Here is a 144,179-nt window from a genome sequence, read left to right as displayed (position 1 = left end):
CAAATTGGGATAATAAAGTTCAAATTTCAGTTCAATAACAATTAAAAAAAACTGAGGAAGATCGAGCGCTTGTAGAAGAATATGATTTAACAGATTTTGCTCATCGCTTGTACCACGTAGGACCAGATATGCTATGAACATTTATCCCAACTTTCCAAATGATAGACTGTTTATTTATTTTTAAAACAATATATTCAATAAAATAGTTAAAATTATAGATATAAAACATTATTTTACCATTAAATTTGTTTAATACGCTAATTACACAAAACTGAACTGTTAAAACTTTAATCGACACAGGAAATTAAATAGTAGATTTTTCAGTCAAAAATGCATACGTGACCATTACTTTTTTTGCTTACTTTTGCTATATACGCACTATTTGCACTAAATACTCATTCTAGAACGCTATTATGTTTTGTTTAGATAAAAATAAGTAGAAAGCGATTTTCATATATATAGTAGGCTAAAAAACATCTCGTTGAAATAAAATTACAGTTAATTATAACTAAAATAAACGAATAAAATTAATGACTATAACTCCAATTACAAACTACAAGATCATCATTAATAGGAATAAAACAAATTTATTATTATCTTCTTAATTTATGTGAAAAGCTTATGCTTCTTTTTAAAAATGGAGCAGAGAGAGTATATAATTAGAATTATTGATTCGGTGGCACGTTATAAATTTATTATTCCCTTTGTCCGAAAAAAAAATTGACACTTTTTAAATTGCACACTTTTTAATGCTACATATTTTTTTTCCTAAAAAACTTCTAAAATAATCCAAAAACGTATTCTAATTAGTAAATTCTAATGTTAGAATTAAGATATCTATTGAAATTAATAATATTTTTGCCAAAATTTAAATAAAAACGTGTAATAAGGAGAAGTAAAAATAAAAATATTGTCCATACATATGATGGACTTTGAGAAATTATTAAGTAGACTCAGTTCACCACATTATCCGTGTACTAAGCCTATCATATTAAGGCACGTCATTAAAATGATGGCAATCTTTAGCACAAATCTTTTTTTTAATAACCAGAGAGCGTTCATGAGAAAAACGCTTATATTATTTGAATTATTGGTACAAATCTTTTATATTTGTTGGTGATGGTGTACTGGTGTGTCTATAAACTTGTACGGAGAAAGAGTTATTGCAGACAGGGAATAGATTTGAGCAAAAGTGATTCGCCGACAAAACAATGTATACTATAGAATTAAATTTTGTGGATATATATCATACTAATTGATGATATAACTTGAGCCACACACGTCAATTCAGCTTGGCATAAATATAAAATCTTGAATTATTCTTCGCATAAAACCCTACTTATAATGCTGTTCATCCTCGAGTTTCTGCATATTTATCACTCATTCAGTTTTTTTGGTCCATTAAATATTATCAGTACTAAGATAAATATATGAAGAACATTCCGTCGGATATTTCTTGCGAGCAAAGGATATGACATTATTTGTTTCTGTTTTCTTTTAATTTTGGGTCACAAAATCTTGAAGCTGAAAAATTAGGTTGCAATGGTATATATCTCGAATAAAAAAGCTGTAAAGAAGGACAAGCAATGACACATCAAAACTCAGATGCATTATTCAATTGGATATGCTAGTTATAACAATAAGTCAATAACATGAGAGGGTTAAATATTTTTACTGAACTATATAATTTCTACAAACATTAATTATTGATGTTTAATTTGTTAAATTTTGATAATTAAACTTTTATTTTTCCAACATCGGGAGGTTATTCTGTTAATTTTTATCAATAATTGCCTATGATGCTGACAAATTGATGGAAATTCGATTTTGGCCCGTATGCATCATTTATATTATCGTTATTCTTAATTCAATATTAATACAAAACTATTATTATTTTATAATAATTTCTACATTATGCTGATATAAGATAATAATAGTTATTATAAAAAAATTAATAAAATTTCTATGATTTTATATGTTTTTATATAAAAGACAAGCTTAGGAACTGAATTGAACTTTATTTACAGAAAAATTATTTTCTAACTATATGCCAACATATAATCTTTACAAATTTGGTCCAATATTTATGTGGATCATATCAAAAATATTTACATATGTCAGTCAAAAAGTCTAATTGGTAAAAGAATGGAACTTACTCTCTCTTAATTATTTTAAGACTAAATCCATCCCGAAATTTTTATACTATTAGTTTTTATTTCATTTAGTTCTTAATAAATATACATTTAAGTAGTCTCTTAACTATATATTTTATACACTCCTGATCCATTTTATGCATGAGATTTTGTCGTTTTGATTGGCATAAAACAATGACATTTTTTATAATTTTATCTACAAAAAAACTACATATGTGTATAAAATAAATAGTCAAAAAATTGTAAAAATGCAAAATATTTATTAGGACCAAAAAAAATAAAACTAATAGTATAAGGACTATATGAACTGTTTGGCCTTATTTTTATAATAATCCAATCCTCAGATAATTTAAATTATATAAATAGTGTCCAATTAATGAGTAAATTATAAATATAAATAATTATCAAATATAAATAAAAATAGAAATATATATTTCAAAAAGAATTAGTTGATTTTTTGAATAATAATAATAGTTATTATAAAAAAAATTAATAAAATTTCAATGATTTTATATGTTTTTATATAAAAAAACAAGTTTAGGAACTGAATTGAACTTTATTTACAGAAAAAATAATGTTTTTCTAACTATATGCCAATATATAATCTATACAAACTTCTTCACAAATTTGGTCAAATATTTATGTGAATTGTATCAAATATATTTACACGTCGGTCAAAAAGTCTAATTGGTAAAAAAATACAACTTACTCTCTTAATTATTTTTAAACTAAACCCATCCAGAAATCCTTATACTATTAGCTTAGTTTTTATTTCATTTAGTTCTTAATAAATATATATTTAAGTAGTCCCTTAACTATATATTTTGTACACTCCTGATCCATTTTATGCATGAGATTTTGTCGTTTTGATTGACATAAAACAATGACATTTTTTATAATTAAATCTACAAAAAAACTACATGTGTAAAAAATAAATAGTCAAAAAAAAAAATTAAATGCAAAATATTTATTAAGGACCAAAAAAATAAAACTAATACTATAAGGACTATATGAATGGTTTGGCCTTATTTTTTTTATAATAATCCAATCCTCAATTTGATAATTTAAATTATATAAATAGTGTCCATTAATGAGTAAATTATAAATATAAATAATTATCAAATATAAATAAAAATAGAAATATATATTTCAAAAAGAATTAGTTGATTTTTTGAATAATTTTCAAGTTTTTTTAGTTGTTTGCACTAATTTAGTTTTTATTATAGACAAAGGTGACAAAAATTTAATGTCATTACTAGTTGCGTAGCGCATTTCTTGGTAGATTTTTTTTTTTTGGTCATAGGTAGAGATCGACTACTAGAGTCTCATACATATAACCGATGATGGTGGTCTGACATGGTAACATTATGTCTTCATGATGATGAATTAATGTAACACAATGTTAAATTGTAAGGAATAAAACTATGACCCGCTTTAACATAAAGGTATTGTTCCACAGGATATGCAATTTTAGGGGGCTATAAATAAAATCCATTGCAGTATTTTCTAAATCATTCGGACGGCTTCAGGTGGTGCATTACTGGGCAGAATCTGCATTGGCAGGGAACCAGTTATAAAATATGCATGTTTACTCTCAATTTATATGCACTTATTTAGCTGGCCTCGCTGCCAATGGAGATTTGCCCGGCAATTCTTCTCCGGTACTATCGATTCGCTCCCGCTAACCGGGTAAAGAAAGTTCAGAATGCTGGTGTATTTTTTTCTTTTGATTTGCAGAAGCAAGGGGAGATTCAAAGTTGAGCATGACAACAGGAAACCCGGTGAGATGAGGCTCATAACTCATTGTCCAAGCCCGTCCTATATTAGCATCATTCAGAAGTTTATATTTTTTCATTAGAGGCTAGAAATTGTCCAAGCCCCGTCCTCTTATTTCCTTGGTTGTTCCATGTACACAAAAATAGTCCTAGAACTTTTTCTTATCATTTCAAACTATAATATTCATTTTTTATTTGCAAATACATGGTAATCAAACAATAATAGAAAATAAATGTAGCATGATTTTAAATTGGAAAAGACATGAAAAATAATAATTATTTTTATTAAAGAATATAAAGTATATAATAGTAATATATGTTGTGAGATTAGTCACAACAGAATAGTTGAAAATTAACATGAAAAAAAAGTTTTTGGAACAATATAGAATTGAACAAAAACAAACACAAGATTTATATTTTTCATCAAAAACTACTCTACGGACGAATGAATGCGTTTTTATTTACTAATAAATAAATATTACAGAATAGCGTAGAGATTCTAATACCTAAAATCCAACAATAAATTTAAGTAATAATTTTGGTAATACTAATTTGCCTCACCTTTTTAATTTCTACACGTCATAAAATTTGTCTATTTATAAAGTTCAAATTAGGTCAAAAGGAATAAGGATATCAATACTATTAGATCATTATACTTCCTTTTCCTACATAAAAATCAATAATGGCATAATTAATATCTAACACATATTAGGACTACAACAGTTCTAAACTAATTAGAATTTTTTAAAGACTAATTCTAACAATCTCCCATTGATTAGAATTCTTATGCATCTTCAATAAATTAAAATAACAACTAAATTCCACCTTTTCCACTTCACCATATCTGCTCACTACAATTAAAGAATTCCAAACAAGCGCAAAAACATCTTGAACTTGTCAATGCAAAATGACATAACAAATAAATCAAATAACTTATCAATCAATTAGCATGCAGTTGCAGATTTGTTGGTCTTGATCTTAGCAATGTCATTAGTAGAATCTGATGAAAAAGATGAAATCGTAACTAATCCATCAATCTCATAACGACCAACTCTATGAGCTTTCAATAACAACACATTATTTTTCTTTATATCCAAAACCAAATTTCAGCCATAAAACTCATATCCACAAATTTCTAAAGTAGATAAAGAGATGAAATTCTTATGTATTTCAAGGAACATGTCGAACGTCGGTGAATATTCTAACTTCTCCATCATGCATCTTGATCTTAACTGAACCAATATCCAAATTTTTTCACGTTTGATCGTTGCTCATAACAACAACTCCATTATCAACTCTGTTGTAGTCGAAAAACCAATCAAAATTATCGCAAATGTGATATGAACCACCGGAATTTGCATAAAATTTCGGATTGGAAAAATTGCGCCACTGTTTTTGCATAAACTGGTTCGTTAGCCGGTTCATTGAGCTGAACAGATTGGTGAACAAGGTAAGGACGAGTTTTGATTTAGGGTTTTCATGGAGTTATGGGCTGTTTTGATGTTATGTTGTTACGGTCGAATTGAACACGTCGAAACATGTTATTTTTGTCGTTGGATGGATTTTGGGATGGGTTTAGTGTTAAAATGACGTGGAAGCATGACATAATGGATATAAGGGTTTTTCGGAGGTCGGAATCACGTCGGAATGGATTTTTGGTGCGTTTGAGGTTCCTCACGTCGTGAGGAATGGTGCTCACGACGTGAAGGATGCCTCACGATGTGAGGAAGACTTGGCACGACGTGCCAAGCCTATTTTGTCACGGGAATGCCATCCCGAGACCCGTACGATGTATTTTAACTTGATTTTGACCCTCGGACTTTGAAATCACAAAATTTGGACATAAAATACGATGTTTATGGTTAAAGTTTCGGAATGAAGGTAATAAGCAATTGATAATCGATAAGATGAATGCGATAACTACATCGGCTAAATATAAGGGTATTTATTAAGAATTTATCGAGGTAAAGAATCAAAAAACAGGATGGTATCGATTTAAGTTGCGATTAGGTTTTTAGTATTCGGATGACATGTATAAATTAAATGTACATGTGTTTGGAATATAACATACGTATCGACGAGCTACTAGACTGACGAGCTGGAATAGCCAATCGATCGAACGATGTGTAGAACTTGCGTGATTTGGATAGCGGTCACAGTGAGTTGCATTTTACTTTCGCGTATTATTTATAAAAACTAATTTCATACATTATGATATTATTATAAGATATATCACATTTATATGATTTGATTGCATGATATATAGTTTTATTGATTGCTTTCAATATGAGAATCTGGTGTGCGATCCGAAGGAACAAACTACCTATTAGGTGTCAATTGGCTGTGTGATCACCAGTATTCGATTCAGTCTAGCGTGTCTAGATTGTTATCGATAATATGATTGTGATATATGATTGAATATGGAAGTTGGAATAAGAATGATAGATACGAGTTTGAACTCAATGGAACTATTTTGGGACCCGTATCTAGTGGGTTGAACTCGGTCGAACTATCTCGAGACCCACGACTTGGGATTGAGTGATTGGTCGAGGTTGAACTCGGTTGAACTATCCCGGAACCGTACCACTTGGATTGAAATGATTTCGTATGAATACGATACGGATAGAAAGACTTATGAGTTTAAGATCAGGGTTTCGATCGGATCTATCGCTTGACAACGTTATATTATTTTCTTATATATGTATCGATTTATATATGTTTTGTGCATGCGATGTTATATTCTAATAATATCGTTAGTAATATGCAAAACTCACTAAGTATTTTCCAAAATACTGACCCCCTCATTGTTGTTATCATTCAGGCGATCGGAGTCGGATCAGACAGAACATCTTCTTTGTGTCGGAAGTCGCTAAACTTGCACAAAGTACGAGTACGTATAGAGCTGCAGTAGTCAGTAGATGTTAGTATAGGGTTAATATTTTTGAATTCAAACGGTATTTTAAATTGTAAACTCTGACACGGTTTACAATTGGTATTTGTTTATTAAAAGGTGTTTTATCTGTTTGGTTTATGTATCAATTGCCATGAGTGGAATTGGTCGTGATTATGACTAGAGACAAGGCAGTGCTGGAAATAAGATATCGTTTTGTAAGATCCTGGTTTCTAAGAATCGTTTCGCATCGGTTTTCAGAAAATGAATACGATATTTTGATATCTATAATTATATTATTTAAAGGAGCTTTCTGAAAACGTATTATGCATAATAATATATTTGAATTTGCGAAATATTTATAGTGGTTCTAGGCTTACTACGGGTTTTGGAGCTATCACTCTCATTCCCTAGCGCCGGTCTCGGCTCAATAATTTGGGTCGTAACACATAGTCATAACAGAAAATTTTCCAATTAAATCTCAAATCAGAACTATCGCTCTAATACCACTTGTTGTGAGATTCGTCGCTGCGAAATAGCAGGAAATCAATTCGGAAATCAAGTTTATAGAAAATATAGGATTGACCTAAAACAAACAAAAAATTTACGTGGATCGTCAACGACTACTACACGAGTGAAGGAATGAATTTTTACTCACTAATAAATCAAGATCCTAAAAGAACGGTAGAGATTTTTTTAATGTCAAAAACCCAACAATAACCATAAATAATGCTTTTGGTTATACTAATTTACCACACTCTTCAATTTTACAAGTCATAAATTTGTCTATTTGTAGAGTTTTAAATAGGTCAATCGGAATAAAGAGTACCAATTTTACTAGTATTATACTTCCTTTTTCTACACAAAAACTAATGATATTATAATTAATATCCAACATATATTAAAATTAAAATAGTCTTAAATTAATTAAAATTTTAAAAATAACCCTAACAATATATTAATTAAATGTTATTAAAATAGTAATTTATATCATTCAAAAGATAATACTCTATAAAAGTAATACGAGAATTGTTATTAACATTAATGTGTATATCAATATTTATTTTTTAAAAGTGCACATTTCATATTATTTATTGACTTTCAAACTATTTAATTTAGCATAGATAATTAAATTTAGAGCATACTACTCTAAACCCCCATATATCATAATTCATACTTTAGTCCTTTCTGTTTGAAAATCAAACGATATGTTTTTCATTTTTATTTTTGTCAACAGTTTAGTCCCTTCGTATATTTTTGGTGATAATCAACTGAGTTAAAAAATTTAGAGGTAAATTAATTTTCAAACATGAGGGACAAAATCGTTGACAACCACATCGTTTTTTGAATTTTTTTTAATTTAGTCCTTTAACTCGGTTGACTAACACCAAAAATGAATGAAAGAACTAAATCGTTGATGGAAAAAGAAGTGGGGAACCATACCGTTTGATTTTTAAATAGGAAGGACAAAAGTGTGACAAATATGAAAAACCCTATAGTAATTTGCTCTTAAATTTATATATAAAATAAAGTCTATAATCGATGCAAATACATACGTAATACAAAATTGGTTTACTATAAACAAAAATTAATAGTTAATAATTAATTTTTCATAAAGTTTAGCATTACTGTATTACTAAAATAATAATGTATAATTAAATAATATTTTCATATATAGTACTGTTAATAATTAATAACATAATAATTTTGTATAAAGTCATCATTTGAATAATTACCAATTTCTTACTTAACTAAAGATTTTATGAAAGTTTGATTAAATAGTTATTAAGTTTATGAAAAATGATTTTTTTTTTGCATTCTTTTGATTATGTTATATGATAAAAGTTTAATTACATTGAAACAACATATTAAATTAGATTATATTCATAGCATTTTAAAAATATTTACAGGTTAAACCCATCGTAAAATCTCTATACTATCAGCTTTTATTTTACTTAATCTTTAATAAATTTCTCGCATTTAAATTGTCTATTATAACTATTAATATTTTTACACTTGTTGTCATTTTGTGTACGAAATGTTGTCGTTTTGATAGGCATGAAAGAACAACGTTTTTTTTATAATTCTATTCATAAAAAGACCACGTATGTACAAAAAAAATAGTTAAATGACTATTTAAATACGAAATATTTGTTAAAGACTGAGTGAAATAAATAATAATAGCATAATTACTTTATGACGGGTTTAGCCATGTTCAAATTGTTAGTAATTGTTATAGTTAATTATTTTATTTAGCTTATCATTAAGTCAATAAAATATTTTATGAAATTATCAATTATCAAAAAATTCAATTCACGGTGTTCATGTTCGGTTCATGTTCGTTCGAGTTTTGAATGAGATGTACATGTTCGGTTTGTTTAGATTTTATAATGTTCATGTTCGCTTATGTTCGGCTCGTGTTCGTTGGTTTAGCTGCTAAATGAACAAGCTTACGAACAGACTCACGAACAAGATCACAAACGAGATCGCGAACCTGCTCACGAACAAGCTCGATAAGAACCAAACGAGTTCGTTCGCGAGCCTGTTCGTTTAACAGTTAAAACATATAAATTTCGTGAGTACAAAACTATGTTAGTTTCTTATACCAAAACTACGTAATTTTGATATCTTATATTAAAAATTTAGTTTTGTTAAACCTACGTAATTTTAAAATTATATAAAGATATATATACAAATTAATTTAAATATGATTCAGTTCGTGAACACCTAGTTCATTTTCTAAACGAGCTTGTTCACGAACTCTTATTCGAGCTCGTTCACGAATTTGTTTACTAACTCTTATGCAAATTCGTTCACGAGCTTGTTCACGAACCACTAATCGAGTTTGTTCAAGAACCACTAATCGAGCTGTCCGTGAACATAAACGAGTCGGATAACACTATGTTCATGTTCGGCTCGTTTAAATTAACAAACAAAAAATCAACTTCGATCTCGGTTCGGTTAGATTACGAACGAACACGAACATAGCTCTTATCAAGCCGAACACCGAGGTGCTCACGAGCAGTTCGATTCATTTACATCCCCAAACACGAGGAAGCCTATTTCTTCCTCTCAGCTCTTTACTAGCTCATAAAGTTTTTTTTAGTTAATAAAACACAACAAAACAGTGATAAGAAAGCAATATTTCTTCCTCTCAGCTCTTTAGTAGCTCATAAAGTTTTTTTAGTTAATAAAACACAACAAAAAAGTGATAATAAAGCAATGTGGGATAAAAGACTTTGCCTTTTGAATTATAAAACTTACACAACCAAACAATAGGGTAAAAATTTGATATCACCAAACCTTAGAAGTTTTAACTCTCATGAAGCATATACTATAGGATCATGCTATTAGCTCCCGATTTCGAGTATCTCATTCTTTTCCTTTCCAGATTTTCTAAAATATGTCCTCAGGAGAACGAGACTAGTCCCAAAAACAAGTTGACGAAACGAAAAAAAGAACGCGAGCTTTGTATGATATACTTTTTGAGCTGTGCAGGACCAATCCATCCATATAATTGAGTCCAAAAGTAAGCTAGTTACCATAAAATTGTTGATACGTGCATGATTTTTGTTTGGTCCATGGCATATCCGAAATGGAATGAAAATGTAAATGCAGCTTCAGGTTTTGGCGTACAAGAAATTGACTTGATGGATTATTGGAATCTAATAGTAATTGATGGCTCTTGGAGGCATGAAGAGTGGTTCTTGTACAACAGAACATGCTCTAGTATCTTCCTTTTCAAAGCATCTTCTCAAGCTTCCCAGCCTCACTTTTTTTTTCTAAATTAACGGCTACTAAGTTAGACGTATAAATGAAAAATCAAATTAACAAGCAAGTGTAACTAGCTTAAATCATAGGCATAACACATTTTTAGGTCCTATACTTGTCTTGTTTTGACATTGTATTCCTCCATTTCTATTTGTCAGCACTGAGTCCTTATAGTTTTAATTTTATAGACAATGGGTCTCTCTGTCACAAATAATATGCATACGTCAAATTGAACCGAGAGATAATAGTTTAGAAACTTAATGTGAATAAAATAAAAGTGTAGGAAATAAATTTATATAAAGTATAAGTAAAAAAAACAATAAAAATCGTATTCCAATCACACCAACAACGTGTGAAGTACACGCACTTCGTTTTCATGCTGGAGGAACATGATGTCAACAAGATTAAAAATATTAGGGTTCAATATGAAAAACTGGATAAGTACAGAGACTCAAATATATGTTTACCTACACTATATGCAGATTTGAGATTAGGGTTCAATTAATACTAGAAAATCCAAAGTGTAATCTTGATTAAGAATTGTGTTGTTAGAGAGGTTTAGTTTGCTGGAGAGGCGAATAAAGTGCAGGAAAAGCATTACAATTTACACGACCCAAGAAAATAAAATTGGTGGTATTGTACCATGGTATATACTCTACTCTATGATGCCATAAATACATGGCTAGTTCCCAGTCCATAATCAAATCAACTCAGTACGACAATTGAGATTCACTAAGGTGCAGCTGCATTACAGGGCAAATCTCTATTGGCATGCAACCACTTAATTTACGATTTCTTGGAATTAAACAGTGTGTACCATGCCAAAGGAGATTTGCCCGGCAATACTTCTGCACCACCGTTAGAAAAATACAATCTCCAGCTGAAGGTTTGATTATGAAATTATGTGTTTGTTTTCACTCTTGTTATACTGTTTTTTTTCCTTCTTTTTGAGACAGGTTAGAGAGGCTTAATCATCTAAAAAAATCCCCCTCTTCAGGGATGAAGTCAGGATTTATTTTGAAGGGGTCAAAAAAGAAAAAATTAGATTGTTGGAGGGGCATAAACGTTCAAAGAAAAACTTAAAGGGTCAAAAGAGCTAAAAAGACAAAAAAATTAAGGATAAAAAAGTAAAAATTAAAAATTAGGGGGGGGGGGGCTAATGCCACTACTAACCCCCCTTGGCTCCGTCCATGCTCCTTTTCAATATATTTTTATATGGCTTATTTTTTAAAATCTCTAATTTTAACTTTTTTTTTATTTTAAATTTTAAATATAGCCATTCGTTTAAATTGGAGTTCAAAAAATTTATATACTCTTCAAATTGCTTTGTGTTTTGAAGTTTTTTTTAGATAAAAATACAAATTTGAAGAAGTTTAGCCTTTGAGAAAAAAAAAATATAAAGTAATATAAGAGACATTTGAATTTTTTTCCACTTTAATTTGAACTAATAGCTATAATTGAAACTAAAATTTAAGGATTTAAAAGGTGTGTTATAAATGAAAAAAAGAAAAAAAAAATAGGGTATTTTTGAATAAATAAACCGGTTAGAGATAGCATCAAATTAATTATAGTGCAATGTGCTTGAACATTTATTGATTGGAGTCGCATGAGATGATGAGGTGCATGGTAAAGCTTGACAAACATTCACTACTCCTTTGGAAAAATATTAGTATAACCTGTCAGCTCAAGAATACTGAATCAAATGTTGAACTTTTTTATTGATATCGATCGTTGTGAAAGGAAGGTAAATAAATTTGTAAATTCATCCTTTATTAGGTTCAGTGTCTCCAAAAACAACTACTTCAATTTGTAAACGAAGAGTGTCGGATTAAAAAAAATCTCACTTATCGTTCATACGCTATAAACGCCGGATAATATTCTATTAAGACCGTGAGGTTCAATTCCTCACAAAAGTAATCCAAAAGAAGTTAATTTTTATCTCGAAAATTGGGTTAAATATTTTTAAGGTCACTGCACTATACTGTTTTTACTAAACGGTTAACGAATTATTAAAAATTACAGAATAATCACCGAACTATAGCTTTTTATAAAATAGTTACCAAACTATAAAAACTTACAAAGTGGTATCAGGTATGTTCTTTTTAAACACATTTAAAGTTACAAATAGGTATATTTTATTTAACCCATTACTAACCACTGTTTAAAAACAACATACCAATTTATAACTTTAAATAACTTATGTAAAAAATATAATTTGTTATAAGAAAAATAACATGCCAATTTATAAATGTGTTACCATCTTGATAATGTGGACAAATAAAATATAAATTGTTAAATACTTAAGTGGTATGTTGTTTTAAATTATATTTGTTATAATAAAAAATATAATTTTTTTATTAACTACGAACTACTTTTAGCATAAAAATAACTTAAGTGTTAAATTGTATTGTATATTTATATTAGGTTTGTTATATTTTTTGTTTGCCTTTTGGATTTAATTGACTACAATATGAAATTTTTGGATATTACTGTCAAAATGTTTTATTCAGAGTCTATTTATCAATTTCTTCGTAATTGTGGATGTCGTTTTGTATATATGAATTTATTTTATCTAATTTTAAGTACAATTTATTGATTCAGAATTGACGAACGGAAGTAAAAGATGTTAAGGTAAATTTTTAATCTGTTTATTAGTTAAATTAATACCAGAAAATATCTTACAAATCCTATTGATTTGAATCGATATTAGAAAATATTGGACTTTCAACTAACTATTTGTCGATTCAATTGATTACCGAAACTGTAAATAAAAAGTTAAGTCATTTATGACATTAAAAACTGCCTCTGAAGAGTCTTAAACTTAAATATATACTAAAACTCTGATCTGAACAAAAAAATTGTGAACAATAATTAATTTAAATAAGTAAAAACATAAGTCACAACTGGAAATAAAAAGAAAAGTTGTTCTATAACATTGAAAAACTGCCTCTCAAAAGTCTTAAACTTAGATATAAAAAAACAAATACTACACCCTTCACAACAATATTAATTAAAATAAGTAAAAATATGAAACACAATTTAAAAGCTCAAACAATTGAATTTGGTCCAAAAGCGACGAACATTATGAGCAAAACTGACTAGTGTTGATCATTAGTTTTTTCAGAAAACTAGGCCAAAATTTCTAATTGCTGGAGTTCCCCCATTAGTCAAGGACCAGAGAAACTTTTTTCTTTTAAAAAATACAGGAGCGAAACATTGATATTGTGACGAGGGATTGTTGTTCAATTGGTCAGAGCACCGCCCTATTAAAACGGAATTTCGTTACAAAATTATATGCTTCGATATGCATAGAATCTGGACTATTTGTTGAGTCGCATATACTTTCTCATTTGTTATGGCTTGGTTCTTTTATGCAGTCCCACACTTTTAACTTGGGCATAATAGCAAAATATCACTATTCATCTTTTCGATTAATTTTCTCCAAAAACTCCAATTCCACATGCATAACAGATCTGATGAAACCGATTTTGCTCTTATTACTATCAAAGCTTCACATTAACATTTATTTTGTAAAAAATGAGTTCATTCTATTGTAAGATTACTTTTGATACTCCTAGAATAGGGCGGAAACGAGAATAAAAATTGCAAAATATTAAATTAAAGACTTAATTGCTCTAAAAGCCACAAACTTAATCGTGTTTTGCACTTTTAACAAAAACTTTCAATTTTGGTAGTTTAACACAAGAAGTGTCATTTTTTTTTTGCAATTTCAAATACCGAGCAATTTTCCGACAAAAACTACTGATGTGGACATCGGAATAAACATTTTCCTGAAGTCCATATTATCATTTTTTTTTGGACGAAAATTCGCTCGGAGTTTAATATTGCAAAAATTCGAAAGTTGTTGTTTGACATTGTCAAAATTGAAAGTTCGTGTTAAAATTGCAAAACATGCTAAAGTTTGTGATTTTTGAAGCAATTAAATCTAAATTAAATATGTTCTAACATAAGCATCAAGAAATTCTCGTCTAACATAACTCCTTAGATGTCTTATCCTGTTTGCAAAGTCATGCATTGAGAATTTAGGAATGTCAGTGATTTGAATAATGATAAACTATAATTCAAGTACTTAATGCTGCTTCTTAAGTTACAAGCACAAAATCATGCTCAAGATTCAAGGGGTAGCATGGCTCTTGAAGGCCGTGAAGAGGGACATAAATAATTGGTTTATGATACGAAGAACATGCTCCGTATCTCCTTTCTTCAAGCATCTTTATGAGTTTTCGAAATTGTTCAATAATTCCATTACTAATTATGGAAGCATAACTTTAAAAGAGGCTAATAATGAGTGAAAGCTACCCTTCTTCGCACAAAAGACAATAGTACAGTTGTACTTCCATATAGGTGCATCTCCACAATATGCTATCCACAACTTGTTCATCAATATTAACATTTTTTCAGAACTTAGATATGAGGAAGCGGGTTCAGGTTTAGAGAATAAAGTGCCTTGAAAAAGCATTATTTGATGGCATATGCTTTGTCTTGGATGATATAAATAAGAGTCCGTCTCGGTCCATGATTCTGTGTGATTTTATGTGCAGTGGCATTACAGGGCAACACCTTCATTGGCATGCTGTTACACTAATTCATTCACCCTTATAGTGTGCGCCATGCCAAAGGAGATTTGCCCAGCAATACTTTTCTGCACTTTCGCTTCTCATATTCTGCCGGCGGACAATCTTTTGTTTTGTTTTTTGTCTACGATTGTTGGAGACTAATCCAATATGCAGCTGTCAGTTTACATCCGTTTGGATAATTAATCGATACACATTTAATTTGAATTTTTTTTATTTCTAATTTAATTTAAACTAATTTGTCGTGAAATTCTTACTCCCTCCCGATCCATGATATTTTCCATTTTGAAAAAAAAAGTCATTTAATATTCCATGCTTCTCATTTTAAAATTATATCCTTTTAAATTTTCCATTTTAAATGTCCTATTTTTATTTTTGGACATATTTTGAATGAAATTAATTTTTGTCGCTTATAGTATTTTTCAAATAAATTACAAATAATTTAAATAATAGTTTACAAATCATTATTAATAAACTAAAAAAAATATTATTAATAAAAAGATAGATATACTTAAAGGCGAAATTAGAGAGGGACTAGGATAGGCCGCCGTCCCTCCTTCCCCGTTAGAATAATGATGGAGGCATAAAAGAGATATGGGATGGTTTTGGATCTTCCAACTTTCTAAAATTGTTAAAACTAGCATAAAAATTAAATTATATATAACAATTTAAGATATTAAGGGTATATTTTTTAAATTTTTAGAAATTATTTCTTTATATATAATGTTTTTTTTATCGAAAAGATATTAAGGGTATATAGTGTACAATATAATTTGGCATTTCTAAGAGCATCTTCAATGGTGCTCTTTATTTTAAAGAGCATGTTTGTTAAAATAAAGAGTATCTTAAATATAAAGAACAATATTTTTAAATTTACTCCAATAGATTCTCTAATACCAACTTTTTATTTTATTTTTAATTTTATAAGTAATACTAAAAAATAAAAAATACTAGTAATATAAATTTATTAATTCAGTTTTTAAATTTAAAAATACAAAATAATACATTTAAAATGAGAAATACCTAACTTATTTTAAAATTTGAATTTTTATCCTTTTAAAAATGCAGTAGAGAGTGAAAATGACTCTTCACATGTAGAGAGCCATTTTCACTCTCTACTCTAAATTCAAATTTTAGAGAGTGCATTGGACTTCTAATTTATTGACAAACTCTTTAAATTAAAGAGTTTGTCAATTTTAAGAGTCCATTGAAAATGGTCTAATGTTGAATACATAGCTCCGTTGTTGGAGGTATTTCAGTGGCTGGACCGCTTCAAATTCTGTAATTTTATTTTTATTTTTGAAAAAAGGAAAAAATATAATCCTAATGTTTATAACAAAGTCTAGATATGGCCTTAATGTCTTAAAAGGTGCAAAACACCCTTAATGTCTTCGAAAGAGAACATAAAAACCCTTACTAATGACTCAATGAGGACATGTTAACTTCCGTTATAAGTATCTGCCGTGGCTATCCAAAATCCTACCTGGATCAAAAATTTGATTTGACTCGGCTTTAAAATTTTAAATCTTTCCTCCACTCCACCAACTTTTTCAACTTTTATGGGTCCACTTTTGAAATTGTCAAAAAATATAATGGTAATTCTGCCTATTTTACCATTTTCATCCAACAATCTGCTCCTTTTTTTCCCTCTCACTCTTTGCACTTATCTATACTATATATTGGGGACAGGCAAATTTACTGAATAATCCTTTTTAGTTTATTACTAAATAAAAGTTTTATAGTCATTAACTAATTAGTTATTTAATTAATCACTATTGTAATTAAAGTGCTAATAAGAATAGGTAGCTAAATTATCTCCAATTTAGGTATTAGTTTGTAAAAAATAGCTAAATTATCTCCAAATTAATAGGAATACCTATCTTTTAGTTTGATTTAACTACAAAATTAAAATACTGTATTTGGTCAATATATTATTATTTAAATTTCTATTTTATTATTTTTAAAGATATTATTAATAAAATTAAATTGATTATTTAATTATGGTTATTATAAAAACCAAAAGAAGAATAAATTAAGTATGAAAAAAAATTTAATAATCGAATATATTATATTTACTTTTACAAACATTCTTAACTCATTTAATATTAATTATAAATAAAAAATTGATATAATTATAATAGATTTACTAATATGTATATTGACGAGTTACGTTACGAGCCACGTGCATAGCACGTAATGCGAAACTAGTTCATCTAAATATTTTAATCTTTTTAATTTTATGCACAAACCCACTTCTTGTTGCCACCTAGGTAGCACGGACACTTCGTTCAATCAACGTGTCCCGTTTCGAAAATGTTTCAGACACTTGACGTTTTAGATACGAAATTTCAGTTTCTTACATAGAAAATCTTAATATAACGCTGTTTTAATGTGTCCGTGTGGACCGTGTCCAAGTGTCCGGTATCCCGTGTTTGTATCCGAATTACCTAGGTTGCCACTCTCTTTCAATCACTGAACTGATTTGAAAAGGCAGATTTTACAAACGCACTTTTTATGCCAGTATGCCACCACCTAGTGCATTGTTAATCTCTTGTTAGTCAAAATCTGAAAATGCCTTTTGGGATCGTTGCTGATTCATCAATTTGGAACATTAAAGACATATCTGGACTTTGCTATAAACATTAGGGGTATATTTGTCCCTTTTCTCTTTCTTTTTTTCTCTCTCTGCGAGTTGGAATATTATTGGAGTGTTTTATTTTTAGGATTACAATTTGAGCTTTTTAGACAAATACCCTCAAATAGGCAAAATAATCTCACCGGCACCACTTGACAATATTTAGTTAAAATTTACGATTTGACTTTTTAAAAATTGCAAACATACTTTTTAATCAGATCATCAGCCAAAATCTACTCAAATTCAAATCTACAAAACTGATTCTTGCAATCTAATTCTATCAGATGTAATTTTCCATCGTCAAACTCAACTTTCTATTTTGATGAACAGATCTCACAACTTATATAGTGAAAGAGTAGCAACAGCAGCTCCCCGTCTGTTTCTCATCCCGACCTCTTCGTTGTTCCATCTCACCAAATCGCTGGTCATCGATGTCTTCTCCACTTTTGCTTACAATGATTTCAAAAAATTGCAGAAAGGCGGCGCTTTTCTCTATATCAGACGGCGACTGTTGGAAAGTCGAATTTGTTGTGTAGATATGTGAGAAACGAGTTCAATTTATACTAAAAAGCAACAATATGTGTAGAGATCTTAACTCAAATTGAAAATTGAGTGAGTGATTGAGAGAGAAGAGGAGAAAAAGACAACCAAAATAAAATGCCAAAGCAGACGCACATACATATACAAAAGCAGACCCAACTCAATAACAAAATGGTCACGTGCCTGGATCGTCATGAGCTTTGCTGGGTTGAGTCTTGAAATTAATTTGTAAAATAATTTAATATTGGCATTCTGTTAAAGTTTGTGTACCTTATGCCCCACTTTGCTAACATGCGCGCCATAAATGTCCCACTATTACTCTTGATTCAAAATTAGTTTTATTTTTTTTTAATAATTTACTAAAAGCTTACTATATATTTACTAATAGTCAATTATCGGTTCATTAGAGATATAAAAAATACATTTTAGTTTAAAATCGATTTATTAATAGTTAGTTATCGGTTTACTAATGATTTACTACTGTCTCTATTTTTTTAATTGTCCATATGTTAAATGAATTTGTCTATAATTAGTTGTCAATTTAGATTTTCAAAATCACTTTAACTATTATTTTTCAAATTTATCCCTTCCTAATAAATGACTTCACAACTCAATTAGCAAAGTATTTATTAACTAGTATGGTTATATAAGTATTTATTTTTATAATTTGATACAAATTGTCCACTTTTTTAATATGTGCATTTTTGACTAAATGGACAACTAAAAAAAAGGAGAGAGTAATAGTCAACTATCTGTTAACTATCGGTTTACTTAAAAAAAAACAATTTGCTATTGTTTGTTTTTAAAAATTATAAAATATTAAACTTATAGTTTATATCGGTTTACTAAATATAAATTTATCAACGGTTGACCATCATTTTACTTAAAAACCAATTTACTATTGTTTATTTTTAAAAATTATAAAATATTAAACTTCTAGTTTATATCGGTTTACTAAATATAAGTTTACCAACGGTTGACCATCAGTTTACTTAAAAACCAATTTACTATTGTTTATTTTTTAAAATTATAACATATTAAACTTATGGTTTATATCGGTTTACTAAATATACGTTTACCAACGGTTGACCATCAGTTTACTTAAAAAAAATTTACTATTGTTTATTTTTTAAAATTATAAAATATTAAATTTATGGTTTATATCGGTTTACTAAATATATGTTTACCAACGGTTGACTATCAATTTACTTAAAAAATAATTTACTATTATTTATTTTTAAAAAATTATAAACTATTAAATTTATGGTTTATATCGGTTTACTAAATATAAGTTTACCAACGGTTAACTATCAGTTTACTTAAAAAACAATTTACTATTGTTTATTTTTTAAAAATTATAAAATATTAAATTTATTATTTATATCGGTTTACTAATTATAAGTTTACCAACAATTGACTATCAGTTTACTTAAAAAATAATTTACTATTGTTTATTTTTTAATTTGTTTTAAAATATTAAACTTATGGTTTATATTAGTTTATTAAATATAAGTTTACAAACAGTTGACTATCAGTTTACTAAATATAAGTTTACTATCGGTTTAATTTTATTCACTAAAAAATAAGTATACTACCGGTTCATTTTCAATTTACTAATGGTATACCGATAGATTACTTATACCTTCACAATAAATTTGATAATAGATATACTATAATATACTATTTGGTTACCCATTGGTAACCAAATAAATAATCCACCAAAAATAAAAACACATTTTATACCCAAATTTGACCAATAAAACTTATTTTACCAAAAAATCAAATATTCTAGTAGTTTACCTAAAAATTTACCAATTATTAAAAATCAAGAAACTTTAAAAATTAAAATAAATTCATAAATGGTAATCAGATGCTTATTAAATAGTTACTTAATGGATACCAACAGATAATACAAAAATAATAATAATCATTAGACAATTACTATAATTACTAGTATATTATATAAAAGTAAATCAAATTATATATTAAAAGTTTACTATTAGATTACCAAATATTTACCTATAATTTGTAATAAAGTTAAACATATAATAAAGTATAGTTTGCTACTAATTAACTAACAATGTACTAAATAGATACTGAATTTATAAAACTAAACAAAAATAACAACCACTATTCATAGGTTTAGAAAACAATCATATACAACAAAACAATCCAAACAAACAACTAAAATTGAAAATGCATATACTAGACAATCACAACTTTTAATTTTTTTCTTCATTTTTGCCTTTCTCGCTTCCGCATTCGTCTTCTTTAACTTCAACCTTTTCGTCACTCTCAATATTATCAGCCATCTTCATGTTCGCATATTGATACAAAAGAAATACAATACGCTCCCGTTGTTGATCAGCAAAAATAATACTTTCACCAAGCTTGTCATCAAGTGGATTCAGTCCCTCACAAGTTTTCATTTAGTAACCCTTTAATGAACTGTTAGAAACTATTTAGTAAAAAATAATAGATATAATTAAAATAAAGAGATGTTTTTCCATAACTGTATTTGAAATGATTCAAAAAATCAAGTTGCACCTGTAAGTAAGATTTTGAAGAAAAACGAGCACAAATGGACACATTCATTATTAATGTAAAAATACAGATATTATAGGAAAACTTGGTTTATGATGATAATGCGAAGAATTTGAAATGTCAAAATTGCACAAAAAGTTGAACAAGAGAGGCCTCCATTCACAACAAGTCAAACAGAAAAAATCAAAATAAATAACATCGTTTTGCTGTGTCCGAGTATCCACTGAGCATAGAATATTTCATTCACTGAATTACATACACAAACGTAAATGTCAATACTTTTTCCAAAATCACCGAAAAAAAATTAAGAAAGAAACTATTTTTAGATTTAATTTGAAGATAAAAACAATCCCATGCAAGCAAATTAAACTCCAGTACTAAATTATCTTATCAAATCATTAACTGGGAAATCATCATTGTAAAAAGAACCCAACTCATAAAAAATCAAGAACTCACAGAAAGAATTAAAATTTAACTTTAGAAATGAAAAGAATACCTGAACATGGAAGTTGTAATGGATAAACAAAAAAACTCCATAATTCTACTTAAATGGCTATTATTCGCATTTCAAATCATCTCAACCACAAAAGCTCTTCACATTGATTGCATAAATCCAAAACTTGAGTTAATAAATTGCAAAAATGGTGAAATAAATACCTGTTTGCATAAATGTTTGTGGCTGGGTTTAAGTGACCACCTGAGATGTTAAACTGTTATGGCTACTCTCATAAAGAGTCCAAAAAATCATAAGCCATTGCTATACTAACCATCATCAATTGTAATCAGAATCCAAAGAAATTCACAAATTATAATGGGCGAAGACGGCGGAAAAAAGAGAACAATAGTGGTGGAATCCTTATGATGGCTAACAGAACCCTCAATTTTACCTGAAAAACACAAAGCCATTGAAGGAGTAGGTCCTTCTTTAATTCTCGAACTCAAAGCTCAGCTCTACAAATCTCAAGAACAATCCAAATCCTCCAAACACTCCCCCGATGCCCATTTCTGATGCCACCTACCACCGCGCCAAGAAAAAGATCACCCCCGCCGATACCTTCTCCGCCAAAAAATTTTGAATCTCGCCGATACATTTTTCAAATGAGCTTTAGAATCTTTTAATAAAAAGATTAATCGTAAGAAACAAACAAAAAAGATGAAATATGAAAACTAAAAATCTTGTGTCGTATTTTGGCAAGAAAGGAAGTTGGACGGTGTTGTTGAGAATATTTAGGGCTTTTGTGGTGCTGGGCCTAATTTCCACTTACAATTTTATGGTAGTTTGAGGCTTTGAGCCTGCTCTTTCTTTACTGGATTAATTACAAGAAAATACTAAAACAGGTAAGACTTTTCATGCGGTACATTTTTTTTTGTCTCTTTTCATGCGGTACATAAATTTGACAAAAATTTTCAATTTCTACCTTCTTGATGATGTCAGCATATATCTACCAACATGTGAGCTGGTGCACTTGCTATAAAGACCTGCCCGCGCGTGATGTAAGGTAATCCTTTCTATTGTCTTTATTTTTTCATTATCTTTTTACTGTTTTTATAAAAGCAAATATAAATATTTTATTTATATATTTAATTATTTATATTCTATAAAATGTTTATTTAATATATATAAACATTAAAATTCTAATTTTAAAATATAAATATACTCCCTCTGGTCCATAATATTTGTCGCATTTGAAAAATTATTTCTATAATATTTATCATGTTATATTATCAAGATAGTATTAATTGCTCTTTTTTCATGTTTGCCCCCCATTAATTTATTGAAAGAATACAATAAACAAATGAAAATGTTAGTCATAATTATAAACAAGATTCAATGTAAGGTTAATTTAGTAAAAGTGTTTACAAATTAATACATATTAGTTGTTTTTTAGTTCTTGTGTGAAAGCCAAATGCGACAAATATTATGGACCGGAGGGAGTATTAAATTTTTTATTTGTTCATTTTTTTAAAAAACATAAATAATTTACACACATGTTTATTTAAATTATATAGAAAAGAATTTATTATATATAAATTCTAAAAATATGAATTTTAGTTTTAAAATATAAATTATCATAAATATTAAAATTTTAATTTTAGTTTTAAAATATAAATATATTGAATTTTTAATTAAAAACATAAATAATTTATATATATATTTATTTAAATTATATAAAAACATTATTTATTATATATAAATTTTTAAAATATGAATTTTAATTTTAAAATATAAATTATCAAAAATGATAGGATTTTTTTTATTGATCCCGATACTATTTTTTTGTTTTTTAAACATTTTTTATTTGAATATATATATATATCTAATAAATCTACGATCATATTTGATACATCTCCGATAAATATGTAATACATCTCCAATACATATACGATACATTTCCGATACATATATGATACATATTTGATACGTAGTCAATATATATTTTATTCATATTCGATTGTTTAATTTTTTTTATTTACATCATACATATTTGATACATCTCCAATACATCTCCAATACATCTTCGATACGTATATATGATACATTCTGAGACGTGTGAGAATTTTTTATATATATTATACATATTTGATACATGGTAAATACATTAAGTAGATATATCGCTGACACATAATTTATACATGATATGTATATTTTTTACTATATCATTTAAATATAATTTATATATTTTTTTAACAATAAATATATTTCTAATACAAAATTTACGTATAATAAATACATTATTTATAATCAGACCCGTGTTCGGTATGTATAACTAATGTATTTTATAAATCACTCATAAATTATATTTTTTAAAATTGTATCATTTGTGTATTTTTATATTTTTTAAAAAATTTGATAAAAAAATAATATATAATTTTTAAAATTAAAATTAATGTTAAAATTCATTTTAGTATTTTTAAAAAAATTTATAACATAAATAACTCATAAAGTATATTTTTTTAGAATTATATTATTTGTGTATTTTATATTTTTAAAATTTAATTAAAATTATAACATTTTAAAATTAAAATGAATATTAAAATTAAAATTAATTTAAGTATTTTTCGAAATATATATTATAAATAAATTATTTATATAATTTAAATAAATAAATTATTTATACTTTTAAAAGAGAAACATAATTTTTAAACAAAAAAATAATAAAAGAAGCACATGCATCAGTTCAACAACAAGAACTGATGCATGTGCTAGCAGGGCTGACCCATGCGTCAGCCCTGCACTGACGTGCGTCAGGCCTGACGCGCGTCAGTCATTTATTAAAAAAAAAGTCAACATTAGTTTACGTATTTTTTGTAAACTTTTGATAAAAAAAAAGCACACATGTAAAAACTGAAGAATAAAAGATACGCGTGTAATTATTCCCGTTTTTAGAATACTTTTGAAAGATACCCTTCTTTACGAGCTCATCTCATCAATAAAAGTTCATTTTACTCATTCAATTTGACACAAAATATTAATTAAAAATAAATTTATTTAAATACATTCATGAATTGGCTAATTTATTTTATTTATCGTTTTAACTGATATGAAAAATAACTGGATAATTAAAGCTGACATGATGGCAGTAAACGATTGATCCATTTAGAATTGAAAGAGTCAAATGAGGTAAAACACCTATTTTAAAATATATGTATCCAAAATGCTTATTCTGAAAGTTTTAGCCTTATTTTACCTTTTGTTTCAAATTGAAGGAGTAAATTGAACTTTTATTGCCAATTTAATTATCACATAATTATGTGTTGAATTGATGACCACTGTTTCAAATTTGAAAACCAAACAATTCATACATTTAAAATTTTATTAAACCAATGGGAGTTGGTTCAAGTGATAAGCGGCTTGATATCGCTTAAGTAAGGTCTCGGGTTCGAGTCCTTGTGAATGCAGAAAATTCCCACTGGTAGACTCACCCACCATGCCAGGTGCGCGACGCGGGTCGGATCCGGATTAGTCAGGGCAAAGCCTTGGAAACCGGATGAGCTTACCAAAAAAAAAAGGTTTTATTAACAAAATAATTGTTAACATTTTAATATAATGCTTCATGATTTTCTTAGCTTTTTAATTATTATTAAAAAATTATTCATTTTTTTAAATAAAACAAAAATTATATAAATAAATAAATTGTATAAATAAATCTCTACTAGTTTATGTGTCTTTTTTTTACATCATTCAATTATCTGTATTCTATTCCAACCATAATCACTCTTAAATCATTAAAACAATTAATTATTTTCAATTTTTTTAAAGAAATCGGAAGACTCCTTTAAAAGTAAAATTTGGATTATTTGACTACAAAAAAATTCCCATAAATAGAATTTTTCTACTGTATATACTAGTAAAATATTTTAATTAGGTGGAACCGTCAATTATATTTCAAAAGAAAAATCAACTTCTAAGATAAAAAGAAGATAATACTAGATTTTATCTACAAAAGGTCAGAATTATTAAAATTCAAATGCAATTCATATTAATCCTTAATTTTTCTTTTCTTGAATAATTTTTTATGTTTCAAATTGTCAGCAGGATTGATACATGCAGTGAGTTCTTATGAAATTGCATAACTAGCACTAAAACACAAGTTAAATATTTTTACGGTTTACTGTGTTATATATTGTTCGCGTGGAAATAATCCGCCACTCGAATCTTTGAATTTATAATGGGATCTGTTTCGGTTTGATGCTTTAATCGGTCAAGTCGATCAAGTCTCGCAAAACAGGTCTTGCAAACATGTCATGATCCGCCGATCGGCCAAATGGCTCGATGCGCTGATCTCCTCCGATGTTTGCAAACTTGTCTCGCAAACAAACAGGTTCCGCGAGGCGAACGTGTTTCACGAACGGAACAAAAGTAACCAGCTAAACTAAATCTAACAGTATCGATCCGGAGGTTAAGAAACCTAAGCGGGATTGATGTCCATCTACTCCTAAGTTAACCAACCGCAGGGGTTGTGGATAGAAAAGCACAGGGCTTTGAGATTGTGTTTTTGTTGATTGATTTGTGTAGAGCCTTTATTAATCTGAAAAAATAACTATTTATCGGGACAAATCCCCTAATAATAGGAAAAAGAAAACAACCAAGACTCAATGACTTAACTAAATTCTAACCTGATAAGACTAAAAGTCTTTGACTCGGCTAATAAAAAAACAATAATAAAAATGGCTATTATGAGCCCAATCCCAATTCAGCCCGCTATGCTCCATTCTAACTGGCAGTCCATTGTCTTAAAGTCTATTTTTGGGCTGGTGTAAACAATGCCCCCCACGTCTTTTTAGCTGAATGTCAAGTAAGATGAAGAGACGTAATTTTTAGTGAGACATTTTTATTTCTCGACGAGATCGGCATGTTTGGGCTTATTTTATGGCTTGTGGATCGGCATAAACATCTATTTCTGCTATTTTGATCGACATGTTTTGCCGAAGTTTGTTTAATTTTCTTGTTCAAAACAGCTAGTAACAAGATTATGCTCACAGCAATCTTAAGTAAAGATGTCGATCTTTGCACGAAACACTCTTGTTTGGCCGATCATTGCGTTTTATCACAAGTGTGAACAACCAATGATCGGCCGTCGATCGATCAATAAGATTATGCTCACAATAATCTTAATTAAAGATGTCGATCTTTGCACAAAACACTCTTATTTGGCTGATCATTGCGTTTTATCACAAGTGTGAACAACCAATTATCGGCCGCCGATCGATCAACAAGATTATGCTCACAACAATCTTAATTAAAGATGTCGATCTTTGCACAAAACACTCTTGTTTGGCTGATCGTTCAACAAGATTATGCTCACAACAATTTTAATTAAAGATGTCGATCTTTGCACAAAATACTCTTATTTGGCCGATCGTTGCGTTTTATCACAAGTGTGAACAACCAATGATCGGCCGCCGATCGATCAACAAGATTATGCTCACAACAATCTTAATTAAAGATGTCGATCTTTGCACAAAACACTCTTGTTTGGTCGACCATTGTGTTTTATCACAAGTGTGAACAACCAATGATTGGCCGTCGATCGATCAACAAGAATGCTTATATTAATCTTAAGTAAAGATGTCGATCTTTGCATAAAACGCTCTTTTTTGGTCGATCATTGTGTTTTATCACAAGTGTGAACAACCAATGCTCGGCTGCCGATCGATCAACAAGATTATGCTCACAACAATCTTAAGTAAAGATGTCGATCGTTGCACAACTTACTCTTGTTTGGCCGATCATTGCGTTTTATCACAAGTGTGAACAACTAATGATCGGCCGCCGATCGATCAACAAGATTATGCTCACAACAATCTTAAGTAAAGATGTCGATCGTTGCACAACACACTCTTGTTTGGCCGATCATTGCGTTTTATCACAAGTGTGAACAACCAATGATTGGCCGCGGATCGATCAACAAGATTATGCTTACATTAATCTTAAGTAAAGATGTCGATCTTTGCACGAAACACTTATGTAGGGTCTTGCTCGTAAATGCATTTCGTTGATCGTATCGCACCATTTTCGGAAAGTATGCAAACTTTCTCCCTGATCGACTTGTATTTACTAATCATCAAATTTTTGCATTATGGATGATCGGCTCTTGCCCCCGAGTGTGACTGTCACTGGCGGATCAGATTTTGGCTTGAAAGTTTTCGAATGTTGACGGCACACATATTGCTCCGTCTTGAAGCATGTTTTGCACATTGGGCAACGTACTTCATAAATTCTCTCAAACACTGTTCTCCTGTATTTACCGTTCTTGACATCCGTGATGGGTAAACCATTGTTGGCGATCATGGTCGCCGTACCATTTTTGAAGATCGCAGTAGGTGTAACCTTGTGTGCGACCATGGCATGTGTGTGTTTTCTGAGAACCAGAGCTTTCTTAGGCTGATCTTCAACCGGAGTTTTCTTAGGCCAAATCATGTACAGTTAGGAAATCAACGCGTGATAGTGTGACGCGAGTGGGAGGTAGGTTGCAGACATAATCATTTGTCTCCTTCCATGCACTTGGTTCGGATGCTTGACTATGCGGTCGTCGTCCCAGCGGGGGTGCGTCGATCCCCTTTTGCAGCTGAAACTCGACGGTCGTTGTTATAACGGAGGGTACGTCGGTCCCCTTTTGCGGTTGTAACCCTGACTTGTCGCCTTTTGTCATGATCTATTCCAAGTCTGTGTTTGAATCGCGTGACGATGTGCAGCCTACTTCGGATTGGACTCGACTACTTCGGATTGGACTCGGCAAAAAGTATATGATCGGCAAGAATATCGTCATATTGTGATTTTGTGAAAAACCATAATCTTGAACAACATGTTTCCGAAATAATCAAATACCTTACTAGCGGAACAAAGTGATCAGATCTCACTAGCGAACTAAAATGATCATGTCTCACTAGCAGAACGCCGAATGAGCTTACTCCATTCTTCATCTTTTCGATCGGCGATATCAAATTACTTGTTCCTTGACATCCATATACACCAAGTCGGCCTTGCCCCCCAGCGTCTTGATTCGTTCTTAAAAATGAGTCATATGCCTTATCGCCTTTTTGACAATCTGATCTCACATAAAGGCGCGACAAAATATACTTGATAATCTGATCTCCTTTGTAAAGATGATCACCATTATATCGGACCGATCTTCAAGCATTCGTCCCGCCAATGAACTCGAATGCTGATCTCCTTCTCCGTTTTGGATTAGATCGGCCAAATACCTCGACGAGGTGATCTCCAGTGTTTTGATCACATCGACCAAATGATTCAGAGAGATGATTTCCTCCGGCTTTTTGATCAGATCGACCGAATGATTCGGCGAGGTGATCTCCTCCGACATCGACCAAATAATTCAAATGGCTCGATGAGCTGATCTCTTTCGGTGTCTGGATTTGATCCACCAAATGATCGGCCACACCATACTTCATGTGTTTTGAAGCATTATTGTGATCAACTGCACCATTATGTATATGGCTTGAAGCATTATTGTGATTGGCCACACAATACTCCATGTGTCTCACATCATTTATGTGATCTGCAGCACCGTACTTCATACCAGATCGATTGATCGGTTGCGTCTGATCGGCAGTCCCTCTTTGCGAGCCGATCCGTGCTGGTGTGTAGCCAAGATCAACCATCTTGATGGTAGTCTCGGCGATGTTTTTTCGAGCCATGACTTTTGACATAATATCGTTTATGCTTAATAGGCTTCTTCCTATGTCCGACCTGATCTCTCTTTGAACAGTCATTTTTTTTCGTCAAGTACGGTCTTCATGGCTCTCGCTAATTGGTCTCCTTCATAATATCTTGGCCGATTTTCATGCGTGATCTTATTCCTCATGGTTATGGAATCGGCCATTGATAATGTTGAAGGATTTGGGAATAGGAAACGATTATCGTCACTCGAATCGTCATCTTCGAATTGGTTGAAATTTTTGACTCTGAGATCGACCGATTTCCCTTCTGTGGGAGGTATAGTATTTCCCTCGTGCGACAGTTGGTTCTTGTCTCTCTTGGTCATGATCGCTTCCAAATCAGAGTCTAAATCTCATGGCGTCTCGCTTCCTTCGAATAAGCTTGATCGACTCATCGAGCGTGTATATCTTTTAGCTCTTTAGTACCGATTTTTGTGCTAACCATAAACATGTCCCCAGTGGAGTCGCCAAAAGATGTTCGCGTGGAAATAATCCGCCACTCGAATCTTTGAATTTATAATGGGATCTGTTTCGGTTTGATGCTTTAATCGGTCAAGTCGATCAAGTCTCGCAAAACAGGTCTTGCAAACATGTCATGATCCGCCGATCGGCCAAATGGCTCGATGCGCTGATCTCCTCCGATGTTTGCAAACTTGTCTCGCAAACAAACAGGTTCCGCGAGGCGAACGTGTTTCACGAACGGAACAAAAGTAACCAGCTAAACTAAATCTAACAGTATCGATCCGGAGGTTAAGAAACCTAAGCGGGATTGATGTCCATCTACTCCTAAGTTAACCAACCGCAGGGGTTGTGGATAGAAAAGCACAGGGCTTTGAGATTGTGTTTTTGTTGATTGATTTGTGTAGAGCCTTTATTAATCTGAAAAAATAACTATTTATCAGGACAAATCCCCTAATAATAGGAAAAAGAAAACAACCAAGACTCAATGACTTAACTAAATTCTAACCTGATAAGACTAAAAGTCTTTGACTCGGCTAATAAAAAAACAATAATAAAAATGGCTATTATGAGCCCAATCCCAATTCAGCCCGCTATGCTCCATTCTAACTGGCAGTCCATTGTCTTAAAGTCTATTTTTGGGCTGGTGTAAACATATATAAATCATTACATAACAATTGTTGATGTTTCAATTGTTATATCTTGATTATTTAACTATCATTACAACAACGAGAGGATATCATATTGTTTTAATAGGAAAAGATGAGCCGTAGATGGCTATTGTACGTATTTTAATGGAATTATTTTTTAAATATCTGTTTTTGATAAAGTATTTACAATATTTTGGGCCTTTTTTTTCTATATTACCTATTTTTTAACTTATTTACAAAAGTAACCACTATATATAGAAGACTTATCTCATTTTAGGTTAAATTATTACATAGCCACTTTTTTTCTCTCTTCTCTCTCAAAATTCTCTCTTTTTTTCTTCTTCTTTTTTTCTTCTTTTTCATTTGATTTTCAGTTTGTCTCATCCGGTTACTTTTCCGTTCGTCTTATTCATTTACTTTTCTGTTCACACTTCCGTTCGTCTGCTTCCGATGGATTTTTTGTCGTTTACCGTTCGTCTTTTCCATTCGCGCTAGTCCGTTTGTCTCTTTCGTTCGCGCTATGTATTTCTCGACTCTTTTTTAAATTTGTGTAATTTTTTAAGATTTTTGTAATGATTTAAACATTTTATAAATAAATTATTGTAGATCTATAAATTTTTATATATAAAATTATTATATTATTCAAATAATTATTTATTTTGTACTTCTCTTATTAATAGATTTATTTATTGCTATTGATTTTGTAAAGAACAAATTGATTTATGGCGCATTTGTAGTAATTTTATAATATATTTACGTTTTAGTGTATTTTTGGTGTATTTATAGTGTATTTCTGGTGTTTTTCGGGATATCTATATTTTTTTGGTGTATTTCTGCCGTTTTTTAGTATTTCTATGGTGCATTTACATTGTTTATGGTGCATTTACATTGTTTATGGTGTATTTGCAGTGTTTATGGTGTATTTGTAGTGTTTTTATAGTATAGACCATAAAAAAACTACAAAATGCTATAAATATACTATAAATATACTATATATACACTATATAAACACTAATTTTATAGCATAAAAAAACTATATATAGACTATTATTACACTATAAAAAAATTAAAAAAAATCCAGAAAAAAAAATCTATAAAACAAGAATAAATTATTAAAAACTGAAAAATTGGGCTGTGCAATCGGTCGGTTCGGTCGCCTGAACTAAAAAAACCGAAAACAGAAATTGAAAACCGAAAAAGATATTTATGAAATAAAAAAAAGTATTTTTCATAAATAAAAAGAGTCAGAAAAAAAAATCAAAACTTGACAGGTAAAAGTGTAAATAAGTTATTGAAAATGTATTTGTTTACACCAGCCCAAAAATAGACTTTAAGACAATGGACTGCCAGTTAGAATGGAGCATAGCGGGCTGAATTGGGATTGGGCTCATAATAGCCATTTTTATTATTGTTTTTTTTATTAGCCGAGTCAAAGACTTTTAGTCTTATCAGGTTAGAATTTAGTTAAGTCATTGAGTCTTGGTTGTTTTCTTTTTCCTATTATTAGGGGATTTGTCCCGATAAATAGTTATTTTTTCAGATTAATAAAGGCTCTACACAAATCAATCAACAAAAACACAATCTCAAAGCCCTGTGCTTTTCTATCCACAACCCATGCGGTTGGTTAACTTAGGAGTAGATGGACATCAATCCCGCTTAGGTTTCTTAACCTCCGGATCGATACTGTTAGATTTAGTTTAGCTGGTTACTTTTGTTCCGTTCGTGAAACACGTTCGCCTCGCGGAACCTGTTTGTTTGCGAGACAAGTTTGCAAACATCGGAGGAGATCAGCGCATCGAGCCATTTGGCCGATCGGCGGATCATGACATGTTTGCAAGACCTGTTTTGCGAGACTTGATCGACTTGACCGATTAAAGCATCAAACCGAAACAGATCCCATTATAAATTCAAAGATTCGAGTGGCGGATTATTTCCACGCGAACATCTTTTGGCGACTCCACTGGGGACATGTTTATGGTTAGCACAAAAATCGGTACTAAAGAGCTAAAAGATATACACGCTCGATGAGTCGATCAAGCTTATTCGAAGGAAGCGAGACGCCATGAGATTTAGACTCTGATTTGGAAGCGATCATGACCAAGAGAGACAAGAACCAACTGTCGCACGAGGGAAATACTATACCTCCCACAGAAGGGAAATCGGTCGATCTCAGAGTCAAAAATTTCAACCAATTCGAAGATGACGATTCGAGTGACGATAATCGTTTCCTATTCCCAAATCCTTCAACATTATCAATGGCCGATTCCATAACCATGAGGAATAAGATCACGCATGAAAATCGGCCAAGATATTATGAAGGAGACCAATTAGCGAGAGCCATGAAGACCGTACTTGACGAAAAAAAATGACTGTTCAAAGAGAGATCAGGTCGGACATAGGAAGAAGCCTATTAAGCATAAACGATATTATGTCAAAAGTCATGGCTCGAAAAAACATCGCCGAGACTACCATCAAGATGGTTGATCTTGGCTACACACCAGCACGGATCGGCTCGCAAAGAGGGACTGCCGATCAGACGCAACCGATCAATCGATCTGGTATGAAGTACGGTGCTGCAGATCACATAAATGATGTGAGACACATGGAGTATTGTGTGGCCAATCACAATAATGCTTCAAGCCATATACATAATGGTGCAGTTGATCACAATAATGCTTCAAAACACATGAAGTATGGTGTGGCCGATCATTTGGTGGATCAAATCCAGACACCGAAAGAGATCAGCTCATTGAGCCATTTGAATTATTTGGTCGATGTCGGAGGAGATCACCTCGCCGAATCATTCGGTCGATCTGATCAAAAAGCCGGAGGAAATCATCTCTCTGAATCATTTGGTCGATGTGATCAAAACACTGGAGATCACCTCGTCGAGGTATTTGGCCGATCTAATCCAAAACGGAGAAGGAGATCAGCATTCGAGTTCATTGGCGGGACGAATGCTTGAAGATCGGTCCGATATAATGGTGATCATCTTTACAAAGGAGATCAGATTATCAAGTATATTTTGTCGCGCCTTTATGTGAGATCAGATTGTCAAAAAGGCGATAAGGCATATGACTCATTTTTAAGAACGAATCAAGACGCTGGGGGGCAAGGCCGACTTGGTGTATATGGATGTCAAGGAACAAGTAATTTGATATCGCCGATCGAAAAGATGAAGAATGGAGTAAGCTCATTCGGCGTTCTGCTAGTGAGACATGATCATTTTAGTTCGCTAGTGAGATCTGATCACTTTGTTCCGCTAGTAAGGTATTTGATTATTTCGGAAACATGTTGTTCAAGATTATGGTTTTTCACAAAATCACAATATGACGATATTCTTGCCGATCATATACTTTTTGCCGAGTCCAATCCGAAGTAGTCGAGTCCAATCCGAAGTAGGCTGCACATCGTCACGCGATTCAAACACAGACTTGGAATAGATCATGACAAAAGGCGACAAGTCAGGGTTACAACCGCAAAAGGGGACCGACGTACCCTCCGTTATAACAACGACCGTCGAGTTTCAGCTGCAAAAGGGGATCGACGCACCCCCGCTGGGACGACGACCGCATAGTCAAGCATCCGAACCAAGTGCATGGAAGGAGACAAATGATTATGTCTGCAACCTACCTCCCACTCGCGTCACACTATCACGCGTTGATTTCCTAACTGTACATGATTTGGCCTAGGAAAACTCCGGTTGAAGATCAGCCTAAGAAAGCTCTGGTTCTCAGAAAACACACACATGCCATGGTCGCACACAAGGTTACACCTACTGCGATCTTCAAAAATGGTACGGCGACCATGATCGCCAACAATGGTTTACCCATCACGGATGTCAAGAACGGTAAATACAGGAGAACAGTGTTTGAGAGAATTTATGAAGTACGTTGCCCAATGTGCAAAACATGCTTCAAGACGGAGCAATATGTGTGCCGTCAACATTCGAAAACTTTCAAGCCAAAATCTGATCCGCCAGTGACAGTCACACTCGGGGGCAAGAGCCGATCATCCATAATGCAAAAATTTGATGATTAGTAAATACAAGTCGATCAGGGAGAAAGTTTGCATACTTTCCGAAAATGGTGCGATACGATCAACGAAATGCATTTACGAGCAAGACCCTACATAAGTGTTTCGTGCAAAGATCGACATCTTTACTTAAGATTAATGTAAGCATAATCTTGTTGATCGATCCGCGGCCAATCATTGGTTGTTCACACTTGTGATAAAACGCAATGATCGGCCAAACAAGAGTGTGTTGTGCAACGATCGACATCTTTACTTAAGATTGTTGTGAGCATAATCTTGTTGATCGATCGGCGGCCGATCATTAGTTGTTCACACTTGTGATAAAACGCAATGATCGGCCAAACAAGAGTGAGTTGTGCAACGATCGACATCTTTACTTAAGATTGTTGTGAGCATAATCTTGTTGATCGATCGGCAGCCGAGCATTGGTTGTTCACACTTGTGATAAAACACAATGATCGACCAAAAAAGAGCGTTTTGTGCAAAGATCGACATCTTTACTTAAGATTAATATAAGCATTCTTGTTGATCGATCGACGGCCAATCATTGGTTGTTCACACTTGTGATAAAACACAATGATCGACCAAACAAGAGTGTTTTGTGCAAAGATCGACATCTTTAATTAAGATTGTTGTGAGCATAATCTTGTTGATCGATCGGCGGCCGATCATTGGTTGTTCACACTTGTGATAAAACGCAACGATCGGCCAAATAAGAGTATTTTGTGCAAAGATCGACATCTTTAATTAAAATTGTTGTGAGCATAATCTTGTTGAACGATCAGCCAAACAAGAGTGTTTTGTGCAAAGATCGACATCTTTAATTAAGATTGTTGTGAGCATAATCTTGTTGATCGATCGGCGGCCGATAATTGGTTGTTCACACTTGTGATAAAACGCAATGATCAGCCAAATAAGAGTGTTTTGTGCAAAGATCGACATCTTTAATTAAGATTATTGTGAGCATAATCTTATTGATCGATCGACGGCCGATCATTGGTTGTTCACACTTGTGATAAAACGCAATGATCGGCCAAACAAGAGTGTTTCGTGCAAAGATCGACATCTTTACTTAAGATTGCTGTGAGCATAATCTTGTTACTAGCTGTTTTGAACAAGAAAATTAAACAAACTTCGGCAAAACATGTCGATCAAAATAGCAGAAATAGATGTTTATGCCGATCCACAAGCCATAAAATAAGCCCAAACATGCCGATCTCGTCGAGAAATAAAAATGTCTCACTAAAAATTACGTCTCTTCATCTTACTTGACATTCAGCTAAAAAGACGTGGGGGGCATTGTTTACACCAGCCCAAAAATAGACTTTAAGACAATGGACTGCCAGTTAGAATGGAGCATAGCGGGCTGAATTGGGATTGGGCTCATAATAGCCATTTTTATTATTGTTTTTTTTATTAGCCGAGTCAAAGACTTTTAGTCTTATCAGGTTAGAATTTAGTTAAGTCATTGAGTCTTGGTTGTTTTCTTTTTCCTATTATTAGGGGATTTGTCCCGATAAATAGTTATTTTTTCAGATTAATAAAGGCTCTACACAAATCAATCAACAAAAACACAATCTCAAAGCCCTGTGCTTTTCTATCCACAACCCCTGCGGTTGGTTAACTTAGGAGTAGATGGACATCAATCCCGCTTAGGTTTCTTAACCTCCGGATCGATACTGTTAGATTTAGTTTAGCTGGTTACTTTTGTTCCGTTCGTGAAACACGTTCGCCTCGCGGAACCTGTTTGTTTGCGAGACAAGTTTGCAAACATCAGAGGAGATCAGCGCATCGAGCCATTTGGCCGATCGGCGGATCATGACATGTTTGCAAGACCTGTTTTGCGAGACTTGATCGACTTGACCGATTAAAGCATCAAACCGAAACAGATCCCGTTATAAATTCAAAGATTCGAGTGGCGGATTATTTCCACGCGAACAGTATTTAAGGAAATTACCACTATTTTAATAGAAATTTACTGTTTTTAATATTTTATGTACTTATGAACTTATTATTTTTTATTTTTTTGTTTAATGTTATTATTGGCAGCAAAAAAATATTGCAAACGTTAAAAGAATGTCAGCTTAGTGTTTAGATACGTTTCCTAATTTATCAGTTTCAAAAAATTTATTTAAAACAATAGGTTAGGATTACACAAATCACAATATTAATTCATGCATTTGAAATAAAGGAAAATTGAATTTGTCATATAAATTCATAACTAAATTGATATATATATTTAAAACAAATAATAATTTTAACAATCTCGTCCATGATTCTACGAAATGCGACTATTCATACAAGTAGTAAATAAAAAATTAGATGAAGACCTAATTGATAGTAAAAAAAAATATTTAGTCCTTTAATTTATTTTCATAAATAAATTAGTCGACCATAATTTAAGAAAAAACCATAAAATTTTTAAAAAGTTATCTATCTAATTTTATGAAAATATGTATATTGTTATTAAAATAATTTTTTATGCTATAGAATGTTTATTATTTATATTTTAAAATATGGACTACTTTATCATCATAATTACATGAAATTATGAATTAAGTCTTATTTTTATTAATTAGATTCCTTATGTTTTTTATTTTCTTGTTATATATAATTGTGAGAACTCGCAAAATTAAACGGACTGGTTGGCGCTATTTTTTAGCAAAATTTCAATCAATTTAGTCATAGTTATGAATATAAAAAAATTATTTTATCTAAAAGGATATCAGGCATAAGACTTCATTTCTGAATGGGTTATATTTTAAAATTTGTTTAGAGATAAGAAATATGGCTTAATCGTTCATAAAATCCTCTTTAATAAAAAAATTATATTTAAGTTTTATGACTGGAATTACAAAAAAAAAAATCGTAATTTTAATTCGTATGAAACGACAGCATTTTATGCCTAATGTGATCCGTATAAAATGAATAGTTTTTTTTCCCACTAAAATGAATAGTTAAGGGATACTTAAATATAAAAAAATTATTAAGAACCAAGTAAAATAAAAATCAATTATACAAAGATTTCAGGATGTGTTTAGCCAAAATGAATTCTGAAGTAGAATGAAACCAAACAATACCTAATCATCACATTTTCAAATAAAATTATTTTATGTTTATTCCATCAATTTCCACTTAAGTTGACAAAACAGAAAGAGTAATCAAGAAAGATCTATTCGTTGGCAGGTGAAATAATAAAAATGATTTTGATTGTCTAAATGCCACCTTTTCTGCTTCTACATTCAATCTAAGTTCATTCAACTGCATATTAGTAAACCAAAAATTAAAACTGTAATATATATTTCATTTATATTGCTATAAGAAAATAAATAAATTACAGTCACCTGCATATGATGATAGTGCTGATGATTAGGGCATTATGCAGCAATATTAATATGCAGTGTAGTTGAATAACAGGGCAATTCTCCTTTGGCAGTAAACTGTAGGGGTGCAATTGGTAATTAGCCACTGCTTGTTCCTGCCAAAGGAGTATTGCACTGATATTCTCCACTGCTTGTTCTTGATATCCATAGTTGCCCTAATTATCTCCAGCAAAATCAAATCCCCCTTTATATTGATGAATGATTCGCATTTTAATACGGATATTCGGGTAGTAAATTGACGAATTGGAATTATACTGCGGATCATTCCTCCACCTTTTCTTCTTCCAATTATGTCTCTGTTGCAATATCCATGGTCCCCCATTCTCTTTTGATAGGGATAATAACCTGTCAGCTACTTTTCTCATGAACATGCACAAAAAATCTGTGTAATTTGGATGTGATTTAATGAAGATAAACCAAATATATTTAGCGTTATGTTAGCTTAGAATGTTATTGAAAAGAGAATTGTAGAGAACATGCTTGTGGATCTTCTCTTAGTGCTATATCTCCTGCCAAAAGTTAAATCCACCTTTGTTGATTCTCCGCATCATCACAGATGGTGATTAGGGCATGCATTTTAACTTTGTCAACTCATCTGATATCCAATGCTTCTTTTTAAAAATCCTACGAGGCTACGACCATAGATTTTGAACCATATCTCTGATGGAGATACGAATAAATCTAACGGTCCAATAATTAAGAGAAAGTTAAGTGATTTATATGTGGATGTTAATAATATTTAACATTACTTAACTGGTTTTGTACAGGATGAATGTTTAAAGTTTTTGCATGGTATAAAGTCAAGCGACTTAATTTAAAAGTAATGTCATTAGTTATGTGCTATTTGAACTAGCAAATTATTTTTTGGTGCAAGGTTTATAAGGTTTCTTGAAAGAATTTCATTTGTGAAACGGCATTTATAAGCCTTTTACATTTAGATTAACCTTATTCGAGCCGTGTAGGTTTTTTGCCGGAGACAAACTCTGATTCTAAGTTCTAAATAGCTGCATACATGAGTACGGTTCGAATCTGCGACCTTATAAAGTCAGGAGAGCGTTTTACCAACTTACACGCGCCTTATTATCTAGCATTTTTAATTCTCAAGAATTATTTCATGTAATACGTGCTATTAACTTTCATTTATAAGTGCTTTGACTTCTTAATTATTTTAATGTGAAATTTAATCACATCTCCAACAATGTTATGTTTTGTGCAAACTTAAAGTCGTAGCTAGGTTTAGTAGCAAACTATGATGTGCCCATATTTTCCCAATATGCTCGATCTAAAATCTGTACGAGGTTGCCTTTAAGGATAAGGGAATATATAAAAGTCTCTATTCTGTTAAATAAAACTTTGTTACTTGAGGGCATGTAACCGCACTAAAATACGTATAACGACGCTAGTATATATAAATATACAAGATATGCATAGGGTAAAAGAACAGAAAGGATATGCCGAAGAAGAAGAAGCATATGCTGGGAGTTTGGTCAATTCAAAGAAGGTTCTCCATTCTCAATCATGGAACTGTGGTCCTCTGCTGACGCTTTTTTTCGCCATGAATTCTAAAGCCTAAAATCTTCATCAATCAGTTTTCTTTTTCTTTTTGTCATTACATTTTTTTCTGTCTATAACTTTCATTACAACTATGAGCTTACGTTTAGCAAGTCGCAAGATCTGGTTTTCACATAGACTAATTTAGTTTGAAATTACTAAAAAATCTCGTTACTTATAAGCTTAAAGCATTTTTGACTGCAAAAAAAAAATCATTTGAAATAAAACTTAAATTTAATAATTAAACTAAAATAAAATGACATTTAGTTTTAAAAAAATGATAATTTGTTTACTTTCACAATAAATTATCCAATCTTCACAGTGAGTCAATATTCTATAATTTCGAAAGCATTTCTTTTGCCATATGAATAATCAGTAGTAACATTCATATGTTTTCCTAAGATGATAGAGCTTATCATGAAAAATCTAACACGTAGTTACACCAAATGCACCCCATCCACATGCATGAATACACGTAAAAACATGCAGCTTTGATCATTAAGAGGAAGAAGAACATGCCATTGGATCTTCTTTTCTTTTTCTTCAAGGAAAAAAAAAGAAAGAAAAAGATATGCTCTTTCGAGTTTTTTCTATCCTTTTAATTTGAATGGTGCCTAATTTTCTTGTGATGCAAAAAGTGATGCTTATATTTGATGTCTCTTTCAAGTAATTCCGTACCAATTGCGACCCTTTGAAGATTGAGGAGCCCTTCAATGAGAAATACCATTAACTTTCTTTAAGTTCAACTAATAACTCACCTTATGCATTAATCCTTTAACTCAATCAAATCAAATTCTAACCTCTTAATTATATATATGTACATAGAGTTCGCAAACTCATGACTTTAGTTGTTGGGCAAAATGAATTAATATATTTACAATTATGATAATATTATAAATGAGGTAAAAAATGACAGTTTAATTCAATAATTTTTATACTTATGTCAACTTTCTTAAAACAACAAATAGTTACATAATAAAAATTACACTTCAGAATTATTTTTAGGAAAAATGATTTTTAGTATTTAAATTTTGACCATTTTTTCATGAAATATTTTTTTTTAAATAATTATTTTTAAAATATATTTTTTTAATTTTATAAATAATTATTTTTTTAAATTGAGCTTTTATTTCAAATTTGGAAGGAATATGTGGAAATAAAATGAGGATTATGTGTTCAAAAATAGATTTAAATTGAGCATTGAATAGATTTGTCCTAATTCGTAAAATTTTAAGAGAACAAAATATATTTTATTTATATTAATTAGATTATATATCTTTTTTTATTTATCAATTGTATATGACATAAAACGCAAAACTATTAGATCAAATTTGACATAATTTTTTTATCCGGAGTGTGATTTTTATTTTCAGGTTAATTCTGAATATATTTGCCTCTTTTATTTTTTTCAAAACTCCAAATCAAGTTAGTAATTCAATTTTCTGTTATGTCTTTTTTTATTTTAACATCAATAATAAAACATGATAAATTACTATATTTGACCAAAGTTTGAAATTACAAGTTATACTACTACTAACTAACAAACCATGGATTGTGCCATAGAATATTCGTTGTACATGGAAAATAGGAATACAGGTGGTAAGTAGCTAGTGAACTATAAATAATCTGGAATTGGGAAACTGTTCATCACTGCAAATTGCAAGTGAAATAGAAGCTAGTGGATATGCATTACTGGGCAATTCTTGCTCTGGCAGTCGCAAATTTCGCTCAAACAGTCAAGTTTCTCACTGCCAAAGAAGATTTGCCCCGCAATTCATACCACAATTTTTGTTCTCTCCTTCAAGCCCGATGTCTACTCACATTTTAAGTAAGTGCAGATTAATTTTTTTTTAGATTTAATGTCTTAAAAAACCTCGACTTTTCATCCCATTTTCAATCCTCCTCTGACGTTGTGATATTGTCAATTTTACTCCATTTTTTATTTTTTTCATTTTAATTGTACCTTAAAGCATAAAATTGACCCTTATTTATTTGATAAAAATTCAAAAACAATCTTTAAAAATGGTCAGTTTAATATAAAAAGTTAATCTAATGCAAAAGGGATAATTTAGAAAATCTTTATCAAATAAAAAAATGTCAATTTTATATTTTAAAGTACAATTATAATAAAAAAATACTAAATAGGATAAAATTGGCTGATTTGCAACGTCATGTTAATATTGAAATAAGGATGAAAGGTCATGGTTTTTCAGACATTGTGCTTTTTTTTTATTTTGGCATATTACACATTTTTATATATTTTTATATAAATAAAAAAACAGAAAACAATATATATATTATAAAAGATGTGAAAAGGATAAAAGTATTATAAGATTTTAAATTTTGATTAAAAAAATAGATACGATAAAAATAGAATTTTATAAACAAAAATTAGATTATCTAATATAAAAAAAAATTATTTTGATAGAAAGAATAAATTTTAAACAATTTTAAAATGTAAATATCAATAGTACAATAAATATATTAAGAGACTTTTGTGTAAATTCAAAAATATGTTTAATACATTGTTAAAATATCAAAATTATATATCAACGTGGAATATAGTCTTGTACATCAACTTAAGTGGGCTCAGATTTAAAGGTTATAGAGAAAATTACACATTATACTAATTTAGCTAAACTTAATCTTATAAGTACATGATCAACTTTTTTTTGAAAAGTACAATGACTAATTTTTAATTACCAAATTTAATTTTTTCTTTTACTATTTTTATACTTTCCTAATCTCAAAAATATAGTTTTTTAATTTAGAATTTTTTTGCATGTCTTATTTGAATTTCAATATAGAAAATCCAGGAGAGATTATTAACGATTAACACTCCATCTTTTTCAACTGTTTCTCAGCTTATCAAACTTTCTCCAATTAGTTTCTTTTTTTACAATTTCAATTTTGAAAAGATGGTGAAAACTAGGTCGTCTTCTGCTACAGCCGTAAACCACTCTCAAGCCCGCCGCTGTCAAGCTGCCGTCGTAGTAAGCCCGCTGCTACCACTGCCAGTTTTACAAGCTACCGCTATCGTAAGCCCCCGTCGTCGCAAGCCCTCCGCCATAACCCGTTATAACAACATCTCATTTTTTAGATCCGGTTCCACCTCTGTTTTTTCTTCATTGTCACCGTCGTTCTTCTCTTTTTCTAATTTAAGATCAAATCTAAAGATTAGGAGCGTTTGTTCATATATAAAAAACCATCCTTCTTCCAACGTCGTCGCCCCTCAGAAGTGGCAACGCCGCCGTTCTTCCCGCGACCTTCATTCACCACTAGCAGTGGCACCACGACACTATTGGTTTTTAAAAAAAATGCTTATGTGTATCTGTAATATTATTTTTGGGTGTTGGTTAACCAATGGTTAACATTGGGCAAACCGTTGGTTAACTTGTAATAAATTTTATTTTGATTATATCATCAATAAATCGTTAGTAAACTGGTGATGTGGTTACCCTTGGATAAACTGTTAGCTGTCCTATAATGATGCTCTTGATTTTCTTATGTAATTTTGTTTTCACTTATGTATCTGTAATGGGTTGTTGGTTAACAGTAGCTTACTAATGGTACATTAATAATTTTATTTTTAGTACATTGTTAGTAAACATTGGGTTTACTGTTAGAAAACTTGTAATAAAGTTTATTTTGAATAAATCATTAGTAAATTTTAATTGTATATTTTAAATAAAATGTACTTTTAAAAAAAATTAATAAATTTATTTTTAGTATACCGTTAGTAAGCGTGAGCAAACCGTTTACAAACATATGCTAAGTAATATTTAGTATATCATTAATAAATTTTTAGTAAACCTGAATTAATTACGCATTTTGAACAAAATTTGTTTTAAGTTTACCGTTAGTAACCTGTTAGTATACCGTTGGTTAAACAAACCGTATTTTTTTCGAATATTGAATCTAATCAGCTTTAATTATATATCAAGATAAAAATTTACCAAATATTACCCTTAATTTTATTTAAATTTAATTAAAAAAAATTAATTGATTTTATTTAAAAAGATCTTTAATTGGTTTTATTTTGAAAATATATTAATTGATTTTATTTGAAAAGATCTTAATTGAAAAGATTTAAACTTATTTGGAAAGATCTTATTTGTAAGAGAGTCTTTACTTTCATATAACTACATTCTTTATATAATGATTATTGTATTTTTATAATTAATAAAGTATAATTTGCAAAAAAAGAAGTGGGTATTGTACTTTTCAATTTTGAAAATATGATTAGTATTTTTGAGAATATTTTGCTACAAAACAGGTACTTATTAAAAAACCCAAGGTTATACCTTCTTTATTTGGGCTTTTAGCTTGAATTTCAAAAGTTATATGGAGCACACGTGGTTTTTAAAAAAGAAAAAGGCTAAAAAATGATCCTAATGTTGCTACTCATACTCTTGTAGCCCCTTCATATTTTTTGAGTCTTAATTATGACCATCATATTAGTAAAACCTAAAATTTACACCCCTCTCATGCTAATATTTCAATAACAGTATCGTAGAGAGAGCTAATAATCCGCCACGGCCCCTGACTTTTAGAGTACCTTACAATAAACTCCTGATGTTTAAAAACGATCAGTAATTCCCCTGATTTTTATGGCGGCGCTCACAAAACCCCATGAGGACGAAAAACTAGCGTCCTCTTTTAAAAGAATATTTAACGGCCACGTGTCAGTTGACACGTCCCCAAAAGACAATAAAAATTCAATACCCAGAACACCCCTAAATTATCCAAAACTCAACAATACTCAAACAAACCAAACCAAACCAAAATCTAACCACCCAATATTTAACCAAACCATCTATCCAGCCTCTAACCGGCGCCGGTCCGGCCACCATCTGTGACCGTCTTCTCAGGTGAGTTTCTCACCTGAAAATACAATCTTGTCTTCTCAAATGATGATCTGAGAAGACAAACGTCTTATCATATCATTTTCTGAGAAGACCTGTGTCTTCTCAGGTGGACCTGAGAAGACGCGTCGTCTTTTCAGATCCATCTGAGAAGACGTGTTCGTCTTCTCAGATGGACCTGAGAAGACGAACGCTTCGTCTTCTCAGATGGACCTGAGAAGACGAACGCTTCGTCTTCTCAGATCCATCTGAGAAGACAACACTGGTAGTCTTCTCGCCTGAGAAGACGACCTGAATGGACGGGTAGGCGGGTGTTGGGTGGGGTTGCGGTTAGGGTTCGAATGGGTAGTTTGGGTTGGAATAGATCTTTTTTATTATCAAATATTAAATTTAGTGTTTTTAGTATTTTGAATTTTTATTGTCTTTTGGTGACGTATCAACTGAAGCGTGGCGCCGTCAGATTTTTTTTTTAAAAATGATAGTTGATTAAAAAAGACGGCGCCAGAGGTATTTTCGTCCTCAGGAGGTTTTGTGAGCGCCGCCATAAAGAGCAGAGTGTTTACATAATGTTTTAAAACATCAGGGGGTTTGTTGTAAGTACCCTAAAAGTCAGAAGCCGTGGCGGATTATTAGCCCCTAGAGAGGGGTGCAAATTTTAGATTTTAATAACATGAGGATCATAATTAAGCCTCTAAAAATATGAGGGGGCTATTAAAGTCTAGATGACAGCATTAGGGTCATTTTTTAGGTTTCTCCCTTTAAAAAATAATCCCAAAATTACATGGTCTCTTCAGTTTTTGATCCTTAACATTGTTTAGGATTTACACATAATAGGCCTTCATTTTTTTGACCCAGCCAAAGTTATTGTCTCCAACATTTTACCATTATTTCTTTCATTTTCTCATGCTTCTAACAGTTTTCTTCTTCAATGCTTTTTCTCATTAATTTGTTCGTCTAAATCCAGTTTGCATATCTTTTTTATAATTTTAGTATGTTAGATCTAGGGATGATGAAAAATTAAAAAACAAATATACGCATTTCATTCAAAAAGTATGAACAAAGTATACGCATTTATTCAAAACATATGAATAAAGTATATAAAAAATATACATATGTTATATATATATAAAATTATACGACAACTGTAGTATTCTAATTTATAAATAAATTTTACAATAAATATGTGTATTATTCGAAAAATATAATTAAAATATATTAAATTTATATGTGATACTATATACTCCCTCCGTCCCGTAAATATAGAAAAAGCACTCATTTTACAAGAATTAAGAAAGTAGTTATTTATAGGTAACTTGTGATAATTTGTCTAAATTACCCTTTGTAATCAATTAGTTATGTACATTTCCCAAAGCCACTTTACTAATTATACCACTTACAATTCATTTATTTATCTTTTCAAAATATGCATTTAATGTTTTATGATAAGCATGTAGGGGTATTTTGATAATTTTTAACTTAACTAACTCCACTTTTTCTATTTTTATGGGACAAAAAAAGGTGGTACTTTTTCTATCTTTACGGGACGGAGGGAGTATATAAGATCGTATTAGAACCGTAGTATATAGATTAAAATAGAAATAAATTATACAAAAGGTATACAAAAGTATACGCATTTCATTCGAAAAGTATAAACAAATTATATTAAAAGTATACAAACGGTGTACTAAATATGTATAAATAAATTATAGAATCATAGTATATTTAATTTTGTGTACGCTTTTCGTATACTTTTGGTATTTTTTATATATAATAAATAAAGTTTTAATTTATTGTACTTAAAACTAATTTATATGTATATTATATCAAAAACCGTGCTATTAAATACCAAAAGTATGCAAAAGGTATTACCAATAGTATACGAACTGTATATTGTCTTTATATGTGTATCTTGAAGATTTGAGTTTATTTATGTGTGAATTTCGCTAGATACTCTTAGAACATAAATTTAATGATGAATATATAAAAGATTTCATTATAGATCTAATGAAATAAGGCAAATATAAAAATAAGATTAAATCATTATAGCTCTAAGAAAGTGTACATATTCGTCCTCATGTAATAAAAATGACTTTTTCTGAAAAACAATTGATTAAGAAAAAAAAGTCAAATATAAAAAATATACACAGTCTTAAAAAAATAAAACAACAAAACGAATCTTCATACATCTTTAACCATTTTTAAAAATAAAAAGACACATAACACAATTTTAAGTTGATATAGAACGGTTGACGGTGGTTGTATGCGCCGGTGGAGGAAAGATAGCGGTGGCGATGGTGAAAGACAAAGAGAGAGATGTGAGAGAAAATTTAAAATCCAAAAAGAAAAGAATTTATGAAGGAATGATGGGTGTTGGGTTATGTGTCAAGTTCTAGTCTTAGTTGGACTCACATGTGATGAGAAGCGATCCAGGGAGCACAATTGAGTTTAAGAGCCTAGAAAAATTTGAGGGGATGTGCATATGCTTAGATGGGTTGAAGATGGCATTCAGAAATGGAATGAGGCAGATTGTATGCATTGATGAGTGTTGGCGAAAGGGCAAGTATGGAGGTCAATTTCTTTCTGCAACATGGATTGGTCCTAACGACTGTATATACCCCATAGCAATTTCATGAGTAAAGACAGATAGCACAAGCATGTAGACTTAGTTTCTAGAGCTACTCAAAGAGGATTTGCATCTTACCAATAGTGTTGTTTTTATGTCTGACAAACAAAAAGTACAATTTTAATTTCATATATTTAATTATGTTGGTTATGTTGGGTGATTACTAATTATGTTCAGTTGGTTATGTTGGTTGATCATCGAATAGGTTCTATAGTTGATTAAGTATTGTAAAGTTGAGGGTTTTTAGTTGATTAAGTAAATTAAAGTTGAAGGTTTGTGGTTGATTGAGTATAATAAAGTTGAGGGCATCTGCGTGATTAATTAATACAATAAAGTTAAGCGTATGTGTTTGATTAATATAGTGAAGCTGGGGGGGTTGTGCTTGATTAATATTTATAACTTGGTGATTTGTCAATGTTGTTTGCAAAGTCTGGTCCTTGCTATGGAAAAGTTGTTCCCTATTCAGAGCTTAGATTTTGCTGAAGGCATCTCTGGGCCAATTTTAGGAGTACATTTCACCCACAACATTTGAAGCTTTTAATTTGGAATATTGGAGAAGTACCTTATAAGGCCAAGATGGATCAGGCAATGAAATCCTTGGTAGAGAAACATGTGGAGGGATACTGATAGGAGTAGAATACTCCTAGTATTTGAGTATGTTTTGCATCACTTTATTATGTTTATTGTGCAGATATGGGTGTTTGTGTGCCTTATTGCATGATTGAGCGTTTTAGGTACATTGGAGCAAAGTGCGGAACTATTTTAGACGAAAAGTGCAAAGACTTGACGAATCGACGAAACGGCGAAGTCACAAGCAAGAAGTGTGCTAGTTTAAAGCACGTCTCGATCGAAACACCTATGTCTCAATTGAGACATTGAGGACAAAATGGCAGGGTTTTATTTGGAACTTAAAGCTCCATTGAGAAGCCCCATCTATATCGAGATGGGGTGCTTTTTGTGAAGGTCTTGATCGGGACACTCCTTATCTCGATCGAGACATGTGCTGAACTCTGATTTTTGATTTTATTTTGTAAAGACAAAAGACAAGGGACCACTTCTACTTTAGTCCAAAAAAGACTTGTACTGAATATTTTTATTTCCTCTTTTGTAAGCCTATAAAAGGCATTTTATCTCATTTTAGGGATATACAACACATTACATTGGCAACAACGATATTTATTCTCTCTAGTCTTAGGTTTTAGTATCTTTTTGGGGTTGTGTAGCCGTCAACCTTGTAATTTTTAGCACTTTTATTATTCTACCATTGTTTGTGTTCTTCAAACTTTCTTATTTTATGTTTGAACAAAATTTATCTATAAATACAAGTTTGCATTGTCAATTTAATTCTTCTAATAAGTAAGCATCTCTTTACTATGATTTATATTTACTTATTATCTTTTAATTTGATGTTTGCCATGAGTAGCTAGAAACTTAGTTTAGGGGTTGTTAATAATTATCATGTTTATTTGAATGAGTTGTTGGGTTGATTAATGATTAGGGCTTGTTGTGGTTTTTAGACTTAAAGGGTTAAATTGATCTCCTGATCCTTAATATTTTTTTAATTGATTAGACAAGAATTTGTTAATTAAAACGACCTAATTACTCGCATGCTTAAGACTTGATTACGCGAGAGCGGGTTAAGCCTTAGGTGGTATAGGAGTTTGCATATTAATCGGGTTCAATTGATTTGTTGAAATCTAATAACACGAGAGTAAGTTAGAATTCGGCGTGTTAATTGAGTTCCGATTCTTTCAATTTTTGAGGCTCGAGAGAGCGGGATTAATGTTTTTGAATAGCCCGAACCTAGCGAACATTAGTAGTTACCCCTTGTTACTCATGATTGTATGTGGCTTGACTTGGAAACCCTTGGACGCCTTTTATCCTATTTTTTTTTTGATAAATAAAATATATTAAAAGCCACAAGAAGTGGCAAAAACCCAAACTTTAAGCTTTCGCACAAAAAAGAGGCACACTCAAGGCGGCACTCTCTAGGCTACAACTTAAGTAAGGGACTACATCAAGAATCCGAAAATAAAATATAATTAGGATTCCTAAAGAAATCCAATCCAGAATAAGAAAAATTCCTATTACAAATTTTAAACAACCAAGCGGCCTTAGAGAAACAGCTGAAGATCACCGCATTTTTATCTGACACCTTGTTATTAAAAATTCTACCATTCCTGGACTTCCAAATTTCCCAAGTAACAATCATCCAGAAAACTTGCCATAACTTCCAATAACGGCCTCTTGGAATAATATCCTGCCACTGATTCATAAAATCAACAAATGACTGCGGAAAAATCCAAACCACGTCAATTTTCTGAAGAATATCGCACCAAATACCTCTAGCAAAACTGCAATGAATAAAAATGTGATCTTGTGTTTCCACCACACCACAAAGAGAGCACATCGAGTTATCCGAGGAGACAATAGAACGAATAGCTAAGAAGTGAAGAGACGGAACTCTACCGTGTAAAGCAAGCCAAATAAAAAATTTAACTCTAGGAGGCGCTATAGATGTCCACACATTCTTGAACGGAATTAAAGATCTCTCTGTCACCTCAGAATATTCTCTCCGCTGCGTACTATAGTCAGTCCGAACAATAAAATCTGAACTAGCAGGAGTAGCCCCAATTTCACGATCAATATCATGAACAGATGCCTGAATTAATTTCCCGTTTTACCTTATTAGTGTTTATTTTTGTGATAGTTGCTAATTATAGTTTTAATGAATCGTTGTTGCTTACTATGGGTGCGCTTTTAGCTCTTTAAGTGTTTACAAATCTATATCGTTCTATGCTAAAAGAATTGAAGTTTAGACTTAATTTCATTCTCATCAAATCATTTTTTTCTTGTGGGTTCGATTCCGGACTTTTTGTCCACTCAATTACTAGTTGTGATACTGTACACTTGCGATCTAAAAAGCACGAAAACTTTGATAAAGTTGCGTGTCCCATTTCAGAAACGTTTCGGAAACAAAAACTCTTGGAAACTCTCGGAAACTCATAAGGAAACGTTTCGAGCCGTTTCTGTAAATTAAAAAAATATATAGTTATAAAACAAATTTAAAAAATTCTCAACAAATAATTTTTTTGAATCAATTACCCACAATTTTTATTGTTTACTTTATCTACAATAAAACTTATCTTTATATTTTTGCTGGGTTGAATTATGTTTGATTTATTTTATTAATTGATATAAATATATAAATAAAATTTAATATAGATGACCTTTTATAATTTCTAATATTATAAATATATTCCTATATTTTTATTATTTACACGTTTTTCCCGTGTTTTGTGTCCTTCATTTTAAAATTTATCATTTCTCCGTGTCTGTTTCGTGTCGTTTCTGTTTTCCATTTCCATTTCCGTGCTACTTAACTTGCGGTAAATGACCAACAGATACAAATGGATAGAAGAAAGACCAAGGAAGCATGGGTCTAGCGCTTATTTTAAGACTAAGATGAAATGTGATATCCTCCTCGACAACTTGGTTGCAGCCTTAATCAAGTAAATACTGGCTTTTAGGTGTTGACAATGTTTAAAATAATAAGAACTCAGTTGAGGAAAAGGATTAATAAAATGAGATTCCATGTTTAACTATTAGCCTAAAATGTTGCCATTTTTACATGATATTTAATAGAGTATCTGTCAGGGAGCTTTGGCCTGACTGAATTAAAAATGAATATATAGATTAACTCAGGCTATAAAGTAGAAAAGTAGAGGAAGTCTATCTTTGTAAAAAAAAAAGGATATAGTACCTTTTGTTTTTGTTATTCTTAAGAATTGTGCCCATATTATTTTTTTTCTTGGCTAATTTTACTGATAATCTCTTATGTTTCAATTTTTTAATATATTTTAAAAAAATCTTTTGATTTGTAATGATTCTAATACAAAAGTATCTAATGTTAATTTTGCACATTCTTAGTCCAAAAAATATTTACATAAAGTTTGACATTTTAAAAAAATTGCAACCATATGAATCAATAAATTATCATTTATATAAAAAGTTAAAATAATTAACATTTTTTTACTTCTTATCAATCTAAATTTATTTTATTATGACTTTTTTAAAATAGACAAATCACTTCTTTAAAAAAATTGACTAAATATATAATGTATCATTTGGTCTAAAAAATCGAACAATATATATCGTTTGACTTAAAAAAAATTAAAAATATAGCCGCATATCTTTTAAGCAAACCCTTAATTAAAATTTCTAACACACATACACACATATATATTTGTCCACTAAAATTTGTTATATCTATATCTATATCTATACTATATATAAAAGCACGGATGAGGGGGTACAAGTAAATTTACTGAATAATCCTTTTCAGTTTATTACTAAATAAAGATTTTAGTCATTAACTAATTACTTATTTAATTAATCACTATTATAATTAAAATTCTAATTAGAATAGGTAGCTAAATTATCTCCAATTTAGTTTTTAGTATGTAAAAAATAACTAAATTGTCTCCAAATTAGTAGGAATACCTATTTTTTAATTTGATTGAACTACAAAATTAAAATACTGTATTTGGTCGATATATTATTATTTAAATTTATATCTTATTATTTTTAAAGATATTATTAATAAAATTAATTTAATTATTTAATTATACTTATTATAAAACCAAAAGAAGAATAAATTCAATATGCAAAAAAATTTAATAACCGCGACATATTATATTTATTTTTATAAATTTTTTTAACCAATTTAATATTAATTATAAATAAAAAATAGATATAATTATAATAAATTACTAATATGTACATTGATGAGTTACTTAATTAATCACTATTATAATTAAAATCCTAATTAGAATAGATAGTTAAAATCTCCAATTTAGTTTTTAATATGTAAAAAATAACTAAATTGTCATCAAATTAGTAGGAATACCTATCTTTTAGTTTGATTGAACTATAAAATTAAAATATTGTATTTGGTCAATATATTATTATTTAAATTTCTATTTTATTATTTTTAAAGATATTATTGATAAAATTAAGTTAATTATTTAATTATGGTTATTATAAAACCAAAAGAAGAATAAATTCAGTAACGAAAAAAATTAAATAACCGAGCATACTATATTTATTTTTATAAAAATTCTTAACTAATTTAATATTAATTATAAATAAAAAAATTGATATAATTATAATATATTTATTAATATGTACATTGACGAGTTACGTTACGAGTCACGTGCATAGCACGTAATGCGAAACTAGTCTTTATAAATGTCTAATGTATGTTAAGAGCCTCATGTGACTATTTGGTGAAAATCGGAAAGATGAACCAAACTGATAAGATTTAAAGATCATGATGTATTTTGATAAACAACGCTAAAATTATGAATAGACAAAATTCAATTTGCCTATAATAAACGAATATCTAACCATAAAAAAATTGCTCTTCTTGTCATATACACACAATGACAATTCATTTCATCAAAAGCAATTACCTTTTTTTTGGTAAATCAAAAGCAATTACTTACCTTCTGAATAAATAAAAAAGAGCATTATCTCAATCATAAGTTAAAAAAGCACTATACAAACCCTAACCAACGAACTGAATAGATAGAGAGAATGAAAATAGTTGAATTCATGAGATAATGGTGTGAGTAAATGGCAGGGCAATTCTCCTTTGGCAAACAGAAAAGCATTATTACCATCGGTGCATAATTACGGTCTGTTTGCCAATAGAGAATTGCCTGTCATTGCTCAACCATGCAATATAGCTTAATTGCTGTGCATGCAGCAACTAATTAACAAGCTAGAAGCCGTATTTATGGAAGAGGATTCGCACAGAATTTGGGATATGCTTAAGGTGAAGGAGAAAAGTTTAGGGATATGCCGGTACAATTCTTCTTCATCTTTTCTTTTTCATGTTTTAATGGTCCCCTTTAGTTTACCAAAGGACCACTCTTCATCTTCTGCATGGTTCAGAATTTAATTTCATGTAGTTTTTGGGCTTGGAATATGCTACAGAAACACCCGCATTTGTCTCAGCTGGTATGCAAATTGCAATCACAGCTTCAAATATATTTCCATCTCTTCTGAAGTCAGCTCTTTGCCACCATCCTCAAGAGCGGCGGAGCCACAAGTATTACAAGGGGCATTTGCCCCTTTTAGTTTCTGAAAGAATACAATTTTTTTATATGTACAGTTAATTTTAATTTGTCCAAAAAAAAACTGTACAAATTACCTAGAAAATATTATATATTCGACTCTATTTCACACTCTCTTTTAGTGTATTTTATGTTTTCAGTTTATATATAGAGTCAAAAATTAAAGTACATTAAATAGAATAATAAAATAAAGTATTATTGGAGATGAAAAATAGTGTAACTCAATTTAGTCGGAAGTTGGAACATGTAACATTACATAAAATAGATTTGTATGAATTAAATTAACAATTTAAAAACACACAACACCGATGATAAAATTAAACACCTTAAACATAAATAAAAATACATATGATTTAAAATTATGGTAAATCGGAGTTAGATCCATCAAAATTATTAAAATTATTTGATGTAGACTATTTTAATTTTAATATGTAATTTTATGTTTTTTAAATAAATATATTTTAATACTTTTAGTATTGAATATATTATTGGTGTTTTTTTTAATAAGTAGCGTATATTTTAATGTCTTTTGTATTTAATAAATATATTTTTTTCTATATTTTTTAATAATAATAGTTTTTTTAATAAATTTAAAAATATATGGACATAATTTTTTGATAAATTATATTTGTACAATTTTAGATTATATTATTAAAATTAATAATAAATTTTATATTTTAAATACATATATATATTGTAAGCATTGAATAATTTATAGATGTAATATATAAAATATTTAAATAATTTTATTAGATAAAAATATGCTAAAAATATCTTCTAAAATAAAAAATAGAATAAATTATCGGAGAAGAAACACTATGACAAAAGAGTTCCAGTGAAATTCATAATATCTACTATTGGAGATGTCCTAAAATTGTTAATCAAATTAAAAAGAGGAATTTGCAGAAAATACTCCGTTTTTCAAAATATTTGTAAAAATACTCTGTTTTTTGAAAAATTATTTGTCTACTTTTTTTTTGAAAAATTTATTTTTTTACTCCGAAATTTATTTTTTTACTCTGAAAAAATTTGTAAAGTTACTCCGTTTTTTTAAACTGTTTGAAACTGTATTATAAACGGTTTCAAAGATGTAAAAGTTTTTTAAAAATACTCTGTTATAAACCATTTGAAACTCTATTAGAAACTGTATTTGAAACCGTCTGAAACTCTATTTTTATAAAACCGTTATAAACCGTTTGAAACTCTATTAGAAACTCTATTTGAAACCGTTTGAAACTCTATTAGAAACTCTATTTGATAATTGTGTTTTTTGAAACTGTTTTTGAAACCGTTTGAAACTCTATTTTTATGAAACCGTTATAAACTGTTTGAAACTCTATTAGAAACTGTATTTGAAACCGTTTGAAACTGCGGAGTAAAAAAATAAATTGCGGAGTAAAAAAATAAATATTTATTTTTTTTAGGTACGCTTATAAACTTTCAGTTTTTGAGGTAAATTTACAAATATTTTAATTTTTTTAGGTATTCTCCTAAACTTTCCAATTAAAAAAGTTTCTGAAGTTTATATAGTGAGATATATTATATAGAGAAAATTATTTTGAGCCCCTTGTGTTATAGTTTACATTTTCGTCCTTTTAAAAAAATAAATAATTTGGTCTTTTTTATTTTTATTCTCCTCAATGATTTAATCCATTCGTTCATTTTTTTATGTAAGTCAATTGAGTTAAAAAAAAAACTTAACTGGATAATTATAATACATGTAGGGAGTCTTAGATTAATTTACTCTAGCAAATTACTCTTAGATCTCCATATATGTGACAATTCACACTTTCGTCTTTTTTATAAAATTTAAATGATATAATTCTTTACTTTTATTTCCATCAACAATTTCTCTCCGTCCATTTTTGGTGTTGATAATTTGTGAATTATCAGGGCTGGTCTATGGCAGGTCCAATCCTCAATGCTTACATGAAATACAAAGAACAACCATTATAAAAGGGCACCGGAAGGGATTCTGGGGCACCACTCTGGCGGTCATGTAAATTTAAGTGATAAAAAGAAATGAGAAGCAAAAGAATAGGAGTTTCTAAGTGTGAAAAATAGTATTAATCTTAGACTTATTTTATAAGAAGTATTTATTCGGTGTTCAGATGGTGAGAGTTGGTAGGGGACAAGACAAATACTACTTCCGTACTTTTGGCCTGTAGTGGTATATGCCAGCACGGTGTCATGGTACCTTTTATGAAGTACGGGATGCCAGAGAATGTTTCTTGTTTTAAGTTACTGTTTTGTAATGTTCGGTCAAAGTAGTGTTTTCAGTAATGACATGCTCGGTTGAAGTAGTGTCTTCGGTAATGACATGCTCGGTTGAAGTAGTCTTCCACTACTAAAAAACATCCATTTAGCGGAGGATTTTTCCGTCGCGAAATGGCTAAATTTCTTGTCGCTAAATTTTACAGTGATGGAAAAAAAATTGCGACGAATTTAAAAAAAATTAGCGACGGATTTAAATCAGTCCCTAATTTTTAAAAATAAAAAAATTAATTAAAATCGTAACATAAAATATCATATAATCGGACAGCCACCGTCACACACCCACCCGCTATACACCACATATTATCACTCACCCGCAAATTTCGCAAATTTCTCAACTTTTTAGTATGTCATCCATCCAGTGTTTTAAAAATCGAACAGGTGGCCGCACCGGTGAGACCACCGGTTTCCGGTTCAACCGGTTTAACCGGTTCAATGACCGGTTCAACCGGTTTAATAAATTTAAAAAAATTTGAAAAAAATTTTGTTTGACCGGTTTTTTACCGGTCCAATCCGGTTCAACACCCGGTTTTTTACCGGTTCATACCGGTCCAATCCGGTTCAACCCGGTCCAATCCGGTCCAAACAAAAGATCCGGTTTTTTGCCTTTTCAGACCGGACCACTGACCGATTCGCGGTTCAACCGGTCCGACCGGCCGGTCCGGTCCGGTTTTTAAAACACTGCATCCATCCTTCACATTGCTTCCACTCAATCCTCTTTGACCTTATAGTTCCTCCGCGCGTGACTTCATTTTAATCAACTCAGATTCTTGTTATATATCTATGTATATTATATTTAAATATAACTGAAACTAAGATAAAGTTACTCCAGCAATTTACTCCTGTATTATAAAATAATTATTTTTTTCATTCTAATTATTTTTAAATAAATAATTAATAAATTATTTTTTAATAATTATTTTAAATACAAAAAAAACAAATTATATTATATACACTTTACTCCCGCATTCTAATATAATAATTTTTCAAAAAATAATTATTTATAAAAAAAACTTATTTATAAAAAAAATAATTATTTATAAAAAAATACATTTTTTATACGTTTAATATAATTTTTTATAAATAATTATTTTTTTATAAATAATTATTTTTTATATAAATAAGTTTTTTTTGTAAATAATTATTTCCGTCGCTAAAGTTGGCGGGATGAAGCCCGCCAATTTTTTTTAGGATTTAGCGACGAATTTGAAATCCGTCGCCAATCAACAGTTTTCTAGTAGTGTTCGGTAGGGGTGTGCAAAACCGAACCAAAACCGAAAAACCGAACCGATAAATTCGGTTCAGTTCGGTTTGAGATTTCAAAGAATTTTCGGTTGGTCGGTTCGGTTTGGTTTTAAGTTAAAAAAAAATTCAGACAGATTTTTATGTAAACCGAACTGAAATAATCGAATTGAACCGAAATAACCGACCGGTTCGGTTCGGTTCGGTTCGATTTGAATTGAATTTTTTCTTTTCCTAAAATTTCGGTTCGGTTCGGTATTTAAAAAAGGCCAAAATCCGGTTCGGTTCGGTTCGGTATGAACCGAATGCACACCCCTAGTGTTCGGTTATCACCTACTCAGTCAAAGTAGTGTGATTGAGAATGACCTGCTCGATTGAAGTAGTGTGCTTGCTGGGGGCATGCTCGGTCATAGTTGTGTGCTCGGTGTCGAAATATATACTTACTGACGTTTGCTTATAGTTGGGTTGTGGCCTTTGTGTTCAGATTTTAGCCCATATGCAGTTATTACATCTAAATTGTTATCAGTTAACTAACGCCAAAAGTACATTGAGAGACTAAATCATTTACGGAAATAAAAATGAAAAACTATATCGTTTGACTTTCAAAATATCCGATAAAAATATGAAATAATATAAATAAGTATCGAAGTAGAACAAAATAAATATGGAAATATATGCTACACATATTCTTATTCAAAACCTAGTACAAACAATAAGAATCGAAGCTTTAATTAATTTCTTCAGAATCAAAATCTGTAGATCACTGGACCACATTACTTAAGAAGGACTCTTCAAATTAATACTGGATGTACTTTAGAATATGCCAAAATGTATCATCTATATATTTCGAAGGGAAGCTTTGAAATTGTTCATCAAACCATCAACAAATATCAGTACTAAACGTAGCAAAAAAAATGTATAGTTTAACATTACTGGGCAATTACTCTTTTGGCAGTTGGCCACTCACTGAGTCCAAAATTAACAATTCAATGCAGTGCAGTAAGCTCACTGCCAAAGGAGATTTGCCCCGCAATTTATCTATACATGCAATGCCTAATACCGACACAAGGTAAAGCTACGTCTCTATAATCGTTGTGCTTACGGTCAATTACTCTCTTCGTTTTAAATTGATACTGATATAAATTTTTTTTTTTTAGTAGTATCTAAAATTATGAAAGTTGTAAAGCTACTTTATTTTGACTAATTTGTTAATTTTTTTTTTTTTTAAATTTGATTTAATTTTGCCTATATAAAAATTGAATATATAATGTTTTATAAAATTTACAAAGAAGAAGAGTTGCCGATTGAAATGAACGTGGTTAGGATGAATTATAATTTTATATTTTATATCAGCTTGACATTGCCACGTAGACACAATTAAATTAATTTGATTTTGAAAAATTTGATATATTTTCAGCAAATTGGTAAATAAGGATAGATTTATAATTTTGAAAAGATTTGGATAAATTTTTAAAAAAATTAAAAATTTAACTTTTTGGCACCATTAAATTTAAATCAAATATCAATTCCACTCCTAAATTTGAAGGCAGCATACAAATATTAAATATTAAATATTAATGTAATTTAATTTTTATTAAATAAACATGTTTATTTTTTTGTCAATTAACATTAATTTTGGTCAATTAGCTCTGATCTTGCAGCTTGCTTGTTAATATGTTAAATTAGGGCCAATCTGCGAAAATAGATAAGCTTATGAACTAATCTGGTGAAATAGTTAAATTTTGGACTGATTAACCATAATGTACAAGTTTAGGAGGTAAATTGGCAATTTCAATGAGCAGTCATATGAAGTTCATGGGCCTGACTTGGGCGGGCTCAGACCGGATTTAGACGGGCTTAACTTTTTTAAAAGCAAGCCGAAGCCCGCCCTAGCCCGGTTCGGGCTTTAAATATACTACCAAACCGGCCCTAATGCACTATTTTTACGGGTTTGGACCGGATTTAGACGGGCTTACGTTGTTTTTTTATAATATTAAAAACCCGAGTCGATAAATTGGGGTTTATCAGGACCAATGATACGAGCTTCCGGAGTAGAATGGCTGCCCATAAAAAATTGGGCTTTTTTCGGGTTCGGACTTGGGCCGGACTTGGATCAAAAATTGGTATCCAAGTCCGGCCCTAAGAGGACGGATCTGGGAAGACGGGCCGGGCAGGATACTCAAACCCATAATCAGGTCTAATATAAATTAATTGGGTCTTGTTTTTTAAGTGATTGACGCTTTGGCAGTTTAAGTCTTAACTTTGGGCTTGGGCCCCCCGGAAACTAAGCTCCAAGGTCCAATTAGTTACCTATCCTGATGGATATGAAGTTACGAACATATAATTTAGGCCAAATGTTTTAAAAAGGCCAAACCTTTCATAAAAGTTTCACAAAAGTCCTGACCTTTCAATTTTGTCGATTTTGGCCAAAAATAAATTATTTGGTTTCAATTGTGGCCAACTCTCATATTGATTTAAATTTGCCTATGTGACGCCTATATGGCATGCTAAATATTGAAATGTCAGGACTTTTGTGAAACCAAATAATCCATTTTTGGCCAAAATCGACAAAATTGAAAGGTCAGGACTTTTGTGAAACCAAATAATCAGTTTTTGGCCAAAATCGATGAAATTGAAAGGTCGGGACTTTTGTGAAATTTTTGTGAAAGGTCTGGCCTTTTTACAACATTTGACTTATAATTTAAGAGTGTTTACCTCGTATTAATGGTTATGCCACATCATTTTTATAACAAGTTGATGAATATTTATCATAAATTTTTTTTAATTATTATTTATTTTTATATCATTAAATATTTACATATGGCTGACATTTTATTAATTTGTTGCAATAGCAAAACTGTTGTATTGTATAATTATTTGTGATTTACACAGACCGCCTGAAATATTTTGCTTTTTCTAGTACACGTCACAAAAATAATCACACGTTTGTAAAATTTTATATATAATTAACGTGATTCTGTGATGATGAAAGTTCTAAACAATGGCCTTAGTCCCTTGGCTAATAATTACCTTACATATAAATTATTTCAAGTGTGAATTTGACGTTATATAATGAAAATGACATGGGTGAATATAATTTGACAATTTTTGACTTCATTTTTGCAGTATATATAGCCGTGGTCGGTACTACTATCACATTCACGTTTATATATAGTTTAATAAATTTGAAAATTACGTGTAATTGTTTAAAGATTGCAAGAGCTTATTTAATTAATTAGGAATGAATAATTAACCAAATAAATTATATTCGCAGTAAGATATAATTCAAATAGTATAGGCGGTAGACAATAATCTGCTAGATTGTGAATTTTATTTTTTCCACAAGCGCTCTCTTTTTTTAATTATAAAAAAAAAAGTTTTACTACTCCATTATTTTGTAAATCATCTAATCCGATTACAAGTGTAATTAATTCACATCACAAAAGTGAAAATAATTTCAATAATATTATGACTTTTTCGCTAACAATAGCATTATATTGATTTCTTTTGTGCTATGAAAAGGATTTACACAATCATAACAAACGTAGGAAATTATAAAATGATTATTTTGCCAAATTTTAGAAAAATAATTATTAATTTTCCAATTTTAAAAATTTTGGGTATATTATCAAACTCTTAAAACCTTCCAAATTAGGCTAATATATCAAAAGGCTCTCATTTAATTTTTTTTATTCAATAAATTTATGTATTTTCAAACGTTTGTTCATATGTATGATATCCTTCAAGTTTAATAATGGGATCTATTTTGTGTAATTTTTATCAACGTGTCTACTTAACTGGATACTTAAATTTAATTTTACACTGTTCTCACTATAAATGAATGTGCGCACGTTCACTGTAAAAAGGACTTAAAACTTCAAACTAATTAAATATATAAACTAAATAACGACAAGAAGAAATTAAAAATTACTAGATAAACAAATTTTAATAATATATAAACCTTAAAATGGATTTGGCCTTTAAATTGTTGCCCCACATTTAAAACGTTTTCAACTATATCATCAAGCTTTTTTAAAAGAAATGGATTATATATTGCCCAGTTTATTTAAAAACTTAATTATATCACTGATCTCGATCTTTAATTGTTTCTTTTAAATTATAACAATCCAACAAGTTAAATAATTTCAGCAAAATTGTCTGATGCTGGAAAAGAAAACATATTTTGATTAAAATATTATATCAGTCTCTAATTAAGAAAAGTCTACTTATCAAATAGCTATCGGCCGCTGCCTTACGTTCGGCCCTCATTGCAAACGAGACACACGTGAAAATGGTTTAGAATTTATGAAATGACTTAGACCTATACAAAAGCTTAATTATAAATTATAAATTATGAATTATGAATTATGAATTAGTATTATGAGTAATCAGAAAGGTATATTCACTTAGCAGAATCGGAATATTCTTTAGAACCAGTGATTAAATCAGAACAATTCGAAATAAAAGTCGTAGTTTGAATCATATACTAATTACTAATACTGGCAAGGGAACATATAACTTGGTCTAAATGCCGAATTAATTATTCTTGCATCCTACGCAATTTGGCCGAACTAATCCACGTATTCTTTTGTTAATTAATTCTCAACTTTCCAATTATTTTGTCTATTTGGTAGAGCTATACAAAGGCTGCAGGCTCCTTTTTTCTTATTCTAATAACACATTGATAATATCTACTTATTTTAGTATATTCTTGTTTCCTAATAGCAATTAAACTATGATTTTATAGGTTCACAATTTGAATGCATACTAAGCCGTGAGAGATCATGAATCTTTTTGGCCTAATGCCTTAAAAAATTTCAATCTTATAGCCCTTTTTTGATTCTATCCTGACGTTGAAAACTTGTCAATTTTATCCTATTTCGCATTTTATCGTTTTAATTGTATCCCAATTTTTAAATTTTTGTCAATTCTTTTACTTAAATGATGAAATTAGTCAATTAACCATGTTTAAAGATAAAATTAAATTTATTACCATTTAAAAAAGTTCAAATAAGTCCTTTATTTTCAAAAACTAACTAAAAATCATAATCAAATTAAAACTAATTTAAATTATTAATTAATTTCACTAAATCTAAATAAATTTTAAATATGTACAACTAATATATGCTATACATGGAGAACGTTTTTGAAATTTTTCAAATGAAAAAATATCAATTTAATATTTTAAGATACAATTGAAATGATAAAATGCGAAATAAGGTAAAATTGACAAGTTTTAAACGTTAGGTTAGGATTGAAAAAGGGTTACAAAGTCGGAATTTTTTTAAGATATTTTGCCATTTTTTATAGTCTTATCCGTATAAATTTTACAATGGTGGACCAAGAAAATAATAACAAGAACAAAAATAAATAAAAATAAATGTTGGTTGATGGAATCAGATTCCTTAATAAGATCTACGGGATAAAATAATGTTAGATTACTCGTTGGACTGTTATGGTCCGATAAACACTTTGATTTATATGATTTGAAGTTGTTTGTATATAATGAGAATACTTCAATTTATAAGCGTACTTGACTTTGCATTGTGGTAAAAACTATAATTATACAGAAATTAGGTCCCTTTTTGCAGAAATTAGTCTTATACGACTTAGATTTTTCATATTAAACAAAGCATTTAATTTATTGATAGGACCGGCTTCGGATCCTACTTTTAAGATTAGTTCGACGATTCTAATAGATCGGAATACTATTATATGTCGAGGTTTGCCAAGAAAACAAGAACCCTTTGGAGTTTGGTGAAGGTTCCGTATAATGTTGTATAAGAAGTATGGGCGTGTCTATCCATTGCGCTACCTTCGTCGACCAACAATTATTTACCCAACTAGTTCTAATTCCACCTTTTTATAACCAAAGCCTCATTATGCAGTTTTTCGACATGCTTTACATCTTTGACCCCGAAAGCTATCACAGGTTTGGCTAATTTCTTTAGCTAGTTAAACAGACAACCGTTTTCTTATGATTTTTTGTTTGTGGAGGATCCGCTTGGTTCTTCAGGATTGAGATTCGTCCCTTTGTGCTCTATTGCATAATTATTAATTATTCAAAATTATTAAAGCTAACATTGCGTTATTATAAAATGTATGAAGGTTTTTTTAATTCAGGATTGAAACTTAATTAAACCCTGAAAAATTATAAGAACAATTGCATAAGGACATTTTTTCCATATGATTAACATTGAAGTGATGTTGATGCTGTTTTTTGTTTATGTTTGTTCTAATTGACATACGTGATAATGCTGATAAAATACAGAGACATTGAAGTGATATCCGCCTCCTTCTTCCTTTTTTAATAAAATTGGCGTCCGTTATTTAATTGATCAATGGTGGTTAACTTTTTCCATATGATTAACATTGAAGTGATGTTGATGCTGTTTTTTGTTTATGTTTGTTCTAATTGACATACGTGATAATGCTGATAAAATACTGAGACATTGAAGTGATATCCGCCTCCTTCTTCCTTTTTTAATAAAATTGGCGTCCGTTATTTAATTGATCAATGGTGGTTAACTTTTTCCGTTAATTTAATATTATTTTAATTTCTTCAACTATCCTTCAATAATGCAGAAGTTCGCTATATTCCTAGAGTCCGTAATACAGAAGCACATAATCTCGCTAAACAAGTGAAGCTTTTGTTTAGTGCTTTCATAGGATAATTTTATGTATTTTAGATTTGTCGCTGTTTGTTTCATTCTGTTTGTACACTTTGTTTTTATCTATCTACTGATAAAAAAAAAAAAAAAATATTATTTTAATTTATGGTTTAATGGAAAAAAAACCCAAATTTTTACGACTTGTTGCAATTATATCCAAACCTTTTAATTTTTGCAATAATATTCAAATTGCATTATTTTGTTGCAATAATATCCAAATTGCACTTTTTATGTGAACTTTTGAATTTTTTGCCATTTTTGGGATTTTTTACTATATTATTATACATCAAAACATAAAAATAATCTAATATCTTAATTGAAAACAACAGGTTTACCCATCAATTTGACTATTATTACTACAAAAAATGCAATTTGGATATTATTGCAATAAAAAAATTACAATTTGAATATTATTACAAAAATTAAAAGATTTGGATATAATTGCAACAAGTCGTAAAGGTTTGGGTTTTCTTTACCTTTAGGCCTTAATTTATTAAATGTAAATTTTATATTGACCTTTATTAATCCGTTTTTCTTTTTTCACGTGTGTTATATTTTCTTTTGATATTATTGTTTGAATAAAGGGTCAACGCGCCCCCTAAATTTGTGACACTGGGTCATCTAACTCAATTTATACTTTTTCGAGCGACGAAAAACTCTTCAATTTTGGGTCAGATAACCCCATAATTATATTTTTAAAACGTGTAAAATACAAATCGGAGGCGAGTGATGTAAAAAAGTGATTAGATATTTCCCTAATTGTTGTGATATAATTATTCGAAATATATTTTTTAAAATAAAAATATAAATTATCGGATTATTTGACCCAAAAATGAAGAGTTTTAGAGTTAGTTGCTCAAAAAAAATATAAATTGGGTTAAATGATCTTGTGTTACAAGTTCAGGGGGCGCGTTGACCCTTTCTTATTATTGTTTTATAATTCTCCCTCTATTTTTTTTCCTTAAAAATAAAGCATTTTTTACAATTTTTAATAAAAAAAAAATTAACTGTTAGTGCTTGTTTAATTGATTCGTTTAAACATTAAATAATCAATTCATAATTCGAACTAATTATTCCATGTGAATCGCCAAATTTCACATTAAAAAACTTTACCAACTCAATTGAATATTTAAACATAAAATTATCTTAATTAATTGAAGTTATCATTTTGTACCTATTGAATGTATTTGAATATAATCATTAATCAATAATAGAATATTATTATTATTATTATTATTATTATTATTATTATTATTATTATTTTGTTAAAAGTTAAAACTTCAATTAATAATAACGAACATTACATGAACGTTTTCTCAACACATTGAGTAAACTATTCTAAAAATGATGATGAGAGCAGTAAAAATACAATTATTGAATAGGGCTAAATTAATCACATGAGTCACCCAAATACATAAACCAAAATAACTAAATCTAAAAATTAAATCTAATTAAAAAAATAATTATAAATTTTAAATTTAAATAATTGTAATAAAGAAAACCATATATCTAAATCTAATTTAGAGGGATAGAAAGGTTTGTGAATTTAAAAAAAATACTATTATTATTTAAAAGAACTCGTTATAAGATATTAGGATACTTTCAAAGATAAAGACTTGAAATATATGTGTGTCAAAACAATAATATATTAGTTCATAAATTCTAGGAAATGAGAAAGCAATAGCAATATCTCTATCATATCTAGATTACATCCATTTTTATAACCAAACAATTATAACGGGTGTTTATTTTAATTTTCTTGGAAAAGAATACAAAAGTCTTTTTTATTTTTTATTTTTTTTAAATCGGTCTATTTTAATTTTTTAAATATATAGAAACTGAAAACCATCAAGAAAAGAATGAGACTAAAAAAATAGATTTCGAAAAAATATATTATCGGTGCACTTTCAAATCAATAGATTGCCACGATTATTTTTTGAAATTTTAGCATCCAAAAACTTTCTTTAGATAAATTAATTATATCCTATTGATAATAATTAGGGAAAGATTAAATTAATTACAAATGCCCTAAGCAACACGTCATCTGGTGGCTTCTTTTGGTAATATATCCACACTCTTCGACTTAATTTCCATGTCCCACCAACATTATAATTATTTCAATCTTGCTTCGTCTTAAAGCCACGTCATCCCCCTAAATACGCTCCAATCACTTCATAAAGATAAGTGTTTGCCACTTCAGAAAAAATTAACAATAATAAATAAAATAATAAATTTATACGGTTTTAATTAAATTTATGGGTTTAACTTTAAGTTCTTACCTTGATTCAAATATTTAGATATGGTACTCGGGCAAGTGTAGTATTACTTTTTTTTTAATAAAGGGTCAATCCGCCCCCTGAACTTGTAATATGGGATCGTTTAATTCAATTTTAAATTGTTTGAACAACTAACCCAAAACTCTTCATTTTTGGGTCAAATTATCCAAAAATTTGTATTTTTATTGCAAAATATAAGTTTATGATAATTTTATCGCAATAATTAGTAAATTTTTTAATTTCTTTTTCGCATCCCTCACCTTTAATTTGTATTTTACGCATTTTAAAAATACAATTATGGGGCGATTTGACCAAAAAATGCAAAATTTTGGGGTTAGTTGCTCAATTAAAATTGAATTAAATGACTCTGTGTTATAAGTTCAAGGGGCGTATTGACCCTTTGTTCCTTTTTAAGTTAATTTTCACTAATTACTTCTGAACTACTTGAAGTTTTGTTAACCATTTCAAACTGTCTTTAAATTTTAATTTTGTGTTTTAATTATTTTCAACTTTTTATTTAATAATTTAGATGTTTCTATTGTTTTCATCAATTTTAATGATGTAATGTGTCAACTTGAATATACTACAAATGAAATTATTTTTTATCAATCAATGCCATATAGTAATTTTAAATGTTCATATATATCTTCAATTTAATGACAGAGGGAGGAGTGGCATGGAACTGCCATGGTCTCCTCCATCTTTTTTAGAAATATTACATTAATATTTAAAAAATTTAAATTCTACAATTTGATCTTCTCTAATTTTAAAAATTGTCATTTTATATAAAATTTGGCCCTTTCAAAGTAAAATTATTGTTCCGTGATTGCTCCAATTAATCTGTGTCACGTCATCAAAATAGAAGGACAATATGAGTAAGAATAGAGATAATTAAATTTTTAATTTAATTTTAAAAATGAATGGGGTGCACATTGAAATATTGAAATTGTTTGATGATAGAGATGATGGTCCATATATAGTTAGCATGAATTACCCTTTTTGTCACATACTTAAATATGTTTACTACTTTTAATTATCTTATACTATGCACATCTATAATTTAATTATATATAAAAATTAGATTTTAAATTAGATTTTAAATTAGAATGTTAGATACAAGTATGAAATCAAAACTACGCTTTCTAAGAAAATGTATTGAAACTGATAAATTAGATCTAGAGACTAAACCTAACTAATATTCAAATCAATATCTTTCATGGAAAAGCAACTCACACGGCAATAAAAGTAAAAATTTGGACCAAAAAGCAACATCACTCGGAAACTATACAAAAACATCAAACTTATAATAAAATAACACCCTATTATTAAACGTGAAATTATTCAATATTTGAATCTTTTAAGTAATATTCGAGCTCAATAAAGGGCAATTTCGGAAACAATTTGGGTCTTTATATAGCACCCATCCAAAGTAAATACTGCATTATTACACCTTAAACACAAATAGCAAAAAAAATTAATTGTCCTCTCCTCTCAATTATACAGCCGCCGCACCATTAATGGAAGCTCAAGAATTCATGGAGCTATTCGATTCATACTGGTTCGAAGCTGAAATCTTCAAGAAACAATTAAATTCATCAAAATCATCAGATTTTGATGAAAACCAAGCTCATCAATTACAAGAAACGCCTCAAAAACCAGAGATTTACAGAGCTCCGTCAATTCTTTCAAGGTCGATGAGTGATATAGTCGAGACTAAAACCAGCTTCACCTCTGGTTTTTCTCTGTCGCCGGACTCGGTTCTTCATTCGGAAAAGCTTCAAACAATCCTCTCCGGCAAAGAAATTTCCGAACAAGAAGAAGGAGTTGAAAGTTCAGTTGCTGAGTTTCGAACGGAGCCTGTGAAAAAATCAAGAAACTACAGGAGAAAATTCGGGAGAAAAACTCTGAGTAAAAGCTTATCAGAATTAGAATTTGAAGAGCTGCAAGGGTTTATGGATTTAGGGTTTGTTTTTTCTGAAGAAGATAATAAAGATTCAGAGTTGGTTTCTATAATTCCAGGGTTACAGAGATTTGGACGAAAAGATCAAGCTATAATGGAAGAAACTGGAGTTTCAAGAAGGCCTTATCTGTCTGAAGCATGGAAAGTTCTAGAAGAACCGCCATTGATGAACTTGAGAATTACTGGTTTGAGCAATGAGATTGACATGAAAGATAAGCTTAAATTGTGGGCTCATTCTGTTGCATCCACTGTTAGATAACAAAAATAAAAATTCAGATTCATGGTTTTTTTTTTTTACTTTTTAGATGAATTTTGTACTTAAGATTTTTTTTTTCTTGTGGGAATTTTATCTACTACTTGTAAAATGTAAATAAAATAAAAATAGTAGATTGTTTGATTCTCATTTGAATTGTAAAATATTTTGGTTTTTGGTTGTTAATTTGATGCTAGATTTTCTATTCTATGTGGTTGTGAAAGATTCTAAAAATAGAAGTTATCCATAGTTGACGTGTTGGATGATGAACAAAATTTAGGCTTCTTGCCGACCCAATTTCCATATTGAAACTTCTAATTTGTCTGTCTGGGTATTTTCATGATTAATATTATTGATGGATACCGAATCCTATTGTAAGTATAATAGAGCCGAGTTGCAGGAGATCCAGTTTCAGGTGATACCGGACTCCCCCTGAAGATCCGGAGATATGAAGGAGACGCCGAATCTTTTAAGACTCGGCGACATAAAGACTGAATCCCACATGATTCGCCGACAGCGCGTCGGGTCCGGGATTCGGGTAATCAACTAAGTATGGAAATATTGTCCTATTCGGACACAAACACTACATATGGAAGGATAAGCTCTACTTTAGGAAGATAAGACTATTTAGGAAGACGTTCCTAAATAGGACTCTTATCAGATTAAGGTAGATCCCGACAAATCAGGAGAATCTCTACGATATTGCCGAATCCCTATAAAGTAGGATTCACCTGCCTAATACAACTCTACTAGGTATATTCGACTACTATAAAAGGAGCACGAGGTATGCCTAGAATCACAATTACATTCATATACTCAAAACGCTGCTCAAAGCTCTAGACTGACTTTAGCATCGGAGAGTTAATCGGACAACCACCGTCCGGTTAGCTTCTACCCTGTTTTGCAGGTCTTACTCACCGGTTCAGAAGGCAGACTCCATCAATTGGCGCCGTCTGTGGGAAAAGCTTAACTAAACTTCAAAAGAAGGAGCTTTTCTGAACTCAAAAACAAATCTCATTAAAGAAGATGACTTCTGAAAGAGTAAACCTGAAAGACAAACAACCAATGGACCCAAAAAACACTCCGGAGATAATCAACGTAACGGAAGACGGGCTTCTCAACTCCGCGGAAAAAAGCAATACCGGAGGGCTCTCTTTTTCAACACCCCAATACCAAACTAATCCGATGAGGGGAAGCAACCCAATTGCTTTCAATCTGGGCACGGAAGAACAAGCACCGAACGCAGCAGCACAAGATCCACACAACGAAATACTAAAAAAGATACTAGAATCAGTACAAGCAAATCTTGACAGATTGGCTAGCGAAGCCAAAAGAACAAACGACAGGCACGAAGAAACTATGAAGATCCTAAGGGAAAATTTCAGCCCTACAGCTCCCAGGAGAAGAGAAAGAACAGAAAACGCAAACCCAGGCCGACGAGAGACAAGGGCAGAAAACAATAAAAGCAAGGAACCCCGAACCAGAGGGAACGGAGAAAGAAACGAAGCAAGAAACCAGCGAGAAAATAGAACCAGCGACGAGGAAAGTCCGAACAGAGACAAATCTAACGAGGAATCACCGGAGACATCCAGAAATGAGCACAACCAGGAGGACGCCCGGAGCGGTCTGAATTCAAAGAGAGACGAACGAAGGGAGAAGGAAAAAGAAGACGCCCCGCCAAGGAGCAAGCGACAAGAAAGAGATGCAGGAAAAGAGCAAACTAAGAAAAAACACCAAGAAGGAGAGGGCGAATCGTCAGAGACACCCCAAAAAAGCAAGGCCACATATGTAGTGGAAGAAGATTTAGAAGAAAAGATCGCCAAGGCACTCAAAAAACTAAAATCTGAAGAATTGGATATAGACGACCTCAGGTTGAAAGGATCACCCCTCTCGCCCGAGATCATGGAGGAAACTATCCCCCACAGCATGAAGTTGCCGATCCTGCCAATTTTCAATGGGGAAGGAGACCCCCGAGACCATACTTCTAGGTTCACAGCGACCATGGGGCTACTCAGCGTATCAGACGCCATTCTTTGCAGGGTTTTCCCTACTACACTCACGGGCACGGCCTAGAAATGGTATAACAAATTAAAACCAGGCTCGATCAAAAGCTTCGCTTCGCTTTCAACAGAGTTCCTTAATAGATATCTCACAAACATCCCAGCTAAAACCACTACCAGTATCCTGAGAGCCTGCATCCAAGAAGAAGGAGAAACCCTGCGAAGCTACATCGAACGATTCAACAAGCAAGCTATGAAGATAGATAACCTGAACGTCGACATGGCGACAGAAGCATTGCGAGAAGGGACGCGATTTGGAAAACTGGTGGACAAGCTGCTAGTCAATAAACCCACAACTTTCTCGAACTTAATGGGCATAGCCCAAAAATACTTCGAGTTAGACGAAGGGCGAAGGGCGATCCGCGGAAAGGAAGCAAAAGGAAAAGAATCAAAAGAGAGATCCAGAGAAAAAACCAAGTCCAAACCTGATGACAGGAGAGGAAGACCCGAAGAAAGCAGACGATTCGCCCCCCAGACAAGATATGAATCGAGATATGATCCCAGAGATGACGAGAATAACTTCACTCCGCTAAACACCAGCCAAACTAATGTCCTCATGTGGATCAAAGAAAACGTCAAAAACGTGGTATGGCCACCAAAGATGAAAGCAGAGGTAAGAGACACCAGAAAGTACTGCAAATTTCACGACGATTACGGACATGAAACGGATAGCTGCAGAGACTTAAAGGTCGAGATCGAAAGAATGATCGACACAGGCGAACTGAGGAAATTTGTGGCCCGAAAAGAGAAGAGCAATGACAAGGGAGAAAAAAGAAACAGAGAAGACAAGCCGAAAGAAAAAGAAGACGAGCGCCCGTCCAAAATTCTGGGAACCATACACATGATTAACGGTGGAGGACATAGCAGCTCCACGATCAGGAGGAAGCAGAGGAAGGAAGTAATGAACATACGAGAAACTCACATGCCGCCAGTGATCTTCGATGTAGAAGACTATGAACACGTCAAAGCACCCCACAACGATGCTTTGGTAGTGACTACTATCATTGAAAATTGGAACATGGAGCGAATCCTAATCGACGAAGGAAGCGCGGTAAACCTCATGACAAACGCAGCATACAAAATGCTGGGAGGAACAGCGTCAAGGCTACGCCGAGTCCCAATTCTGCTATCAGGACTCGGTGGCCCCTCCATCACTCCACTGGGAGCAGTCACCTTGGAAGTAATAATCGGCCCAGAAAGAGGAATAAATAAGAAAATCATGTCACTATTTAACATAGTGGACATGGAACTGACATACAATGCCATCCTAGGAAGGCCTTTCCTCCATGATTCGGCAGCAGTAACCAGCATAAGAGCGTTGGCAATGAAAGTACCAACCGAAAAGGGAGTAGTGACGCTGAGAGGAGACCAAGGAATAGCCAAGAAGTGCTATGACGAGTCAGTGGTGGATCTCCAAGAAAACAAGACCGAAAAGAAGGAAGAATAGGAACGGAAAACGACCCATCATCGGTAACGACTTTCCGTCTTACCAGATGGCGTCAAATCTATCTTTAATATTTTGTATGCCATCTTTTTATCAATAAAAGTTCAATTTTGCTACCATCTGATTAGCCTGACGAACCAATAAAGAAATAAAAATCAAGAACAGACACGAATGATTAAATCAAAGATGAAAGAAGAAAAAATAAATTAAAGATCAAATTCAAGGAAGGCTAAAAGCCAAGAAAATGAGTTTAAATTAACTCAAGGCAAAATCGCCAAACTAGGCAAATCGCCACAAAAGGCTAAAAGCCAAGAAAATGAGTTTAAATTAACTCAAGGCAAAATCGCCGAACTAGGCAAATCGCCACGAAAGGCTAAGAGCCAAGAAAACGAGTTTAAATTAACTCAAAACAAAATCGCCAAACTAGGCAAATCGCCATAAAGGCTAAAAAGTGAGTTTAAATTAACTCAGAAAAGGCAAATCGTCAAAAAAGAGTTTGGATTAACTCAAAACAAAAACAAAAAAGAGTTTAGATTAACTCTATAAAAAGCAACGCCAAGAACAGGGTTTAGAATAACCCTCGAGGCAAGACAAGTATATAAAAATTGATATAAGGCGAAAGCGCATCTCGAAGAAACACGAAGAAAATATATTCATAAATTGCGAATTACAAGAAGCAAAATTAGTACATTAGCAAATACAATCAAAAGAAAAAACTACTAGACACGGTCTTTAGACATCTTGACAAGAAGGTCGCGAGCGATGGCCTGGGGATCCAACCCGTTAACCCCAGAAAGATCAATATGGGGATTCTGCTCTAGAAGCTTCCTCTCAATCGCAAGGCGATACTCGCTTATCAAAGCAGAGTAAAAAGCTTTCGTATCTAGCAAACGGATGTGAAGACCTTCAACCTCCGATCTCAGACTGTCCCTCTCCCCACCAACAAGGGAATTGATTCGAATAAGCTCCTCAATCTCTTGAGTCAAGTCGTCGGTCTTCTTCTCGATCACTTTCACTTGGCGATCATTAATCGCATCCTGCGCCTTAAGCTGCGCCAGAAGGGAATCATGCTCTTGCAAAGAGGCCTTCAATTTTGCCCTTTCAGACTCGGAAGCCGCCAAAAGAGAAGACAGACGCTCAACCTCCTCCTCGGCACACTGTCGGCGGTCGTTCAATACCAGAACAGATTGAAGAGCCTACAAACACCAGAAACAAACAAATAAGGAAACAACTAAATACAAAAACATATTATATTCAAGAAAGAAAGCACTTACAGAGAAACCATGAAAGCAAGCCAGATCGGAAAGCTCCTGACCCGGCCTACCACAAAACCACGTGACATCATCAGGAATCGCCAAAGTTCGGATATACTCCGCTAGCACTCTAGGATTCAGCAAACTAGCAGGATCTTGACCTTCGACCCACTGCACCAAATCTGGAGCAGAAGAAGAGTTTCCAGGAAAACTCTCCCTCGATGGAGAACCATCGCCAACTCGACGTCTTTTCCTAGACGGAGAATCCGAGTCTCGACCCAGAGAAATCTCTCCCGAATCAGCAACAACCAACCCCTCTGAAGTCACACCCCCAGCTCCCCCCGAGACGGTAAATGATGCTAGAGGGGGAAGTAGCGACGGAACCGCCCCGCCACCTACTGGATCAGCCAAGTCATCATCATCATCTACAACAATAACCTCACCACCCGCGGGCAACGCTATCTCGACGGGAGCTATGGGAATATCAGCAGGAGCCACACCCACGTCAATGTCGCCAGGAATAATGTTGGCGATAGGAACGTCAGGACCACCCATCGGAACGTCCAAATCTACTTGAAACCCGGAAAGGAAATCGTCAGAAGAAGAAGACATCCTACAAAAGAAACATCAAAAAGAACTTAAGCAAATTAATATACCTTGAACAAAAGAGTAGCAAAGATCCGCCAAGCCTCGAGGAGGATCCTCCAAAGGAAACCATCGACGCCGAAGATGACTATTGACCAAGACATCTAGAATGGGACGCGATACAACACCACAGGAAGATATGTCGAAAGCAAGTTTCGACTCGGATAAACTTAAGGGAGACGGACAACTCCGAACTTGATGAGAAGAAAAACCATCCGAAAAATGAAGAAAAGCAAATTTATGGTAAACAATAAAGAAACGCCTTCGCCAGCGACTGGTTAGGCAAGGAAGATAAATACGAGATCGCCCTTCTCGGCCAAGGGCGAAAACGAAGCAACCATCGCACTTCCTAAACTCTACAAAATGATACAACACATTGAGAGAAGGGACACAACCCCGGAGCCTACACGCCTCCGAAAAGGCGAGCACTACTTAAATCGTACCGGGATAAAGTTGTCCCAGAGCAACCTTTAAATCCCTACACACTTCTACTAGAAATGAATCTAAAGGAAACCTAAGACCAGCAGCAAATTGCTCTTCGAAGAGAACCGCCCTACAAGAAGATCCTGGAGAATCGGAAGCAGCCATATCGGCACCAGGTAATATTACCCTATAATCGAAAGGAAAGCTATACTTAAAATAGATATCTAAGACTTCATCCCTACGAAGCTTTGATCTGGTAAAAGCCATAGCAGCGCATGCATCTTCCACTCGACTAAGAGGCATCCTAGAACAGGAAATCACAAACATAAATATAGAATAAAGATCAAACAAGAAATATATTGAAGAACACGTTGAAGAACACGTCGAAGAACACCAAGTACAGAAAGGGAATTTCCAGAATATAAATCATGGAGAACATATACAAAGAAGAAAACCATATTAACATCCAAGCGAAAAAAAGAGAACATACCTGAAAAATCTGGAAGAAACAAGTCACGAAGAACCAAATAATCAAACAAAGAACGAAGAGGAAATAGCTGCAAGAAATAAGAATAAATTCGAAAAGCAAGTAAGAGGGAAAAGAAGAAATGCAAAGAGATTAAATACAAAGAGTTTTTGAATCATTAACCGTTGAATCACTAAATGCCGACACGTGGCAACTCAGAATCTTACTAAAGAAGAAACGTCACCCACAAACATATGAAACGACTCGCCCGGAATATAAAACGACTCGCCCATATAAGAGAACTCAGCTCCAAAAAAGCTAAAATCCACTAAGGCATAAATGCCAAACTACTTCAGCTCACTTGCGGGGGGGCTAATGATGGATACCGAATCCTATTGTAAGTATAATAGAGCCGAGTTGCAGGAGATCCAGTCTCAGGTGATACCGGACTCCCCCTGAAGATCCGGAGATATGAAGGAGACGCCGAATCTCTTAAGACTCGGCGACATAAAGACCGAATCCCACATGATTCGCCGACAGCGCGTCGGGTCCGGGATTCGGGTAATCAACTAAGTATGGAAATATTGTCCTATTCGGACACAAACACTACATATGGAAGGATAAGCTCTACTTTAGGAAGATAAGACTATTTAGGAAGACGTTCCTAAATAGGACTCTTATCAGATTAAGGTAGATCCCGACAAATCAGGAGAATCTCTACGATATTGCCGAATCCCTATAAAGTAGGATTCACCTGCCTAATACAACTCTACTAGGTATATTCGACTACTATAAAAGGAGCACGAGGTATGCCTAGAATCACAATTACATTCATATACTCAAAACGCTGCTCAAAGCTCTAGACTGACTTTAGCATCGGAGAGTTAATCGGACAACCACCGTCCGGTTAGCTTCTACCATGTTTTGCAGGTCTTACTCACCGGTTCAGAAGGCAGACTCCATCAATTATTATATAAAAATTTAATAATAAAATAATTTTATTTATATTAAAATTTTATTTTTATAAAATTATAAATGAAAGGAGTAATGATTTACTAGACAGGACACGTGATACTCATCTTATTGAAAATATTATGATGGGAAGATGATAGATAGACAATAATTAAAAATTACAATAAACCCCACTAATATTAGCTATGTTGCAATCTGGTATGTCTAATTTTTGGATGGAAAAGTTTTGGTTTATTTAATTGCACATTGGGGCATATGCTACGCATGTTAATCTTTTCTTAGGTTGGGTATTATTATGTCTAAATAATAGCTCAATGATAAAGTAATTTATCAATTTATAGTATAATTAGGAGCTAACATTGGGAATTTGTAGCATTATGCATCTAGAAATGGAGAAACAATATGATAATGGTGTTTGCCATGTATACTTGGCTCATCTTAAACCAAAAAAGATAAGTTATTTTCCAATAATAATAAATACATTTTTTATGGTCAAAGTTTAGTTTTGGTCCACCATGGTATAAGAATTATGGAGCCTGTAATTTTGATTCAACTGTCTAAAACAACTTTATGGATATATAAATTTTTTAATGTGAAGTTTTTAAAACAAAATTTTAATAAAATTAAAATAAAAAAAGGATTTCACTGGTGAAGTGCGAATATTTACTTTTTGAAATGGAATGACCTAATACCTCTAAAATTAAAAGTATAGAGACTTTAGTGTTAATAAATAAAACTGCAAGGATCACCAAAACAATACAAATGCAGGGACTCGAATATGTGTTTTGCTGGAACTAAATTAGGGTAATTGCGTCCACATATTCGACCATTTTGCTATCGTGGGCCAGCATGGGCCATAACAATAAGGCACCACAGATAATGGCTCCAAACCTGTTGGCAGCAGCAAGTACCAAATCTTTCGTAAAACCGACCGAGTACAAGATCTGGTAGGATCTAAATAGAACCGTTTATAATCCACTAAATTTATATTCAAAACAATTTTAATTTTTTTTTATTAATATAATATTATTACATCTATTATGATTTTAAAAAAGGGTGATGCTATCCGGATAGAATCTATCCGGATAGAACTTTTTTTTCTTAATTTAATTATTCAATTAAAAATTAATTACTATATTAACTTTTTTACCACCATTGATTTTAAAATATTTTTCACTTTGATATTAACTTTTAGTAATTTATATTTTTTTACAATTTATCTTTTATCTAACAAACTTTTAACTTTACAGTCTTTACTCTAACTATTTTTTAAATTAAGCTCTAATTATTTCTATATAAAATTATTTTTTATTTTAATAGTAATTATACATTTCTTAACAAAAATCAACTGTAAATTTTTTTTTAAGATTTTGTTCAACTTCAATTTTAATTTCTCATAATAGTTATGCATTTTCTATACTAATCTATGTTCTAAAGTTTATCGTTCTTAATTTACTCTAAAACCAGTTGAAGAAGATTCTAATAAAAGTAATTTTCAACATGGAAAATTCACAAGGCATGATGAACACAGGCATTTAAGGTTTGCAGAGTTTGTTAAAATATCATATTCCACCACTTGCAATAAAATCAATTTTTGTTAGTTTCTTAATTAGACTGCACATGAAAATTAAATTTGCAGTAATAGTTCTTTAGAGTAAAAGTTTTAAGAATGATAAACGTTGTAACATAGATTATTCAAAATAATTATACTGAACAAATTAAACATAATCCTTGAATTCTTTTAGCCATTTCAACATCAGCCAAACAGAAACCGGTGTTGCGTATCGAATATGTCTTTTGTAGTTGTTCAACAAAATTATAAACTCAAAAAATTAATCTAGAATTCAACTAGAGATCATATAATATTAACAGTTTAATATCTCTTATTTCAAAAGTTTATTTAATGATCCTTCAGTTTTAATTCCGTTAAATATTAGAACCCTCTGTTAATTTCGACATTTATTTTTAAATAATTTAGTATCTCACCTTTAATTTCGCCAACATTTTGATCCCTCACTTTTAATTTTATTAAACGATTTGATACCTCAGTTTTAGCTCGGTTAAATGAATTAGTCCCTCAAATTAATGAAAAGACATCTCAGTTAACGGAATTAAAATTGAGAAACTGTTAAGTAGACTTTTAAAATAAAAAATATTAAACTGTTAATTATAATATAACTCAGGAACCTCAACATAATTTGCTCTATAAAAAAACTAAAAGCCTTCAAGGTTGTTTTGCCTTGTCATCGAAAATTGCTCACCAGTTAATATACTTTTCGAAATTAATAGTCACTTTAAAAAAATATACATAAAATTATAAATACTATCTGATGAGGTTAAGTGAATTATAAACTATTTAATCTTTCTTCTAATTTTGTGAATTTTAAATCTTTTTAATTTAAAAATATTTTTATCTAATATCCATAACTATAGCAATTAAATTTTTAGCTCGGTTTGGTTCAGTTAAGAGAACTGAAGGAAAAATTCAACTTAAAACTAATTATTAAAGAATTGAACCGGCTTGTTTACCAGTTGAAATGAGAACCGGTCAAGTGTCCGACTCAACTAATATAAAAAAACTGCAAATCCGGTCTAACCAAATTGGACCATATTGAACTCGACAAGCTGAATTGGCATGTGGTTGAACCGGTGACTGAATCTATTTAGTCGACGATTGGGCCATGAACTGAGTCTATTTTAAAGAAAATTACTTAATTAGTTCAACCGGTGATTGAAGTAGTTGTATGGGAAACCCGTGGTCACACCGTTCAGTTTTCAAAATATTGATTTTAAACTAAAATGTTAATTACATATATAATCACGATCTTTGCACCAAGTTTTAAAAATAACATTACCTTTAAAACGTGTCAATTATAGCCACCACCTTTCATTTTTTTTTCAATTTCATCATGGGCACATTTTTTGGTGAAATTTTGCTGACTTGGACAGCCGATGGGTCTGCCACGTGTCATGCCACGTCAGCAAAAATGCCACTAAAAATCGCCGATGTTATTTTTGAAAAAAATGAAAGGTGGTGTCTATAATTGACAAGTTTTAAAAGTTATGTTATCTTTGAAACTTTGCGCAAAGGTTATGATTTTATATGTAATTAACCCTAAACTAAATCATTTTTACTCCCTTTATTTGGAATTGATATGTCATCTTATTATTTGTATCGTCTTAAATTATAAGCCATCTTTTAGTTTTTGTAATTAATTTGAGGATTAAAAACTTCTTTACCCCAAAGGGTATAGTTTTTAAACCCTAGCCGTCTCTCTCTTTTGAGAAACCTCTCAAACCCTAATAAGTTTTACCTTTTTGTTCATTTGGGAGGTGGTTTTTGGCCATTCTTGGCCAAAAATCACCTCCCCAATCTCTCAAATTCAGTTTTTTTAACCTTTTTCTATAGTTTTTGTCTTTAATTTTAAATAAAATTTCTTTCTTGGCCAATTTTGATCTAGATCTAGAAATTATTTTCTATCTTAGTATCTTAATTTTATTAGATCTATTCTAATCAAAATTAAGAATAGTTTTTTTCATCGTTGGAGATGAAATTGTTTTTTGCGATGCAAGCGATTTGGATCTCTATAACAATTATAGCCACCATCTTACGACGGATTTCACCAAATATCGGTATGTTTTGCGTCAGTATATATGATGTCTTTAATGTTCAAGAGAAGAGATATGTCACTGAAGATGTGATTAGGGGCTCTAATGATGAAGCTATAGCTGCTAGTTGTAGCAGTCGTGCGATTAAAGTTAGTATTATCATGGCAAGCGAAGCTAATCTAATTCCCTTTATTTTAAAGGTTGTAATGGATGCCTTCAACAACAACTCTTTGCTTTGTAATATTATCAGTTTGATAGCACATGACTACTTTAACTTAATTGAGATGCATATATGTTGTTTTAATTTCGATAGAAAATCTCATGTGGTAGCATATGACTATTTTAGTTTATCTAATTGGTTGGGGCATGTCCCTCCGATTATCAAATTCTATGTACTGGCTGATCAATCAGCTTTTGATTAATAGAAGTTTTTATTTCAAAAAAAAAAACTTCTTTACCCCTAACAATTGAATTAATTAATTAATTAATTATTTCAATTTTCAAATGTAAAATAATATAGTTCGGTACTAAATATTACAAATTTTTGTACGTACTTTCGTCTCATAAAAATAAATAAATTAAAATTGCATAATTTTTTTTAAAAAAAAATAGAGGTTAAAACTGAAATAAGCTGTCTGGTCTATCGAACCTAGAGAACTGGACTAGATCATATTAAACTGGATAACTCGAATTGACTGATGGTTTAATTAGTGAGTAAACTTGTTCAAGCTACTCATACATATAAAAAAATTATAACATAATAAAGATGAAAAATAGATAAAATATTTAGATTACTAACTAAATTATATTTTTTTTTAATTTAGGACGAAGAAAGTAATATTTATGATTGTGTAGATATATATTAACCTAATTATCATAGTATAATTTTTGGCCAAAGTTATAATAATCAAAATCACATGAACTTAATATACCGAATCAATATTAAATTTTGGTTAGTCTATTATTATAATTAATTAAATAAGCTTATATGTGATTTTTTTTCATAGATTAAGCGGGTTAAATTCGTCTAAATCTCCTTTTTGTATTTTAATTTATTATAACACACGATTTTTTTTAAAAATAAATTTTATATTCTGAAAGATAATTCATAAATAATAATTTATTATATATTTTTTAATATTTTTATCATTGGACTTTATTTAATGAAATATATATATATATATATATATATATATATATATATATATATATGTGTGTGTGTGTGTGTGTGTGTAATTTAATAAATTAAACTTGCATCCTTATAATTTATTGTTTTGGGGAGATTGTTTGACAGCCGGTTCAAGGACATGAACCGGGAACCAAACCAGAAGATAGAACTATTCGTTCTATCAATGGCAAATGAACACAACAGTGTTTACATAAATATGAAATTAATTAATAAACATTTAATTATTTACTTCTGACTAATTTTTATTTATTATGTGATTGCTATGGATGAGTTTGTTATGTGTTTGAATTTAATTGTACTAGCTAATTCAAAGTGTTACATGTATCTTATTTTATCTATTTAAATTCAAAATATTTATTTTTTTTACTGAAGGTTACAAGTGTCTTTTAATTTTTACTTTTAGATAAAATTATTTAAATATTTTTCATATATGGTTAAAAAGGACTAAAATAGATCTCTCTATCCGGATAGATTCTATCCGGATAGCTTTTTCCTTTTAAAAAATGTACAATTAAAATGAAGGATTTGTATAGAATCTGTCCAGATAGAAACTATTTTTTAAACTTAATTATTTATTTAAAAAAATATTTACTCTTCCAATTTTGGTGTCATTTTTTATAAGGGATATTCCTATTAAATAGCACAACCTTTAGCATTTTTTGCGATTTAAGCCACTACTACAAATTGTCTCAATTGTTAGCACAAGCTTTCCAATATTTTTAATTATTAGCACAGGTCCCAATCCCGACATCTGAAATCCCACGTGGCTCGCCGGATCGCCTCGTCAGCGCTAACGTGGCCTCTTTATGCGACGTCATTTTGGATTATTCCTACCAAATAACACGAACTACCATTTTGTCTCAAATATTAGCACAACCTTTTAAGTATTTTTAATTTTTAGCCTAAAATCTGTTTTCAGCTATTGGAATCTAATGTGCACATTTAAGAATAACTAGTGTCGTTTCATGTTTTCACACTTGGCTCGCAGTGTGACTCGTCAAATTATTAAATAATATTTAAAATAATAGTTAATTAGGAATAGTTTATCTTATATAATACTTTGGATGATTAATTTAATAGTTTAACATTTTTAATTGATAATAAAAAATTTATAATTATATATAAAGAATTTAAATAAAAAAATCAAATAATAATTAAAATATTAATTTATTGAAAGTAGTTTACCTTATTTAGAATTTTATATGATATACATATAATTAAAATAGTAATTGTTAAATATTTATAATAGTTTATTTTAATTAATATTCTAAACAATTATCTTAATATAGTAGTTTAATTTAATTAGTATTCTAAATTAGAAATTTATTTTAGTTAGTACTCTTTTTCTAATAATTATCTCAATAGTTTTTAATTAATAATTATATTTTATAAAGTGAAGAGGATAATAACGTAAATGTGCATGTACCCACCACGTGGGATTTCAGATGTCGGGATTGGGACCTGTGCTAATAATTAAAAATATTGGAAAGCTTGTGCTAACAATTGAGACAATTTGTAGTAGTGCCTCTTTATGCGACGTCATTTTGGATTATTCCTACCAAATAACACGAACTACCATTTTGTCTCAAATATTAGCACAACCTTTTAAGTATTTTTAATTTTTAGCCTAAAATCTGTTTTCAGCTATTGGAATCTAATGTGCACATTTAAGAATAACTAGTGTCGTTTCATGTTTTCACACTTGGCTCGCAGTGTGACTCGTCAAATTATTAAATAATATTTAAAATAATAGTTAATTAGGAATAGTTTATCTTATATAATACTTTGGATGATTAATTTAATAGTTTAACATTTTTAATTGATAATAAAAAATTTATAATTATATATAAAGAATTTAAATAAAAAAATCAAATAATAATTAAAATATTAATTTATTGAAAGTAGTTTACCTTATTTAGAATTTTATATGATATACATATAATTAAAATAGTAATTGTTAAATATTTATAATAGTTTATTTTAATTAATATTCTAAACAATTATCTTAATATAGTAGTTTAATTTAATTAGTATTCTAAATTAGAAATTTATTTTAGTTAGTACTCTTTTTCTAATAATTATCTCAATAGTTTTTAATTAATAATTATATTTTATAAAGTGAAGAGGATAATAACGTAAATGTGCATGTACCCACCCCCACCCCCCACCCCAACCCGTGGTTTTATATATAGTACTAGCGTTTTGCCACGTGTTATAAATGTGAGCGACACTTACATGATCCGTTATTTAAATTTTACATTAATTAAAATATTAAGTATAATATTTTATTTGTAAATAAATTATTATAATTATTTTTATTTAAATAGAACTATACCACGTTTGTGATATTAATTAATAAGACCCGTTATATATAATATTAATTTATTATTATCACATGCTATGCACATGAGCGACATTTATATGTCTCGTTATATGTATTAATGTTAATTAAGATATTTACATGACCCGTTATTTAACTTTAAAATTAATCAAAATATCAAATATAATACTTTGTCTTTAAATAAATTATTTTCATTTACAATTAAAATTAATTAAAATATCAAAATATAATATTTATTTCTAAATAGTAATTGTTTGCATGAGAGCGACATTTATATAACCCGTTAAATATATTTATATCAATTAAACTAATTTGTTGCACTTATATGACTCATTATTAAGATGAAGTAGGCGCTATTAACACAACTACTAACTTATTGTACTTATATGGCTTGACAGTTGATAACATACATAGCATTCAGTAGTTGTGAGTAACAGTTGATAGCATATATAGCATTCTGTAATAGTTGATAGTAACATAACATGAATAGCATTTAGAGTTTGTGAATTTATAGTTGTGAATTTAGGGTTATAAATTTATGACTGTGGCGTAGGGTTAGTTGTGATTCCAATAGCCGAAAACGGATTTTAGGCTAAAATTTAAAAATATTTGAAAAGTCGTGCTAATATTTGAGATAAAATGGTAGTTCGTGTTATTTGGTAGGAATAATTCAAAACGACGTCGCATAAAGAAGCCACGCTGGCGCTGACGAGGCAATCCGGCGAGTCACGTGGGATTTCAGATGCCAGAATTGAAACCTGGGCTAATAATTAAAAAAATTGGAAAGTTTGGGCTAACAATTGAGACAATTTGTAGTAGTGGCTTAAATCGCAAAAAACGCTAAAGATGATGCTATTTAATAGGAATATCCCTTTTTATAATCACTGTTGATTTTTAAACATTATTTACTTTAACATTTGTTTCTAGTAATTCATGTTTATCTACACTTTATTTGAATTTCAAAAAAAATCTTCACTTCATTGATTTTTCAGCATTTTATTACATTAAGAACAATTCACCAATTATCAGTGTAGTCAAATTATTGACAACTTTTCCATTAAAAACTAGGGAAAAGTTGAAAATTATTCAATTCTGTTAAAATATTACCAAAAAATACGGATGTTTCTTTTCTTTTGGGAACATCACTTTTTGAATTTAAAAAATTGCAAATTTAGATAAACTGTAATTTTATTTTGATTAAACACGTGATTTTCTACAAATAAAAACTTCAAAACGGAGAGTCCATCAATGACCGCTATACACCCGGCGACGTTGACGGCTTAAAATGCGGAGGATAGGAAAATCGCTGGTGAAGATTATCTACAAACTTTGGTGTAAATTGAATTAAGGAAAGGAAAGTCGCCGGCCAATTTTTTGATTCGAAGTGTTTATATATTCTAATTCACCGATGGGTAGAATTTTTGAAATTGGATCCTGTGAATCAATGGTGTTATTAATTTCAGGTTTTTCTTGAAAGAGTGGACCTTGGATTTTGAGTTCTTTATAAAAGATGGGGATTTGGGTATTGGTAGTAGGAGCAGTTTGGTTTTAGAGTGGTTTTGAGATGGGTGTTTCAGAGTATTTCTTTAACACTTTGTTCTTCAAGTGCAGTAGGTAGTGGTTGTATTGCGGTGGTTTTGGGTCTTGCTTAGCGGTAGAGCGTGGGATAAAGGTTTTAATTTTGTGGGGTATATTTATGAGTTAAATTATATTTTAGAAAATTAGAGAAGACATTAATTAGGTGTTTGATGGTTTTTTTGATGTTGCTGCATTTAAAGTTGCAGGAAAATAATATAAAATGAAGTTAGATTCAATTAAATGCACAATTTGTATTGTAGTATGTCTTATAGAATATACACTAGAAATTTTATGCGCATTGTATACAATAATATGCACTATTTTTGATATAATTTAAAAATTAAATCATAGATTCGGTAATACCTTTTGTTTTCAATAATAATATACTAATATATTTATGTTTATTTGAGTAAGAATGCACAAATAGATTCTAGATTCTGTATAATTTACGTATAGTTTATATATATCAGAATTATGTAATTTATGTATATTTTATGTATTCCGTAATTATATAATTTGTATATACTTTGTGTATACTGTAATTATCTAATTTTTGTATACTTTTGTATACTTTTGTATATCTTATGTATATCGTAATTATATAATTTTTATATATTTTATGTATACCGTAATTATATAATTTATGTATATTTTTTGTATATTTTATATAAACCATAATTATGTAATTTCCGTATATTTTTTGTATATTTTATGTATACCGTAATTATATATTTTTTGTATATTTTATGTATACCGTAATTAGATAATTTTTGTATATTTTATGTATACCGTAACTATATAATTTTTGTATATTTTATGTATACCGTAATTAGATAATTTTTGTATATTTTATGTATACCGTAATTAGGTAATTTTTGTCTATTTTATGTATACCATAATTATATAATTTTTGTATATTTTATGTATACCGTAATTATATAATTTATATATATTTTATGTATACCGCAATTATGTAATTTTGTATATTCAATAAAGTGTGAACCAATAAACATCAAAACTACGAAAAAAGCATTCATAACAATTAAACAACCATTTATTTTACATTAAAAATATATTAAAACTAACTATTTTTGTATACTTTTAAATTATTCGTTTATTTTTAATATATTTATAGTATATATTGTTCGTATATTTTTAATATATACATAGTTCATTTATTTTTAATATATTTTTAATGAATAATGCTTATAGTTTTTAATGCCATATAAGCAATAATAAAACGTTGAATTGGCTAGATACATTCGTGTACTAAAATGATTACATATTAACTTATGTTCAAGTTCATTTATTTATATATTAGTTTTCAATTTATTTTTCAATTTATTTTTCAATTATAAGGAAATGAGAGAATCAGGATATAACACAATTTTTTTTTTTTATGGTGATTTGAGAAGAAAAAAAAATTGAAATAAAAAAAACTATAATTAATTTATTATTTAATATTTCAATGCATGATATCACATGTTTGTTTTCTCTTGCTTTAAAGAAGCAAAAGCAATTTGCTACAAAAAATAATAGTAATAAAGAAGAAGTTTGCAAGCACTGATGTCCCGCACCCAGCAACTCAATCCAAATTAAACATATATATCAAGCAAGCATGTCAGTTTTAATAACAAGCACATCCCAGTAAGCAGGTTAATAAAGTATAGACCAAAATCTTAATAGTTAACACGTATTTTTTGGAAAAATAAGAAGACCACTACGTGTTGTAACAAATCATAAGTTTTGTATGCAAAAATTTACCGGGTCACGTGATTTTGGTATTATTTGACAAAATCAAGTGATGTGTCTAATTTCCTCTAAAAACTATAGGGGTTTTTGACATATTTGTTCCTCCTATCAAAGGGGAATTCCTATTTTGTGCCTCAGACCACACAAATTCTATTTTTGTGCCTGAGGGACACCCAGCCCGCAATGGCTAATTACGGGCTGCGTACCAGCCCGCAATTAGCCATTGCGGGCTGGTATTAACCAGCTGATTAGGCCTTAATCAGCTGGTTAATACCAGCCCGCAATGGCCAATTGCGGGCTGGTCTCTCCCCATGATTGGAGAAAGAGTAAATACACTCTCTCTCCAATCATTGGGGAGAGATAATTAATATTTTTTTAAAATTTATATTATAATTCTTTTTAATAAGTATTTTATAATAAAAATAAATTATGAGTGTAGCATTTTAATAATTAATTTTAATTGGTAATTGACTTATCATTATTTAAATCAAATATGACATTTATTTTCAAATTAATTATAGTAATATTTAATTTATATATAAGATTGCATAAAATGATTTTAAAACTATAATTATATTTTGAATTTAATTTGCTAATTGAATTAAAGTGGTGACTTTTTTAATATTTAATAAAATTGAATTTTTTATTCAATCTTATTCTATTTTTGACTTACTTTATTTAAAATTTATATGATAATATTTATTTACTATTTTTGGCCCACTTTAATTTTAACTTTTTATTCCCTAATTTGACTATTCTTCTAATTTTATGAGGAATACAAATGTGGACATATATATGATGCGTAAATTATGTGGAATGATTAATTGTATTATTTCTTACCTTTTTCAATTTTTCTTTTATTTATGGCAATTTTAAAATCGTCTCTTTTATTAATTGTCATTTCTTTCCTATTATTATTATTACTTGTTAGGCTTCTAACATTAATCCTGCAATAATTCATAAATTTTTGAATTATTAAGGTTAAAATCTTATATGTAATTTTAGAAATATGATTATATTTTAATTTAAATAACTTAATTAAAATTTAATAGGAAATGTCATTTATTTATTTTATTTAACATTTGGTAATGAAATCTTGATAAATAATTTTTAATTGCCAATTGACTTAAAAATAGTAGTTTTTCAAATTTATGTCAAATGTGATATTTATTTCCAACTTAATTATAGAAATATTTAATTTATATATATGATGCGTAAATTATGGTAGTATAATTTATTGTATTATTTCTTATCTTTTTCAAATTTTTTTTATTTATAGTAATTTTAAAATCATCTTTTTTATTAATTGCCATTTTTTCTATTATTATTTATTAGGCTTCTAAAATTAATGCATAAATTATGGTGAAAGAATTTGGTGTATTATTATTTACCTTATTCAATGGTTTTCTTTTATTTATGGTAATTTTAAAATCATCCTCTTTATTAATTGTCATTTCTTTCCTATTACTATTATTTGTTAGAATTTTAGAAATTAATCATGCAAAATTTAAATTTTTGGGTCAATAATTTAATTATTTTTCTAAAAAAAATAAATTATCTTTCCCCAATGATTGGGGAGAGAGTGTATCTATTCTCTCCCCAATCATGGGGAGAGATCAGCCCGCAATTAGCAATTGCGGGCTGATATTAACCAGCTGATTAAGGCCTAATCAGCTGGTTAATACTGGCCCGCAATGGCTAATTACGGGCTGGTACCCAGCCCGTAATTAGCATTGCGGGCTGGATATGCCTCAGGCACAAAAATGGAATTTTTGTGGCCTGAGGCACAAAATAGGAATTCCCCCTTGATAGGGGGAACAAATATGTCAAAAACCCAAACTATTGTCTAGAAGAAAATGTAAGATCTTGCATTATCACATAGCATGAGCTTAATGGTCTAAAAATTGGTATTTAAAACAACAAAATTTAAAAGGAATCATCAGAACTTGGTAAAATAGACGAATCCAGTCTAAATGCAAATTCTTTTTTCATCATGTGATCAGACTAATTAATTATAAAACTACGAAAAAAAGACATTTTAACCAACAAAATACATAATCTTTGTACATTTAACATGACATGGCATCAATCTAAACTAATTTCAATTGATATTGACACAACTAATTTAGCGGTGACTATATATGCGCAAGCTGATTGATTGCGTGGAAACAGCAAGACAATGAAGATAATACAAAGCCGGTTTTACTGCTGGATCTACACCCAGAGCCGATTATAAGACCGGCATATCAATTTAAGGCCGATTCTACAGATGGCTCTACACCTGGAACCGGCTATAAGACGAGCCTATCAATTTAAAGTCGGTTCTACGGCTGGCTCTACACCGAGAGCCGGTTGTAAGACCGGCCTGTGAAAAAGGAACCGGTTTTACGGGTGGATCTACATTCAGAGTTGGCCGTAAGATCGATTGAGAGATAAAGAGCTAGTTTCACGGCTCTTTAACTGGCTGAGAAATTTAACTATGACTTTAGCTATAATACGCAACCAATATTACAAATACACTTAACAGAATACCAAAACCTAAAAATAAATTTGTTTTAATGGAGAGTAGAGAATACAAAGATGGTGTTATGTACGATATTTTGGATCCGTGATGATGATAATTTGTTTAATGAAGATTGTGATAATTTAAGTTTCACTAACAAAGAGAATACAAATAATGAAGCATTACGAGGAATCACTACGGGGATGTTATTTTCAAAATTTACAAATATGTATAAAGGTTATCAAGATTATGCAAAACTGAAGTGTTTTAGTAGTGCAGAAAGATTGACTCATAAACATTAAAATGGTGAATATAAATATGTTACATGCTACTGTGATAAGGGACGAAAAGTATAGTGCAAAATTTTCAAAAAGAATGTCATGTTAGATTAAATGTTATTAAATGAGAGGAGAAAGTTTGGGAAATTCTAAAATTATTACGATTTATACTCATGAATTACATCTTGACATTTCTTCTTTAATGGTTTACTACTAGAAAACAGGTGTTTAGCGACGGAATTTTCCGTTGATAAACACCTAAATTTCGTCGCTGATTACAATGTCGTTCCGTTTTTGGTCGCTAATTATTGAGCGACAAAAGAGACGTGTATGTCGCTATATTACCGACGGAATTTCGTCGGTAAATAAAAAATATGTCCCTAACTTGGTCGAGTTGACTGACCAATCAACGATGGAGTTGTCTATCGCTAAAGTGGCTAGGTTTTGGTCGGTAATCCGACCAAATTAGCGAAAATTGATCACGATATATGCATAAATACAGAGAAAAATAGTCGGACATAGAAATTTGAGTATTAATTTGAAGATACAATTGGAAACAAATGACATCGCAGGAGTGAGACCTTGTAAGAGAGTTAGAATGCCTCAAGCTCAAGCTGGTGTACCATATAGCATTAGATGTTTACCTAAGGAATGTAAAAAATTTATTGACAAAAGAAGAAGATTAAGATTGGGTGTAGGGGATGTCGAAGCCATTCGAAAATTATTCATGAAAATACAATAAAATGATTCTAATTTTTTTCATTTAATAGATGTCAATGATGAAGGAAGTTTGGTTAATGTTTTGTGGATTCATCCTCGTGGGAGAGTTGCTTATGAAGAATTTTATGATGTGGTAAGTATCAATACAACTTATCTTTTTAATATATTTATAAAATGCCTTTTGCTATAGTTATTGGTGTTAATCAATTTTATTGGGGTGTGCTTTACTTACACATGAGGATAAAAGCTCATTTAGGTGGCTTTTTATTAACTGGTTAGTAACAATGAGTAATGTGCATCTTTTTGGTATTTGACTAACAAATGTGAAAGTATCAAAGCAGCTATAAGGGATATTATGTCAAATACATGAATTCATCGATATTGTATATGGCAATATTATACAAACGTTACCATAAAAATTCAAAAACCTGGCCAACTTTCACAATGCAGCTATTGAATTTAAAGATATAATTTATTACAGTTTGACTATTAATTCGTTTGAAATGAATTAGAACATTTTTTGAGTAAAACATCCATTAGAACATCATGAATGGATGGTCGATTTGCATAAGCAAATAGAAAGTTGGGTACCTATTGATTTGAATTATCATTTTTGGGCCAGTATGTCTTCTACTCAAAGAAGCGAGCGGATGCATGCATTTCTTGATGGTTATATTAATTCAATGAGAATTCTAAAATAATTTGTTGATTAGTATGAGATTGTAATTAGTAATAAGCTTCAGAAAGAGTTCACTATTGATTTTGATTCAAAAAAATAAAATGTTAAGCTACATATTAGATTTTGAATGGGAAAAGCATTTTCAATTGGTGTATACAAATGAAATGTTCTAAAAGTTCAGGCTGAAATTAACCGCTCATGGTATTGTCATGTGATTCCACTGGATGAAGATCAAGCAAGGGATGATCATAATGAGGTTGTCATTGAAAAGCACAAAATTTTAGAGCGACCGATAGGTAACAATCGGTATCATAACAAATTAATGTATACCACTGAATTCTGAAAAAATGGAGAGTACCTAAATTGCAATTGTAAGAAATTTGAGTTTAGGAGAACACTTTGCTATCATGTTTTAAAAGTTATGGCTATGAAAGACATAAACTTTATAAATGATAGATAAAAGAACAAAGGATCACTTTACCCCCTCATCTTGGCTCAAAGTATCAAAAATGTCCAAATTGAAAAAACCGTATTACTTTACCCTGAACTTGTCAAAACCGGTATAAAAACACCCCGTATGCTGACGTGGCACTTAATTAGAGAGTAGATTTCTAATTAAACTTAATTTACTCTAATTAAATACACTTAAACACTAATTAATAACAATTAAACTCTAATTAATTTAGGGGCCTTTTTGAACTTTTATCCAAAAAATCTTTAAAAAAAATTCACTTTCCGGCGAGGAGGACCTCCTCCTCGCCGGAAGTCTGTTCTTGAGAGAACAGACCAGCCATATATGTTCTCTCAAGAACAGACGGCGCGCGGTCTGTTCTCTCAAGAACAGACGCGATGGTCTGTTCTTCAAGACCCATGGGTCAATTTTTTGACCCATGGGTCTGATTTAATTTTTAAAAAAAATTGATTTTTCTTATTAAAAATATAAATTTTAGGGATTAATTTGGTATATAAATAAAATTTGAAGGATTAATTTTGTAATATTAAATTTGAAATTAAAAGGATGAAAATGTTTTTTTTTAATTATTAGGTATTAATTTAAAATGTTTAAAAAAATTAGGACCATTTTAAACTTTTTTCAATCAAAAACCATCTTAGAAAATCAAAACTACTATTAAAACCGGAGAGTGAGGTACACTCTCTAGGGTGAGAGTGGGGAGGAGGTTTTTGTACTAAATTTGACAAGTTCAGGGTAAAAGTGATCCCGTTTTGCTATTTTAGACGTTTTTGATACTTTGTACCAAGTTCAAGGGGTAAAATGATCCTTTATTCATATATAAATTCTAAGGAGATGGAGAAAGGATGATTACATACCACATTCTAAAATTGTTTCTGCTAGTGGTTATCCACATATGACTGACGAATATAAAAAGTATTAATAAACGGAGTGTCTATTTCAAAATTTTACTGACTTGGAGAGTTTGAAAATGGATTTTATAAAATAATGTTTAGAAATATTGAAGAATGATTTATTAAATATGAATAACAGACTAGATAACATTGGTGTTGATATTAATGGAAAATACATGAACTAAAATTGATAATTGTAAATTTGGTGGGCCTCCTATTTTAAATCCTAATGTCACTCACATTCGTGGAAGACTAAGAACTAATTGATTTACATCAGGACGGGAGTAGAGTACTTTTAATTAAAATAATAGACATACAACAAATGGTTCTCGCGAGTTAGACATCGCAATAATAATGCTAGAACAGGATAATGTAATTTTGTGTTAATATAAATTTTAAAATTAGTTTTATATTTAATGAAAGTTAGTTTGACGTATTTTAAATTTTGTGTGGGCTAATGGAGGAAATGGACAACCAATAGATTTGAACCAACCATTTATTGGTACTCAAGGTGATGAAGTTAATTAGAAGAATTGATACTGCTAGTATATATCATTCTTGCTTTGCATCCGTTTATTTTTAATTTAGAATCCTAATTATTTTGGCCTTTTTAATTATAAGTGATTGAATTGTATTGGTTTATTTATTTTGACCATTTAAATTGGTATATCGATGGGGAGAAAGGATGTAGATTTTAGTATGAGGTTTAAACGGAAAATTGACGGGTATATGATGAAGACGGCGGATACTACCAGCGTTGGGGATGCTTTTGTTAGGGCATTTTTAAGATATGCTAATTTTTGTAGAGCGCTTTGTACTACTCAGAAAGGAGCTATTTCTATACTGCCATCAACTTATGATGCTCAAGCTCTCATTAAATCTCCAAGTTCAAACAAACTCTAAATTTCTCCTTAACTTTCAGCGCCGTTTCCTTTTAAGGAGATGGTTTTGGTCAATTTTTGGCCAAAATCACCTCTCTAAGTTCAAATTTTTCCAAAATCTTCTATTCTTAGACTAGATAAATGGGTGTTCATATATTATCAGTTTGTTTTTATTAGTTTTATCTACTCTCTAAATGAGTTTTATCCACTCTCTACGGGTGTATATCTTGTTCAAGTGATGATTTTGCAAGGTATAAAACTAGAAGTTTCTTGCGTTCTAGCTCAGAAGATCATTTACAATTTAATTTTTACAGCTTGTATTTCTCTCTAGATTTGTTATAGATCTAGGATTTTCTTGTTGTAATAATTTAGATTGCTCACTTAGTTAGATTTATTTTTTAAATTTAGATTTGCAAAATTTCTTTGGGTGACACATTATGCAAAAGCCTCAATTTAATATATGGCTTAATGTTATAAAAATTCACCAACTTTACACGTTTTTTCAATTTAATCACGTTCTTTAAAATTTCTCATAAAAATACACTATTTTTTTTTCAAATTCATACGTGGTGCTGAAGTTTCACTCATTCATTGGTTAAAAGTGACTTACACCTCAACATAATGAATGAGTGTCACGTCAGCACCGTGCATAAATTTAGGAAAAGATAATAGTTGATATATTTTTATGAGAAGTTTTAAAAAACGTGATTAAATTGAAAAAACGTATAAAATTGGTGAACTTTTATGATATTACCTCTTAATGTATTATTTAGCTCAATTAATATGACCAGAATCGAGATTTTTGTAGTCATTTTTTTAATAAAGATTTTAATCTTTCCAGAAAAAAATAACGAGGAGCTCCTCTTCTTTTAAAGACTTTGCTAGCTAAAATTCTACGAAACACAAGTAAATAGATTTGGAAATTGAATATTCATTAATCAAGAACATTCTAGCTAGAGATGTATAAACTAGAAATGATCTGGCACAATATATAAATTACCTCAATTTGCAATATATCTATCACGATCAGTAGTGTAAACAGACGATCCAAACTTAAACTATATAAAATTCAAGTTCAAAAATGTTAGACAAGTTGAAATTCGAGCTTAAGATCGAGTTCAAACGACATCCGAGTTATTTTAATGAAAAAGAATTAAAAAATCATATTTATACATTTAATTTTTTGGCTTAATTCTTTAAAAAAAACCCTATCTTGCACTTTTTCTTCGTTTATACTCTGATCTTATAAAAACATCATTTGTACCCAATTTTGGGTTTTTATTTTTCATCCCTACCTAAAAGCATTGAATTGTACTTTTTTTATTTGAAAAAGAGTTTAAAACATACTTTTTCTATTTCATAAATACAAAAAAATCCTTAAACTTAAAAAATAATCAAATATATCCAAATAATTAATTAATTTTTTTAATTTTATAAAACAATAAAAAAAATTAAACAAATCCGGAACCAACGAGGAACTGCCCCGCTCCTTCTCCGATGAAAAGGAGCGGCGGCGGTTTCTGAAATAAATTTTAAAAATTAAAAAAAAATTATCGTTTTTAATTTTTTAACGAAGATGATATTTTTGTACTATTAATAACATTAATATCTAATTAGTATATAGGTTAAAAACGAAAGATTGTTTTAAACTCCTTTTCAAATAAAAAGAGTACAATTTAATACTTTTAGGTAGAGATGAAACATAAAAATTCAAAATCGGATACAAATGGTGTTTTTATAATGTCAGGGTATAAACGAAAAAAATATAAGGTGGGGTTTAATTAAAAAATTAAGCCTAATATTTTTCCTATAAAACATGAAATTCACCCCATCGATTTAATATACATTTGAATTTTAAGTATACATAGTTAATATGGTACACAATTATGTGAAATATATTAAATGTTTCTTTAGGCTCACATACATCTTTAATTGATACTCGATTATCCAAAATTCGAATAGATCAAATTCAAAATTGACACAAATATTTTTAATCGATCTTGATTTTTTTTTTTCCGAAAAAATCTCAAATAACTTCGAATAGTCTAGCCTTGTTTATTTACACTTATAAGTATATAAATTCTATTTATAATATTTATTAATTGTTTAAACAAAAATATAAATTTTATCAACAAGAGAGATGTGTTAAAATAAAGAGCAAATTATATACTAAGGTCCCTGAGGTATACCATAATTAACAGTTTGGTACCTCTAGTTTCAAAAGTTTACTTAATGGCCCTTCAGTTTCAATCCGTTAACTATCAGGTGTCTCCGTTAATCTCAACACTTATTTTTAAACGATTTGGTACTTCACTTTTAGTTTTGTGAACGATTTGATCCCTCACTTTTAATATTATTAAACGATTTGATCCCTCATTTTTAAACGATTTAGTACCTGAGTTTTAATCGGTTAAACGATATGGTCCCTCAAATTAACAGAAGAATTTCTCAGTCAACGAAATGAAAACTGAGGGACCATTAAATAAATTTTTAAAACAAGAGATAACAGACTGTTAATTATGGTATATCTCAAGAGTCTCTAAGTAATTTGCTCCAAAATAAATTGTCTATATAATTAGTATGCATAAACAGGCGGTCCAAAAATTAATAAAGACACGTACTTTTTTTATTAATAGTGACAACCAATAAGAAAAGCATAATTAAAAAGGTAATGAATCTTTAGATAGATGATGCCAGCTTACACTCGTTGTATTCGACCGTTGTGTGCACCTTTTTTGGTTCTCGTCTATCTTTATCGGCGTAACTACGGATTCACCAAATCCCAATATTACCGCCCACTGTCTTAACTGTAACTCTCCAAACTTCCAAAACTGCCCTCCCTCATCTCTTCATAATTTCCAACAAACAATGCTAATATAGTCACTCCATATCCAAAACAACAGAATATAACCTTAATCTTTTACCCAATCAATGCCAATCGTCCAAAGATTAAATTAAATTTAGGTAAATTTTATCTCTCTCTTTAATTTGCCATAGTTTATAAGCTTCTGTTTGCTGTTTATTTTTTTTGTTGGGTTTTCGCCTCTGTTTTTTGCTCTCATGGAAGGGTCTCTGATTTTGGAGAGATTAGACTCGGTTTGGTTCTTCTCTAATTTGTTTTCTTTACGATCAAACCAGCCAGCTTTTGATGTTTTCAGAGAAGAATTTGAAGACCCAACAAAACCGAATCGTGGCCAGCAAAATGATTCGACAGAGGCTGAGTTTCTGTCTCCTATCAAGCCGAGTACTGAGTCAGCAGAGACCGAGTCTTTGTTGTCTTTAGAAGTACCCATCAAGCCAATTATTCAAACCCAGCAAAATGAGTCGTTAAAGACTGAGTCTTTGTTAAAATGTGGTGAATTTTGTGGTGAAACTGAGTCCGAGCTGACTGAGTCGACCGAGTCGTACATTTTTTCAGCTGTTGAAGGGATTATCTTACAGGAAGAGAATTCAACGAAGGCATTACAGAGAAGTAGGAGGAAGAGAAAAATCAAGAGAAAGGTATTGGGAGAGCTGAATTTAGGGTTTGATGATGAGAACTATGATATTTGGGAGATGAAATATAAGGCAAATTATGGGTGTGGATTTGGGATGTTTGGAGGTCAGAATTTGGTGAAGATGCCACCATTAAGTGATGGTTTGGCTATGAAAGAACATCTCAAATCTTGGGCTTATGCTGTTGCTTGTACTGTTAGATGAATCAATGTATGTTAATTTGTTAGTTTTAGTTTGAGGTTTAGTCTTTGATCTAACTTTTAGTTGTAATTGTAGCATGTAGAATAATAATTTCTTTTAGGCTAGCTATTCAAATTTTACCATTTTGTATTTCCTTTTGTTCTAGTTTTGTATCTTTGGGATATCAATGATCATAGAGTTTTGAATTTTTTTGCCCAAGATATATTGCATCAATGATCATAGGATTTAACGTTAACAAATTTCTGTAACGTATAAATATTTACTATAAATGATCACAAATGTCGTATTATAGTCTATTCAAATAAGCTTCACATTGATAAATATCTGGTGGCTTTGGCCGAGTGGTTAAGGCGCTTGCCTGCTAAGTAAGTGGGGTCTCCCCGCGTGAGTTCGAATCTCACAGGCCACGATTTTTTTTTTCCTTCAATAAACGCAATTATATTAACATTGTCTAAAAACGCCATATAATATAAATAAAATAAATTGGAAGATTTTTTTTTAATTAATTATGCAAGCTCAACAAACAAGATAATCCTCTAAATACATATCTGTTATTCTATTATTAATTATCCTCATTATAAAATCAAGGATATAAACTGAAAAGATCTAAATTAATTAATTTTATAAACAGAGTGTAACTAAATTGATAGAATATAATCTATTACATTTAATTAATTTTGTTAAAAAATTCTAATCATATATTTATTATTATTTTTGTCCCAAAAAAATAGATAAAGATATTGATTTGTGCGTTATAAAATACAGATAAATTTGCTATCCTAATTTGAATTGTTTAGTTGAAATGTAAATTTATATTTCAATAATTTAAACTGATTTTATTTATATTTTATTAGTTATCAACAATAATCTCTCTATCACCTAAAATAATAATAGTAAACGTAATATTTCCAAATATATATGAACATTAAAAAAATGATTTATATTTCTAAAATATTCAATTAATACATAAAAGTATGAATACATCCTAATATTCAATTACTTTGGTTTATACATTTTTCATGAACTCAATTTCAATATATTTTTTTATAAATAAAAATATGGATTGCTTAAACAAAATTGGATTGTATAAAAGGGCCATGTGCAATTTGGAGTAGACTCTAATCCGAATATTAGGAATAAAATTTAAAGTGGTAGCATAATTAGATAGATGCTAAGTATTTGGATTGTGGGAAGGTCGAAATGGACTAAATACCTACATAAATTTATGATTCCACAGTAGGAGGGTAACCGAGTCGAGCTAACTTGCGATCTACTCGAAATTGACTCGAAAAATACTAAAAACCGACTCGACTTATATTGAATCGAGCTTGAGTTCGAGCTATCCGAGTAAATTATCTAGTGGAGTTCAAACTTCAAAATACTTGACTCGATGAACTCCAAGTCCAATCAAGCCTTAGTTAATTAATTTATTTTACCTTTTATACTTGTATATATTTACGATAATCTTCTATCTTTACATTAAAATTTAATTTTTAAATATTTATGTAGCTAAACAATTTTTTTCTTGATGAATTATCTAATCAAATTGAATTCGAATCTCAATTATTCTACCGAAATCGATTTCTGGCACTTAAATGAAACTCGATGGAGTTTGAAGCTTTACGTTTTGAAGTCAAGTCGAGCTTTTTGTGTTTCGAATCGACTCAATTACACCCCTTTCCACCACTCTTAAACAAATAAAATTTATATTAGATTGCCTTGTTGATATATAAGGCTATAATCTCGAAAGGGTCATGCTCGAGCCCCAAGAATGGCACTTATTCTCAATGATGCTCGAAGTTGATGTAGAATTTGAGGACAGTTCATAATATTGACTCAACCACTGTGTTCTGTTTGCAAATAGAATCCTATAAAGTATAAAGTAAAGGTTTGAGTTAACTCCATTTTTGTTCTCCATTATCAATTGGGATGAGCAGGAATGTGTTGCCTTTATGTAGCCCGTGAGGCCATTGTATGGCTAACTCAGAGAGCCTCGTCTCCATTTTAGGAAATTGCCTTTTCTTTTGACCAATACGGCTCTTCTCAGGGAAAATATCAGCTTTTTCTTGGCCTTTTTATGAGTCCTGCCAAATTCACTTCACATGCCTTCATCATGAATAATTATACAATTTTATATTTCTAAATACTTGTTATAGAATTTCAATTTCAAAGAATATATCTTGATGGTTTAATAATAAAATTATAATTATTTCATTAGACATATATTTACTATTTTTTGTTAATAATTTTAGTTTATATTATCTTTTTTCATAGAAGTTAAACAAAATTAAATTTAAATTTATAAAATGAAATTCTTTTCGACACTCATCTCATAACAATAAAATATATATTTGATTCAGTATAAAATTGTATAATCATCAAAGTGTAATATCCTTGCCGACGTGTCAGTCATAGCTACTGTATTGTATATAATTATTTTTCTTTTCAATTAATTAAAATTAAATTAAAAATTCATTTTTATAAAATAATTATAGTCAGTTACGCCCGGTTTGAATCCGATGAAACCCGATCCATGAACAGACCCGATTTGAGTCCGATCAAATCAGATGCATGAGGTCCAATTTCAAAGTATTATGAGATTTTTTTATAAAAATACAGGAAAAAGTGAAAAACTTACTTTTTTACCATGTAAAAAAAGATTTTTTCAAATATGCCATATTTATCCGTCATATTTATTTTATGTTTATCGTTAGTTTATTTTTTGTTTATTTTTTATTTATTTTATTCAAAAAAATAAATCTGGTATAAAAGTAAATAAAAATAAAAAAAATCTGGTATAAAAGAAAGTCTTTAAAGAAATATGGTAAAAAAGAAAGTTTTTTCAAAAAAGCGGTATTTTTTTAGTAAATTTCTCAAGTATTATAATTGAATGGGCTTTGAGCCTATTTCAGCCCAATTGGGTTCAGCACTGCTCCAGTTGCTAGCTGCGAAGATCACGGGGAACGCCGGCAACCATTTTTTGATCGAGAAAAGCGAGTACCAAATTAAGCAACAAGACGGCGGCAGCCATGTCAGTATCAGAACCAAGACGCTTGAGAGGACACAAATCCACAGCTACTTACTGTATCGCCTCACGCGACCGTCCTGGAATAATAGTGACCGCCGGCGAGGTAAAATAACTAAATAAAATTAAAAAATCACGAATTTAATTTCCTATATTCCATTTCGTTGAACTTTACGACGTCGTAGGATGGCTGCGTTTGCTGGTTTGACCTGAGATGCAAAGATGCTCAAATTGTAATGGAAGTTGGTCAACAGAATCAACCTATTTCTTCTTTATGTTTTAAGTCAGGTATACAATCCTTTTACTAACTAAATTATAATTCATAAAATGTGTTTTTTTAATTCAATTTTGAAAAGTTTGTTTTTTTTTTAATTTTGGCTCAGGGAATGAAGATATTATATATGTTTCATCAGGAAGTGAAGTCAAGTGTTATGATATGCACATGGTAATTAACTTTTTTTTTTTTTTTTTTAGGTGGTGATTTTTATTGTATTATTAGGTAGCACGGACACGGAAGAAACAGTGTTATTTTAAGGTTTCTATTTAAAAAATGAAGTTTCGTGTCTGAGACATTTCCAAAACGGGACACATTGATTGAATGAAGTGTCCGTGCTTCCAACTATATTAGAAAATTGCTGCTGATTTATATTTTTTTTTTTTGCAATTGGTTGTACTCGAAGCCTACTTCAGGGAAGCTATTGCAAGTTTACAATCATAATAAGGATGAAATAAATCAGGTAATAATTGTTAGTCTCTTTAAAATAACTATTTCTTGATTGTATTGATGAATGATTTATCTTGACATTTCATGAAATGCTGTTATTAATATCGCGCACTCAACAGATTGCTTGCAGTTCGAAGGGAGCTTATCTTGCTTCTACAGATGATAGTGGTGACGTTAAGGTACTTTTGTGGACCGTGCATTTGCTAAATAGATGCATTTTCCAGTTACTGTACTTTTTTCAAAGATGAATACGCTTTCCATGTTTTTTTCTTTATCACAGATTATTGATATTCGTCAGCATTCGCTTTTTAAGACACTCAGAGCAGGGCATAGCAGTGTATCCTTTTGTTTTTTTACATAGTACCCGCATTTTTGAACGAGTCTCGCTTGTGTGATGTGCAAGCACAAAGCATGTGCTTTATTTCTCAACAGTTATCTATATGTCTTTCAATAGAACTTGGTAGTTAGTAATTCAACTTTTTGTGATCCTTAATTGAGCTATAGATTTGTAGCAGTGTGCAGTTCATTCCTTGGAGACCTTGGGGAGGTACCTTTTTTGAGCTTTGTATTTAGATGTGGATATCTCCATATCTTCCCGGTTTCCCCTATACCAACTACATTTGCATTAGGGAATCCAGAAGCACATATATCATATTTACTCGACAGAATTAGTGATAAGATTTTGTGTTTCGTGTCTTAATTTAGGCGCTTTAGCTAGTTGAACAATACAATGTACAATCATCTGAATTCTGACTGAACAGGGACTTTTCATACTCTAATTTTAAATGCTAAAAAAGCCTATTAAGCTGCTGACTTATGGAGCTGAACAGCTGCAGTGAACAAATGTTGATTGTGGAAAGCATAATGCTGTTTTAAAGGCTTTAGTGTAGGTCTCCTTTTTGCTAAGACTAAATAACGTATCAAGTATCAACTTGAAGTTCATGTCACCTGTTGTCTGATGTAAGTAGTGGAATGTTGACTGCTTATTTTTGGATGTGCCGACGATTCTTGCTTCTATCAGCAGCTTTCTTGTCTTGTGTATGCTCATCATCAACGCCAATTTTTGACAGTCATTACTGGAGGTCTTGACTCAAAGCTTCTCATGTGGGACTTCTCTAAAGGGCGTCCAATAAAAATTATGGATTTTGGTGTGTATAGCTTGTTCTGTACATTTCTATCCTGATCCCATTTCCTCACATGACTGAACCTATACAAATATTTTCTTTGCTGTAGGTTTGCCTGAGATGAAGGGTAGTAACACGACACAGTGTTTCAATCCTGCTTTTGTTCATGCAATAGCAGTTCCAGATACTGATATGTTAGAGAAGTCGGGAAAAACTTGTGCTGTTGCTAGGGGTGATGGGATTGTTAACATGATCAATATTGAATCTGAAATTGCAGCTACTACGACAAAAAGTACCCTCAAATCCTGTAAAGGATCTCAATCTATGTCTAAGGCTAGCAGCTCAGTTGCTGCAGGTACAGAAGGAAGTATGTTGCATTTGGATCACACGATGGGTGGCCATGTTGCTGCTGTGTCTTGTGTGGCCTTCTCACTGTTTGGAGAGAAGGGGAAGTTCCTAATATCAGGTGGAAATGACAAGTCGGTTAAGATATGGGATTGCTCCAAGTATCACGATGATGTAGGGCCGAGTAGCGGAAACAACGGCGTTCTTCATCTTAACATCAATTTGAAGAAAAAAGTGAGATTTCGTTGTTTTTTCTGTCTCAGCTTTTTGTTCATTCTTTTGGCATCACTTTTTTTTTTCCGATGAGATTTTATCTAACTTAAAATTTTGGCAGGTCAATTGGCTCTGTACCACTCCAACTGATTCAGAAAATCTCATCGTATGTGACACAACTAAAGTAGTGAAGGTCTACTCTGTTTTATAGATCAGAAATGTAAAGTTTTCTTCTCTTCAACTTCTAAAGCACAAGAGCCAACAACAGTAGTTATCCCGTACGTTCTGAGACAGGATCAACAAAGGAACTCACTAGAGTTGCATATTTAGCGTGCCAACCTCAGGGCACAAAAGGCCATATGCACTTGGAGCATTAAACTAACATAAGTTAGGATTAACTGGTATGTTTTATGTATCACGTATCAACTAACCAATTTTTTGATAGTGTATTTGTTGCTATAACTTTTATCACATGTAAAAGTGATCATATTCAGCATAAACTGCTATTAAGGACTAGAAGAAGATGACGATTCTCATTATTTTTACCATGAAGATGATATTTGGCTCACTAGTGGTTGGGCTGTTTTTAGGGCCATAAACAAACCTAGCCGCTAGCTTGGCTTGAGCTCTAATTTTTGTTCATTTATTTAATAAAGTTGTACTTGAGTTTACTGGCGTTCGGCTCGTTTATATTTTATGAACAACTCGTATATGACCTCGTGAGACAGTTATGTGAGCTCACGGCGTTGTTTCATATATAAGCTCCATTAAGAGGAGCTTGCTTGTAAATGAGCTGTTTTAAGAACTCATGAACTGGCTCTTACATAAGCTTGTTTAAGAGTCGGTTTGTACATGAATTTGATTAAGAACTCGCGAACTAGTTCATAAATGAGTTTGATTAAGAGTTTGCGAGCCGGCTCGTATACATGCTAGATTATGAGCTCACTAGCCATATATAAGTATGATTATTAGTTCTTGTTAATTATTATTTATAATTCAATATACATTATTTTTCAAATAAGTTTTTAATTATTAAATTTTAATTATTTATTTTAATCGCAATTAATTTGCTTTCTCATGGATTAGATATTTTTTTTATTTAATTTAAACTGTTTATATAATGATATTTATTAATTTTGTAATTGTTTGTGTTCGTTTATGAAGTGCTAAATGAGTTGAGATCGAGTTCAAATTGTTTAACATTTAAATGACGAACTCGAACTTGCCTTTTTGACATTTAAACGAGCGAACACGAACTGAGATTTGGCCGAATCTAAACATTATATAATTTAAACTGAGCTCGAACCGAGTTTGAGCCGAACACGGAACATCAATATCTCATTCTTGGAATGCAATGAGATGAACATCAAAGCTCAGCTCAGCTCTAGCTGTTTTATATAAATGGGCTGTTTTGATTAGTTATGTATTAGTATTGAACTGAGCCACATGCCGATCTTTTATATTTATATGCAATTTATGAAGTGAGGGACTTGAATTGAAAGGTTGTCAGTTAATGACATGGCCTTCCCAACCGAATTCTTCCTTCAACTTCCCGCAAAAAAAATTTAAAATCTTTTTCTGTAATACCCAACAGAAATGGACGTTGCTTCTCACCTCTCTTTCTCTGCAAAACAGACGATACCAACACCTCAACCTCCTAACCCCACCCACCACCCTCTCCCATATCTTCACCATTACAAAAATGCCAGCACCACCTTCTTTAACCTGTGCTCTGGTTAGAGTGTTTGATATAAAAACAAGGCTAAAGCAAGTAAGATTGAGAACTGAAATTTTCATTTTGGGTTCTTAAATATGATGATGGAATCAGGAGCTCCTACATGCCATGGCTGTGGTGAGCAGGTTGGTGTTAATGCAAATGGAGAGGTATTTGTTGCTTGCCATGACTGTAATTTCCCTATGTGCAAATCTTGTTTCGAGTTCGAGATCAAAGAAGGGAGAAAAGCTTGCTTGAGATGTGCCTCGCCTTTCGACGGTATTTCCAAGCTTGAAACATTTCTTTTCTTGATTATAGCTATTTTTTTCAAGATTTTTGTATCTGTTGAGTTTTCCTATGTTACACGGACACGGGGAAATGAAACACTTGAACACTGACACATCAAAAAACAACGTTGTTTTAAAGTTTCCTATGTTAAAAAGGAAATTTCTTGTCCATAACGCCGGGTTTTAACAAGTTCTCAAAATGAAAAGTTGATTGACAAAAGTGTCCGTGCTACTTAGGAGTTCTTTCAAAAAAAAAAACAGCATGAGCTCATAATCTTGGAAAGAATTGACCTCGGTTGACAATTATCTTCCTATTACGATACTAATTTTTCAGTAATTTGATTCTATATTACCTGAGATGCTAATATTTTTACTCTGAAATCTCCAGAGAACTTGTTGGATAATGATGCAGCAAAGGCACCGAGTAGTGCATCTACAATGGCATCTCATCTTGATAATTCTCAGGTATCAGCATCTATATCTTAATATTAGTAATTATGCAAAAATTGTGTGTAGTTCATTCTATTCTAATATATCCTGCCTTGGATCGACATTCAACCTGTTGTGAATTAAACATCTTTTTTCTAACTCTTCTTGATTTGCACAGGCTGTCGGAATTCATGCTAGACATATTAGTAGTGTGTCTACAGTTGATAGTGGTAAGTGATACTGATCCTTTTTCAGAACAACATTTGTTGGTTATTTCAACATTTAAGTAAAATGTACTAATCATTGTCTGTTGTGTTTTTTCGTGAAGAAATGAATGATGAATACGGGAATCCGATTTGGAAAAATCGAGTAGAGAGTTGGAAAGATAAAAAGAACAAGAAGAAAAAGAATCCTCCTAAGCCTGCAAAGGAGCCAGCTGAAATTCCAGCTGAGCAACAGATGGAGGACAAGCCTCCGTAAGTACAGACAGAACGAACATTCAAATACATCCTTAAATGATTTATAATTGCATTCAAATAGTTATTGATTGGATTTTTCATTAGATAAACTTGATAGTTTATTATTTCTTTATGTGAGTCACAAATTTTATTTTCATAGAGATGAATGTTTTCCTTTTGCAGATCTGGGGAGGCTGCGGAGCCACTTTCAGAACTGATTCCACTTTCTCCCAACAAACTCACCCCTTATAGAGCCGTAATTATATTGCGGTTGATCATTCTGGGGTTTTTCTTCCACTACAGGATAACACATCCCGTGGACAGTGCTTTTGGTTTATGGCTCACTTCTGTAATATGTGAGATTTGGTTTGCATTTTCGTGGGTGTTGGATCAGTTCCCTAAGTGGAGTCCTGTTAATAGAATAACATACACTGACAGACTATCTGCAAGGTACATTTGGATCCAAAATGCGTTCTATAATACTGGCGGTAATGTGCAAAATTTACCATTCTTGCTTTTGGATTGTTGATACAAATTTTGAATTGTGCTAGGTATGAAAGGGAGGGTGAGATTTCTCAGCTTGCTGCAGTGGACTTTTTCGTGAGTACAGTTGATCCATTGAAAGAACCGCCGTTGGTTACTGCCAATACCGTGCTTTCCATCCTTGCGTTAGACTATCCTGTGGACAAAGTCTCCTGTTATGTATCTGATGATGGTGCTGCTATGCTTACGTTTGAATCTTTAGCAGAAACCGCAGAATTTGCTAGGAAGTGGGTTCCGTTTTGCAAAAAGTTCTCAATTGAACCAAGGGCTCCAGAGTTTTACTTCTCTCAGAAGATTGATTACCTGAAAGATAAGATCCAACCTTCCTTCGTGAAAGAACGTAGAGCAATGAAAGTAAGTTCATCTTTAACTTGTTAAAACTCTTTTCGATACTATTGCTATTTAATGTAGCATTAAATACTGGGTCAATTGGAGGCATTTCATCATTGCATTCTATTTTGGCTACAGAGAGATTATGAAGAGTACAAAGTTCGAGTAAATGCTATGGTAGCGAAGGCTCAGAAAACACCTGATGAAGGTTGGACTATGCAGGATGGAACACCTTGGCCTGGAAATAACCCGCGTGACCACCCTGGCATGATTCAGGTCAACTGTTTTTTGAAACCTTTAGGAGTATTAATTTTTTTTGATACACTTGTAATTAGAGATATTTTGAAGTTGTAAATTTCTCACAAAATTTAGTTTACAGGTTTTCCTTGGAAACACCGGAGCTCGTGATATGGAGGGAAATGAACTTCCACGACTTGTATACGTCTCCAGAGAGAAGAGACCTGGTTACCAGCACCACAAGAAGGCTGGTGCTGAAAACGCGCTGGTGAGTAAAAGTAGTTTTAGATCAATAATGTATTGCATGTAATGTAACTCGATGGTGTATTAAAACTTTCATGAATTGGTTATACAGGTGAGAGTGTCTGCAGTCCTCACAAACGCTCCCTTCATCCTCAATCTTGATTGTGATCACTATGTAAACAATAGCAAGGCTGTTAGAGAAGCAATGTGCTTCCTGATGGACCCAGTAGTTGGTCGAGATGTATGCTATGTTCAGTTCCCTCAGAGGTTTGATGGCATTGATAAGAGTGATCGTTACGCCAACAGAAATATTGTTTTCTTTGATGTAATATAAAATCCATCTTAATCATAATTCCTTAAATTAAGAGGTAGATTTCAGTTCTGACAATTTATTCAATATTATATTTAGGTTAACATGAAAGGACTCGATGGCATTCAAGGACCGATGTATGTGGGAACAGGTTGTGTGTTCAATAGGCAGGCACTTTACGGCTATGGACCTCCTTCTATGCCGAGTTTGCCCAAGTCTTCCTCTTCGTGCTCAATATTCGGCTGCTGCTCCAAGAAGAAGAAACCCACAAAAGATCTGGCTGAGGTTTATCGTGATGCTAAACGAGAGGATCTGAATGCTGCCATATTTAACCTTACAGAAATTGATAGTAAGTTCACTTTTTCTGTAAGCTAGTTAACAGAATTTTGTAGAGCTAACCATTCTGAGGTTTAAACTGTTGCAGATTATGATGAACATGAGAGATCAATGCTGATCTCCCAGTTGAGCTTTGAGAAAACTTTTGGCTTATCAGCTGTTTTCATCGAGTCTACACTAATGCCAAATGGAGGAGTACCTGAATCTGTCAACCCAGCAACGCTCATTAACGAAGCAATTCACGTCATTAGCTGCAGTTACGAAGAAAAAACAGAATGGGGAAAGGAGGTTAAACTTCAATTACTTCCTTCAATATCAAACTTAGCTTCCGCTCTTGAAATTCGACTACTTTAATGAGTTTTGGTTTCATTGTTTTATCTCAGATTGGGTGGATATATGGATCCGTGACAGAAGATATTCTAAGCGGGTTCAAGATGCATTGCCGCGGATGGAGATCAATTTACTGCATGCCTTTAAGACCTGCATTCAAAGGGTCTGCACCAATCAATCTGTCAGATAGACTGCACCAGGTTCTTCGTTGGGCTCTTGGTTCTGTCGAAATTTTCTTGAGCAGACACTGTCCGCTCTGGTACGGGTATGGAGGAGGCCGTCTTAAATTGCTTCAGAGGCTAGCATATGTCAACACCATTGTTTATCCTCTTACATCACTTCCTCTCATTGCCTACTGCACACTTCCTGCAATTTGTCTGCTAACCGGAAAATTTATCATACCTACGGTAATAGAATTTACTTTCCTTTTCCTTGTCATATCAGCAATCCGGAGACTATTAATTTACTTGTTCAACAAACTGACTTTGCATCATAATTATGTTCTAGCTTTCAAATTTGGCAAGCATGCTATTTCTTGCCCTCTTCATTTCCATTATCGTAACCGCAATTCTCGAGCTACGATGGAGTGGTGTAGGCATTGAGGATTTATGGCGTAACGAGCAGTTTTGGGTGATCGGAGGCGTTTCAGCGCATCTCTTTGCCGTATTCCAAGGATTACTGAAAATGTTGGCAGGCATTGATACAAACTTCACGGTCACATCGAAAGCAGCGGATGACACAGACTTCGGCGAGCTCTACATCGTAAAATGGACAACGGTTTTAATCCCTCCGACATCTCTTATCATTATCAATATGGTTGGAGTTGTTGCTGGATTCTCTGATGCACTTAACAAAGGCTACGAAGCGTGGGGACCGCTCTTCGGAAAGGTGTTCTTTGCCTTCTGGGTGATACTCCATCTTTATCCATTCCTCAAGGGTCTCATGGGACGACAAAACAGAACACCAACCATTGTTGTTCTCTGGTCAGTCCTATTGGCTTCTGTATTTTCGCTTGTTTGGGTGAAGATCAATCCATTTGTTGGCAAGGTTGACAATTCAGCCCTTGCAGGAAGCTGCATTTCTATAGATTGCTGAGTTTTTATCAAGAAATTATGGTTGTGAATATGTTACAGATATGCAGGGAATTTGCAGTTCTTTTGCAATATGATAATTTTTAGCAGTTTTGAGCAGTTTGTCATTTGTATGCATATTTTTTGGTCAAGAAGTACCATATAAGCAAAATTAGTGCAAGAGAATATTTTTGTTTAAAGATCTTATTCTTTCATATAAAAACTAGGTGAACATTCACCAAATTTGCTAGCTATAGCTCAAATTGTATAAGTGTTGGGCAACATTATGCCAAAGTCGTTGTTTCTATTCCTTCCACAAACAAGCAATTTTCCTCCTAAATTATTAAACAAAAATATCGCTCCAACATAAATCACCAAATAAAGTATTTTTGTTTATTTATTTTTAACTATAATATTTTACATACTCCCAATAATTTATTACCAATTGCACCCAAAAAAATTATTATTATTATTATATATTTATTCAATTAATATGTATATAATTTATATTATAAAAAAAATAATAGTTAAATTTTGTCGTTCATTTAATTTAGGGTTAATTGCAAATTAATACACAAACTTTACCCTAATTTGCAATTACAACACAAACTTTAAAACTTGGCAAATTGGTACATCGATTTTTATTTTTTTGGCGAATTGGTACACCGAACTGGAAAAACACTAACGTGGACAGTGTCATATAAAGCCACGTGTTGTTGTATGATTGGTCGGTGTACTAATTTGCCAAAAAATGAAAGTTGGTGTATTAAATTGCAAAGTTTCAAAGTTTGTGTTGTAATTGCAAATTAGGGTAAACTTCATGTATTAATTTGCAATTAACCCATTAATTTTTAATACTTTTAAAAAATAAAATGCTATTAAGTAATTTTTATTACAAAATTTTACATTATTTAAGGTAAATTCATATTAAAATTAAATATTAAGTTAATTTATTCAAATTAACATAATAAAAAACTAAATAATAAAATAATTAAGTTTTAACATTAATCTGTCATTACATATAAACTCATGGGGCGAATAAATAATATTTAATTCAATCCGGCACTATAAAGTCAATAGTTTTGGTCTCCAACGGTCACCAGCACACAACATATGACCATTTTGTCCAAATTTTTACCGTTTATTTGCCACTGAAAACAGTGTCCTTTAAATCCATAGTGAAACCACATAACAAAATCAAGAAATGATAATTTTTTACTTGAAATAGTTAGAACATTACAGAAATACCTTTTGTTTTTTTAGGAATTACGTGTAAGGTGATACTTTCTTTAAGCGAAGAAATTATTAAATCACTACATTTTTGCTTAGAATATTTTAGTGAATTATGATGTCTTAGAACCTTTTCTTTTTCCTTTGCGGCAAAAGAAAATTAAAAAATTGAAGGGAAAGAAAGCGTAAGAATGAGGAAATTAAGGTCCCCAGCCATTTATTTCTCACCACTCGATCCAAGAAAATGCTTATCAAAGTTTCATATTTATATATCGATTAACGTTAATCATATGTTATCGTATGAGATAATTATTCTTTGATTAATATAAGTTTCTGAGTTCTTAAAAAAGGAAAAAGTTGACTAGTAATAGTATCCTCTGCCATGAATGTGAGGTTGAAGTTATTACATTTACAGCTAAGTTACTACTTATACTTTTTTAAGAGAGATTCTTAGATAGATTCAGTGCACCACGTCATCTGTGGACTAAACCTATCATATAATGACACGTTATTAAAATGATGACAATTTTGTAAATTCGTTTATTACTTATTTACACTTTTGAATAGTAATATTACAAGATTGTCATCATTTTAATGACGTATCATTATGTGATAGACTTAGTCCACAGATGACGTGGTGGACTGAGTCTACCTAAAAAAATTTCCTTTTATAAATATAGGTTATTTATATTTTTGACGATTTAAGCACAACTTTTAAAATTTGACAAAAATAATCTCAGTTTTCCATTTTTTTTGCACTAAAGCAATTTGTTTTTACCAAAGGTTCTTGGTTTTTTTATGAATGCAATACCGGATAATGATTTTAAATTGTAAAATGTTAAAATACTATAAATTTGGGATATTATGCCAAATTTTATAAATTGTGCTTAAATCACTATAAACGTTAAAATGACTTTTATTGCACATATTCCTTAAAAGTACATAGTAGACTTTCAATATATGGGACCAAAACAAACTATGACATAGTTCATTTATAGTAAAGTATATGATTTAATATTTTTACGGTTAGTAAACTGAATATTTTTCCAGTTACCAATAATAAATGGTGATTTTGTCAAAATAACTGATAACGTGGCCAATAACATAATTGGCCACGTTATCAATAATTATTTTGATCTGTCGTTGCAATAGCGCCACTCTTTTAAAAGTTTAATTTTTGTTTTCGTAATAATATGAGCCGGATAATAATTATCTTCATGACTGTTGGATTACCAAGTAACCAGCATTGTTACATAGGTAATCCGTCCGCCACATATTTTTTTATAGGGTATTTGCAAAATAAATTCCAACATTTCACTTTTGTAGCTATTTCAAAACGTTACGAAACGAATTTTAACTTTTTTATTTTTATAATTTGTAGCTCAAATCGTTTTTCGGCAACTTTGTACATACGTGCTAGCCATATTAGAATATGTATTGACATGTTAAATATTAATGTTTTAAAAAAAATTAAAAAAAATCTTAATTTTTTGTGTTTTTGCACTTTGTAATTTAAAAAGGACAAAACTACCGAAAAACTGATCGAAGCTACAATATTGTTTTGAATATTGAAATTAACAGCTACAAAATTTAAACATTTGGAATTTGTTTTTCCGATATTTTTTTATCTACATTATTCTTTTCTGTAGTCTTTTGTTTCCCAATCATGTTGACTTGACACTTTGACTAGCTGACATTTCTAATTAGCATAAACTTTGACAAAAGAATTCATTTGGTTCATTTTTATTCTAAATGACCATTATACCCTTAGCATCATATGCATTTTCTAAGAGAAAAAAACCCTCATGTGAATGCCACCATATAATCATTTGTCACTTTCTTCTGTCATGAAATAGGTGAGAAATTCAAGGGCATAAAAGTACTCTCCCCAACAAATCCAACTCTTTGCCCAATAACAATCTCATCTAATCCAATCCTCTTATTCTCCCATTTCCCCAAGCTCCCTCTCATTTTTCTTCACTTCACTAACCTTAAACAACTCACAACACAATGCCACCTTCCCCGCCTCCCAAACCACCATTCCCCCCCTTCTTCCTCCTCCTCCTCCTCCTCTTCATCTCCGCCGCCGCCTCCGCCGTGACCCCCCCAACTCCCTCTCCAATCCCCTCCCCAACTCCACCTTCCACAACCAAACCATCCCCTTCTCTACACTCCACACTAGACCCTAAGCAACTCACAGCACTACAATCTCTAGAAATCCCAACTTCAAGAGACCCTTGCATACAACCATCTCCACACAACTCCACCGCTTGTGACACGTCATCCCCATTCCGCCACCTCATCTCACTCCACCTCGCCAACTGTTCATCCGATGTTTCATTCTCTTACACTGCTCTAAAGTCTCTCTCTACACTTCGGTCACTGTCTTTTACTAACTGTCCGATCACTCCCATTCGGTTCCCCTCAGATCTTGCTCTAAATCTTGTCTCTTTTTCAGCCACACGCTCACTCAAAAGCCTCACCGGCGTGTGGCTCTCACGCTTTGATAATCTCACTGATCTCACTGTAAGTAATGTGCCTGTAAAAGCTTCTGGTTTGTATGTTGTTCTTGGTCATATGCATAAGATTAAGTCTGTAACTATTTCTTATGCTAATGTCACCGGTTATATACCTAAACATTTGAATCCTACGCTCACCCATGTTGATTTTTCCGGTAATAAACTTAAGGGAAGACTACCCAGTTCAATTTCAGTTCTTGAAAATCTTCAAAGTCTCAATCTTTCATCTAATGCTCTCACTGGTGAAATCCCCACTACTTTTGGTGACTTGATTTATCTAAAGAATGTATCTTTGGGGTCTAATTCCTTATCGGGATCGATCCCGGATTCAATGTCAGCAATTCCAGGGTTAGTTCATGTTGATCTGAGTTCAAATCAGTTCAATGGGACAATACCGAAGTTTTTTGCAGAAATGAAGAGTTTAAAGTACTTGAATCTTGCTAACAACGTGTTCCATGGCGTTTTGCCTTTCAATTCGACATTTTTGAAGAGACTAGAGGTGTTCAAGATTGGTGGGAATAGTGATTTGTGTTATAATCATACACTTTTGTCATCAAAATTGAAGCTTGGGATTGCTCCTTGTGATAAACATGGATTGCCTATGTCACCACCTCCTGCTAAAGACTCATCAGCTGATAGTGAGAGTGATTCATCAGATTATGATGACAGTGATGATGGTGATGGTGAATCTAGCAGCAAAGGGGAGCATCATCATGGTCCTAATAAAGTTGTTCTTGGTGTAGCAATTGGACTTTCTTCTATAGTCTTCCTCATTGTGTTCCTCATTCTTCTCTCTAGAAAGTGCAGTTGATTGTTACTACAAGGTAAAGTCTCTTTCTTTGAGAGTTTAGATTAGGAAATTTGATGATTAGAGATCAATTTTATTGGTTTGTTTATTATTATTACACGAAATTATGTAGAAGATTAGCTTTAGATTAGAGAAAATGAGAGGGGGGATCATTGTTTTCGGGGTGTATTATGTTTATTTACTGTTTTTTTTAATCTATGATTAATAGTAATTTTGGTGCTTTGATGTAATTTGAATGGAGTTTTCTATAATTTTCTTCATGAATTTGGTCGCTTGTTTTGGATTAAGAACAAAGGGTCAATTCAGCTTCCGAAACTGTATCTCAAGGATCAAATAAGTCACCTCTAACCCTTTTTAGTCAATTAGATCTCTCGACTTAAGTTTCAGGGTCAAATTGACCATTTTAGTCAATTCGATTATCAAACTCGTCTCTCGGAATCAAATAAATTATACAGTTGAGGTATACAGATCAGGGGTTCTTTAATTTAAATTAAGAAAGTTTCAGATCTTATTGCGAAAAAAGGCTTACAAGTTCGAATGCCGGATTGACTCTTGCTCTTTGAGTTAATTGTTAAAGAGGAGATGATATGGATAGAATCCTAAACAATGAGTTAGATAGAGTATAGAAAATGACAGAATGATGCTAGTTGGTGATGGTTGATTAAAATCAATATGAATAGAAAGCAAAATCAATTATAAATGACAAATCCGACAATCATGGAGTTCAATTCTTACAAATAACAAAAGCAATCCCATGTTAGATTGTTAGCTGTGTCCAGGTATGAATTAAGCTGGAGTGAGATTTCATATAGTGGACCTCCCCATGTGGATAAAATTTCAGGCATGGGGAAGTTTAGCTAATAATTTTTGACATGACAAGCTTCAAAGCATTATTCTGGTTGGTTAAATTCGAAGTCATCCACTTGGTTCGATTTTGAAAAACAAAAACAAAATTTTTGATCAAGTTCGACTCAGACCAAATGCGCACCTCCAAAAAAAAAGTCCTAACGCTTCACTTCTTCTGAGTGACTTAAGTGTAGACGAGTTGAACTGCTAGCGAGTTACTCGATATCGATTCGAGGGTCAAACTCAAGTCTCAAATTAAGAGGCTCTCCGTGTTTATCAACATGGACCTAAACGAGTTTTTTACATATAAAATAATAATTTATATATTTTTATTATATTGACGCGTTATATCTCTAAATATACACCTTAATTGAATGAATTTCATATTTTACAGTAAAAACAAAATTAACTGCATCTAATATGGTAAATTTTTAATAATCATTTTACCTATTCAACTTGAATCAAACCCGAGCTCGTGTAGTTCATACGCTGCCTGGTTTCAAGTTCGAGCTTGAAAATTTAAGCTCATTCCAACTCGAATCCAAGCTTGTATAATACACTTGACTTGACATTGGCATAATTCATCTTCAGCTCGTTTACAACTTGTCCCTACCAATACCACAGTAATCAATTATATTCCCAACAGATCAGAAAATAGCCCAGATGACAATCTAAAACTTCTGAGCTGTAAGAGAAGTAATATTGCTTATGATGACACGAGAAAAGGAAAAGGGTAAACAAATAATGGTAGATGCTGAGAATGAATTAACATTAATCCTTGTCATTAACTATCTACCTTAAAATACAAACTTTAATTCTTCATGTCGAATACTTTCCAAGAAGAGAAAATTTCAGAATTACCTTTTATATGATATCTGATTAATACTTAGTGGTCCTTGCCCTTGTGATTTCTGATTATTTGTTTAATCTTGACAGTTAAAAGTGGTCCTGATGATCTTCTTACAAGCCAATCTCCATGAATTATCATTCTGCACCAACTCTAATAATTGTCTCCATAATTTTGCAAGCTATAGAGCTATAATTTCAAACTGTACAGCAAAACACATGGCAAAAATAAATAATACAGGCCATAATTGGATATCTTAATTTCCAAGAAATGTAGGACTAACCTCTATTCCTTACTATTTGAGAATTCCAGTGGAAACAAATTTCTTCCTGTCTAGAAGATTCCCCTTTCATTTATTATCTATACCCTGCCAAATATAATAAGAATTTTAGGCGTAAACCATAAGAGGATACCTAATAATTATCCAAATGTATTATATGTGGAGCCCCCAATAAGTTTAGTAAAATTATTCTTAATCTGCTCCATGTTGCAAATGAGATTTTTTTTAAAGATCTTTTCAGCTCTGCATGCATGTTTAGAAATCGAATTAGGAGTGCCGAAGAGACTCTAACTTAAATTTCTCACTAAAGCTACTATGCATGGTATAACCATTATATGCAACAATTTACTAGCCAATAATTAAGAGTCAACCTGTAAGGGTACATATATCACATTTGAACTCCTTTCCGACGCGATTTATCAGAAACCTCTGCAAGAACAGGCACCATCCTTAAAGTGATGAAAGCGATTAGAATCTCTCAGTACAACCTCCCTTCCCTGTGTCTTGGAAATGAACTTGGCTGTTTCATGACAGTCACTGCAGATTCTTAGATTTTTCGTTACCCGTATTGCTTTGCCAGGCGGAAAGTTTAATATTCCAAAAGCCATGGCCAACTTCTCACTATGCCCACATAGAGCAATTTCCTTCTCGAGGGTATCTTCATTAAGCAATGCGTATCTCATTTTACGAAAGTAATCTTCTTCCTTCATCTTTGATCTTAACTTTCTCAATAAAGACTCGATCTTTTGCGTTTGAGGGTGTGAAGTATCTCCAGCAACAAATATATTTACTTTTCCCTTAACCTCTATCCAACTGCAGCTTGGGTTTTTCTTTAACACCTGCCTACCGATCCTCTCTCTTAATTTTTTCACTTCTTCCCACTTTTCAGCATCAGAGTAGATATTTGCTAGAAGTACATAGTATCCCGTGTTCTCTGGTTCTAATTCAAAGACATGTTCTGCTACCTTCTCTGCTAACTTGATATTATGGTGAGTCCTGCAGCCGCAGAGCAAAGAGCCCCAGATTGTGACATTTGGTTTAACTGGCATTGATTTTATGAATTTATAAGCCATTGCTAATTTCCCGGAGCGAGCAAGAAGATCTACAACACAAGCATAGTGTTCGAGTTCTGGCTTAATGTTGTATTCATGTTGCATAATGTTAAAGAACTTCCATCCTTCATCTAATAATCCAGAATGACTACAAGCATATAGTATAGAGATGAAGGAAATTTCATCAGGCTCGATCCCTGCTTGCCTCATCTCTTGGAAGGCGGCAATAGCTTCTTTACCAAAACCGTGCATTCCATACCCAGCAATCATCACCGTCCATGAGATCAGGTCCTTCATAGCAATCCTATCAAAGAGTAACTGTGCAAGAGCTATCGCCCCACATTTCACATACATGTCGACAAGAGCATTGGCAGCATGCTGGTCAGAAAAGCAACCATTTCTCAGTATGTAACCATGGATCTCTCTGCCTCTATCTAGAGCAGCTAGGCTACCACAAGCTGGAAGAATACATGCCAGTGTTCTATTATCAGGTTTTCGTTCTTGTAGCATTGCAATAAAATGACATAGAGCTTCATTTGGAAGACCGTTTTTGGAGTACCCACCAATCATAGTATTCCAAGAGATAATGTCCTTTGTGGGCATCTCAAGAAAAACTGCATTAGCCTCTTCCATGCTTCCACATTTTGCATACATATCCATGAGAGCATTGCATGCATAGAGATCCAACTGCATATTATTTCTCCTAATATAGTTATGTACCTCTCTACCATTCTCCAATGACTCATTACAAGCACAGGCATGAAGCAACATTGTCACAGTAAAAATATCCGGTCTAACACCTTCTCTTTCCATTTCACGGAACAACTCCATAGCATCTCCAGACAAACCTTCTCGAGCATAACCTGCAATCAAAGAAGTCCAAGATACTACACTTTTTTCACCCATCTTCTTAAAAACTCGAGTTGCATCAGTCAAATCACCACACTTAGAATACATATCCAGTAGCGTATTAGCAAAGGTCAATCTCCGATCAAAAGAGGCTTTTATCGCAAGAGCATGAACCGCTCTACCTAGTAGAACGTTCCCACAGTTTGCACAAGCTGCAAGTACAATGACCATTGAGGTCAAATCAAAGCCAACTCCCATAACTACCATCTCTATAAAAATCTGAATTCCTTCCTCAGGAAGGTCATTATCCACCAAACCACTTACCATCGAATTCCAAGTAACAACATCTCGGTCAGTCAATTCATCGAACACCTTCAGCGCACTTCTAACTTTTCTAACCTTAAAATAAAATGCTATAAGAGAGTTAACAACAGCATTATAAGAACCAAAACCTAACTTCAGCAAATACCCATGAACCCATTCACCTTCCTTAACACTACCTAAAGCTGCAAAACACTTCAAAACGCAAGAAAACGTATGCGAATTCACTTTTATTTCTAAACCCAACATCTTCCTAAAAATGTATACACTTTCCTCAAAAGCACCAATCTTTGCATACCCATTCAACATAAAATTCCACAGAAAAACTTTCTCATTCGCAACCTTATCAAAAACCCGCCTCCCTTCTCTTATATCCCCACAATTGACATACATAAACACAAGCTTCGTCCCCAAAAGACCATCTATCGGAATCTTACTCGCGCTAATAATAGAATGCACCCGTTTTCCATCTTTTAACGAGTTAAACTCCGCGCAAAGTTGCAGTATTGAACAATAAGTACTAGACTCAATTTCAATTTTTGGAGTCATGTCTAGCAATTCTATGGCTTTTCTAAGATTGCCCACTTCACATAATTCATTAATTTTTCTGTTGAGATTAGGGTTTTTGTATTCTTTAGTTGGGGAAGAAGAGACAGACAGTGTGGTGGTGTAAGAACTGTACAAAGGTGGTAATAAAAGATTGAAGTTTTTACTAAAAAAGAAGGAATTTTGAGGTTTAATTGAGATATTTCCATGGCTTTTGTTGTTTAGAGAGGTGAAAAAACTTGGTGGTGATGTTTTGGCCGTGGAAATCAGCAACATTGACGGGAGAAAAAAGGGCGGCAATGGGAAGTTTTAACGAGAATAACTAATTAACTGAACTTGTGAAAAATGAAAGAAGACTTGTTAAAAACTCCAACTTTATTTTCTTTCACTTTGATATATAAGTAGCAATGCATATTAATAATAATAAAGCTTACCCTCTATATTATATCCAGCTAAAAATAAGAGTTGTTTTTTTAATTCGAATTAAAAATTTGAAAATTTAGAAATTATTTGATTAAAAAAGTTATTTATACGAGAAACAATACAATGTTACAATTGAAATTACAATAATGAAAAATCAAGTTCCAACGTTTTATTTTTGTAGTGATTTATGCATATAAATCAAAAGTTGGCACTGATCTGACTCTTACGTCTTTAGAAGTTTTATTTACATATCTGCTATTTTAGGTGGGTTTAGGCTAAATTTTATCAGATTTTTGGTCATTTAATTAACAGTTTGATTCATTTTTTTTTTAGATTAGCGTAGCTTGCATGGAAAAGTAAAACAGAAGGGTTCTGCTCTCAAATTCACATATTAAGATTAGATATGAAGATGAAAAAAATCAGTTAATTTTGCTAATTAGAATATGCTTTTTACACTAACTATTTCCTAGTACAAGCTACTCAAAGATTCCAAGTTCACTGGCCCTCTTTCTCGAATATCTCGAAGTACTGGTAAATAATAGTCACAGAAAGCAAAATTCCAGTTCCGGAGCCAATTGCTCCCATGAAATCCGCCAATATTGCGAGTACTCCAATGCACATTCCTCTAAAGGCAGCTGCTATCAGAATGTAGCGATTCAATTCTTTTTCTAAGTTTGAATCACAGTGTCCTGGCATAACCATATGTTGTTCCTACACAACCAAAAAATATATAAGTTCCGTAGATTTTAAATATACATCATTTATTTAGTGTATTATCTATTATTCATTCGAGAACTTGATTCAATCATACAAAACACTTAGATATTAAACAAGCGCCTCTTAAAATTTATACTAATTTATTTTTAATGAAAATAATACCTTGAGCTGCTTAGCAACATCTTTGGCAGAAGACCCCGAAACCTCAATCCATGTCTTCGAGAAGAGAGCACATGCTGAAAGCATGAATACGATATAGAATAGAGCATGGAAAGGATTGGTTGCGATATCGGCAAAACTGCATTGCAAGAGAAAAATATTAAGATATAACAAAAATGTGAACCAACTTGGCAAAATATACACAGTGCTATAATCACTATATCATAAAGATAGTTCAGAAAATGAATATTTTGCTTCACCTTGATGGAGGTGTCACATAGTAAGCAAGACCATCAATTGGAATAGATCGACCACTGGAGTATTCGGTTTCTTTCCATATTCCTAAAAGATTTACCAATAAGTTCCCACTGAACCTCTTGTATAGCAACTGCACAGATAAACATAATGTCAATCATTTAGTAGTGCTAAATAGGTAGGGCAATGAACCGATGTGAAGCGAGTTGTGATACCTGAGAGATGAAATAAAGATTGGATACAAGCGCGGATCGCAGAATAATCGGCATGTTCGATGTGTAAAACACCCTTGTTGACCACGGGCATTCTTAGACTTGAGAGGCAGAACCACACGAAATCCTTGAAAATATATCACGATCAAAAAGATCAAAACGGTAGCGAGCAAGCTGGTAAGATTAGGCAGATTCTGCCTATAGAAAGCCTCTCGGAGAGCGCTAATTTTATCCGTCCTAGTGACGAGAAGATGGAATAGAGCAACAACAGCACCTTCAAATTCAGCACCCCTACCGCTGTTGATCGTGGTTGGACTAAATCCTTTCCATATGATATTTTCACTGCACGAACAGCAACAGAACATTATGGGCAAAACAGAATAAAAATATTTAAAGAAGGGGAGATAAAATTAAGAATGTACTGCACCAGGTATTGGTAGCAATGAAAAGGGAAATGGCAGAGCCTAGACCGTATCCCTTTTGGAGAAGCTCGTCGAGGCAAATAACAATAATGGCAGCAAAAGTTAGCTGAATGATAATGAGAAGAGCATTCCCAACACCAAGCTGCCCAACGCTACCATACATCCCAGAGAGCACATAAGCAAGAGCCTCACCAACAGCAATCAGAATCCCCAACAATTTTTGTGCTCCATTGCTATATATAAAGAAAAAGCCATGAATATAAAAAAGATTACATTAAGAGAGGATATAAAAACGACCTTGTTTTGTTATTTTTGAAAATGCAATTTGTTAACCTACACGTTGTCGTTTTTGTCAATCTAGGACTCAAAAATGATTTTTAGCTAAGTTTAATGACCAGATAAAGACAAAAAATAGTTTAAGGACCGGATGAACAAGTATAGTTTAAGTATCTGGAAATAGGTTATCCCTTTTTAAAATAAAATTAAAGAGTTAAGAAATTTGAAGCTTTTAGATTTAATTAAAATTATTTATATAAAAATAATAAAAATATTTTTAATTTTGTAAAAAATTAATTAAAAATTAGGGATTATCATCCAAAAATATAACAATTTTTTTAATTGTGTTTATTTTTATTCTAAATTTTTAAAATTATCAATATTACCTCATTTCTCAATTTTTAGTTTCATTTGTACTCATTTTTTCAAATTGGAATTTTTTTATCGTCAAAAAAATTCAAATATGTCGTACATATTTAGAATGTAATCTAAATATGTCTTTAATATTTTAAAAAGTAAGATTGTGTGTTAAATATAAAGGAGATATTGAACTTTTTTCAAAAAAAAAATCAATTTGAAAAAAACAATACATTTGAAATTTAAACTTTAGAAAATGAGATACAATTGGTGATTTTAAAAGATTAGAATATAAATGAAAAAAGTCAAAAAAATTGGGTGTTTTTTTGGATGATTAAGTCTAAAGATTAATATTGTCAAAAAAAAAGTCTAAAGATTAATAGTGGAGAATCCAATGGTCTACTATAGCCTAAAGCAAAGATGTGGCCTAGCTATTTCTTGGCGATAAAAATTAGAAGAAAAATGATTTGATTCATGAGTCCAATTTAAGAAAATAATAATCATCTTTGAACCAAAGTCAATTGCATACTGAGAATCTGAAGGCATGGATGCCATTTTTTTCCACCCAAATTCAATCATCACTCTTCAATCCTGTTTTCATTTCAGCAAGCAGATTAATCAGAGAACATTTTATTGCTCTTTGAGAGGTATTATCTCCCTTCAATTTTCATCTCCATCAATTTCAAATTGCTTCTGTTATCACTCTGAATTGTAGTGAAACTTGTAATTGATGAAAATGTTTTTTTTTTATAGTTCATAAAGTCAACTTAATTTCAATTTAATTTAGTTTGAGTTGAAGATGTTGAATTCATTACAGAAACACATAGAATAGTTGAAAGCTCCTAAGAATTCCAAGTATTTAAAGGTTTTGTGGCTTTGTTATGTATTTTTAAGTTAAACAAAGTTCATTTTTGTTTCGAAAACACTTTATAAACTTCCAAGGTTAACATTCATGACATGTTATAAAAAAGTGATTGTTTCGACTTTTTTTGTTTTAATATATTTACTCAGGCATTAGTTCGTCAAAAGATTGTTCATTTGTTTGATTGAGTTTATGGTATGTAATGTCCGATGCTAGATAGCGCATTCACGTCATCTCTTTAGTTCAGAAATCTTTGCTATGTTGTCTCTAGAATCCAAACTTGTTTGTTAACTTAAACTGAGAAGTAACGTTTTGATGCAGCTTGTTAAATTTGGCAGAGATTGCAGATAGGCCTTCAGCTTTTACTTTGCCAAATATTGTGCTTCAGGTAAGTATTTCAAATGATTGCGGTAGAAGAGGCAGATCATTAAGAAAAAGTTATTTACTGGTAAGAACGAAAACGGAAGATACAACTGAAAAATATCCACTGTCCGATGGCAAACCACCCAGGCCTCGACAGGAGGAGGTGCTTGCTCTTTTCAGACGGATCAACTCCTCAATCTCGAACAAAGAGGCTAAAAGTAAACCAGAGACAAACATCAGACTGTCCAAGGAGATGTTGCCGGCAAATAAATCAATCGGAGAGAATCTACAACAATCAAAGAAGCAAGACCGAGATGTTCGAAATATGAAATATGATCAACAAAATGATGTACTACGATTGGCAGCAAAATTCAATGTAAATAGACCACCGTCTAAATTTGTTAGGTCATCTCTGGTACCATCTCAATCAATCCCGAAGGTTCAGTTGAATAGTGTCCAATCAAGAGCAACAGATAATGAAAAGGCTTCGAAATTGCTACATTTAGAGGAAATGAGACTGCTCGAGCTGAAGGAAGTAGCCAAGTCTCGAGGAATTAAAGGTTACTCTAAGTTGAAGAAGGGTCAGCTTTTGGAACTACTAAAGTCACAAGAGACTGAACTTGAACAGAATTGAAATGAGTTCATAATGCTAAAAGCAGGACTTTTAGTTTCTATTAGAGAATATATATGTAAATGCATAAACTGTTTAAACAAGATGGGAAAAAATAGTATTCCAAATTCTACCAATACAAAATTCTCTTCAACAGTTGCAACGCAAAGAGGATAAAAAAACAGAAAGGCAAAGGGGACTACAGATATAACTCTCGCCAAAACTTGAACACAACAAAGTCTAACCAATTGTTTGAGCCTTGTTAAGAATGACTCCTTCATATTTCACCTGAAACCACTTCATGGCATCATCCTTTGTAACCCTCTGATGAATTCCAACACGAGCCTTGCATCTTCGGCGGCGGCCAACACGGTAGCCTGGGCGCTCAAGAACAACATAGAAGTCCATGCCATAGATACCGGTTGAAGGATCATACCTGGCAGGAGATTTTACAATATCAATGACATTTACAATACCAAATACAAGCATGAAAATAGACACTAATACATCCAACTATTAATTTTTCATCAAAGGTGGAAATCGACTCTTTCGAGTCTCATGTTAGTTGTTAGTTACCAAGGCGTGGTTCGAACCCACAACCTCTCGATGCACTTAGAGACACCTTAACCATTCAGGCTAGGCCCACATTGGCATTCATCCAACTATTCAATTTCAAGAAGGCTGCATAAAACATGCAACGATTCAATTTCAAGAAGACTGCCTAAAACATGAAACCCTTAGCACAGATTAGATTTATAACACTTTAAGATAAATGCAGGTGTTACAATCAAGATTTGAGGAGAAAATCACTCATTTCATTAAATGTCAGATTTCCTTGCTTCTCTATCAGCCTTATGCCTCATTTTCAGATCAGTAATTAGAACAAAACACTAAAACAAAGAATATATTTCATGAATCACTCTCTTATAAACCAATCCTCTATAAAACATACCCAATCTTTACATCATCACATAGTGCACTCTCTCTCGATGGTTTGACAAACTCACATAAACAAATTATATCATGTGATTAGAGATTTAAGATACAGCTAAAATAATATGTAAGATACAAAAAACTCCAAGAACAAAACAAAACTCGCTGCAAAGAGACATGATAAACTGAATCGCAATAACAGAGTAAGAATTGGCAACAGCATAAAAATGAATATCACAATGTACCAAAACTCATTGAAACTGGTAGACATCCCCCAAAACACCAATTTCATCATAAGTTAATAACGACTACAATTAGCATTTCAATGTACAGCAAACAGAAGCTACTACCAATATACTAGCAACACAATCAACTGTCAAATAAAATGAAAAACTAACTCACTTGATGCCAAGATCAATGTGCTCTTGGATACCAAATCCAAAGCAGCCAGTGTCACTAAAGTTCTTCCTTAAAAGCTCGTATTCCTTCACCTTTAAACCACTCTCGAGTAGCTGCATAGCCTTCTCTCCTCTAACGGTCACATAGCAAGCAATCTTCTCATTACGTCTAATACCGAACGACCTAACGGTATACCTAGCTGCTCAATACAATTACCATAACACAAACATAAAATCAATATAATTTAACAAATTAAAAACATAAACATATATTTCAAAAAACACAAAATCTAAATTATACCTTTGGAGAAAACTGGAGTTTGACCACTAAGTTGCTCTAGCACCTATTTGATCAAATAAATAATTTAATTAAATGAGATCAGGGGCAAGGTTGTTAATATTTGGCGAAAATGGAAGAAAAAGACGAAACTGACCTTGCTGGCGCGAGTGAGACGATCGCCGCTTTCACCGACGGAGATGTTGAGGACGAGCTTTTGAACCTTAATCTCCCTCATAGGGTTTGATAGCTTCTTCTCTGAAGCCTGAGAAATCAAACAATTTAATTATTAGATTAACAGAAGCATTATTAAATTAGCTAAAAAAATAGAATTACAGTAACTGACCATTGCTACAGGTTTAAGCGGCGGCGGCGGGGAGTTGAACGGCGGAAATAGAAGTGTTGGGGCTGGAGAAAGAGCGGGTGATAATGGTGTTAGGGTTCTTAAATAAGTGATGAAGCCTATCTAGGGTTTTGGTGACAGATCGTATACCGTATACGGATAAAATGACTGTAAAACCCTTAAACGAGGATAAAAAATAAAAAATAAAAAAGTTCCGTTGCCGGGATTTGAACCCGGGTCTTTCGGGTGAGAGCCGAATATCCTGACCAACTAGACTACAACGGATTATTGTTACATATTTTCATTTTTCCTTAAACTTACATTACTTATATAAAATATAATATAATAGAAAAATATAAAAATAAAATAACCAATCACTTTAAAAGAAGACATGCAACCAATCAACATTTTGTAGGGTTTTTTTAATATATAAATTTATATTAATTTTTAAATTATTAAAGAAATTAAAATTTTGTTAGCTAATATGTTTTAAATTTGTGTTAACAGATAGTTTATTTATTTAAAAGAATTCATAAATATTGTCAAAAAAAAGAATTCATAAATGATAAATTTTATAAGATATACTACTTTTAGAAGAAATAAAAATTACATAAGTACACGACTTTTTATAGAAAATTAAAATAATTAATGAAAATATACAGAAAAATTGTCATTTTTATAAATTCAATTAATTCTTGTGTATAAAATAAAATTAATTTGAAAAGTAAATTGACAACACTACAACAGACTAGTTATTTCTGGTATCACTTGTGTTACATTAAATGGCCAAATATCATTGGCTAAATGTTAAATATTTAAAATACCATGTACTTGAATTGTATTTCCCCTTTGATTTGATGTGGAGAATTACTTATGTGAGGCCTACTTCAAGTGGCCAAGTCCTCCGACTACATTCAAGCCCGTTATTTTGGCTGATTTAAATCAAAAGAATTCTAACACTAACACCATCCCCAACTAACCTAACTAAACAATCTCAGATAAAAAAGATTACTTATCTAATGGACCAAAAATTCTATGAAACAACATAGTATAAGCAATAAAGAGCAATGAGCAATCAAACAAGTATTTCTTTATAAATAATTGTATACACTTTTATCTATTTGACTGTGATGACATCTGAATGAGCCTGCAGAGAGATGAGTCGACCTGATTGCGATGTAGTATCATTATCCTTCAAAAACGCAGCGAATTTTGGTAATTTCAAGTGTCAAAGTTCGCAATTTGAAGAATCAACTGGCATGCTATGAACTGTGTGGAGCATGTAATAGATATGAACTCGATTTGCTAGCCATTAGAACATATTTACTCGGAAAAACCATGGCAGCACAAAAGCTATTACGAGGCACGCCATCAGGAAGTTGCAAAAAGGCTGACCTCGCCAACATCCTCCGCCTCTCTCTGATGAGTTACTGTTACTACCGATGAATCTCCTTTGGTTCCACTCTTCCATAAATCTGTTTTCTCCGACTCCTGTCACATTCTTTGCTGTCTCTCCGCATATCTCGCACATTCTGCGTGATAAAAGAAAAGAAAGCATATCACTGTAATTAAGAAATTTGAATCAAGTGAAGCACATTGAAGGCAGTTGTAGTACTATAGAGAAATGTATCTAGCGGAATTAAGAAGACAAGCCATTGTTGCGAGTGCGTTAAAATTAATAAGAACTAAAATTAAAATAGTCTCAAAAAACAATCTATAGTTCAGCGCTGATGTAAGATTCATTCATAGATGATAAGGATCCACCCATGTGAATTTCACAGTAATAAAAGTTTACAATGATCAATTAGTTGACTGTAGCAGAATTTGTAAGCTTGGTGTGCACACATGGATAGATGTATTTAAATGGAATGCCTATGATGATGCTAGATTCTTCATGTTCTAATCTTACGATAACCTACACATTTCAAGCCGTAGAACTAATGCAATTCAACTTGTTGGTTACAGCTAATTTCCTGAACAGTAAAATAGCACAACCGAGAAATATCCCAAAGTTCTCACAGCTCTGTAATAGCATAAATTTCACTCAAAGGTCACGAATGAGAAAAGGGGTGCTGTTTACTAGGGTTCAGTCCCCTCGGCAGTTGTTAAAAGAAAGCAAGCAAGCATATGGTCTTCAAGCATTAGTAAAGATGATGAATCTAGAGTAGATTCCTGATCTAGTGCCAATTTGAAGAATCTATTGTGCTTGAAGACCTAGGAACAGATCTATGCCAACTTCAACAAATATATTTTAGGGATAGGACATTGAATTTTCTTGCAATTAAATAGCATGTGGCGAACTTAAATTTCACCATAATCAAATTCATCAAATCAAGACTAACTTCAATAAAAAAACTTTTGTATATTAGCAAAAGACGAGAAGATAATGTACGATCTAATGATTACAAATCTTCATTCAATCACATATACTATGTTGCACTATAACTTGTCCCATTCTAAGTTTTTGTATTTCGTTTCCGTTTCTAACAACTGTTTTGAAACTCCAAAACTTTATATTTATACCCTATTCTTTTAAAAGTGGTATTTTCAGCATTTTTGTTTTCGTGCAACAGCGTATATAAACAGGTGCAGACATAAACAGAAAACACAAATCTTAAAAACTCTGCTTATGACAACAGTAACCATCATTACCTGTTTCCTTTTAGCTTAAACCAGGCCTCTGCACAATAAGCATGAGCAATGCCAAGCTCATCTTTACACCCACAACCAAGCTCAATTAGATCCATAGAAGATGTGGTGGCTGTGGTTTCCGCCATTACCTCAGAACTCAAGTGACAAATCCTACAAACCGTTTCTCCGTCACAATCCTTAAAACCCCCTCCACCACCACATTTCACATCAATCACACACGATTGCTCCTCCGCTTTGGATAGCTTTGTTTTTGACTTATCAATCAGTACCTTACTCGGCCCCAATTCTCCGTCCTTTACTCCCAGTTGCTCGTTTCCACTACTAATCGATGGAATCTCTTCTGAGTTTACGATTATTACAGTCTCGAGCACAACAGCATTAGTTGAATTACTCGGATCCTGACGACTTTTTTCACCAACTTGCTCCACTACAACATCATTTATTCTACTAACACATGTTTTCTGATCTAGCACCACACCATTCAATCCCAAATCATCAATCTTTGTACTTAATTTTCTGTTTTGTCCACTAATCGTTACAATTTCTCCTGAATTGATCACAATCATTCTTTCAAGAACAACCTCATTAACCGCATAACTTAAATTCCCACTAGTTCCTCCATCTAACGGCTCACGAATTCCCATCTTAGTCGACTCCAATCCGTAATTAATCGCATCCAAATCCCTAATTTCTCTCCCAACACGCATCATATCATCAGAATTGCTCATTCCTCCAGTTAAACTCCTACCAGTTTCTTGATCAAAACTGCCAACAACTGTTTTACTTTCATCACTTCTTAAATCCATTAATATCACCACTATATAAACCCTGAACTCTCAAGAACCTCAAAAACAAATACCAATACCACCACCAATCATAAATACAAAACAGATCCCATCATCCCTTAAATCTCCACACAAACCACCAAAATTCATGTTCATACACAAAAATTAACCATGCATCAATCTAAACAAACCCAATAATAGAAAAGGAAACAATTTCTATTAAAAACGCGAAACCCAGATCAAACCGACGAGCTATAACTCAAAGTATAAATGCTCAGCACTAAACTGCTAAAGTCGTGAGTTCAAATCCTCCGACAAGATCAAATACATACTCAAATTCTATAAAGACTTATAAAATATGTCATAAATGAATTTAAAATAAAGTGTGAAAAAGAAAAGGATCTATCTTTCTGACAAGAAGTTAAACTGCACCAAATACTGTCTCTTCAATACAGATAAGAGAGACAGATTAGGTGGAGAAAAGTGACTGAAATACTAAATTAAATAGCAAGTGTAAATTTAGAGAATAAATAAAGATTTGGTTGAGTTGAGTGATTACGTTTAAAGTGGGAAAGGTAAGAACTTGATAGCAGGGCAAAGAATTTATTACAATTTAGTCATTTTGGGTTTGATTTGGTTACTATTTTTGGGGTCATGTTGATTTAATCCTTTGTAGGGTGCAGATTATATTGGGTATGAATGAATCTTCACGGGTAAACGCTGACCATTAAATTAGGAAAATAAATGTAGATACACACTTAATCTTCGTGCTAAACCCCTAAATTTTAATTCAGTTTAACTCAGTCCTTTAAATTGGAAAATCGGTGAAACTATCTTTTAATAATTTTGATTGCAATATACTCTTTTCATTTTGATGTTCTCTTTTATTTCAAGTGTTACTATTCATGGTTGTTAAAGTGTTAGGTGCACGTAAAACGCAAAGGGCTTCGTATAGCCCGAGGCGCTAAGCGTAAAAAAGCCTGCCTGTCCAAGTAGATATAGGATTCAGTGGTATTTACTTAGCGATGCGTCATCGTCAACATCATTCTTCTCCTTCGTAATCCATTTTTGAAATCCTTTTTCTCTATTATGAAGTTAGTAGCTCACCTCTCATCTAAAATTGTTTCACTTAACGCTTCAGCAATGTCTAAACGCTTCAGAAATATTTTCCATACACAACACTTTAATCTAGTATTTTTTAACGCTTAAATGCTTTTCGGGTGCACTATTAAGAACTATGTTATTATTATATAGAGTAATGCTTGATTTGGAGTCTGTGATTCAAAAGTTATAGGTTCCTAATGCAAATTGAAATGAGAATGATAAAACATTGAGTGATCCTTGCTCCAAGGATTTAAATATCTTTAGAGAAAAAGTTGAAGCATCTATATGCACCTTTTGACATTAGATTTAGAAAGAAACGTAATTAGATCCAATGACAATGACTTCACCCAATAAATGCCATAGTCATTAAAAGAAGAAAAGGTTGACGTTTGAATGGTAGAATGAGGCTCTTCAAGTTGTTAATTAAGCTTTAAAAAAGATTATAAATTCTTTGCTTGCCGTTTGATTTGTTTTATTCATAGTCTTCTAATTTTAATGATTAGCAAAGATAGGAACAAACACTAATTTCCAATTTATGAATGAATAAAGGGTCAACGCACCCCTTGAACTTGTGACACGGGGTCATCTAGCCCAATTTATACTTTTTTGAGCAACTAACCCTAAAACTCTTCATTTTGGGGTCAAATAACCCCATAATTTATATTTTTATTTTAAAAAACAGATTTAGGATAATTATATCGCAACAATTAGGGAAGTATCTAATTATTTTTTTTGCATCCCTCATCTCCGATTTGTAATTTACGCGTTTTAAAAATACAATTATGGGTTACCTGATCCGAAAATAAAGAGTTTTGGGGTTAGTTGCTAAAAAAAGTATAAATTGGGTTAGATGATCCCATGACACAAGTTTAAGGGGCGCGTTGACTTTTTGTTCATTTATGAATTGAAAGATAAACATAGTAATGGATAAACATAGACATAAAAATTTCCAAGTAGCATTATCTTAATCAAAGAACTACAGACAAATTACTAATCCAACTCTTTATAAACCTATATTCCAAGTAGCATTATCTTCATGTTCATCTTAATTGAATCGAGTCGAAATACTGTTAAATTCAAGCTCGATTCCGCTCAACTTTGATTATGTTTAATTTTTGGCCCAAATTCGAATTGGATAGTGTGGTTAAAATTTAAATTCGACTAGAGTTAACTCATATATAAATATTTAAAACTAAATCTAATGTGAAATAAAGACATTTTTTTAAATATGTATAATTATACAAGAATAAAAAAAATAACTAAAACTCAATTAAACTTATAAATCTATTGAGTTGAATATTTTGATGTACAAACTTGATTTAATAGTTAATTCGAATAGCTCGAGCTCCTTTTGATATTAATCAAATCGATTTTTAATAATTTTTTCATATTTATATTGAGAAGTTTGCTACTTGACTCTACTAATTTACACTTGAAGGTTTAACATTTTAGAAAAGGGGGAGCATATAGTTTTAGTGGTGGAATCATATATAACTTTTGTTCAGTTGGGGCAAAATGGCCGAGCGATATGTTGTACGGTTATTTTTAATAGACCCTTTGACATATTATTTGATGTGTTTTAGATTTTTTTTTTAAACTAAACGACATCGCTGCTTGACTCAAAAAAAAATAAAAAAATTGTTCGTTTCTCTTAAAATTATTATTCGTCATTCATTGATTTTGAACGTTTTGGAATCAGGGTGGGGCAACCATCCCACCTCGCTCCACCCGGGTTCCGCCACTGGTTGTAGTCTTGTTATCTTATCCTATGAAGTATAGATCAACCACAAAATAGCTAATCATAAACATGCGAAATATAATGAAAATTTGGTTAAATGCAGCCAGCCAAATGTTGGTACGGTGCAGTAGTCCTTCATCCCTACCAAAACATGACATTTTAAAGTATTTTCAGGTTCTTACTGCTGTACTTCTGTGTAAACTACCAACATAAGTCGCTGTCTCATGAACCACCACCATGTGCTTCCGCTTGTTTTTGTCTCTATAAGTTTTCCTCTAACAAACAAAATATACAACAATATAAGTTTAATGAGCAAATAGTTATTCTAGTTCTTGAATTTGTGTGTTAGAGTCAATTAATTCACAGTTAGGTTTTTTAATCAATTAATTCTTTGTCTTTGTCTCTCTGATCTAATTTTATTTTTAGTTAACCTAAAAATAGAGAGTATTGTCGTTAATTGACATAAAAATATAGAGTATTATTCATAATTTATTAAAATGACTAAGTGTAAGATAATTGATCATGATACACACATCTTTGCAATGACCGGTTATGATATATATAATCCTCGAGAAAGTTTCGTTTTATTTTGTAACTCTCATAAATTCATATTAAAAGTTTTGAGACCGTTTTTGTAAATAAATAAAATTAAATATTTATTTTTCTTTTAGAAAATATGTTTCCTAAATAAATAAATAAAAACCTAAGATTTATCTTTATAAACAAAATTAGTTATCCACAAATTTATATTCAGATTATCCACAATTTTTTGTTTTTAAAAAGAATTTTCTTTTTCTTCTAAAACCACATCTTATTTTTCAAATTATTAATTATTATGAAAATAATTTAATTATAGTCATAATTCATTTTATTTATTATTATAAATATACAGTATTTTATTTTAATAAAAATATATTTTATAATTGTCGGTATTAATAATTACATCCCTATTTTTATCAATTACATGTTTACTATATTAAAAAACCGTTTTACCGTTTTTATTTCAGTTTCCGTTTTGGTGCAACATAAGTAACAAACGATCTTTACATTTCTTGTCAAATATTGCACAATTGAAAACAGGAATGTATATGATAAATCTTCAACTGTAGATTGTGATGAGAAGAAAACTAATTAATGGATGATGTTAGCCACAGTTCCAAGTGTTGATTCAGTGGGTCTATAGAGATTCATCCATTAGTTTTAAGATGTACACTTTTGATCCTGTTTTCTGGTTGGTATTTAATTTTAGAGCATTATACAAATGCTTATAATTAATATCCAACAATCGAACCTAATCTTAATACAATTTTGTGGGTCGACTATGTTTGCATAAAAATTTGTTAATTTTTATGTGATAACTTAATGGGAGAAGATTAATAGATTCGAATAAATAATAGCTAATTTAAAAGTGAACTGCGAAATATATAAAAACAATCATAATCGATGAAAGAAATAAATGAACATACAAAATTCACCATTTTTATTTCAGTTTTCATTTTCGTGCAACATAAATAACAGAGGATCTTTACATTTTTTTGACAAATTGCATAATTCAAAATGACAATGAAGATAATGAATTTTCAACGATACAAATTAGGGTTACATACAAAATTCATAATCAATCTAGAAAATAATCGATCAAACAAATTTTTAATGCCTACACAATAAAATTCTATGCCTACACAATAAAATTCTTAATGCCTAAGCATACATGAGTGATAAAGAGAGCATGATCAACTCAAATGTAAAATAGAACCCTCAAACCTTTTGATCCACTTAATATGATCACAACCAAGAAAAAATTAAAACAGAGAGCAAGAAGGTAAATTGGGTTGTAAATGACCAAGAAAAACTCTTTGTTTGTTCATTGCTTTCTTCGATGAAATTTTTTAGAGTTAATTGATCAAAATAATAAAAATTGAATTAAATAATTCTGTGTCAGAAGTTCAAAGAGTCACATATTGACAAACCAAATGCATAGAAAAGCAAAAGGTATTATTTGTCATAAATAATCAAATTTTGATTATTACATATATATAATTTGACCGTAAAACACTTAAAAACCTCCAAAAATCACATATTTAAAAGTTTAGTAACCATTTTATGACGTTTTGAAGATCGGTCACCATTTTACAATTCTTAAAAAATACAGTGACCCCTAGAATCAATTACCCCACAAGATCATTTAACACAGTTTTTATTTTTTTGAACAACTAACCCCAATTTTTTTTATTTTTTGGTCAGATTACCACATAATTGTATTTTCAAAATGCGTGAAATACTAATCGGAGGTGAGGGATGCAAATTTTTTTAAAAAAGTTTTCTAATCGTTACGATAAAATTATTATAAACATATATTTGCAATAAAAATATAAATTATAAAATTATCTACCCAAAATGAAACTGGTTAACCGGTACAAGAGTTTAGATTTAGATTTTAATTTTTAATTTTTATGGTTAATGGTTTAGATTTAGAGTTTGGAGTTTAAAAACCGCGGTTAACCAGTTTATAAATAACATATATTTTTATAAATTATATACATATATACACATATATGTTTTTATTTATTTAAATAAAATACATTTTATAATCACCACAAATAAAAATTCTAAACATAAAAATTTATTTAAAAAATTTATTTAGAAATATATTTTTATTTAAAAGAATATATATATATATATATATATATATATATATATATATATAATGATTTGAAATAACTTTACTTTTTTAATAATATATTTATCTAATTGAAATAGGAATATATAAGATTTATATTTTAATGATTAAATATAAAGAAAATTACAGAAAACTGCAAAAAAACGGCTCAACTTTCACGCACTACTTTTTTTTCCAGCATTGTTATCTTTTTTATTACAATTTTATCATTTTTCTTTAATACTTTTCACCCGCCACGTTCTTCTTCTTCGTCATGATTTTTTCTCCATCACCACTGAATGTTCCATTTCTTCCTTTAAAACCTACCCAGATTATAAAATCAACTAGTAAATTAAAGATAATTAAAGGGTACTTTCCATTCTTAAGAAATCAAGACTGAAACTATAAGTACGATCTTCCTCCGCCATTGATATATCATCAACCAGTACGGTTGCATCGTCGGGCGGAAATACACTTAAATATTATCTTCCGGTCACCATCGACCAGGGATGTTGTTGATGAAGAAAGTAGATCACATCATCATTCGAGTTTAGCTTCAGATCTTTTTGCGGAATCAGACACCCAATTCATGTTTTTGAGTGGTTATGCTTGTTTAGCTTCAGATCCGGGGTTTATACTATCAACTAGATTGTTGTAATATGTCTAGAATTCTAATTCCTATTTGTATTAGGACTCTATTAATAAAGTGTTTGGGAAAAGGATAACTTTGTTATCATTGGCTAACTAGGAAGTATAAATCCAATTAGGATTAATATTCCTAATGCCATACAGATTAATTATTCACTATATATACACTACCTTATTTACCTTTTAGAAGACACCAAAAACCGAACACACAATGTAGACATTGATGTGAATAAAGGGAAAAGGGGATGTGTGTGATGTGAGGAATATAAGTTAATTCTTACCCTTTTGGGTACTTCTTGTAGAGAGAGAAACACTTTGTGGGTATTTCTTTAAGGGCATATTTATTAGAGATGTTCTCTATTTGGTGATTCTCCACCAATTTTGTACTCCTTTTGATGATTAGTGGATGGCTCGAATCTTTCGCCCGTGGATGTACGCTTTAAAGCAGAACCACGTAAATCTCTTGTGTTATTTATTATTTTGCTATATTATTGTTTGTTGATCAAATCCATAATTAAATACCTACCAATGGTTTCGATTCCGCTGCGCATACCAATCCGGTTAAGAACCGGTCACGACAATTGGTACCAAAGATTCAACGATCGGTATCAATGTTACAACAATTGGTATCAGAGCCAATTTGGTTTTTCAGATTTAATTTTGGATTATAATTATTATGGTAAAGTATTATTTGGAGGATTTCGCAAGACGAAATTACTTGACACAAGAAGATTATTTGGAGATAGAGAAGCCACCAAATTTGGAAGTGCCGAAAGTCGTCAATTGAAGACAGACTTGGGTATTAAAATTCTTAAGGAGATTTTTGTGATGGAGATCAATATGCTACTTTAAACTACAAAGAAAAAGGTATGACTTTTCTAAACACACAACTATTTGAGGATTTTATAGAGCCTTTGTAAGATGAATGATTGGGATAATCTCTTTATACTCTCATAAAATTATATTAGTGATTTGAATTTAAAAATTGCTTTTAAGAGTTTGTTGAATTTGTTTGGACATAATCAGATTTTGATAAAATCATGATATTGCAAAGGAGATTTTGTTTGATTAAGTAGCAATCTTATACACAAGATGGATTACAACGTTTGTAATTTGGAATGACGTCACTATTGGATCACTCATAAGTCAATTTGTTTGGAGATAATTAGATGAGGACTGAATGCTAGCGGTTACAAGCGAATCAGGTTAGAGAACCGGTCTACGCTCAAAATCGCAGCATAATTGTTTTTTTTTTATCCGAAATTTATGTAGATTCAGGTTGTTCATATCACATTTGTGCCAATTTTGATTGGTTTTCCGACTACAACTAGTTGATAGTGGAGTGTAGTTATGGGTAACGGTCAATACATGCAGAATTTTGGAATTTTGGTTCAGTCAAGGACAATATGCATAATGAGGCAGTTAGAACAATAATGTATGTTCAACATGATTTCTATATGCTCATGTCTGGTATCTCAATATTATAAAACTACGAGTTTTATGGGTTATTTGGCGATGAAGTGAGATTGGATGCTGCACTTGTGATGTATGCTCATTGGGTTTGTCGACTTATGAAGATTAAGGGATATGCTACGATCTCAACATTTGTTTTTTGATTTAATCATTATGCTACTAATGACGTTTGTTTCTGGTATCAGTTTTAAGACCAACAAAATTCGAAGTTTCGTGAAATTTTGATTGATACACCCGAAGATAGTAAATCTTCAGTCATTTTGGTTTCATCAAGTTCAAGACGTTCTTGAAGCTTGTATGGTCCTCCTCAAAGAACCTCTTTTGGAATAATTTCAGTTTGGACTTAAATGGAGAAGGTGGAGCACAACAGTAATCACAGTTTATTGGAGAATTCAAGTCAAGGTGGAGATTGTTGGAATATGCCTAGAATTCTAATTCCTAAATGTATTAGGAGTCTATTAATGAAGTGTTTGGGAAAAGGATAACTTTGTTATCATTGGCTAACTAGCAAGTATAAATCCAATTAGGATTAATATTCCTAATGCCATACGGACTAATTATTCACTATATATACACTACCTTATTCATCTTTTAGAAGACACTAAAAACCGAACACACAATGTAGACATTGATGTGAATAAAGGGAAAAGGGGGTGTGTGTGATGTGAGGAATATAAGTTAATTCTTACCCTTTTGGGTACTTCTTGTAGAGAGAGAAACACTTTGTGGGTATTTCTTTAAGGGCATATTTATTAGAGATGTTATCTATTTGGTGATTCTCCACCAATTTTGTACTACTTTTGATGATTAGTGGATGGCTCGAATCTTTTGCCCGTGGATGTACGCTTTAAAGCAGAACCACGTAAATCTCTTGTGTTATTTATTATTTTGCTATATTATTGTTTGTTGATCAAATCCATAATTAAATACCTACCAATGGTTTCGATTCCGCTGCGCATACCAATCCGGTTAAGAACCGGTCACGACAATTGGTACCAAAGATTCAACGATCGGTATCAATGTTACAACAGCTAGACTACTACTGAGAAGTGCCGGTTTAAATAGAACTGACCTCATATTATATGGTTGCTATTAGATGTCATCCTAAAAATACTACTCCATGGAGACTGCGGATATTGTGGATGCAGAGGTAAGAGAGCTGGTGGAGACGGCATATGCAAGGGCCAAGGAGATGACAACTCTTATCGACATTCTCCATGAACTTGCTCAGCTTCTCATAAAGAAAGAAACTGTTGACGGAGAAGAGTTCATGAGTGTCTTTTTTTGATGGAAAAGTTGAGTTGTATGTAGCATGATTTCAATTCTAGTCTTTAAAGGTGGAATCAAATTCTTCAATGGAAGAAAACAATAATAATAACAGTAAGTCCGTACTCAAGACATGTCAATTGACTAAAAGACTAAAAAACTTCATAAATTAAGCTTTTCATTATGTTTTTTTTATATTTTTCCATTTATTACTAATATTTATATAGCCGAAACATCTTTGATTCATTTTCGATACATCTCTGATATATTTTTAATACATTTCCGATACATTTCCGATACATCTCAAATATATTAGATAATTATAAATTTATTATTTAAAAAGTAAAAAATAAACGACGCATAGGTGGGGTTAATTTTCCTCCAAAATCTCAAATACATATTTGATATATTTTCAATACATATTTGACACATTTCTGAAACATATTTGATACATTAATTTTGCTAAATACATCTCCGATATACATTTGATACATTCCCGAAACATTTAGCATCATTTTGACATTTTTGCTACAAATAGATGATTGTCAAAATTATATACATGTTTAATAAGTATATAAATGATACATATTTAATACATCTCCAATATATATTAAATACATCTCTAATACATATGCGATCGTTCAAACTCCTTTTCGTGTTTTTTATACAAATCCGATACATATTTGATACATCTTTGATATATACATTCTATCATCCGAACCATTTTTTTATGTCTTTTTTTAAGTTTTATTACTTATTTTTTTATGCATATTTTTTAAATATTTTCGAGCTGTATTCGATATATCTTTTAGTTGTAGATTATATTTATCAAAGATGTATATTTGCTATTTTCAATAGTGTTTCATATATGTATCACCTAAGTATCTTTGATGTAATATCTTGTATGGATAATTTTTAAAAATGTACTCCCTCCGTCCCAATAGAGTTGTCCACTTTGCCTTTATCATACAGTTTAAGAAAATCAATTATTGTTCATGGATTTTGTAAAATTTTCCTTAATTTTCTTGTCATACCCCTATTTAATATAGGGTCCACTTTCAATTTACTCATTAGTGGATTTTAAATAGGGGTAATATAGGAAAATTGATTGTAAAATTTAGTTACTTTTTGAAAGTGGACAAAAATTTTGGGACAATTTTTTTTATCAAAGTGGACAACTCTATTGAGACGGAGGGAGTATCTTGTATGAATCATGTGTCAATACTTCTTTTCATTAATACATCATCAAAAATAATTTATATTTAATATATACTACCTCCGTCCCAATAGAGTTGTCCACTTTGAGAAAAAATTTTGGCCCAAAACTCTTGTCCACTTTTAAAAAGTAACTTATTTTTACATCCAATTTTCCTATATTACCCTCATTTAAAATCCACTAATGAGTAAATTGAAAGTAAATTGGAAGTGAATCCTATATTAAATAGGGTATGACAAGAAAAGTAAGAAAATTTTACAAACTCCATAAACAATAATTGCTTTTCTTAAACTGTGTAATAAAGATAAAGGGGACAACTATATTGCGATGGAGGGTTTATATTTTTTAATATATAATAAATACACATTTGATATGAGTATGAGATTTTTTGAACCGTATCCGGTATATTTTTGAGTTATATACAGTACGTATCAAAGATGTAAAATTTATATTATATTTATATTGCATAGATGTATTTTAATATCATTTTTACTTAATTTTTAAAATTTGTGACATTTTGAAAATATAATATGACATATAGAATAATTAAGGGCTGAGTACAGAAATATACCAAAAAATCTATTAAATTTCATTTTTACCTCACAAACTAAAAATATGCAAAAATCTCTCAAGAAAAATAAAAAGTTTACAACCATACCTCAAATTCAAAATAAGCTGATTTAAAATTTTAAAAGGACAATTATGCCCCCTTCTTCCCAACACACAAGAAGAGCAAATTAAGTACAGAAACATTACAGTTTTCGTACGGGGAACCTCAGCTCTCCGGCGAGCAGCAATGAAGTGAAAGACATTGTTTTCCGACCAGTAAGCGTGTTGGAGAACAAAAAATATAGGCAACAGGGACACGGAGGTAGGTGGAGGAGTCGAGAGTCGTTGCTATATGAATAAGAGGTAAACGACGGAATGGGATCCAACGGTTGGCCACCGATAATGAAACAGAGTCAAAGCTGGTAGTAGTAATCGTGTTTCTCTGGTCTCAATCGCTTTGTTACTGTTGTTTTGCATCGCAACAAGATCTTTTGTCAATGAATCTCCGACCACGGCGGCGGAGCCCGTAGCGGTGAATATTTTGAAAGAGGAAATTTGGAGAAAAGTTAATCGGCGATGGCATGGGTAAGACCGACTATCACTGTTACTGAAATTTGATTGCAATTTTACTGTTAATAGAAATTTAGGAACTTGGATGATTTAACAAATGACAGTTAAATACGACAATTATCGTAAATAAAACTTTTAAAATGAGAAACTTAATCAATAAATAATATAGGATCCAGTGATTAGACCACTCCATGATCTAGACTCCAGCTCCTTGGAAGAAATTTTGTCTGAAATTCCCTTATGGGTGAAATGCCCTGATTATGAATGAGTAAGCAAACTACAATTTGTTTGTAAATTACAATTGTTGTTTATTTCCACCTTTTGTTTATTGTTCAGTGATGTTGCACGTAGACTGGCTAAACAAGTTTCTATTGAATATGTGGCCTTATCTTGATAAGGTATGTCTATGATCACTTGAATATGCCTAAAACTTGCTTATATAGTTCTAAAATATTCATTCGTTAATGTGCAGGCAATATGTGCTACAATAAAAACCACCAGACAACCTATATTTGCAGAATACGTTGGCAAGTATAAGATACAAGCAATTGAGTTTGAACATCTATCCCTTGGAACTTTGCCTCCTATAGTTCAAAGTCAGTGTTTGATAATGGTTTATGTGAAGAGATTACTGTTTAGCTTGCAAATCATTGCCTGTTTCTATCTTTTTCTTTTTGCGGAGTTCATATATTTTCTTTTCACCCCTATTCATATTGGCTTCGTACATTTGCTTGAATCATGAGCATCGTGGGTGTACTTAATAGGACAATGATTTGAATATGTATTGCTTGAAAAAACAGTTTCAGTAGTATGAATTGTTATATTCCTTCTTTTTGATTTTATTTAATATTAGTTTAATCTTTAATATATGGTTGATTTTAGGTTGATATTTGGTTGACATATGGTTGATTTTAGGTTGATATTTGGTTGACATATGGTTGATATTAGGTTGACATAAGGTTGATTTTAGACTAATATTTGGTTGATATTTAGTTGATTTTAGGTAAAGTTTTTATTGACTTTAAAATTATCCAATATGTACTATTAAATTCCTCTTAAATTATATAAACTGCAAAATACAATTGAAATTGATTCCTGTCCTTACTTCTGTATCAGTGAAAAACATTTGACATTTGGTTGATTTTAGGTTGATTTTAGATTAATTTTTAGTTGATTTTAAAATTATCCAATATAAACTATTAAATTCCTCTTAAAATTAAAAATACACAATACAATTTAAACTGATTTACATTCCAGTTTTATATCAACTTGATGTAAACTGAAATTAATAGATTTTTATTGATAGTTCAAGTAATAATAAATTATGTTTCTTCCTTTATATGAAACCAACAAAAAATAATGTTTGATGTCACGGGGTTGCTTGATTTAATGAGAACAAGAAAGTAGTCGGTCTAGGATCAGCCAGTGCACGAGCGACGAATTTAGAGATAATGCTCTCACTGGAAGTTTCCTCTCAAAAATATTGAACTGCAGAATCAAACTGAAACCAATTCTTACCCTTATTTATGTATCAACAAAAACAATTTGACACATAGTTTATTTTAGGTTGATATTTAGTTGATTTTAGATTAATTTTTGGTTGACTTTAAAATTATCCAATATTTACTATTAAATTCCTCTTAAAATGTTGAAGATGCAAAATACAATTGAAACTGATTCTTGTTCTCGCTTCTATATGAGTGAAAAACATTTGACATTTAGTTGATTTTAGGTTGATTTTATATTAACTTTTGGTTGATTTTAAAATTAATCAATATCAACTATTAAATTTCTCTTAAAATATTAAAAATGCACAATACAATTTAAACTGATTTCTATTCCAATTCTGTATTAGTGAAAGGCATTCGATATTTTTTATCGATTTTTTATTTACATCGACTTTACATTAATTTTACATCGACCTTTGCAGCCTTACCACCCACCACCATATAAAATCTGAAATACTTCATTTTTATTTTTTAAAGTGTAAATTTTTTATAAATTAATTTAATTATAATAAATTAATTTAAAATTAAATTTATATCAAATTTATATACCAATAATCACATAATACTTTAATTGAAGTTTATTAGTGGTTTATTTATCATTTTATAAGCTTATTTTTTATAAAATAAAATAAAAGTTGAAAAAAGATGAAAGAAATATAAATTAGCTATAAATGTTGAATAATTAAAAGATGATTTAAAATTTCTTTATGGTTGAAAACAACCTATTTCAGTTTCTTGGCAAACTCAGTAAAATTACTTGCACGTCATCATTGCAATACTTGAACGAGTTATCATACAAAGCAACCCAGTGATGACAAACTGAATTCCTGGAACAACTTCATAGTTTCCATCATCCTACAACAATAGAGAATAATTTGAAACTCAATTATTAATCAAGAATGTAGAAAAAAAAAACATGAAGACAAAAATTACTAAGTTATTTATAAATTAATGAACAAAAACACTAGCACAATCCACGTTTTGGTAATTTGTGGAATTAAGCTCAGATATATTCTATCAAGTCTCATCTGCAAATTCAATAGTTAGGTTATAAAAATCAAATTAAAAATATTAAAATCAAACCCTATTAACAATAAACCAATCTTAAATGGAAATTCAACAAATTAAACTCATTTTTACACAATTAAGAAACAATTCATCATTATCAAATGAACGATAATAAGAACAGAGCACCAATTCTTCTAAAAGTGTCTAATTGCAGTAGCTGCTGCCATAGTTTAGCATCATCGGCAGTAGTGATATAATTTTAGACCATCAATGGCGGCCGGCGGAGTATTGGCCATGGATGGCGACCGGCGGAGTATTGGCCATGGATGGCGACGATCACCACTTCTCCTCCGTCACCATATTTTTGTTCTCGTTGCACAGTTATTGACAAATAGACAGAGACAAAATATATCATGCCTTCATTAGTGAGGGGGTAAAATGAGACTGAAATTATAATGAGGTATAAATGAAAACTTTTAAAATCAATTGAGAGATTTCTGCACAATTTTTATTTTTGAGTCGCTAACGTATAGTTTTATAAAAATGAGGCATATAGCGTAATTTCCTCAATAATTAAATAGAAAGGTTGTTGGACCAAATAATATGTCAGACCAGTTTGTTGGTTTCATTTGAACCTGGGCTCAGATAAGTTTTTCATTTTATTAAAAGAAAAGTAAAAAAAATACTACTCCTTTCATCTCAATAGAGTTGTCCACTTTGAGAAATTTTTTTGTCCCAAGATTTTTATTCACTATCAAAAAATAATTAATTTTTACACTTAATTTTTTTATATTATCCCTATGTAACATCTACTCATGAGTAAATTTAAAATAAATTGCAAGTGAGCCCTATATTAAATAGGGGTATGACAAAAAAATAAAAAAAAATTCACAAATCCACAAACAATAATTGTTTTTCTTAAACTGTGTGATAAAGGTAAAGTGGACAACTCTATTAGGACGGAGGGAGTATAAGATACAAACTAACTAGCGTGTCAGCTTGGTGCACCAGTAGAGCTGGTGCATCAACTAACGCGTCAGCAAGCCTGCTGATGTCAGTGTTCACGGGGCAATTAAATTTTTTGCCAAATTTGAGTGCTGATGTAATTGATGTCAAAAAAAAATCAACGCGTGAAATATAGATGCTATTTTAGGATATTTTTGTTATTAACTCTTAAATATAATGGAAATTAAAATTTAATTATTAGATAATATTTAAATTTTTATCTTTTTTATATCTATTTTTTTAATGGTTATATGGTTAAAAACCGTAAAATTGAAAACTAAACAATTTTAAATGATTAAATATTTAAAATTTTAGCTTTAGGTTTGTAATTTTAAAACCCGTATTTCTATTGACCAGTTTATAATTATCTTCGTGGACCGGTTGACCGGTCCATGCCCACCCCCACTTTCTTCACCAATTTAACTTACCTTGCTGTTTGGTATTAATTATGGAGGAAAATAGTGAACGTTTTCTTAAAATGGCAAAGAGAAATTAATATCAAAACATCATGATTTGAATTATAAAAGCAGGAGGGAAGAAGGTTAGTGGAAAAAATTGATTTTGGGGATTTTCTTTTGATAAACATTTTTTTTTAAAATGGTACAAAAATTACAAAACGATTATCAAATAAAAAAAAAATTACCGAACTATAGTATTTTTATAAAATAGATTTCATTTAAAAAAAATGCTTAATGAACTATAAAATATTTATAAAATATTTATTAAATTATAAAATAAATTACAAAACGGCTACCGAGTCACTAATATTTTTTTAAAAAAAGTTACCTTACTATACTAACATCATCAAGATGGTATTCTTTTTGAAAACAATTACTGATCAGTACCCATTTTATAACTTTTTATAGTTTGATAACCTTTTTATAAAAAATTATAGTTCAGTATGTATATTATAACTCTTTATAATTTGGTAATTTTTTATATAAATACTATAGTTCTATATCCTTAAAAATATTTAACCTACTGGCTGAATTTTTTATCTGATAGTAAAATTGAAAAAAACCAAATTAAATTAAATCGAAAAACTCAATTTCGTTGGATTTGATATAATAAAATAGACTTTGTGTAGGTTTACTTTTTTTCCTATTAATTTTATGATTCAAAAGAAAAAATAAGATTTATTTTATAAACAGTAAACTCTAAAAAGTTCCAATAAAATAAATTTAATTTAGGGTGTAAGTAAATTGAAAAAAAAATAAGTTAAAACTTAGTGCAAATAAAAATAAAAAAAATAATTTACAAAAAGGAAAACGTGCGTGTATTGATCTATCAGCTATCAAAGTTGTTGATAACAGTTTTACAAGAGCGCGAAGCCGGTAACAGGACACCTGTCCTGTAGTTGTCATTAGAATAACAATAAGTGTAAAATTGAATAAAGGATCACTTTACCCCCTTAACTTGTATCAAAAAGTCTACAATAGCAAAATCAGATCATTTATACTCTAAACTTGTGTAGACCGGGTCAAAAAGCTCCTTTTACTAACGTGTCACTTTAATTGGAGAGTGAGTTTCATAAAAATCATAATTTATCTAATTAATCATACATAATTACTAATTAAATAATTTAAAAGTAAAAAAGCTAACCAAACCAAGTCCAATCAAACCAAACCAACCCACCAACCTATCTTCTTCAACCTCCACTCCGACAATATCTCTGGCGATTTTTTTTTACTTTTTTAATTTTTCTTCGTTCTTAGACGAGACTTGCTCATCCCCGACGAGAAAATCTCATCTGAAATGAACAAAAATATGCTTGTTAAAAGATTTGCTCGTTTGAGACGAGCAAATCGAACCCAAACGATTTCGTCGTCTAGGTACGAACCGAGGTGGGAATATTTTTTGGGTTTTAATTATTGTTTAATTGGTCATCGGAAAATATGGTGGTCTGAAAAAAATGGTGGTTGGAAAATAGTGGGTGGGTTAGAGTGTTTTTTGTTAGGTTAAATTATTTTTAATTTTTAATTTTTTTAATTAGGACTCTATATTAAAAAATATAAAAAAGTCCTCAATATTTTTAGTTAATATCAGTTTGATATATATAGTTTTAAAATTAAAAGGATTAAATTGTATTTTTAAGATTATTATGTGTTAAAATAAAATAAAAAATTAGGAACATTTTAAACCTTTTTACTATAGAATACCAGTTTGATTAAAAAAACTACTATCAAATACCGAACAGTGTGCCTCACTCTCTAGGGTGAGAGTGGGGAGGGGGAGTTTTGAGTGAATTTACACAAGTTCAGAATAAAAGCGATCATATTTTTTAGCTGTGGACATTTTTGATATTTTGACGTAAATTGAGGGGGTAAAGTGATCGTTTGTTCATGTAAAATTATATGGGTAGTCGGGCTCAAAATCAAGAAAGGCTTCAAAATATTAACTAAATCTATTAATGATAAACCTGAACCCTAATCTCCCCACTCTTTAGTAACTTTCTTGATTTAATTTCAAGTAAAATGGAGTATATACAATATTTTGAAGCAATTGAATTTTTTGATATAAACCAAGGCGGGAATTCTGGATCATTCTACCGAGCGAGGATTATTCAAAGGATCCACGGTGAGTACTATGTCGTAATGCCTTGTGGGTCATGTCAGGTTTTGACTGTTCACATATTGGCAATGAGGCTGCCTAGAAATATGAGATTCTGTTTGCACGATATGGTAGAGGATTGTTGTCCTTCATCTGATACTTGGCACTGTGGTATATTAATTAGAATGCCCGTTATTGAGTGTTTTGGAAGTTATGATATTACGGTGATCATTGGAACTCAAATTTCAATTACTGTTGTTATGGTGGTTCCACAAAATATATATTTTCTTTTACCATTGTGGGTTTTATTTTCTTTGTTAATGCATTGCTCTTTTCTTGCTGGTTCATTTGTTAAAATCGTTACCATTATATATCTGTTAAATGATTAAATGTGGGCATTTTTTATGATAGAAATATATTATAGATTTGTTTCCTTTTGAATATCTTATATCTTTAAAACTTACATGTTAAATAAGTGGATCATAAATGTATTGCCCAAAATATT

The 144,179-nt window shown here is 31.2% G+C and overlaps 9 protein-coding genes and 2 non-coding genes across 13 annotated transcripts; 6 read left to right on the top strand and 5 right to left on the bottom strand.

Moving 5' to 3' along the window:
- Positions 1-66,691: 66,691 nt before the first annotated feature.
- LOC126671347 (uncharacterized) lies at positions 66,692-67,616 on the top strand. The gene has a single exon (XM_050365116.1). The coding sequence runs from the start codon at positions 66,771-66,773 to the stop codon at positions 67,470-67,472; it is 702 nt and encodes a 233-aa protein (XP_050221073.1). The 5' UTR covers positions 66,692-66,770; the 3' UTR covers positions 67,473-67,616.
- A 28,031-nt stretch (positions 67,617-95,647) lies between these two features.
- On the top strand, positions 95,648-95,729 carry TRNAS-GCU (transfer RNA serine (anticodon GCU)). Its single transcript has one exon. It is a non-coding gene; the product is annotated as a tRNA-Ser (tRNA).
- A 2,485-nt stretch (positions 95,730-98,214) lies between these two features.
- On the top strand, positions 98,215-107,238 carry LOC126672010 (cellulose synthase A catalytic subunit 8 [UDP-forming]). The gene is given in 27 exon segments (XM_056104998.1): positions 98,215-98,451; positions 98,531-98,633; positions 98,729-98,790; positions 99,026-99,082; positions 99,189-99,248; positions 99,350-99,406; positions 99,574-99,616; positions 100,140-100,217; positions 100,303-100,772; positions 100,873-100,959; positions 102,171-102,329; positions 102,331-102,372; positions 102,374-102,492; positions 102,612-102,744; positions 103,141-103,171; positions 103,174-103,217; positions 103,360-103,411; positions 103,510-103,657; positions 103,823-104,089; positions 104,191-104,536; positions 104,651-104,788; positions 104,892-105,017; positions 105,105-105,317; positions 105,402-105,651; positions 105,727-105,926; positions 106,022-106,375; positions 106,476-107,238. Coding segments are annotated over 27 exon segments (4,329 nt in total). The 5' UTR covers positions 98,215-98,349; the 3' UTR covers positions 107,064-107,238.
- Positions 107,239-110,173: 2,935 nt separating this feature from the next.
- On the top strand, positions 110,174-111,825 carry LOC126674578 (receptor-like protein 51). The gene has a single exon (XM_050369053.2). The coding sequence runs from the start codon at positions 110,279-110,281 to the stop codon at positions 111,596-111,598; it is 1,320 nt and encodes a 439-aa protein (XP_050225010.1). The 5' UTR covers positions 110,174-110,278; the 3' UTR covers positions 111,599-111,825.
- Positions 111,826-112,748: 923 nt separating this feature from the next.
- Positions 112,749-116,717, bottom strand: LOC126675056 (pentatricopeptide repeat-containing protein DOT4, chloroplastic). Of its 2 annotated transcripts, none has more exons than XM_050369629.2 (4): positions 113,940-116,717; positions 113,572-113,655; positions 113,303-113,490; positions 112,749-113,050 (listed from the first exon to the last, which is right to left on the bottom strand). In XM_050369629.2, the coding sequence occupies exon 1, from the start codon at positions 116,610-116,612 to the stop codon at positions 113,988-113,990; it is 2,625 nt and encodes an 874-aa protein (XP_050225586.1). In that variant the 5' UTR covers positions 116,613-116,717; the 3' UTR covers positions 112,749-113,050; positions 113,303-113,490; positions 113,572-113,655; positions 113,940-113,987. The 2 variants fall into 2 exon arrangements, with proteins under 2 accessions (XP_050225586.1, XP_050225587.1); XM_050369630.2 differs by having other exon boundaries at positions 113,585-113,655.
- A 480-nt stretch (positions 116,718-117,197) lies between these two features.
- LOC126672204 (uncharacterized) lies at positions 117,198-119,684 on the bottom strand. The gene is given in 8 exon segments (XM_056104997.1): positions 117,198-117,470; positions 117,639-117,774; positions 117,896-118,023; positions 118,106-118,176; positions 118,179-118,444; positions 118,530-118,757; positions 118,862-118,881; positions 119,670-119,684. Coding segments are annotated over 8 exon segments (1,080 nt in total). The 3' UTR covers positions 117,198-117,254.
- Positions 119,546-121,161, top strand: LOC126673899 (uncharacterized). 2 transcript variants are annotated; one of them, XM_050368210.2, is made up of 2 exons: positions 119,546-119,804; positions 120,358-121,161. In XM_050368210.2, the coding sequence occupies exons 1-2, from the start codon at positions 119,702-119,704 to the stop codon at positions 121,014-121,016; spliced, it is 762 nt and encodes a 253-aa protein (XP_050224167.1). In that variant the 5' UTR covers positions 119,546-119,701; the 3' UTR covers positions 121,017-121,161. The 2 variants fall into 2 exon arrangements, 1 of the variants encoding a protein (XP_050224167.1); XR_007639391.2 differs by having other exon boundaries at positions 119,687-119,804; positions 120,341-120,430.
- LOC126673900 (60S ribosomal protein L11) lies at positions 121,019-123,105 on the bottom strand. Its single transcript, XM_050368212.2, has 5 exons — positions 122,947-123,105; positions 122,758-122,865; positions 122,625-122,667; positions 122,328-122,523; positions 121,019-121,428 (listed from the first exon to the last, which is right to left on the bottom strand). Exons 1-5 carry the CDS (start codon positions 122,947-122,949, stop codon positions 121,233-121,235), a joined length of 546 nt encoding a protein of 181 aa, XP_050224169.1. The 5' UTR covers positions 122,950-123,105; the 3' UTR covers positions 121,019-121,232.
- Positions 123,106-123,155: 50 nt separating this feature from the next.
- TRNAE-CUC (transfer RNA glutamic acid (anticodon CUC)) lies at positions 123,156-123,228 on the bottom strand. Its single transcript has one exon. It is a non-coding gene; the product is annotated as a tRNA-Glu (tRNA).
- A 714-nt stretch (positions 123,229-123,942) lies between these two features.
- On the bottom strand, positions 123,943-127,052 carry LOC126674112 (uncharacterized). The gene is made up of 2 exons (XM_050368490.2): positions 125,596-127,052; positions 123,943-124,475 (listed from the first exon to the last, which is right to left on the bottom strand). Exons 1-2 carry the CDS (start codon positions 126,399-126,401, stop codon positions 124,256-124,258), a joined length of 1,026 nt encoding a protein of 341 aa, XP_050224447.1. The 5' UTR covers positions 126,402-127,052; the 3' UTR covers positions 123,943-124,255.
- A 10,075-nt stretch (positions 127,053-137,127) lies between these two features.
- LOC126674836 (synaptotagmin-3-like) lies at positions 137,128-138,468 on the top strand. Its single transcript, XM_050369357.2, has 3 exons — positions 137,128-137,618; positions 137,940-138,001; positions 138,076-138,468. The coding sequence occupies exons 1-3, from the start codon at positions 137,615-137,617 to the stop codon at positions 138,343-138,345; spliced, it is 336 nt and encodes a 111-aa protein (XP_050225314.1). The 5' UTR covers positions 137,128-137,614; the 3' UTR covers positions 138,346-138,468.
- The last annotated feature ends 5,711 nt before the right edge of the window (positions 138,469-144,179 follow it).

The sequence above is a fragment of the Mercurialis annua genome, linkage group LG3 (genome assembly GCF_937616625.2).
Source record: "Mercurialis annua linkage group LG3, ddMerAnnu1.2, whole genome shotgun sequence".
In the NCBI taxonomy this organism is placed as follows: Eukaryota; Viridiplantae; Streptophyta; class Magnoliopsida; order Malpighiales; family Euphorbiaceae; genus Mercurialis; species Mercurialis annua.
This window is presented reverse-complemented; position numbering and strand designations above follow the sequence as displayed.

What these genes read in the sequence shown, in the direction of transcription:
- LOC126674112 (XM_050368490.2), bottom strand. Translation starts at nt 126,401, where the DNA reads ATGGATTTAAGAAGTGATGAAAGTAAAACAGTTGTTGGCAGTTTTGAT. An exon ending in TTTAAGCTAAAAGGAAACAG is followed by an intron (nt 124,476 to 125,595) that starts GTAATGATGGTT and finishes TTTATCACGCAG; the next exon opens with AATGTGCGAGATATGCGGAG.
- LOC126675056 (XM_050369629.2), bottom strand. Translation starts at nt 116,612, where the DNA reads ATGTTGCTGATTTCCACGGCCAAAACATCACCACCAAGTTTTTTCACC.
- LOC126673900 (XM_050368212.2), bottom strand. An exon ending in AACTCCAGTTTTCTCCAAAG is followed by an intron (nt 122,524 to 122,624) that starts GTATAATTTAGA and finishes TGTATTGAGCAG; the next exon opens with CTAGGTATACCGTTAGGTCG. An exon ending in CACATTGATCTTGGCATCAA is followed by an intron (nt 121,429 to 122,327) that starts GTGAGTTAGTTT and finishes ATCTCCTGCCAG; the next exon opens with GTATGATCCTTCAACCGGTA.
- LOC126674836 (XM_050369357.2), top strand. An exon ending in TGTGGCCTTATCTTGATAAG is followed by an intron (nt 138,002 to 138,075) that starts GTATGTCTATGA and finishes GTTAATGTGCAG; the next exon opens with GCAATATGTGCTACAATAAA.
- LOC126671347 (XM_050365116.1), top strand. Translation starts at nt 66,771, where the DNA reads ATGGAAGCTCAAGAATTCATGGAGCTATTCGATTCATACTGGTTCGAA.
- LOC126673899 (XM_050368210.2), top strand. Translation starts at nt 119,702, where the DNA reads ATGGATGCCATTTTTTTCCACCCAAATTCAATCATCACTCTTCAATCC. An exon ending in ATTTTATTGCTCTTTGAGAG is followed by an intron (nt 119,805 to 120,357) that starts GTATTATCTCCC and finishes TAAATTTGGCAG; the next exon opens with AGATTGCAGATAGGCCTTCA.
- LOC126674578 (XM_050369053.2), top strand. Translation starts at nt 110,279, where the DNA reads ATGCCACCTTCCCCGCCTCCCAAACCACCATTCCCCCCCTTCTTCCTC.